Source organism: Lytechinus pictus, chromosome 11 (assembly GCF_037042905.1).
Source record: "Lytechinus pictus isolate F3 Inbred chromosome 11, Lp3.0, whole genome shotgun sequence".
NCBI classification, from domain to species: Eukaryota; Metazoa; Echinodermata; class Echinoidea; order Temnopleuroida; family Toxopneustidae; genus Lytechinus; species Lytechinus pictus.
This window is the reverse complement of record NC_087255.1, coordinates 23,185,265-23,329,443: the sequence shown is the minus strand read 5'-3', so window position 1 is coordinate 23,329,443 and position 144,179 is coordinate 23,185,265. Positions and strand designations below refer to the sequence as shown.

Genomic DNA, 144,179 nt, shown 5'->3' with positions numbered 1-144,179 from the left:
TCTCTTCTCGTGTAATATGTCGGTGTGTGTGCACTCTTTGTGTACAAAAAGTCAATGGGTGTCGACAGTTGTTGAAAGAAGTCACCAGCACAGCAGTAGCACTGACGAAATATTAAACATGTTAAACGGCAGTGAATAAGGTTTATCGCGAATCAGCAAATATCAACAGAGCAAGCCGCATCCCAAAGCATGATAGGATTAAATAGGGGGCAGAGACCGCAGTGCGCAGAGCTGGAGTAGCTCGCTTGCCCCCTTTTCGATTCCATGATGCACTGCGGTTCTGATTAGTGATAAACCTTGTGGACTGGTGACTTATACCAGGATAATGCCGCATGATATGGTATGGGGCGCCAATTGTCCGATGGAAAGTTCTGTTTAATTCACACCATTCCGGCTGTACACAAAAATTTGATTTTAATACGAAGTCATTTCGTCACTCGTATTGTGAGATGAGACACACATGACGCCATGGACGCGGTGCAATTTTGTTGGGGGTCAGGTGTACAGACACTTTAAAATTTTGAATCCTTCTTTTTTTTGTCTTTTGATTCTGAATCTGAATAATTGAGTCAGCAAAATGTCGTTGAGAGACGCATCCGCTTGATTTGATTAGGTCTACACTAAAAATATGAATTCTGTATTTATAATCAGTTCTATGAATATTTTGTTCTCTATAATGTTGCCTAACATTTTGTACTTGAAATTGATGAAACTTCACTTGTTAATTTTTCAAAAAAGCTGTTGAAAATTTATTGTCCGGACACAACAACTAAGTGTACACAAAATTTATTTGTGCCACACAAAATAAATTTCTTCAAGACAAATTGTAATTGCTTCCACGAAATTCATTTCGTTCACTTCGTACCATAGTTTACAAAACAAATTTTGCCAGAATAAATTGTGATTTAGTGTAGGAAATGGCGTGCCAAGTGTCCGATTGAAAATTCTGTCCAATTCACGCCATTCTGCACACAAAATTTGTTTTTAATTTTCTCAGAAAATTTGCACAATGACATGTGTAAACAAATTTTCAAGAAAACTATGAATGTATGACTTTACATCATACATGTATCTAGAAAACATGTGGAACTAACATACTTTTTAGATGATGATGTTGCTTGCTTTCCATAGCTGTAGTTGTGATCAATCGCAACTATTTGTAATTTCGTGTACAAAAATTATATACGAAAAGGATTTCGTGAACGAAATTAACTTCCTGTGCTGCGAAAGTAATTGCGAACACTGAACAGTCTTTCGTTGCGATGCAAAGCTCTATTCCGTATATGAAATGAGTTTTTTCCCCTGAGAGCCTGAAAACCCCTGTCTTGGATGCATGATTTAAATTTTCAAGATTCAAAGTTGTACAGTACATAATAATATCTATAGACATCTGACTAGCCTATTATAATCATTTTGCGCAAACAACTTTTATTGAAACATACACTTTTTTTAAGGTGGGGAGGGGGTACTTTTTATTGTGTTTACTTCGTCATTTGAATTTGATTTGTTACAGATATATTCTCAGAACAATATTCTTTCCTTTTTGTTTTTATGCTTTTTGTTTTTCATGATCATTAGAGGGATCTTCAAGCTCATCTGAACAACCGTTATGCTTATGGACAATCTCCCAGGTAAATGTACGCATTCAAGTACAGTCAATCTCTTGTATACACTTGGTCTAAAAGCAGACGATCTCATTTTCAGATTGTCTAACACCATCATGACTAAACTATCAATTTGCATCACTTAGTCTAATGCCCAGGTGGTTTTACTTACAAGGAGTCAAAGGAAAATTTGGTTTAATAATGATGAAAAATAATAGCATTTATGATGCACCGCCAATTATCTAGTTGCCTATTAAATGGTGCATAGATCGAGCTGCTAAAGGCACTTGGTGTATTCTGCCGGGTACCCATTCACCTCACCTGGGTTGAGTGCAGCACAATGTGGGTGAATTTCTTGCGGAAGGAAAACACGCCATGGCTGGGATTCGAACCCACGCTCCTCTGAAAGACGAGATTCGTAACCACTACACCCACACGCACCTCCAAAAAAAAATCGGATCATACATATTGAACAGTTTTAAACCAAGTGGATATTAGACCAAAGGGGTATCGTGGCATCCTTGACCTTGGCCCTTGTCCCTTAGATGCAAACTCCATAGTATAATTTTTGGTTTTCCTATTTTTGTTATTCTAATCTTGGAGAATATGCATGGCAAGCATGCTCTGGTAAACCTGATGATACAAGTTCTGTATGTCTTCTTATGTTCCACATACCAAGAATCTTGCTTTAGGATTTGTCAAAAGTAAATCGCGTGATAAAATGTAGTCTTCTCATCAAGCATCACTCACAGTGATGGAACTTTTGCGTTTGTATGATCACTTCAGCCCATACGGCATACAGTCATAACTCTTTATTATTTGTTTTTGTATGCACAAATTAAAGAGGTCATTGCCTGTGGATTGTTTTGTTGTGACGATAGAATTCCTTTGTAAGGTCACAATTATCTTGCTCAAGCAAGATCTACATGTAGATGCTTACATGCAGTTTACATACTTGCTAGAATTAAACAAGCATATCAAATCAAGTGATTTTTTTTTATCAATGGAGACTTTGATTTTTAATTCAAGTTTCCTTCTCGTAGAGCCTTATAAATATCAGTTTCTCTGTTTATAGGTTCTAGATGTGGAATATAAAGCAAATAATCACCTTTTCAGGTGACGAGGCAAACTATCACCTCCTCGGCAAGCTGGATGTACTCGCTATCTTTCTTTAGCTTCGCTGTGGAAAGATAACTACATGAAGCTTGCCTCAAAAGCGACAGTTTGCCCATCACCTTCACCAACGTTGATTATTTGCATAATATCTTGGTGTCTAAAACTCTTTATGTTACTGCAGGACACAACCAGATCCTGTGCTCCCTGATGGCCCTTCTCATCGTCTGTCAGCAAACTACTACTGCTCGAGGGATGGAAGGAGAGAATCACAAAGACCAGTCCATGTCTTCTCTGCCACTCAAAGACTTCCTGCTCCTCAGCCACAAGAAGAAGGGTGAGTGCCGTTGCGGACCTCTCAGCTATTCTGAATTTGGAAGAAATTCTGAGCTCTTGTTTTGATTATGATTTTCTTATTTTTCTTGATTACTTTACTTCATCCCACTGGAAATACTGTTTCTTCGTATTTTCAAACAAAATCATAGCTTACTTGAGCTAAGTTAGAGTTCTGGAATAGAAATCTAATTTTTATACGAAATGGTTAGAAGCAATCGTAAAATCATATGCTAGGATGCGTATTTAGAACAAAGTTTGATTAAATAATGATTAAGGCTTGCTTGAAATTATGTATTATCACATGCATTTCCTGGGGCCCGTCTTACAAAGAGTAACAATTGATCCTATCAACCTCAACTATGTGTCATAATTTTTCTCACAGAAAATTTGCACAATGACATGTGTAAACAAAGAGGATCACACTGAATTTTCAAGAAAACTATGAATGTATGACTTTACATCATATCTAGAAAAACGTGGAACTAAGATACTTTTTAGATGATGACATTGCTTGCTTTCCATAGTTTTGGTTGATCGGATCAATCGCAACTATTTGTAAGACGGGGCCCTGATGTAGCTAACACAGGAAACAAAATGGGGGCCACTCTATAAATGGATGGGCATTTTCAGTAATTTTTGTGATGTTCTTTTGCTTATTTCTCTGTAATTGTACGTTTTCCTGAAAAATTGTTTGGCAGAAATCATTTATTTATAGTTTTTCTCTGTGTTAGTTTTTTTCAATTATGTGAATATTTTATTTTCTATTCCCATTACCAGAGTTTATCTTTTTATATTATGGGGAAAATAAAATTGCCATTTTAACCTGTGTGTTCTTTTTTCTGTGAACATTTTTCTGTGGTATTGATGAAGGGTCAGCAGGTATGCACTTGTCTTTTTTGTCACTGGTTTGATTAGGTTGGATGGTATGTGTGATTGATCATATCTTAGAGTGCGATTGATCTTATCTTATAGTGTGATTGATATTTTCTTTTGTGTTGTTTTCTACAGAGAGAGCGCTGTTGGACCTGCGCTGAAGAAACCTGTGATACCTGGCCCTCCTCCTCCTGCTATGAAATTATCAACAGATGAACCTTATCTATGATATTACTTCATGTATTTTAAAGGGATGAAAGAATTGGAATCCCCTGCAAACTATGAGAAAATAATATTTCAAATGGCAAAGATATCCTGGCCTGTTGCAGGGCTAATGCTAGTGGTGTTTCGTAAAATTTCAGACTATCACTCTAATAGGAACTGACTTTCACAGGGCTGTCAAGTCTCACTGATTTGTCAGGGAGACTCTGTGAAATTTAACAGATTTTTTTAGTGAAAAACTGCAGATTTTTCAACATCTCCCTGATTCATTCATTGATTTCTTTCATTGGATTGGAAAGCGAGAAAGATCTCCTTCCTTCTTCAGTAAATTATCCCTGCAAGGTTGGCATCTCTGCTTTCAAAAGATTATTCATATATCAGTATTAGGCTATATCCATTCTCCTATTAAAAACAGGCTAAGAATGACAGCATATTAGGAATATGTGATACCTTCATTCTGCCATGTTTGAGAAACAAGATGTTTTTGCAGACACACTTTTTGACTCTATATGAAGTCTTAGGAGTTTTGATGCTTTATATAAAGGAGCTGTAGCTGTGAATTTCCTATCATTTATCCCTTCGGCTTGATATTCATTTATTGAATTATTTGTTGCCCAGGCTTACATTGTAAATATATCAATAAAAAATATGAACTATTCTATACCTAAAATTCAAATAGTATTTGAGTCGTTTTTAGATGCACATGTGTATAGGAGGATAATGTGATAGATACATTGCCCATTGGTTAAACCCACTTCGTCTACTTTCCATGGTTAAGTACGCTATTTTATTAATGAGTCCACTGTTTTGAATTAATGAGTCAATTGTTAAACAGTGGACTCATGAATAAAATAGCAGTATTAACAATGGCAACAGGCATCAATTTGGTGCACTGTGACAAAAGCGCGCATCAGCATTGGACTTTTTTTGATAAACGTGGTAAATAAGCGTAAGCTATACAGGAAATCTGCATAAACCTTTGTTCAATCGATGGTTTTCAAAATCACCTTTGTGAATTCAGGCCATTTTGTTTGTAACCAGTTGTTCTTTTAACAATGTAGTCTATTTGCCAAATAGCCATTTAGTCAATTTCATATTGAGGCTATATCCATTTCATATATAATTGACTTGGTCAGACACCACTTAGTCTATATGATAAAATGAAATTTTTATGAACCATATTTTCATTTGAGGCAGAGTAAAAAAGTTAGTAGGCAAATTATAAATTGTATATCGGCATTAGAATAAATGACAGATTTAGTCAGTATTAGACCAAGTGGCAATTAGACCAAATTGATTGTAGACCAAATGGGATTAGCTCATGTGATATTAGACAATTGAATAATAGACCTACTGCTTGTAGACCTAACAAGTAGTTTAGATGGATTGGCCAAGTGTTGAGGAGGAAAGATGATGAACCTGTGAAAAGAGCATGGATTTGAGAGTGGATGGTTTAAAGGTCAAGTCCACCGCAGAAAAATGTTAATTTGAATAAATTGAGAAAAACCAAACAAGCACAATTGTACACTGAAAATTTCTTCAAAATCGGATGTAAAATAAGAAGGTTATGGCATATTAAACTTTCGCATATTTTTCACATAACAATTATATGCACAACTCTGTGATATGCAAATGAGAGTCGATGATGTCCATCTCTCACTACTTTGTTTTTTATTGTTTCATATACAATATTTCAATTTTTACCTATGTGACAATAAGGATCAACTAGACTGAACCATAAAATGTTGAACAATGGTAATTCTATGTGTTCAGGGAGGAACAGAACTTAGTTTCAAAGGATAATGAAGAGAATATTATGATATTTCATATTTCATATGATAAAATACAAAAGAAATAATGAGTGGGTGACGTCATCAGTCACCTCATTTGCATACGGACCAGGATGTCCATATAACTGTTGTGTGAAATTAAACAAAATTTCAAAATGTCATAACTTTCTAATTTTACATCCGATTTTCATGAAATGTTCAGGGTTATACTAGTTGGATTTTTCTCTTTTTGGTAAAATTAACATTTTGTTGGGGTGGACTTGTCCTTTAAGAAGAAAGATTTAAAATATTAGTACAAATAAGATATGGAGAGGAATGAATGCAATGAGATTGGTCTGAGAGAGGAGGCTGCTCTAGACAGAAGCCCGGACAGAAGTGGAAGGAGAGAGTGTCGTCACGTCGTGAGAGTTACACTTTGTAAGAATGATGCTGACTGAAATAAATGACGATGATAAACCTAGGTTTTCCGGACTTGGCAAGAAATCCGTTCACACTTCTATTGAATGTTAGGATTCATCAGGTCTCTTCAATGACTAATAATTATGACATGTAACAAGTAATTCATCAAAATAAACCATATACTGTACACATCATTCATTTTAAGATGAACATTAATTTTTTTTACACTTTCTCATCTAATTGGCGAATGAGTTGCTACTTAAAAGCGTGGTCTAAGTTAAATACACCATGGCTATGAGAATACCAACCAATGAATAATAACATGAAATAGTGCCAAAGATACATGCAGTTGAGACTGCACACACAGTCAACCTGCCAAAGATTGATCAATTGGATCAAGTCGAAACAATTCTTAGTCCAAGTTATGCATAAACATGTGTTATCTACTAGTACCTCTTGAAATTTATGCCGATTAGTCAAATATTCATGGCCCCAAGAGAGAGATGGGGGGGGGGCAGAAAGGAGGGAAAGAAAGTCAAAGATTTGGGAGACAAAATGGAAAGAGAAGAGGGGGTGAGGGCTTTTGACAGACATTTTAGGGGGCTGTAGTATCGGAAGGGGGGGGGGGCCTTCACCCCCCACTCAAAGTATACAAAAATTGACAATTCAAGACAATTCCAAAATTGTCTTGAATTCTGTGGGATTTTAACAGCGCAGCTTGAATGTTACAAAATGTTTACTAGGCAAATTTCAGAAAATAATATACACGTGTAAAAAATATTCGTTCTACGAATGAACCACATATTCAGCAAATGACGCTCAAGTTTCTTAATTTTTTTTGTCAAGCGACTGTATATCATTCAACGCAAGAGGGCAATATTACGATTGTAAAGTCGACACCATGGACCTCGTCATCTAGAATGCTGCAGCATAATGATCATGATGAATATGATAAGGAAAAATTTAGATCGAGAACACACAGAACAGGTGTGTGTGCTCTCGATCTAAATTTAGCCCAATCATGATCATTCTCATCAAATGATTTATCCTAATCATACAATGGTTGGGAATTATTGCCGGGATGATAATACACTGTCAGGCCATGTGTTTTGAATTTTGCCCACGCAGCTAGGTGACAGTGAATGTCTTGCAAAAAAAAAATGTTATTGGTGTGATGCTTTCTCCAGAGAATGAAAAGTGTGTCAATGGTCAATGGCGTTCAGACGGTCATTGGTTTAATCTATAAAGACATGAATTGTATGTCTATGTGTTATGCCCTTTACTTTGTAAGATACAAATTTACTACATTTTGTTTGTAATGCTGGTATGAGGTAAAACGTATAAATCGAATAATTCATTCTATTTTGTTAATAACTCAGCATGTTCTAACATATATTTTTTCCATTTGACTATGCTGGCAGAGACTAAACATAAGTATAATTCTTCTTTGTATAATATTGATGCCTTTTGATGGGACCTGTGGTGACTTTTTACCAACTTTGCAAAATAAACTTTTTAGTAACGGTTCTTTGAAAGAACAAATCTGTTCAGAAAATTTTTCCTGGTTTGTGCCATTTTTATGACCAGTTTTTAAAATATTTTATACAATGGAAGAGTTTATGTCCAAACGTGCACTTTTAATATATAATGAAATAAATTACACTATATCATTCATGGATTTCTGACACTTCGTGAGGCAATTTACACTATCAACCAAAATTTTTAGTGCAAATGTGCAATCATAAAGAAATACGCATTCTGAGCATCTTTCCCGTGAACATGGTGATACTTAAAAACAATGATCAACAAAATGTGATTTTTTTTTTCTGCAGTAACAAATGATGTTGCTCCTTTCAAATGAAAATCAAACCGATTGAATAAGAATATGTATCTCATGTATTTGGGAGTAGCTATACATACGCATCAAATCATCGTTGTTAAAAGTTATCGAAAAGAGGTGCCGTTTCTCTCGCTTCTGGTTTCTCACGAGAAAGAGTATTATAGTCAAGAATTAAGTCAGTGGTAAGAAGCCAAGGGCGTGCTTTCTTCATCAGCGTGACCATGTGGTGATAATAATAATAACCAATTTCAATGAGTGACGTGTTTCATTGTCATTCATATTTATGGGTTTGGTGAATTTTTTTGTGCCAAGCATCTTTCAGTACGCGTCACTTGGTGGTTTGTTATAAGCTATGGTTGAGGACGTGTGAGTGGCAGTCACAATATATAACGAAAATTTTACTCTGATTAATAAGAAAAAAAAACGATTTTGGGGAAAAAATAAAATATGATTAAATATCATCATTGCTTCATGAAAAACTTGCATAATCATCAGGGTTTTTGAAAATCTGATAAGAGTGTTCTATTTTGTAAGAAGTTATAATGTTTAATTTCTAAGAGGTTGTTACTAGTGCTTTTCCTAGATTTAGAATATCTACTGGACTGGGTTTCCAGTTCTTAATCTGGAATAGATCTTGAATTTTATGATTCCCAACACTCCCACACACATAGAAACATCCACGTAATATTTTCAATAAACTATATCTTTAATGAATCTATTAAGAATTTTGTATTCACTTATTTCTTCATTCGTTCGTTCATTCATTCATTCATTCATTCATTCGTTCGTTCGTTCGGTCATTCATTCATTCATTCAAGTGAACCTTAATTAACAAGCAATGTTTTCCAAGAGGTTACCATAATTTCACCTTACTTTTTTGTAATTCATTGGTAAAAGATAGAAGTGAAATAAATTATTCACTAACCAATCAATTAGTTATCAATATAATCTGTATTCTTTCATTATTATAGTTCTGGTTTTCTCTCTCTACGAGCATAACTATATTGAGAGTCGTGTAACAATTAAATATGGGTGTCGATAGAATGTTTACATTAGTCAAGTAGAATTGTCTGGGTTTTTTGTGGTGAGCGCTATATGCTCGACCTTCCATTATACCATTGATATAATAAATATGGATGGCACACTCCCGAGCCATTCTCACTCTGCAGGCCAATCTTCAAAGACCCAGTCTTTTTTTAGGCTCTTGGATCCCTGATTGCAATTGTTTTTATCTCGTGTATTCTCGTGTCATCAACCAACCTATCACAACGTAAGTTAACTCTCAGTTACTTCTTTCAATATTTAATCATCAGAAATTGAAAAATTGACATTCTTTATTTGATAATCCTTGTACATACTCATGTAATTTCTTTATATGTCCTGCTCATTCTTCTTTATAATCTTCCCTCTTAGCACTGTTTTATGTAATATTTCCTCTTCTTTGCATCTCTTCCTTATTCTTTCTTGATTTTCGCATTGTTATCAAGTCCTTATTATCGTCCAAATTGATATTATTCTTATGGATTTTCCACTCTTCTTTTAAGTATTTGTATTTTTTCATGTGTATTTACAGCACTTTTTACATTGTCAACTGTCAACATAGTTCAACTGTCATGGTCGCAATCGATGAATAATATAAAATAAATAAATAAATCGATAAATCGGAAAATAAACAAATAAATAAATTGATAAATAAATAAAGGAATATACCAACGATATTTTCTCTTTATATTTTCGTTATTGCTTGTTTTCTTGTAGTATTGTTCCTGGTCATATTATATTTATAACATTGTTCTCATCAAATGTGGAGTGTGCACGTAGTTTATTCATGGACCTACTAGCAAGTCCATGGTTTATTGAAGACAAATTTTTTATTTTGACATGTATAGCTTTATTTTGTCGAACAAAATCGCTAAATGAAATAAGAATTCGGCAATATTACACAGAATGAACAAACAAGATCATTTCACCAAATTTGTTGCTTAAACAGAGCTGTTACAAACTAACACAAGGTATATAGAGTGAGATAATCCTCGGGGGGGGGGGGGGTGCATTAGAAAGGGCACACTCTCAATTCCTTAGATTGAAAATCGGTTTATAATTGAGAAATTCATGAGATTTACTTCAAACCCTGTTAGATTTTGATTATTTATTTGATTTTTCATTGATAGCTCATTGCAATCGAAATGATTTTGAGAACATGCACGCGCCCTTACACAGTACTAGTAAAAGGCGGAATGCTGTTAACTATATAAACCTGGCTTATACAGTAGTTAGTTAAACAGTTTATATGAGTATCTAAAATCTATTTAAAAAATCAATATTAAATTATCAATAAATTAAGCATGGCTGTTTAAACTGTTAAGCAATAATCTAGCCCAATTAAACATTGGGCTAGATTATATTTTGTGCAATTTGTTTTTTAAGTTGATATTTGTACGCAGTGCTACATGTGGGGGTGATATGCTTCCGAGCAGTAGCTTATATGCTTTTATCACCCCTGACCAGCATGTAGCACTGCTCCATTCTGTATTGTTTGTTTTTACCATGTATAATGTCATCTATGTTTGTATCATGATTTGGTCAAATAAATAATAATAATAACTGTAAAGTTCATATAAAGTAAACATCATTGTATACAATTTTTAAAAGCTTTTTTAATGTGTATTACAACATTGTTGTCTGACTATCCATTCCATCATCAACTAATTGCTTTTGATAGATGAGCTATAACAAGAAACCAAGCTCCATTGACAAGAAGTCCGAACAGGTGGTCAAAAACGTGGATATGGACAAAGACGAAGAGGAAGAAGCCCTGGAGATAGCCGCGGTCGCCTTCGAAAAATTCCAAGTCGAGAAGGACATCGCAGCCCACATCAAGAAAGAATTCGATATCAAGTATGATACAACTTGGCACTGCGTCGTCGGTCGCAACTTCGGGAGCTACGTCACCCACGAGAGCAAGCACTTCATCTATTTCAATCACGGTCAGAAATCGGTCCTGCTCTTCAAGTCGGGTTAGGTTGCTGGTAAAGCTGGAACTCATGAATAACAGGACAGAGGTTTAGTTAGTATATAGGCTATAGATAGAAGGAAAGTCGTTTCGTCACGATGATCCCCTTATTGATCTTCTTGAGAGGTAGTTCTTACTTAGGATGACAGAGATCAGAGAATAATTACATTGCTAATATACCTCTGCTACAAATGTCAAAGGAAAGAGACCAAATAGTTATCAAAATTCCTACTGAGATATATAGGCCATTTTCAGGAACTTAGATATTGATGTTCTGATGGGATATCACCTCACCGAGTTCATCTTGATAAATCTCTACAACACTGCAACATCAATGTGGTTGTAAGCAAATTGGACACAACATGCCATTTATGGTCGTCAATTTCCATGCTATTGGTCTAAGCAACTTGAATGGTCAAGGGTTGATTTATTTTCATATATTTTTTATAGCCACATTATTATGATAGCGATTGAAATAATAATAAAAAAATAAATTGGCCATAACATTCCGCCAAACTGCATCAACAATGGCAGGTTGCAGAAAATCAAATTACATTTATCATCTTCTTGGCACTTATTTCCTGATCATTATTTTTATTATGTTTTATTCAATTTTGATTCGAATTTTACGTAATCTAATCAGGGAGTACTTCAATGATCCCTGGCCAGGACCCTTCTTGTAAATCAATTTACGTAATTGAAGGGTCTCTACGCTGGTAAAAGAAACCTGAAATAAGTAAATAAATAAATCTAATCAATGAAATAATCAATAAGCATATAAAGAAACAGTAGTAATTTCTTATGCAATTGAAATATGTATGGTTCCTCAAAATTAATTCATAACATCTTCACCAATTTTCATTTTCACTTCCACTGAAATCTTTAGGAGAATATCTTAATGCCCGCTAAGAGAACAGTTTCCGGAACTGAAGTGGCTACCCTGGCGAAAATATGACGTTATTTTCATTATTATTATTATTATTTTATATGATTTCCATTTCATTTCAATTAATTGATTTCCTTGTAATGAAAGTAATGTATTGTTGCTTTGTTATCCATTCATTGAAGTATTTGCATCTGTCATGAAAAGGACAAATTATATATACTGTATAGGATAAGACTGGACACAATTTAAGATAAAAATGAAATACGGTAAAATACAGATGACCCACGCGGCCTATCGCTTAACAATTACAACAATTAATATGATAATATTTTTCGCCTCTTTTCAACGAAAACTTTGATATGTTTCAGCATCGAGAGGTTCTGACCTTGGAGATGTAGTCAAAGATGTTAATATTCTGGACAAACATAAACAGTAAAATGCATCAAAACGATTGCGACATGCATGTGAATACATGTACACTTCTCATAGCGTTGATTCTTACTGACTGTTATATAATATTGAGAAAACAGTATATACACAAAAGTAAATTGTATGTTATGTGAGTATATTTATGATGACATAATATGCATAAAATTTAATCATTGGTGCGATTTTAAATCCGAAAGACTTTCCGTATTCTTATTGATTTATCTATGGTAGGCCTATATGTTTAACTTATTTAATGATTGATTGACATATTGCTTGATTTGCCTATTGTTTGATTTATCATTTGTATATTGAATGGATGAATACACTGAATGTAATATACAGTGTTTGATTGTTGGTTGATTTGTTCGAATATTAGAGAGGATTGATATTTATTTATTAATTTATTTGTTTATTTATTTATTTATTCATTCATTTGTTGATTGAATGATTGGTTGGCTGATTGAATGCTTTATTGAATGATTCATTAAATGATTATTTTTGGTGAATGATTGATTGATTAACTAATAGGTTGATTGATTGACTGTTTTCTGTTGGTCGGTTGATTATTGTTTGGTGGGTTGATTGAATATTGTTTTCTTGATTTGTTGACTGAATGATTGGTTTTGTTGATTGGCTGATTAATGGATTGTTTGTCGGTAGATTCGTTAGTTGCTTGATTGATTGATTGGTTGGTTGATTCGTAATTTGATTACTTGATTGATTGATAAATTGGTAAATTGATTGATTGGTTGGTTGTTTGATCAGTAAATTTGTTCATTGATTGATTGATAGATTGATTGATAAATTGGTTGGTTGATTGATTGATTGATCGATTGATTGGTTGGTTGATTGGTTGATTGATTGATTGATTGATTGGTTAATTGATTGATTGATAAATTGATTGGTTGATTGATTGATTGGTTGGTTGATTGATTGCTTCATTGATAAATTGGTAAATTGATTGATTGGTTGGTTGGTTGATTGATTGGTTGGTTGATTGATTGATTTATTTATTTATTGGTTGATTGATTGATTGATTGGTTGATTGATTGACTGATTGATTGATTGATTGGTTGATTGATTGATTGATTGGTTGGTTGGTTGATTGATTGATTAAATGATTAATTGGTTGGTTGATCGATTCGTTGATTGGTTGGCTTATTGGATGATTGAGTGTTTTATTTGAATTATTGATTGATTGACTTAGTAGTTGATTGATTAACTGTTTTCTGTTGGTTAATTGATTTATGAATTGATTAATTATTTGGTTTATGGAATATTGTTTGGTTTTTGTTGACTGAATGATTGTTTTGGTTTACAGGTTGATTGGTTGGTTGGTTGTTTAGATTGATAGATTGGTTGGTTGAATAATAGATCTGATGATTGATTGATTGAAAGATTGATTGTTTGGTTGATTTATCGATTGATTGGTTGATAACTTATATTGATTTTGTTGGTTGATTGTGAAAACCAAATATGTATTCACATACTCGGTTTTTTTAAATTGAAATAGTGAACTTCAAATTGAATTCAATTTACATACAAAATGGTTGATATACGTCAGTTAATAAGAATGATAATTACAATAAGGAAAATTACAAAATATGATCTTGAAAAGTTTACATTCACATTTGTGTAAGTAAAGATAAAAACATCTAAAGGGACGACACATTATGCATTGGCCTATAAAAAACCCTTCTCCTTCGTCTTCCTCTTCTTCTTCTTCCTCCTCCTCCTCTTCCTCCTCTTCTTGTTCTTCTTCTTCTCCTTCTCCTTCGTGTGTCCTTCTTCTTCTTGTTGTTGTTCTTGTTCTTCTTCTTCTCCTCCCTCTGTTGTAGTCCAGAAAGGACTCTGCATGCAGCCTAATTAATTAGGTTTTATTCAGTTTTGAGCAGAATCTATAATTATCATTTATCAATGGCTAATTATATTCTATTCTATTCAAAGTTTTTATTGTAGGACAATTCGACCCGTAATCAAGTTTAATTGATAAACATCTATTTTTAAATGAAAGTATCAAATGCTTTATTTTAAGGGAAGCTTGCCCCGTATAGAAATATGCAATAAAATGCTATTCATAAACTAAAAAAAAGAGAGAAAATGTGGTCAATTGCAAAATCAACGATTCTTTATAATTCCAAAGTATTATTTTAATTATGTTAAATCATTACGCAAGGAATTTCACTGCCCGTGTCGACTCTTCATTAACTTTTTTGTCATTTGAAATGATTAAGTGTGTGGGAGATTTCATATCATCGGCGTTATTTACTTACAAAATACCATATTGTCCTGTGTGAGGTATAATTCACACCTTTGGCGATGGTCGCATTTTGTTAAAAGCTACGAGGCAAGGGTATAGCCTGAGGAACAACACACCATTTATAATATATTTTGTGAAATATACTCGTGAAGGTCGGCAGCATGCAGGGGTTAAAAGAAACACTTTGAAAAATAGTAATATTTTGTTACAAGCCACGGAGAAAAGGAAAATTTCATAGACAGTATTCTCAGTGTGATCCCATGCCAACACCTTCTCAAAATACATCGTTGAAATATGCTTGTGAAATAAAAAAAATGCTTTGAAATATTCAAGTGCTCGTTTAATATTTTCCAAATGGTGGATGCGATTATACATAATTTATATCGATATACCTTTCTGCCAGTTTGTCCCTTATAATTAGAAATACGGGGAAAGGTATGCGTGCCCAAATGCAGAATCTGCATTTTGTTGTTATTAAATGAATTATTTTAATATTTCACTGCGTGGATTATAACCTTTTAAGCAACCTAAATGTCAAACAGTATAAAGTAGATATTTCTTGGGTTCTCATTCTATAGACAAAAATGGGATTAAATTAAGTTTGATTATTCATAAAATTTTTTTAGGGGCACTGGATCCCCTCCGTCCCAAATATTAAAAAAAATATCGATTTTGCCAAAGTCATCTTTTCCTATACTCCCCGCCCCCAAAAGTTCCACGATCAAGGTGAAAAAGAAAAAGCAGAATGTCGATATCTATAGTAAACATAGATTTTCATTTCCAAAACGTCAGAAATTCGCTCACTTGCTCACTCGCTCTCGTTTAAAAAAAAAGAAATATCACCCTATATACCATGTTGTGCCCCTCAAACCTTTTGACTCATATACTGTCTCCCCCTCCCCCTCGTGTGTTTTGAAATGCGATTGGTTGTGAGTACGGAGCGAGTCAAACACTATCACGAAGGGTGTCAATGAATTGTTTTCTATTCTAAACGTCAGTTTTCTAGGCGGGGACAGCTCGTTGAAAGATTAGTCTTCGGAAAATGACAGTTTGTAATTATTGAGACGGAGAGTTGCACCAGAGGTCCATTTTGAGATTCACAATCGTCAGGACAGCATCTCTGAAGAATATTCCGCAACTTGTTTATTTTAGTTCACCGATTTTAATCACCCAAGACTTAATCGTAAGTGAAGAAGTTAATTATTTCATTTTTGTGCATGTGTGTGTGGAAAGCATCTTGATATTTTTAGAGTTCTAAAGATCCTACAACCATGTATTTTCAATATTTGTAATCATTCCCTTTCTTTCTCCCTCGTTTCTCTCTTTCTCCCTTTTTCCGTTTTTGTCATTTTGTCTTAGGACGAATTACTGTTCTTTTTCTAATAAATTCCATCTCAGTGCTACCGGCATCTTTCAAAGATGTGCCTGTTTAAAAGCATGCTGGTATAGCCAAAGTAGTTTGAGAACAAGAAATAATTTTTCTTTTTTATTTGGTGGAAATCTAGATTGTGGCCCTTTTCAAGTTGATGACGCCCTTTTTAATGTTTACCTTTTTAATATAAACGTATACATATATATACATATATATATATATATATATATTACCAACGTACATTACCCAACAAAGTGGACAGAATGCTCCCCAACATTTTAAGTGTTTGGTGATGATAGTATTTGCTTTATAGATCTTATGTTATATTACTTTTTTCTTCAGTGCTTCAATTCGGTTTCGTATAATCATGACATATTTATTATAATCTTATATAGTCTGCTTGATTTATTGGGAGCCAGTGGATGTCAAATGATTTCAATGGCCAATACATGCCATTTAGGTTTGGCTATTGATGGACAGTATTTCTGTTATTTTCTAAGTATCCAAAGATGTGACAAAGTTCGCTCTCAGACTCGTCAAAAAATTAGGGAAGTTTTCTTCAAATTGGCCACCGACGATAGTAAAATTATGGCGCTATGAACGATTTTCAGACCCACGCACCGTATTTTAAAAAGAAAAATTATTTGACTTATAAAAAAGTGGACAATTACGTAATTTCTTGCAAACTGAATTATGGATCATTATTCTACCATCTTCCCCTGATTATATGGAATCCTATACACTTAAAATGTTGGGCAACACGCTGTCCACTGTTTTGGGTAATGTATGTTGGTAAAAAATATTTATATTTTGGGCAATTATTATCCAATTGAGCAAATTTATTACCCAATTTTAAGTTTTTATTACCCAATTTGGACAGACTTTAACCATAGTTGTGTGGACAGTATGTTGCCCAGTGATGGTTAACAATTGGGCCTTTTTTTGTCCAACCTTACTACTACAATTTGAAGATGATTTCACATTAATAACGATGTGTTTTCTTTTATCTATCATCCCTAACTCTATAGATGAACCGAGGAGGATCAAGCTATTCCGGAAAGCCCGACAAGGAGTTTGAAATCAAGAATTCCGACATGAGCAAAGAGATGGAAGATGACGCCGTCGAACTCGCGTTGGCAATGCTTCGCGATAAACAGAACAAACCACTCGAGAAGGACATCGCTGCCGAACTCAAGAAGGAATTCGACACAAAGCACGAGCCAACCTGGCATTGCATTGTGGGTCGTAACTATGGCAGTCACGTGACACATGAGAAGAATCATTTTATCTACTTCTACGTCGGACGGACGGCCATTCTTCTCTTCAAATCTGGCTAGCTACTGGGTATCGACCATATAGAATCCCTAAATAACAATTATAATAATAATAATAATAGCCATTTTTTTTTATAAAGCGCTTTTCACAGAATGGCTCAAAGCGCGTTACAGCATATTATTACCCCGGTCATTGGATTCATTTCAATTCAGACAGAATTTAGAAAAATCGGATATCCGGCATCAAGGAAGACATCATAACCATATACTTTTGATAAACTTATAGGAACATCGGAAACCGGCATTAAGGAAGACATCATAACCAGATACTTTTGATAAACTTATAGGAACAGCGGATATCCGGCATCACTAAGACATCATAAAAACCGACATGTGTGACAATGATTATACCGAAGTAACCGTACATAGAAGCATCAATTATCCGGCATCAAGAAAAACGTCAAATCGAAGTTCTTTACCTTAAATCACTAACCTTAGATTAAAAACCTAATCCCGACATAGACATAAAAACAGACCAATTTCAGGCAAATGAATGGAATGAAATCAGAATACCCCTAAAGAAAGAATGAACTCAACCTCAGTATGTCATCATGCCGTAGTCGATCAGATGTCGAAGATTCCGGTTATGAAGATATCCGAAGATTGTATTCTCTCACAAAGTTACTAAACACTAGTCAAATATGGCTGTTGGTCTATAATATATAATCATTAAATTTTGTAAATCTGTAATAATTCTATGGAGTGCACGATTGCTCCCGGCTGAGTATAATTATATTCTCATAATTCTTACGCCGGACATCGATGACCATGATGACGATAACGATGGTGACGGCGTATCAGTCTACAATCATTACTATCATAGTAGATAAAGAAAATCATGTTTTTGCAAATTTCGCTTTTTATTTAATGAACATGATAGATAGAGATGTTTATAGTAAATATTAGAGATTGAATTTAAGGTGAATGGAAGTCAGCCGACATATTTATGAATGGTACTTTTTCAAGATTAAAAGTACATCAACGTACTATGATCTTGTTTGTAAAAAGAAAAAAGAGAATCTTATAAAAGTAGGCCTATCTATTTCAATTTTGATTGTATGTTATAGAATAATCATAACTTTCATGTTAATGATGACATATTGATACCGATTGAAGGGATTTTTCGAAACCAGTTTATGAAACCGTTATGGTTGCAGCGATCAATAACATAGATATCAGAAAAATCACCCGTTCCTTAACTTGCAGCATCAGATTAATTGATTTCTCATAACTAATTATCTTCTATTGACATCTATTGTATATTAAACATGAATTCAAAGAAATAATTCCCCGTTGTTATTGTGTTCCGTTATTGCGCAAGTATGAAAATTGATATGACTGTCTTCAACTATTTATTAATATTCGAATGATTAATTGATTTATATTATTGTTTGATTGACTTGATTGATTGATAGATTAATTAGCTGAAAGATTGTTTGACTGACTGTTTGATTGAGTCATTAAATTTACTGGATGATTGTGTGATTGATCGATTGATTTATTTATTTATATTTTTGCTGATCGATTGGATGATTGATTGTTTGATAGGTCGACTGATTGATTGAATGATTGGTTGGTTGATTGATTGATTTGTTGATTGATCGATTGATTGGTTGGTTGATTGACTGATTTATTTATTTATTCATATATTGGCTGATAGATTGGATGATTGATTGTTTGATAGGTCGACTGATTGATTGAATGATTGATTGATTTGTTGATTGATTGATTGGTTGATTGATTGGTTGAAATAATGATTAGCTGATAGATTAATAATAATAATTATTATAACGGTTTATTTACCCAGGGTAGCCACTTCCATCATAAGACTGCTCTTCCAGCGGGCCCTGCATAACATAATATGTTATTGTTACCCTTCTCCAATCTAAATGCTGAGCGCCAAGCAAGAAGGCAGAAGCTCCCATTTTTATAAGTCTTTGGTATGACTCGGCCGGGGATCGAACCCATGACCTGCCGTTCATGAGGCGGGCGCTCTATATACCACTGAGCCACCATGCCCGGTTGATCACTATTGATTGACTCATTGAATGATTGATTGAATGTCTGACTGATCGATTTGATTGATGGTTGAATGCAGCTATAGCAGTTAATGTATGCTATGAAAACATTTTGTATTGTTTTCTGTGGAAATTAACAATTATAAATCTTGAATATGACATTGTGTTCACATTGCAATTAATTTCAAGAAGGTTGCACGAGCCTAATCACAACTGGCAGGCAAAAGATATTCATTCTACCCAACCCATTGCTCAATTTTTTTAATTTGATATTGCTGATTGACAAAAATGAATGAATATGACTGACAATCTAACACTGATTCTAGGGAGGGTACCTACTGAACTTCCTTTGTCCAAATTGGAAAGATATATCACCACTATGGAACTATATTTTATCTGGCGGAAGAATTAGGGCCATTTTACTCTCTCAAGTGAGGAATTTGATCCCGTCAGGTGTAGTCTTCATAAATGCTGATTTATTTTTACAATGAGCCGGTCGAGGTACCCTTTTCTGGTCAGATATGGAATGTCAGACATTTATCTTATCCACTGGTGGTAAACATTCAACCCTCGAATTTCCTCCTTATTTTTATGAATTATTTTTAAGTGCCACTTTAACACACGAGTCTATGGGAAATGAATTAGGCCTGTGAGCCCAGAAGGGCTCAGCCAACGAACGTAGAGGTCAGCAACATTGGCGGTGTTGACACCCTCTACATTCGTTGGACTCAGCCCTCCATTTGCTCACTCCTCGATCACCACTCTTTTAAACTCTGGATCCTCCACGGACTGCCAAACTGAAAAAAAATACAGGACTAAATGATAGTTTAATTCAAGATGAACATTCAGGAACTTATGTATGATTTCCATACGTTTCGTGATTGAAAGAGGACGCTGACAATTTATATATTTCATTAATCTTTCAAGTAGATCATGATTGTGAGCCATCAGCAAAGACTCCAATGTTAATGTCAAACCAATAAAACTGATTCCAACCGACCAGTGATTTACTAGCTTTGATCTGTCAGGAGTCGGATTCGTTGATGTCATTGAGGCATAACTAACAAACATGCAAATCAATTATTCACAAAGAAACCATCCAGTCGTTCGATCAATCAATCAATCAATCAATCAATCAGTCAATCAATAATCAATCAGTCAGTCAATCAATCAATCAATCAATCAATCAATCAATCAATCAATCAATCAATCAATCAATCAATCAATCAATTAATCAATCAATTAATCAATTAATCAATCAGTCAATCAATCAAACAACCAATCATTAAAATTGACTAGAGAATCGAACCCTCGACCTACCGCAAAGCCAAAATACTCAGTTTTAGAGGAGAGAAAGAAAATCTTTGTCATAATTCAGTCCTGTGAGAATGTTGGTTATTCGTGGGTACTACTATTTTAGGTGAAATTTTGTTAAAAGCTATTGAGTGAGTGGTAAATTTCATATTTACTTACATAAGATACCACACTTTACGGCGCAAGGTCTACTTTTCACCAAAGACAATGTAAGACTTTAGAGGTACAAAAGAATGAAAGCAGACAGAGTCTAAAATATTCCCACGGATTCCTTTTAACGCCGAAACGAAGAAGAGGTTAAAAACACAGGGGCTACGAGAAACACCCCTAAAATGGTTACAGGTTCCCTATTCTGTTAAAAGCCACTGGCAAAGATAAATTCCTGAACAATATCCAAGCATCACAAAAAATGAATCGAAACACTTTATAATACTTAAAAAGCTTTATCAAAAATACTTACTGATAATCAAAGTAAAGAACTTGTAAAAACAACACGTGCACACATTGGTATAAATATAGCATTTTCATTTATTTGATGCAAGATAAAATCGATATAGAATTTTCATATATTTGATGCAAGCTCAAAGACAAATGTCTCGGTCAAGGGCCGTGCCGGGATCGAACCCCGGACTTTCATAGTGTGGACCACTCGGCCACGGCACCTTAGCAAAGAAACGATTCAAATAATGAGAACGATGTAAAAAAAAACACAACTTATACTACAGCCACACCATCAAGGCCGACTCCAAACCAACTGATTGTACGACCTTTACAAATACTGTAAAATACTTTCGTGTGACTTGACCCGTTATGACTGTGAATTTAAACAAAGCAAAACCCAATTTCCTTGCTTTAGAAATATTCCTAGACGAAATGAATTTACAAAACTAAGAGGCATTTAGGGTAAACTTAATTATTATCCCAGCCATGGCGTAATTTCCTTCAGCAAAAAATTGATCCACATTTTGTTGTACTCAACCCAGGGGCCGTTTTCATAAAGCTGTTCGTAAGTTAGGAGTGACTTTAAGAACGACTGGTGATCCTTTCTTGTAGTTAATGATATTCACATTAAATGTTCATTGGTGATTATAGCGCATAAAAAAGTTATACCATGCAGTCGTTCTTAAAGTCACTCTTAACTTACGAACAGCTTTATGAAACGCCCCCTGACATGCCGGTACATTAAGGAAGGCGCCGGGTGAGTGGTCGGTAAGAACGCTGTACCCCCTGACAACACGGATATCGATGACCCCGGATTGACAATCCGGGATAATTCTTGTTGCATCCGTGAAGGTGTACAAGAGTTAACTTTGTTCGACATAGAGGAGCCGAATCGATGTTTTACCTAGGGGTGCCGAATTGATGTTCGACACAGGGGCGCCAATTTGATGTTTGTTATGGGGCGCCAAATTCATGTTCAACCTAGGAAGAGGGGGAAATTCATATTCGCAATTTGATGTTTGTCCTGGGGCGCCAAATTCATGTTCAACCTGGGGGGGGGGGGCGCTAAATTCATATTCAACCTTTGGGGCGCCAATTTGATGTTTGACGGGGCACCAAATTCATGCTAGTTGAGAAGCCCATCCTGTTCATGATTACCAAAAGTGCTTAGCAAGTGCAAATTTTAGGTCAGAATATCAGTTTAGATAGATACTCATCCTGTTCATGGTCATAAAAAGTGCTTAGAATTTTCAACTTTGGGTTGGAATATCAGAAATTTTCAGTCCGCGCTTCGCGCTCGCATCAATTGATTAGATTCCATCCTGTTCATGATTACAGAAAGTGCTTAGGATGTCAATATATTAAGGCAGCATATAAAAAATCTTTCAGCTTGGCCTTCGCGCTCGCATCAATTGCTTAGTTAGATGACCATCCTGTTCATGATTACCAAAAGTGCTTAGAATGTCAAAAGTTTAGGTCAGAATATCATTTTCTTTTCAGCTTGCGCTTCGCGCTCGCACAAGATGGATTCCCATCCTTTTCATGGCTACAAAATGTGCTAAGAATGTCCAGTTTTATGCGCTCGCATAAATTTTAGGGGGGACCGTCCCCACCTCAAATTTAAGGGGACCTGTCCCCCCGCCCCCCCCCCCCCCCCCCGCTTCCGCCGCCTATGGGGCCACCGGAGTGCAAAATTCTGGATACGCGCCTGTACAGTGTGCTTATAGCTAATTGCACCCTTAAAAATGCACAAATGAGCAAAATTGCATCAATTAGCATCCTTTTTGGTGCTGCTATTATATCAACTCATATGGTTCAAATTTGAACCCCTATTTCTTAGTGCGTACCAATTCGAGACAGCTTCCTTTATCTATCCCATTCATTAAAGTCAGACAGTTTTCTTGTGTGTTTTGACTTTAATGGCTGAATTGGGTTTGTTGGTATTCTCTTTTGTACTCTTTTGCACTAATTGTTTTCATTTCTCAACTACACTGTCAGGTATGTCGGTATTCGTCTCTCGAGGGGGGGGGGGGAGGGCGTGCGGCTCGTGTGATAATAACGAGCTTCACGTATAAACTGCAAGAGACGTATGTGTATCAAAAGCTTATTCTGCATTTCAATCTCGTCAAAGAAACGTCTCTTCAGAATATTTCGATTTTATTGTCTTCATTTTTGGACTCGTCAACAAATTCCTACAAATTCAATCGTAAGTCAAACTTATTTCGTAAATTTATAATACATTAATGATATAAATTTGACAGTATCTTTTCAGTGTTATTAGCTCCAAATGCATAGTTATCCATCAGTACACTCTTAAAACAAATCAGTCAAACTGGTACAACTAATTGTCTAGTCACATTTCTGACATATATTCTAGTCAGAAATAACTCTGTTCTATAAGTAAAATACAACTAGAAAATAGTCAAATATGACTAGAATAACAGTTGCACCCAGCTGACCCTATCAAAGAAGTCATTTTTGACTGATTTGTTTTTAGAGTGTAGATAACGATTGCTAATATCTAATCCCGATTTCAAAATATTCAAGTATTTAAAAACACCCTTTTCGGTTACTATAACGTGAATCTTGTTCTAAAGTTTGATATTGCGACCAATTCAACATTCCCGTAAAATACACGATTCCCAGTAGAACTCCGCAAACTTTAATCGTCAAGTTTTTATCTTTGATGCGACGTCTTTGCATTTTGTTTTTTGAAGTGATATTCTTTGGTAAATTCTGGTAATGAATTTAGGTTACACCCATGATTAGCAACACAACTTTGAATTGTCTTATCTCTGTCATTTTTCGTCAAATTTGGAGGAAATTGTCATAAACGTAATATCAATTTCAGCCTTGCTAACCCCCTTCTAGTACTTATCAAAACAAGTGTGCTGTTAACGATATCATTTAGAAATCTGTCTTTCTAATTATCATTTCAACGCTAGATGAATCGCGGTTACTCGGGAATGTCGAATGAGAAGGACAAAGCCGTTGTCAAAAACGCTGACATGGGCGAGGAAATGCAGGAAGAAGCCATCAAGTTAGCCATGGATAAGCTCGGTGACAAACAGAACAAACCCGTCGAGAAGGACGTCGCTGCTTACATCAAGAAGGAGTTCGACAACAAGTACGACTCAACATGGCATTGCGTCGTCGGGCGAAACTTCGGCAGCTTTGTGACTCACGAGAAAGATAATTTCACCTACTTCTACATCGGACAGACGGCGATTCTTCTCTTCAAATCTGGCTAGATGTTTGACATAAAAGATTTAGATCCTTAGACACTAGAATGCTTTCGCAACTGCAACGGGATGGATTCAAGAGCGCAGAAAATGCATTGAAAAACCCGTCAAATGACACAAAACAGCTGGGAGGTCTTTGTCGAAAATTGGTGACCCGGGACACCACTTTTGTCCCAAGTTTCGGAGCTGACGAAAAATGGCATGTCCTTTTTTCCAGATACTAGAGCCTAGGACGAAGCTGCTGCTCCGATTCACCAACCTCGACAAAGACTGCTTTGTCATGAGAGGTACTTGACAATACATTATCTATGTTCCCGAATCCGTCGAGCGTCGTAAAATCGAAAACTCCCAGATCAAACCTAGAACGGTAGAAATAAATAAATGAATGTTGGCCGTGGTCGTTATCGTCATAATCATTCACTGCACGCTCAAGTTCTGACGTCCGTTTCATAAAGATTTACAACTATTGTAACTTTGCTATTATGGCAATTACCATGGTAACAAGGCTCAGCAGCCAATCAAAATCAAGGTAACCATGGTTGTTGCCATCGTGGCAAAGTACAACGGTTGTAACTCTTTTTGTGAAACGGGCCCCAGGGCTGTAATATTCAACACAAAGGTCTGTATAATCATCCGCTAAACAGCCGATCCTGATCATTGTATGTGCATTTTGATCAACCAGGATCCAATCAGTGTCTTTTTTTCGTATTGCTATCTTTCTCAAACTTTGATTCTTCTGGGTATTCACTATATGTTAAATTAAAGTCATGATCTTTGAAGCTTCGACGCCCACACCAGCCCTCATAACCGAACTTTTCCGGGAGAGAGAGGAGGGTGGGGGGTTCTCAATCGTTGACAGCGATAAACATACCATAAGCGGCCTGGTAATTTGTTATGAAAGTAGACGAGGTAAACGGTGGTCACCATGCACATAATTTATGAAACATATCTATAGACATACAAATAATGTTTATATCAATCAATTGCCAAAATGTATTACTCCACTTATTATTTGCAAAAACAATTGTTGTTCATATATCTTTACTTCGTTTGTTTTAGATTGTTGTATTACGTACACAGCATATTGGCTGATAAAAACCGAAATAAGTATCAATACTGGTTTTTTTAATTCTATTCTTTTAGATTTAATTGGACAAATCAATGGAATATATAGCATAAAAACCTGTAAATTGTGATTTGAAATTAACTGAATATTCTTTAAGAATATCAGACTAATCATACTTTGACAAAAAATTTATCAAACTATTAATTTCATTGGTTGATTGATTGGTTGATTGACAGGTTGAATTATTAATTTTGTTATTGATTTCTCGATTCATTAATGATTGATTGATTGATTGATTGGTTGATTGATTGATTGGTTGGTTGATTGGTTGATTGATTGATTGATTGATTGGTTGATTGATTGATTGATTGATTGATTGGTTGATTGATTGATTGATTGGTTCGTTGATTGATTGATTGATTGATTGGTTGATCGATCAATTGATTGATTGATTGGTTTATTGATTGATTGATTGATTGATTGATTGATTGATCAATTGATTGGTTGTTTGGTTGATTGATTGTTTTAGTAGGATGGTTGGTTGTTTGGTCGATTTATTGATTGGTTGTTTGATTGAATGATCGATTTCTTGATTGGTTGATTGATTGATCGGTTGGTTGATTCGGTAATTGATCGATTGGTTGATTGACAGGTTGAATTATTAATTTTGTTATTGATTTCTCGATTCATTAATGATTGATTGATTGAATTAGTGATTGATAGTTTTATTGATTGTTTGATTAGTGGACTGATTGGTCATTATCACTGGCCTCATCCATCTTCACGGCCATCATTATCATCATCATCATCATCATCACCACCACCACCGCTACCATCATCATCATCACCACTACCTACACCACCACAAACACCATCACAAACATCAACATGAACAATCGTCATTACATCATTCAATTAATATGCACAGTCATACCAACCCTTTAAACATCCCGAAAAATTCTTATATATTAACAATACAAGACAAGAAAACGAAAATTCTTTCTTAACTTGTAGCTTTTTCAAATGTTATTAGTGGACAGACAACACGTGTTTAATATTATACAGACAATTACAAATGGGATCCATGCAGTGCTCTCGAAATAGTGTTAACAGGACCTGGGTAAATGAGAAGTAACTGTAACATCAATCTAAATTCATTGAGAAATATACATAGTACTTTCATGGACATTTATTTCACAAATTATGTACCCTTATGTAGATGTAATATCAAAAACTTATAGTATGAACTATGAAGAAAAAAATCTAAACATTTATATTGATCAACAGTTTATTGACCAATGAGAGTGTGCTTTGCAAACTGTATCTCGGTGCATATCATTATATATCACTTGTTTTCCCATAAATATACAGTATTTTGGTTATAATTTATGATATGGTTTAGACACGCCCTAACAACATATATACACACACAAGGGACCGAGCTTTGAAGGAAAAAAGGGCGGCATATACATGTACATAAAACATCATTGATTATTCATTCATCAAATCATGATTATAAATGAAATAATACAAACAGAAAGCTACATAATAACAACCATGTACTTTTTTTTTCTTGGGGGGGGGGATTGAAATACAAAAAAATATCAATTAATCAATAATGGACGCTATTTGGATATGATTCTTCTAATAAAAAACAATAAAATCAAATAAGGTGAGAGTGTTCTAAAGAATCGAGGGAATTGATAATTACATACGGGACACACACCAAGAAAAAATATAATAAATGGAAAAGATGTGGAATTGGGATTTTACAAAAGGAAGGGGAGAAATTCGATTGTAAACATATAATTTAACAAAACAATGGTCAGCATGAGGAACAAGTACAATTTGTTGATAATCACTTCAATAATCAATCAACTAAATAGCTTGACTCAATCACTGATCACATTACACATGAAACATAAATTGAAAACTGACATGAAAATGAAGGACTCAATAAAAAGAAGTAAACATGAATATGTTTTTATTGTTGATTTAAAAAAGACTAATAAAATCAAACTGATGAAAAATTAAAGAAAAAAGGGTAAATTAAAGCAATAAATGAAGCCAGATTGATTGGTTATTAATCAATAAATGTATGAATTGATAAATTTTCTCATTTTGTCGATCATCTAAAATAAGGAGATAACTGAAAGTATAACATAATCATAATGATAAATGAAAGAAACTAAACCATAAAAATAAACATAAACATAAACAAGTAAATAAAAACTAATTAAACTATGAACCAAGCAAACAATAAAAAAATAAATGAGTGAATAAATATGGAAATAAATGAATAAACAAATATCAATAAATAGACAAATAAATAAATAGATAAATAAATAAATAAATAAATACATGAATAAACAACTACAGCCTGTAAGAGAAGAAGATTGTAATATTTTACGTATAGTTGAGATGAAGAAATCATAGAAAACAATGGTGCGGGTGCAATGGTCCAGTGCGGGAAAAGATTCAATTTTGCACCCTTTAAAAACAACGTTGCCATTTGGTGTAACTTTGCACCCTGAGAAACCATTTTCATCTTTAACGGTGCAATTAGCTACATTTTGCTCCCTAAAGCCCGGGCCTAAAGCGTTCAGAGGTGTGCCGAGGAAGGGGTTGCAAATATGCAGCTTTTTGAACGCAAAAAAAAAATAATGAACCATGCATCTAAGGTTCAAAGTTGCGCCATATTATTTGATCGACGATACCTAATATTATACCGAATATGCATGCATCACACCCGTTACTTGGGCAGATATAGTCTGAATTTGATACTTTGCTAAGATCAATATACTGCGCATGATAAAAATTTTCAGCAAAAAGCATAAGGTATACTAATATGACGAATATTTGGAGGCTGTGACTAGGCCTATATTGGGCCGACATGTACATAAGAGTTCAATGTTTGAATAGATGAGGGTAATAGTACTAAACTGCTTAGCCCGACTTCCAAAGCAAAAAAGCCATTGGACCGATGTAGAAATAGATGAAACACTTTGCTTCGTGCGTGACGAAACTTGCGAAATGCTTGCCAACGATGACGTGCCATGTGGTGTCGAACTCGAGGTCGAAGGTCTTTTTGATGTGGGCGGCGCGATCTTTCTCGGTTTGGAATCTTTCCATGGCATCCACGCCGAGGTCGAGGGCTCGATCTTGCATGTCCTCTGTCATATCTACACTCTTGATGACTGGCTTTTGATCTTTTTTCTTTGACGATGACAGCGATGACGACGATGATGGTGACGGTGAACTAATGAACTAGATGAAAGAGGGAGAATTTTGAATAGACGCTTAATTAGGTTGCCATCTAGATCTACACATTAGCATATGCTTCTAACTAGTTTGGGAATATCAATCATAAATTTGTCATTTTTTTAAACTGATAAAAGATAAATATGAATATAGCACATTTTTTAAAAACAAAAATTGAATAAAAAGGAGCTTCGAGACGACCAATTAATTGTAACTTAAGAACGGAAAGTGATAAATTCATCGGAAGTCATTGTTTTGGTTTTTTTTATTTCAAGAAGATAAATTCATACAAAATTACATGTTGTAATTAAAATGAATACAAAGGAAAGTTCAAATTCAATTCAAATTCAAATTCATTTATTTCACTTCCATCAAACAAAAACAAATTGTATACCATATATAAAACATAAATATTTGTATCCGTTGCAAACAAAATTAATTATACATATGTAGTGAAAAAAAAAAACACTTAGACGATTTGGGCAACACATTGTAGGTTTTAAATATATATACTATTTTTCAATAGAAATTAAATTAAGATGGAAATGGAGGGACCCACTAAAAAGCAATGCTTGTACAATGTGGGCCCCTCAAGAAATAGATAACACAACAAATAACAAAATAACAAAGTATAAATACAGATAATCAAATGAGAAAAGAGTGAATAAATGAGAGGGAAATACTCACAAAATAAATACAAAGTAATAAAAAATATACAGTTTGGTGAAGGACAAAACAACCCGTCCTAAAAATATTTACCCTTCCCACCCCCCCCAGAAAAACTTGAGAAGAAAAAAAAAGGGAAAAAGGGGGAGAATGCCCTGAGAAGATGGATGGGTGCTGCTGTACGTAGATAGAACAAATGCCGTCGTGGACTCAAGCAAACTGGATTCAATGATGTGTATAAGAGGAGAAAAAATATATAAAATAACCTGGAAAGAATATAATGCACGAAAAATGTGATTGATGCCGTTAAACAAATAACCGGTAGGAAGGCGGATAAGCGGACTGGAGAGGAGAAAATAGAGGAGAGGATAGACACAATAATGAGCACATCTGAGAAGGACTTGTGTCAGATTTTTTTAATAAAAAAAGGATAATAATTTTATGTTTTAATTTTAGTTTAAAGTAATAATGATGATGACTTGACATAATAATGATGATGACTTGACAGAAATGATGAATTAAAATTAATTTGGGAGTATATTATAAGGTTTTAATAGAGATAATTTGAATTTAGTCTTAAAAGAGTTCAAAGATTTTGCATTTGTTATATCATTATGAAGTGAGTTCCATAACTTCGGTCCATCGTATATAAATGTGTGCTGAGCCCGCAAAGTTCTTAAAAGTGGTAAATGAAATTCACCCAATCGCCTTGTTGGATAGTTGTGAATGGATTGATTTTTTGGAAACATTGAATTGAATACATTTGGGAGGTTGTTGTTGTTATAGTTATACATAAACTGACCGAGATTAAACAAATATAAGTCCTTAATTTTCAATATTCTATGTTAAAAAAATAATGGGTCAGTATGAGACAAATATGCCGTGTGACATATAATACGTAGAGACTTCTTTTGTAATAGGAGTAATTTGTCTAAGAGTGTTTGTTGTGTGTTACCCCACGCTAAAATTCCATAATTTAAATAAGGCAATATAAGGGATGAATATAATGTAAGCAGGGACGATAATGGTAAACAAAATTTAAGCTTGTTAATTATACCAATGTTGCGTGAAATAGTTTTACATATGTTATCTATGTGAAATTTCCATGAGAGCTTATTATCGACTGTTATTCCAAGAAACTTAATATGGGATACATTTTCCAAGGGAGTTCCATCCAAAATAATATCAACAGGAAGTGTATTTATGGAGTTGCTAAACAACATGTATTTTGTTTTTTGAAGATTTAGTGACAATTTATTTGCTCTTATCCATTCGGTAACATTTTCTAGTTCAGAGTTGATTATATTAGCAAGGTGAAGAGGATTTTTATGTGAAAAAAATAAGTTACGGCTATGTATCTGTTAACCCATTTTAAGCTGGAATTATATATAACTTGCTGTCATTCTCCCATCGGGTCATAAGGTACCTTGCCTGATTATGTGTAAAACAAGTACTAAAGCATCTACTTGATGAAAAGCCTTTTATTGGAGAAATCAAATTGTTTATATCTGTATCAGGTATATGCACACAAACCCCGATTTTCTACAATTGATAACCATTCTGTTGCCATTATCTTATCATCACAGACAGGGGCGGAGTCATGATGTATTTTTTCATAATTATTTATTATTTTTATTTCATTTTATTCATTTACTAATTTATTTTTAATTGATTTATCTGATTTCATTTATTTATTGTTTATTTTTTTTGGGGGGCGCTAAAAAATTTGTTGTATTATGGTTTGTTGATGTAAATATTGTTAATCGATTATGCCTGATATCGAGAAAAGATAGAGACACAGTTATATGAGAAAAGATAGAGACACAATTCAACCTGACATTGCTTTTTTTATTAGCCAGGTAAAAATATTGTATTAATCAATGAAAATGCATAAAAAACACTTTATACAACATTTTTTTACCAGAAAGAAATAACACCTGGAATATTCACAAGACTAAAATGCAATATATCGTTTTTCAGATAAAGACATCGAAAATATTTTAAAAGACCAACGTGATGCACATTAAGTAGCCGACTTAGAGAGTTCCAATTTAAATCAATACACGGAATCATTTATACAAGTCAGCATTTGCATTTATTTGGGAAAGTTGATTCTGATCAGTTGTAACTCTTTATGAAACGGGCCCCTGGAATATTGAAACAACTCCACAGCATTAATCGTAACAAGATATCTAGACCAGATGACCTTCCTCCATAGCTCAAATGGAAGCAAATGAAATAACCCCAGTAATATCTATCAGTCCTCAATAAATGAGGGTTATGTCACTTTACAGTTGAAAAGGGCTAATGTTTGTCCTATCTTTAAAAGGGGGACACGTCTGATCCCTCTAACTACAGAGGAATATCATTAACTGGTATTGCTTATAAGATACTCGAAAACATTGTACATTTTGGAAATGCATGAAATCTCGGTTGACAACCAACATGGTTTTAGTGCAAAACGTTCTATACGTTCTATATACTTACTGTCCATGATATAACAAACACTCTTGAGAAAGGAAAGTCTGTAGACTTAGCCTAATCTTTCAAATAATAAAACGTCTTGTTGCCATCAACCCCAAAAACTTCATCCACAGAACTAGCCGGCAGACTAGAGAAAATACTTATCAAATTTCGACGTCAAGGGATACTCATAAATACAGCTTCTTCCCTCGAACCACTAAATACTAGAATGAATTAAACTTAACCCAAGACAAGACAATACAACACAAAAGACTGCACGAAGAACTTCATATACCCCTCCAAAAAATGTATATATTTGAAAAAAAAAAAAAATAACAGAGTAGGCCTACTTACCGGTGAGTTGCTTGTGAAACCACCACTAGTCTTTGCACTGGTACTGAAGCTATATGTAGAATGACTGGTTTTCGACATCCTGTTAAAGAGAAACGATATTGCCTAAATCATGTCAAAATCCTATTTTTTGTTTATTCATAAAAGCTAACATTTAACCAATCACAAGATTGTCAACGGAATTACATCAGTTTGGGTATAGCACAATGAAAAAGAATTCTAGGAAATTCTCTCCAACTTATCAGCTCCCCAGTGTAAAGCATAATGTCGGTCATTGTATCGCTGTGATTGATGCGACGTCAGCAGAAACATAAGATTGATTTTTTTTATATAGAGGCAATATGTTTTTGTTTTTCTTCTGCTTTCTTTGGTTCATAGATGATAAACTAAGCATTGTGTAAATATCATATACATTATGAAGTAAAATGAGCTTTAAAAGTGGTAAAAACGCTATACTAATAGTTAGTTTCTTACCTGAAGTGATATGACAGGGCTTTGCTAGGGAAAATCAAACTACGCTGGATCGGGGTAAACTTTCTAACTGAAATGAAAGATAAAAAGAAAGTCAGTCTCTACGGTCAATAGGACCTATTTCATTTCATCTTTCGCCCTTTTACACGCCCTTCTTGAACCATATCAAACGTTTTTGAATTTTCACGCAACAATTGGTGGAAACAAAAGAATTGACAAATACCCTTTCGAAGTGTTCCCACGGCGTTCGGATATGAAACCTTTTCTTATTTCAAGGTCAACTTTACACCCAGCTCGATAACCCACAACAACATGGTTTGGCTTTGAAAGTTGACTGACAACGCCCCCATATTCACTCACTGAGAAAGTATTCGTATTATTGTCAGGAAAAAAAAATGAAAGAAAGGACCGAAAATAATTTCGCACGCCCCCACTTTACTTGAGACAATGAATATTGTAATTTTAAAGAAATACATTGATTTTTCGACTTAACATCATCTATACTTTTATTGATTTCTTGTTGTTGTTGACAAAGGCTAATAACTTAAAAGAAAAATTCATATAATGTGCTGAGATAAGGCGTTGAATTGTTATTTTTTACTTTTGTTTCTAACTTGAATATAATATTTTTAATAACTTTGGTACCGTTGGGTTTGTGTAGTTAAGTGTTGTTACGTAGGCCTGCCCTTCAAAGCTCGGATTTGTTAAATCACCAATGAGTACAATTTCTTATAAAATCTGATTTTGTCATGATCATGAGTAATAGTTTCAGAGATCAATTTGCGCATAACTTGCATAATCGAATCTGTCCTCGTAAAAGAAATAAAATCTGAGTAAAAAGTGTTTGAGGGGAAAAGGGGGGATGCTTTGGCCATTTTGAGTATCAAAAATAGAAGAGTAGTCAGGAAACATTTTACGTAGTTCATCATGCATATAGCGGCTGACCTTATAGACGACATAAATTGCTCTTGGGTCTTATTTTAAATCAAAGTAGAGACAATGACAGAGCGGGGATTCGAACTTTCAACCTTACGATTATAGGAGTCCAACGCTCTAACCACTAGACCACATGACCACACTATCCATAATATGCTACTAGGGACCATGTGGCTTATTTGAAATCCCCATTTGGGTATTGTAAGTACAACTTCCTGCAACTTAACAAAGTTTTGAATTTCTCATCCTTTGTCCGATTTTGATAATACTTTCAATTATCATCTTCTCTTAAAAAAAATATACTCATAAAAACCTTTAGAGTCCCATTTAATTTGATGGAATGCAGATTGGGGGAGAAGCTCGTATTCAATTTTAAAGGCAAGATGTACTTTGGAAAATTGAAAAAGTTATTGGAAAAAACAGCAGCAACAACAACATTATCCAATGTTTGATCATCTGCACGTAGTAAAGGAGAAAATAAAAAATGAAAAGGTGTCACTTTTTTTCGTAGCTTCTAACAAAACAATAATCACCTATATTATAAAAAAAAATTATCCTTCATATTAGCCGTAGCTTTTAACAAACAACACTGTATGGACATTCTGTCTTGGGAACCCTTTTCAGATTGTTTGGAGAAGTGTTTTGAATGGAAAACCTTGACGTCTTGACAAGGTTGAGGTGAAGAGTTGCTTTATTCTATAACACCATTTTTTATTATTGTCATCTATAAAATTTTAGTATAAAGTCTATTCTTTTCTTTGAATTGGCACTGGAGGCTGTAACGTTCGCCATGTACATTGAATAAAATAATTATACCGCGAGAAAGATATTTCTCCTTCAAAATAACTATGATATACTTATGAAAGAGATGAAATGCAAACTTGAAAATGACAAGAGTTTATAAAGGAAAAAAAGGTAATTTCCATTGCCTTAAGCGGAGGGGGGGGGGCAGGGGGCAGTTAGCCCCTAGAAATTTTGAAAACTAACATTTTTTTACTGAACATTAAAAAAAAATTAAAAGTGTGCATGAAATCCTTCGAATTCACTTTACAAAATGCAAAATTGCCCCCAATGACAAGCTCAGTCCCTCGCTTTTGAGTTTCTTCAAAAATGTTTATGCGTCCTGCCCCCCCCCCCCCCGGAAAATAAAATTTGCGTACGGCCATGGTAATTTACCCTAAGCCTGTTTAACCGTGATCAGATAGAATTGAAATTATCAGAATAGAATTATCAATCTTTCACTCCATCCAAGCAATTAAATTTCACTTGAAGTTCTTAAAATTCTAAAAAGAGAAAATAATGCAATTCATGCAGTAATGTGATTTTGCTTGCCTGTTAATCATCGTGTCTCTTCTTGATAATGTATTTTGTAGCTGAGTATTGTGACTTGTCGCATTCAAAATATCTACATAATTTCTTAATCCTTGCAGTTTGTTTCGTAAATTGTCATGGATTGAATACAGATTTACAATCTATAACGGACGCCCAGTGGCGTAATAATAACTGAGGGGAGGGGGGGGGGGGGGGGGGCAGACATGGCATATGAGACAAAATTTCTAAAAAGATGCGAACGATAGAAGCAACTGAGCAAAATACTTTAATCAATATGGAATTATGAGGGACTTTTTCTAAAAAGGTGTGGTTACGCGACAAACCTACCCGACGCAAACGCCCGGTGGAATGAGACAAACCATATTGTACAATTACACGACTCGAATATCTTTTTTAATATCCTCTTATTCCTTTTCTTCTTTTATCCTTCTTTTCCCCTATTGGTAATATATTTTTGTTCCTTTGTTCAGTACTTGGAAGATCACATGGGCGTTTACCCCACCCCTCTCTATATTGGCTCTCCCTCACTCACACACACACACACTTTTTTTTTTTTAAATTCTTATCTCAAACGGGTCGCGATTTTTTTTTTCTTGCTTTTTTTAGCCTTTATTCAGATACTATTACATTTTTCATGTACAAGGGTAATAAATCAAATACATGTATGCAAATTAAAGTGAAGTACACTTATACATCAATATAACAAATGAAATAATATACATCTTGATATAAATTTTTCGAACAAATATTATCATAACCCATAATACCAATAACAAAAACCAATAACAAATAACAATAACAAAAACACACACTCTCTCTCTCTTTCTCTCTCACTCACTCACTCACTCAATCAATCAACCAACCAATTAATCAATCAATCACTCACTCAATCTATATCAATCAATCAATCAATCAGTCAGTCAATCAATCAATCAATCAATTAATCAATCAAACACTCAATCAATTTGTCAGTCAATCGTCTAAAAACTGACTAATCAGCGCATCAAACCTAAGAAAAAATCATAAAGCAAATCTAACGAATCTACTAATCGATCGATCGATCAATAAATAAATAAATGAATAAATAAATAAATAAATAAATAAATAAATAAATAAATAAATAAATAAATAAATAAATAAATAAATAAATAAATAAATAAATAAATAAATAAATAAATCAATCAATCAATCAGTCAATCAATCAATCAATCTTTCAATTAATCATCAGATCTGTCTTGATTAAACCCTTTCGGGCGATTTCTCTTAATTATATCAATACAAAGATACACAAAAAACATATGAAATATCCAAAGTATACCTTACTGAACATATCAAATTAACAAACTGTTTCTCTTTTCATTCGGGCTTGATCTCGAATTCTTTGTATTTCGTTACATTACAGTGACTGTTAATAGATAATATATAATGAGTAACAATAGTTGATTAATAATAATAACAACACCAGTAATAAAAATAAGAATGATAACTATAAGAAGAATAACAATAATAGCAACGCAATGATAATAATGTTTTAAAAAAATGATGATCCATTAACTTTCGATTTTTTTTCCAATCTCCAATTGTCAACCAAAAAAAAAAATAACAGTTTATATCCTTTATTGGAATAGATAATATTAAAAGCTATATCGAGATAATTGGGCAAAATTTTCAACCTATTCAACTGCACGATGCAGTGCACTATACAATTGAATACAGGAGAATATTCATTCAAATTCGAATTCCTTATAATATCGATATAAGACTACATAATCAATATATTTATTTATTTGTTTATTTATTCTTTTTGTTTCCATTCACAGATTGTTATCATTTTCTTTAGGTTCTGTACAGTAGGGGTAATCTGATTTTTGCACTGCGATTCATATCAAGAATTTAAGTGATATAATATACTTCTAATTTCCTTATTGTTGAATTAAGACAATAAATGATACAATAATTAAATTATATTGGATGGCACAGAATGGAATACCATAAATATTCCATGAGTTAGGGAAAATATTCCACGAATCGCAGATGAGTTGAATATTGGCCCTAACGATGATGGATGATAGATGATAATTGTAAATATTATGTTACATATAAATCATTATTATATTATTATAAACTATGCTTTATCATCTGAATTGAAAACTTATTAAAATAAATATAAATCGGTGATATTACATCGGCAACACATGAAGAGAAAGCATCCATCTACCTCTGTTTTCTATTATAATATCTTCGTCAACCTAGAGTTTCATCCAAAGTCATATATGCACCTAAAATGATTCCAGCTACTTGATTCTATTTCGCTGATTTTTTCCCCTATCCTGATTTGAAGAGCAGGATCGCTTTCTGACCGATGTAAAAGTAGATGAAACCGCCTTTCTCGTGAGTGACGTAGCTGCCGTAGTTGCGCCCGACGATGCAGTGCCATGTCGGTTCGTGGGTCTTATCGAACTCTTTCTTGATGTGGGCGGCGATGTCCTTCTCGACGGTAAACTTCTCGAACGCTTCCTGCGCAACTGATATGGCATCCTCTTGGTCTTCGTCAGACATGTCAGCATTCTTAACGACAAGTTTGTCTTTTTCTGATCGCTTGTCATCGGACATGAAGGTACTACGACCACTGCGACTCATCTAGAAATTAAAAAAATATATTACAATAATAAAGATGCCATTGTACAAAAGATTCAAGATCTACTAAATTTCCACCCAAAAAAGGAATAATGAAGTCTAAGCAGTGTATGTGCATATATAATTCATTGTAAGTTTTAGATCAACGGTTCTCAGGAAAAATTCGAATCAAGACATTATCGATATGCTTCTTTTAAAAATGATCAAATTGATACTGTAATTAGAATTATCATTGTGAATTGTAATTATCATTTCTAATTGAGATTAGTACTGCAAAAATATAATTGTTAATTTTAAATTACTATTGTCAGTTTGAATTATTATTATAAAATTTTATTAGCAATCTTATTGTAATCGAAATTATTCATTTATGTCTAGAAATGTCCGATTGGGAGATTCATCTGACTACTATATAAAACATTAAAATGTCATTTGCGATTGATAAAGATACAATTGCTTCTTTTTGGCATAGAAAATACGATTGAGAGATTTAACTGACTACTATAAAACATTGAAATCTCAGTCACTTACGATTGATGTAGATGCCGTGAACCACGGGGTGATCGAATCTAGTTACAGTTGCTGAAGACTCAAATCAGATGATATCCTAGTGAGGGTATAGGGTGATGACGAATAAGCCTAATTTGTACCAAATATTTATGTTATATATCTTCGTCGGAACAACTTTTGTTCTTTGAACTTGTACTCGTACTCCCCGCTCGAAAAAAACACACGCATCCAACCTCAAACACAATAGGAGGCTGAGAAATGAAAACATGAGAATTATAATAGTCAATCATCCGAGCACTTTTTTATGAAGAATAGATATATTTCAATTTTCATTTTTTATTTTGCAACCACCCCCTTATCCTTCTAAAACGATGGGGGTAGTATGTACCCCTATCTCAAATTTGCACCGAATTTCATCACCATTTTCATCATAATTGTCACTGTGGTCATCAACATAATCATATTGAATTATGATAATCGTCACCACCAGCACACCATCACTTTCGTATCTCCATTACCATTAGGCCTATACCACAATCTCTATCTCCATCATCATCATCATCATCATCATCATCATCTCCATCATCATCATCATCATCGCCATCATCATCATCATCATCATCATCATCATCATCTCCATCATCATCATCATCATCATCATCATCGTAACTATATCCCCTCCCCACATTTTAGTATTAATCATCTCCCTCCCCTATCATCCTTATTCTCCTTCTCCCCTCACCCCTCACCCCTTCATTATCATTTGTAGCAGCACCATCTATACCATCAACCAATAATCTTTATCATTTTCATGTTCTTCAATATCTTCGTAAGAATGACAGGTCATCAAAAACTGTCAGCACTACGTCTTGTGGATATATAGTGTGCTTTATTTGAACGTTCTCACCAAAAAAAAATAAGACACAAAAATGAACGGAGGCCATTTCTCTCGTAGCTTTTAACAAAACAATGTAAATCTTATTGCATTTACACCCCACCCCGGCATACATGGAGGTTGTAACAAGCCAGCAATATATTGTTTAAAGCATGTACTCTTTACCCAATCTTGTAACGTGATGTTATGAATATACTACCTTGGCGTCTTGTCAATGCAATAACGTTCAAGGGGCTGTTTATTCTAACGCCATATTTGGTTTCTTTACACTGCATTTTTTCCTTTGACGATTCCCTTTTTATTTAGTTGACTCAGTAGCTTTTAACCATTGTTGTGTGCTAGGTGTGAGGCATTTCCCAAAACGGTTGTATCGTGAGAAAGATATTTCTAGTGCCTCTCTACGTTTGTCATCATAACGGAATTTATTTATGGTGGCCCGGGTCCCGATGTGCAAATTTCCATAGATATCCATTTAGTTGATGTTGATTGGATCGATCAGGGAAATGGGATCAATCGCAACTCTTTGTAAGAAGGGGCCCAGGAGTAGCACACACATACAACATTAGAAATTGAAAAATAGGGGGAGGGGGAGGGTAGGGGATCTAGGGTCATTGTATTCAAATTTTCATGACGATTGAGAGATAATATATCAGCATGATATTTCCAGCATATTTTACGCATGAATATCTATCAATCGACAGGAAAATGAAAACCAGTGTTGTTCGTTGTTTCGTATTGCTTTCTCTATTTCAACTCTGTATATTCATTTTATGATCAAGTCCCTATGCATATGTAATCATACCTAAATACCAATCATATTTGTCCTAATTGCGAATTAAATGCATAGAACTGAATGGAATGACTAATTTACTTGATTAACCCTTTGCGTGCGACGGGCTTCCACAGAAGCCCAGCGAGTTGTTCACTTAGCTACGACGGGCTTCTACAGAAGCCGAAATTTTTTTGGTCTAATTCGATGAAGTTTTTCAGCTTTTTCGTAATTGTTATGTACTAAAACCTCTGCCATTATTTCCTTTATAAACCTATTTCGATAACAGAATGAAAAAAATATACAGCTACGTGGGGAAAAATCCCGAAAATAGGAAATCATTTCAACTTTACCCGATTTTTGCGTTGGATTCAGACGGGGACGAATAAATTTGGTGACGTGCACGTACGCGCGCGCAAAAGGCCTGATCACGTGACATGTTCGGATCACGTGATTTGATCCATATCGTACACCAACATCTTTTCTGCAAGATCGTCACGTAATAAGCTACGCGTTTATTCACCATTTCCGTCTTATTATTTGTTTCATCAAGGAGATTTCACTCTAGAATGATATCTCCTCGGTTTCATCGATCGATTGTATTTTCAGAAAAACAGAAAAGCTTGTACGAGAGTAATGTCTTAGTACTTTGAGCTGATCTCGGTACACTTTTGAACTTTTTCACTATAATCATCTCTCTTCTTCTCATTATTTTTGTCTACTATTCTGTAAAAAAAAAAGAGAAAATAAAGCAGTTTAGCGCACCATTCATCTTATGCTGTTTTCAAAAGGAAAACGTCCATGTTTTTCATGATATCCGCACTACCCGAACAAAAGAAGGTCAGGGCGGCCACTCAAACAAAATCCTTCCGAAAAGAGCAGGATACAGATGGTCAACGCCCCGAACAAAAGGAAGATTAGTGTTTATCGAGAGGATGACTTATTGAATGCTTTTCGTACTTAGCAATACAAAAAGCTTTTATGAATACTTTTTTTTATTTCGACCAACATACCGGAACTAAAAACAACAAACTTTGTCTCATTTACCAACAACTCGTAGGTGCTTATGACATCCGTCAGTGATTCAAAGCGCTTCCCCTTGGTGATGATGCATATAAGGATGAAAGAAGAACCATTTAGGGAAATTGTAGAAAAAAATGTTCAGATGTCACGGAGAACGAGAGAGAATGAGAGACAGAGAATAAAAGGGTTAATAGACAAGTGCGCTTTGCTAAAATCCATGAATATCCACTTAAACGAATAACAACATGACTTTATTTTTGGTTATAGATTACTAAAAAAAATCCCACAACGTTTGTTTGTCGCAACTCGGTCTTCAGACCCTTGTCAAACTGATGACTTTTTTTTTTTTTATTCTTGTTTGACATACCCCTTCCCCCTCCAGATAGAAATGTTCTGACCTGCACTCTAATATTGCTTGTTTGTCTCCTCTCTCCGATTTTCTGGTTTTTTTTTCGCCAATTTCTTAATTTTTTTTTAACCGGCGAAAAGCGTGGTAGAAAAGATTCATTTAGAAAAAATCCGACCCACCCGTTTTTGTTCCCGTTACTGCAAACAAACATTTGGGTCGCTTACCCTGGTTAGCATCAAAACCGAAATATCTTATTTCTTACATAAAAAAACAGGGGCCGCTGAGCGTTTTTGATAATGGAGGGGTTGAGCCGATAGTTGGAGGGAGTGCACCGGCTAAAAGAAAAATTACAAATTTATATAGACTTCGGATTTTTTGTACATGTTTGCTGAAGGGGAGAGGACTGAAACTTCCTACCAACTCCGCCGCTTCTGTACTATTAGATTGAACGATTAAAACGATAGAGGCAAAAGTGAATTATATTATAATAATAATAATAATAACATGCAACATTTATATAGCAATTATAATACAAATGTTTCTAAGCGCTGCATACTATTACTATTATGATTTGTTTTAATGATTTATTTATTACCATGATTATTTCATGTGTTTTTGGTTGTGAAATCAAGGAGACACATAAAAAATAGAACAAAACGAAAGAACAAATAAAAAACACTTTTAATTGCAGATGTTATAATTTATTCAAGAAAAAATCATTTCTCTTACTTTTAGTAGTTGCTAGCATGGCTCTTTTTTAGGGAAAAGTAAAATAAAGAAAGAAACGTAGAAAGTGACAAGGAGAGAGTCGGGAGGTATGATTTCAGACTTACAATTTTAGTCACTCGTACTCGTGTAACTTTGAAATAATTTCAGGATATTACAAATCGAATACTGGTGCGCAAACTTCAGGAAGAAAATTATTTTACTATTACAATAGCTGCGTGGCAAATTGAATTAATTGAGACATATAATTTACGAAAAAAAATCTTTAAAAAAATGACTTTTAGTGAAAGATGGAGGCCTCTGTCTTGCCATATCCTTAAGCCCCAAGTTCACAAAAAATAAATTAGTCGTGCATTTTCTTTTGCGATAGATATCTACCCACGTTATTGGAAATGGTAGATGATATAAAATTTATTGTGAAATGAGAGTTACAATACTGTAGTAGTTTTAAAAGATTTTTCGGGACTTTTTTTGAGAACCTGGGAGAAAACCCCCCTAAATTTTCGACATGATGGCCACGATGCAATAGGATGAGAGGCTCACAAATGCAACAATCTCTGATCAATACAAGTTGGCAAAATCGAGGCATACTCTCGGAACGATTTCCGATGAAGAGAGAGAAAGAGAGAGAGAGGGGGGGGGGGAGTTAGAAGTAATGTAAAATGACAGGAACTGAGAAGAAATAAATCAGAGAGAATGGATAGAGGGGGATGGGGCGGGTATATACCTCGTAATCCAAATCGGGGAAAAGGAAGACGATACATATATCATTGAAATGAGAAGAACTAAGAGGGGAGGGGATATAGAAATACATTAGATATAGGAAAGGGAATGAAAGCGGTAGATAATAACCAGGGAAAGGGAAAACGAAAAAACAATCCCTTGGTACCGTTTTAAAATACATATATTTAAATACATGTAGACTACTACACTTTATATTGACAAATGCGCAATAACCCCCCCCCAAAAAAAAAAAAAAAAAAAAAAAAAAAAAAATCATCTGCCAGTCACATATAATGATTTCAGTAGCTTTCCATAGCCCCTGGTGCACTTTGAATCCCACCCCCCCCCCTGCGTTCTTTCATTCTCTCATCTTATTGCTATTATTTTTGTCTTCTTTATATTTCAAAGGAAATAAATAGAGAATAAAGCAATTTAGAACACCGTTTATCCTCTACTCTTTCGAAAATGAAAACGTCCTTGTAGTTCTTGATCTCGGCACTCCCCAAACAAAAGAAAGGCATGGCGGACGCTAAAACAAATCCCTTATAAAAAGAGCAGGGAACAAATAGCCAACGCCCTGAATAAAATGAAGATTAGTGATTTCGTCAGGATGACCTACTGCTTTTCGTATTTAGCAGTACAAAAAGCTCTTAGGAATACTGCTTTTCATATTACGACAGTAACATTTAAACAACGTAAATGTCTACTTGTTTATTGACAAACCATGCAGGCGCTTAAGAAATGGCAAGAACGTTTTCTTCTTGAGCATGACAGCACTTTATAAAAAAAGAAATACTTCCCCTTTTTGTATACGTTTCCTGAAGGGGAGGGGGTGGACTCCCGCCTCCTACCAACTCCAACACCCCTGTACTGTTTTAATTGAACGATTAAAAAGAAAGAGACAAAAAATGATACAAATTTTTCATGATTTATTTATTAATTTTGTTTTCGATTGTGAAAAAAACCAGAGCGGTTAAAAAATTAATAAAATGGAGGAACATAATAAAACACTTTTAATTTAGATGTTACAATTTAATTAGATGAAAATAATTTACTTTCTCTCATTGTGACGAACAGTAGTCGGTAGCATGGTTATTTTGGAGGGAAAAAGAAGATAAGAAAAATGAAACGTAGAACGAGACGAGGAGAGCGTTGGGAGGTATGATTTCAGATCCTCTATATAATTTGAAACTTATTTACACCCTTCACTCTTTGAAATTGCAACGGAAAACATATCGAATACTGGTATGTAATCTTCAGGAACAAAATTGTTTTTTTTTAATACAAACCCTAATTTATGAAAAGATACCAAAGACGATATTTAGTGAAACGTTGAGGCCACCGTCTTGAAGCCCCCCAAAAATCACAAAATAGTTTCGGACTTTCGTTGCGCGGCATCATCATCGCACTTGCAAGGGAAAATTCGCGCTTTTTTGTTCATTCTGGAAAATAAAGGTATATGGTATGCTGTGATTTCACCCAAAACGGATTATCGTTGTAATTATACACTTTGCAAATGATCTCTCTACAAGGAGGTAAAGAGACAATTCATGAGTAGCGGGACAATAGGCAATGAAAAAAAGCACTAGAGCAGACAACAAAGCGGTATCGATCGAACCCGACCTGTCCGCGCGTGCTGATTGCCCTTACGCATTTTTGTACACAGTGCCTATTGACTTGGGGGAAAAGCGAAGCTTTTACAAAATAACACGACTTTTTCCTCATAAATTTCTTAATTATTCTGTTGATTTGAGAAGCGAAACCTGTATTTCTAGAAAGAAAAATGTCTGATCTTTCATCTTTACATTTACTAAAAATCCTGAAAATACATCAGTTTGGCGCAATTAGCAATTGATTGGGAAAACACCGCCACAGATCCAAATACCAGCAATGTACCAAAACGGCTCCGCCGCAGGGAGAGGTATCGGGATTCGCGGGTCCGCACGCAAAGGGTTAAATATTTATTTCAAGTATGCAATTATTAAACCAACTAGTCAATCAGTCATCAAACCAACCAGCCATTTTAACCAATCACTCACCCAGTCATATGAATTACCAACCATCTAACTTACCAACCAACCAATCTAAATATTTAACCAACTAATCAGCAAAGCACTCGACAGTACCAGCCAATCACTCAAGTAACCAACCAAACAACAAAGCAAGCATCTAACTAACCATCCAAATAACCAACCAAACAATTAACCAACCATAAAACTGACAACCCATTCAACCAACCAAGCCTCTAACTAAAAAAAACCAACTAGCAATCCAAATAACCATTCACCAAACAACCAACCATAATACTGACCAACCAATCAACCAACCAAGCATCTAACTAACCAACTAATTATCAAGGTAACCAACATATCTACCAACCATAATACTGACCAACTAATCAACCAACCAAACATCTAACTAACCAACTAACCATCCAAATAACCAACTGATTAACCAATCATCTAAGAAACCACATCACAATCAATCAATAACCTAACTAACTAATCAACCAAGCATCCCTCTAACAAACCAACCAATAAACTAACCATCTGACTAACCAATCATCTTACTGCCAAATCAATCAACCAACAATCCAAACTATCAACCAACCATCCAATAACCTATCAATCAACCGACGAACCAATAACTAACCATCTGACAAAATAACTAAGCAACCAACCAACAATCTATCCGACCAACCAACCAATGAGACAACCACCTAACTAACCAACCAATCAATCACCTAATCATCTAATTAACCAATCGCCCAACCGTCAAACCAATCAAACAACTTTAACCACCCATCCACTCAACCAACCATTAAACTAACCTACAACTCGATAAAACATATAACTAACCATCCATTCTTCTAACTAATAAATTTCGTAGACGTGATGAGAAATATATCTCGAGATATATCTCGTCATGTCTACATTAATCAATTTATTTATTTTAACTAATAAATCAACCAACCAAACATCACTCTAACAAACAATCCCATCTAGTTGAGTAGTTGGATGGTCGGAAGATTGTTTATTCGACCAACAAAAATTAATAAACGATCCATTCTTCTAACAAAACACCTAGCCTATTGATCAACCAAAAAAGAAACTAATCACCAAATCACCTAACAATCCAATCAATCAATCAACCAATCAATCAATCACCTACACTCTAAAAACACAGTAAAATTTTACCCAATATTGGGTAAAAAGGAAACTTGCATGTTTGCTGTTTTTTACCCCATATTGGGCTCTTTCAACGCAACATTGCGTAAACTTTACTAAATATTGGGTATCTTTTTACCCAACCAACATGCAGGTTCCCATTTACCCAATATTGGGTAAACCTTTTTAGAGTGTAATCAATCAATCAATCAATCATTAAATCAACCGATCAACGATCAACCAATCAATCAATCAATCAATCAATCAATCAGTCAGTCAGTCAACCAATCGATCAATCAACCTGTCAACCAATCAATCAATCAATCAACCAACCAATAAAAATAAAATTAATATTTCGATTTTTCTTCAATCAATCACATACTGACAAACCAACGAAGCGTAGGATAGATTAATAAGCATTAAGGAATTAATCAGTTGACAGAGCAATCAATTTATTTATCAAATCAATCAATCAATCATATTGTACCAAAATAAGGTCTGGAATACATGCCTATGTGTTTTTGTGATCAACATCTTGGGTCTAGAATTTATCCTCATCATCAAACAATCATTCCATTGAGCAACCATGTACTCAATTAGTCAATAAAATAATCAATAATCGATCAAACTATTAAATAGTAACTATCAAACCCACCTCGACAATGTTACCAAAATAAGCAGAAGAAAGATTAATACTTTCATCATTTAGACAACGGTGAATTTTCAACTTTGCAAATCATTAAATCATTATCTGCTCATTGTCACCTTTAAAACCATTTTCTATACAGGCAACAATATTATCACGGCAATCATTATTTTGATGTCAAAAGTAAATTATCTAGAGCATATGTGACACGCAACAATGGCCCAAAATTGATTTATAGCTTTACCGAGGTCAGTCTTCATAACACTTCTTCATCCTATATAGCTGGAATATGTTTGAAACTACAGTATATAGTAGCACCACGAGATATATTTCTCAATTTTAGAATGAGTAATTTACATCCTATGCTATGTCAGATGAAATATATACATGTACATACACATGACATACATGGGAGATAGGTGTTGCTTAAAAATGAAATAGTTATTATCCGAAGATAATTTCACAGATTTTTTTTCGAAAAGATATCACTTAATGTTATTCCTAAATAAAATATATTCATGCAAGAATTGAGTTGATAAATTTTAATCATCATCTATTCTTATCTGACGACGACGCGAACTCCCGCTCGGTGATAACGACTTTGGGAACAAATTTCGCTGTGAATGTTGAATTCTGATCTAATCTAAAGAAACTATCAGAATTTGTCTTTTAAACTTCTATCCCGACTTGAAGAGAAGGAATGCTTTCTGACCGATGTAAAAATAAATGAAACTCTTTGTTTCGTGCGTGACGTAGCTGCCGAAGTTGCGCCCGACGATGCAGTGCCAAGTCGGTTCGTGGGTTTTATCGAACTCTTTCTTGATATGGGCGGCAATGTCCTTCTCGACGTTGAACTTCCCCATGGCGTCCTTAGCGATATCACAGGCAAGATCCTGGTCTTCGTCTGACATGTCTGCACTCTTAACGATGAGTTCGTCATTCTTGTTGCCTGCAGACCGAGATCCGCCGCCACCTCGACGATCCATCTAGAACGTGAAAGAAAATGCGATAGGACTGAAACCTTTTTTAATCATTTATTAAGAAAGCTTTTATAGATACAAATTTTAAGATTTTATCCATATCTCACTACATTTTTTATGTTCTCTGGATGAAATCTAAGCTCATGTTTACTAAAAACATCAGCCCAATATAAAAGGAAAGAATTTACTTTCCGTTTGGATTTGAAATTAAACGAAAAAGATGAAAAGAAACGATGAATTTGTAAAAAGAAGCACCCCCTCCCAAAAAAGTAAACAGAGCACAAAATAACGGACATAGATTTCGATATTTTCGAAAAATAACTTCCATTATATACTTGGTCTATAGAGATAAGGGTATAACTTACGATAGTGGAAATAGTTGTGAAAGATTGAAGCAAGAGACCTTCTTGAGAGATTCACTGCACTGGCATCTGATGCTGCTCTAGACAAGGATGGAGAATGCAAAGAAATGATTCGATACATCTACTATTATAGGCCTACGGCACAGAAGTCTCGTTCACACACCCACACGCATGCAGTTAAAAAGAAAGAAATGAAAACAAGCACATAAGTGGAGGAATCGAAAAAAGGGACGATATAGCAAGACGTCAAATAAAAGGAACAATGAAGAAGAAGATTTGGACTGTAACAACTAAAGAAGACAAATAAATAAATGTCATTCAAATTTTACGTCTTGCAATGCCGATGTCACATGTAGAATCAGGCGCAAATCTCAGAAGGGGGGAGATGGAATGGGGACCCATGCAACTTCCCAAATTTAATTTTGATTTGTTTGGAGGGGGTGATTTCTTGTAAAAAAAGCAACAAAGAAAGCACTGGAACATTATTCCCGTGAGTAGTGACTACCCTTCCTTTCTCCTACTTTTTTTTGTTAAAGCCCCACCCCCTGTATGAATCCGCCACTATGTAGTTTTGACTTTGCTGTTACTTCATCGGTGATTAAAAAAACAGGATTGTGGTGAAATCGTATCAATTTAGAAGACAAAAAATGTTGCAGATTTACAGAGGATCCATTCTTCCTTACGCATACAGGAGCAGCGCTGCGAGGGGCAACAGCTGGCGACCGCGCCCCCTATGATTTTAAGTAGGTCTAGTGAAAAGGGGAGGGAAAAAGGAAAATTTAGAAAGAAGAGGAAAGGCAGAAGAAATAATAAATAAAAATAGGATTTAGCGCACGTATCCACCTTGTTAGGTGTTCAAGGCGCTCCTATATTTATGATATTGCCCCTGCTAAACCTATTCTACGTTAATTTCTTGCTGAAGGAAAATCCGCTAAGACTGGGAATCGGACGCACGACCCTCAGATTGAAAGATGCGAGTCATAACCACAAGACCACGACGCCCCCGTTTTTTTTAAATTGTTAATTCTTTATTTTTTTCGATATCGATAGCTTTTAACAAGACATCGCAAACAAAAAATGACAAAGTTAACATAGTTTTTTCTTTAATTTTTGACAGACAATAATAAAGGAAGAATATAAGATACAGAAGAAGAGGGAGATGAGGGGGTGCGATGCATTTTTGGACATTTGTTTTCGATATCGATAGCTTTTAACAACACATCGCCAACAATGACAAACCTTATTGTTTCTTTCCTTTTTTTAACAGACAATAAGTCTTTATTTCATGACATCGTGACTTTTAACCAACTCCGGCCTTGAAGGCTTCAATAGTAGCTTTAAACAAGGTGTCAAATTTGACTAAAAGTCACTATATTTGACTTCGTCGTATCATTTTAATTTTTACGAGGGGGCGTCACAAATATTGTAGTAAGATTTGTGAAAATAAAGTAGGGTAGTCAGACTCCGTAGCTTACAACATCCTTCTGTCAGATTGATAGTGTCAAACCAAAACAAAACTACATTTCTATTGTACTTTTCCGAATAAATTTCTTTTCTCATTCAAGGACATACCTAGTAAAGCGAACTAGTTTTAGCTCGAATAAAGGTTAAGTCAAGGGAGTGTACATAGCCCGGGGAGGGGGTCATTTTCTTCTGATTTTCGAGGTACACGATTACACCAATATAATATATTCCCCTAACCCCATCACAGATCACGCACCCCCTCCCTCTCTCTCTAAGGTACACAATAGTGCAATAAGAATATGCCTCTTATTTTCTTCTAAACCCGGCTTCTCCCAAGACTTCTTGCCCCTCCTCCCTCGCTCCAACACTCTCTCCATCACATACATTCACACCCGTCTATCTTGAATTACAAGACCAACCCTTCCCCCTCGCCTCATCTCTCACACCCCCCTCATTCAAACCCACACAGATTATCTCTCTCACATGCATAAACACACCCTATCTCTCTCTCTTCTACCGCCCCACCCCCTCCCCTTTCCAAACATCATATTGATTCTCTTGCACTTAAACAAAAATCAAAGCAAAATTTATTCAATGCAAATGCATTTCTATTTATTTTATGTCAAAACTTTTGACAACTCATCAACGCGATGCGAACCAAATCACAGTATACAGGCTTATAGGTTCAAATTACATCTTTTTTTCTGACAAAACTTTTAGAGGCAAATTACTCTTTAGGATAAACTGGAATGATACAAGAGTAACTAATATCCACTAAAGTAAAGAATATGCGTCTATCTCATTAAATCATTTGATTTGACAATCAACTCTGATCTGCTTATGACCTACATGTACCTAGGCACTCTACCAAAATCTTTTACAGGGAATCCTTACTCATCAATGCTCTCATTCATCATCGACCAAAGTCACTGTGAAAGAAGCTTGGTGCCTTTCCATCCGGCTATAAAAGGCACTGGCAGGATTCCAGCATGAAGACCCTGCTCACACTTTCGGTAAAGTACCGTAGGCAATTGTTCAGCTGCTTTAGATTCCCTACCATCTTCTACCTGCCAAGGATCGATAAACTGGTAATAATGTCAATTCCCTTTACCATAAGACCATTTTACTAATCCATGTTTCCGACTAACACACAGTACTTTTCACGTTCTTTGCATAACACAAACTGCTAAATGAATAACTTCGGCAGATACTTTTTCATTATACAGACCCTCGCGTTTCAATTTGTTCATTCACGAGGAGAAATTGCGTCCAGTATGGATGTTTCCTCCACACGAGGGTAAGCTAATCTTTTAATTAGCACAGGTTTCCACTACTTCTAGCCCATTTTCTGTAAATTCTTCCAAATTGAAATTACCGGAAGAATTTCCACCACTCCTGACCCCCTGCCCCTCCATACTGTGGTAGGCCCATGGGCAAGAATGAGACGAGGGGGTTTCTTCAGACCGTCCTATACATGCTGCCTTTTTATGATGATGCTTCCTTCTTCCAGACCCGACTTCACCATGTCAGGTCCAGGATTGTCCACGGATATTCCTTTCAAATTCATCCTAGACTTGGACTGCTGCCTTTTCACAGACCCGACTTCACATGTCAGGTCCAGGATCCTCCATGGCCAAAATCTAGCAAATAATGTTAATTTCCAATTCATCTCTGATGACCAAGACCCCTACACTTGGGCTGCTGCCTTTTTCTAGTTGACAGTTTCTCTTCCCAGACCCGACTTCACATGTCAGGTCCAGGATCTTCTAAAACCAAGTCTCTGAATCCTCTAGACTTAAACAAGTGGTACCATGCAGTTTCTTTCATCAATAACAGCGTTCCTTCAACTCGACCTCTTGTTCATCCTCCCGAAATGTAAAGGTATCTTCTGGATGATACCAACAAGAACTAACCGTCTTCACAAAGAGAGCCAACAACCAATGTTATCTCTATTAACTTAAAACCCCAGAGATATAAAAGGACCTATGCTCTCGCAGAAGGTGTTGATTCAAAATACAATTCCATCCTCAGGTGTTCGAACAGATTTCGCCATAACAACAAGATAACCTCTACTACAAGCTACAAGACACCAAAGTATTTTCAATGCAGGTGCATGATACACCACAGAAACCAAATAACGATTTAGTTTTCTTTCTTCGATTGCTTGCAGCAGGCGTGCCCATCAGTTTGACTCAAATGGGCATGAAAAGTAGCAAGGTTTCAATGATATCAAAGTCTGAAGACTGACACCTCTGTCACAGTGTGACTGGCCAAGAGTTCCAAAGATTAAAGTGGAATTTGATCTGCAGGATAACATGCGCCTTTCGTAAGATTCATGTCATCCACCAAACGATTTCAAGGAAACATCTTATGATGTTCCATCACTTCTTGTGTACACCTACACAAATTTTTTGTTCTTTCGAATGCCACATATCAATGGACTAACTGGTTGGATATTGTTGAAATAAAATAATTGGAACTCAAGGATAACATTGAAGAACTCCACTAATTCCTCCACTAATTCCAATGAACTGGGATTACATGTCCCTCATTGGTGAAACCTTAACTGCAAATGCTGTCAAGGTAAAACCATTTAACCCATGAAAATATACACCCTCGTTCTTCCCCAAAAGAAAGCAAGGAGCTGATTCTTACCAGGAAAGCCTTAGCTTAATTAACCCCTCTTTTTCAAAGTATTTATCTACTAATTATTTGGCACTTAGGAACAAAAATGTTATGACTATATTCAGCCTTATAACCATAAAGGCAAGTACTGTTACAATACAATAGCACACTTAAGACTTCTTTTCATTGTGTAAGTATCTCAGAAATTCTGCTTCCACATAGCAACTTATTCCCAGAAGCAAGAGACTTGATCACTTTCCTCTTTGCAGAACACCTGAAATCCTGTTACATTACAGTCCATGATGCCACACTGAAACTCCAGCAATCTAGAGGAAGTAACACAATCCAGATTCAAACTATGTTATAATTCCAAGACTCTAATGATGCACAATGAAAAGATCAAGTGAAAATGGCCAGGAAGATGGTACGTACGAATCTAACATCCATTGCTGAGAAATCCACAAGGATGAGGTGTACGTTTCTCTTCTGGCCAACACCAGCAAACATACAAGATCCACAAACCTGTGAAGGGTATTATGGAAGTACAACAAAACAAAAATAATGTATAAAGCGCAAGGACAGGTTAATACGAAGTCTGCATCATGGACACAGACAGTTCTAAAGATGAGGAAATTGAAAGCCTTTATTCAATGAATGGTTGAGACTGCCAATGCGAACATCTATGCATAATGAATACATTGGTTGATTATGAAAAGTTAAAGTTACCACTACTTCATATTTCCCTGAGATATCGAAGAAGGAATGGCTGAGTTGCATAAACCACAAGAACATCCCCATAAACTCTTATCCTGAAAGGAATGGTATGGAGCCCCTAACCTAAGAAAGTGTCAGAACACCTCCATTTGAGAATCTACTAATCTAGAACATTGTAGGAGTACAGAAAAATTTAAGTCACAGGCAAATATTGTTTGGGACAGTCACCATTACAAATCTAATTACCCATGATATCACCGCTCAACACAAGTCATATGATTCACTTCAAAGGATTATGTCATTTCCAGGACTAACTACAATACTGTCCAAGCAAAGCATGATTTTTTTTTTGGTGGAAATCAACCAAGATCATGTATATACCCAGAGAACCTGATACACTGCTTCACACATTACGGAGACAATATCCAATGTGAAGAGGACATAGCTGCAGCTGCTTAATGGCCAATCCACATATGGCACTTAAGAGAAAAACAATTGGCAATGTAGAGGAGGTACTTTGACGAACAAACACATTGACGATTCCAGAGGAAGTCGCACTAAGGAAGACAAGGCATTGGCATTTCCAGTTGCTCCACTGAGTCTCTGTGGAAAGACTGGATTCAAGGTAACCTAAGAAAGTATTTGATGTGTTCCTCATTTGAAGGCATCTTTTGAGAAGCAGAAAGGCAGTAATCTCAACAATACCTTTCTGCCTCTCAAATTGGGCTTGGAGAACTGACGAAAAAGTTTTCAAAATGAAAACGGTAGGAGCAAGGAGTCAGAAATTGACGTCACTATGGACTTGTAACACACTATGCACTCAATTTCTACTGCCCAAGTACCTACATCAAGTTTGAAAACTCACTGGTATTGCAATCTCTAGTCATAAACATTTAGAGAAAACAGAATGGCCTATGGCCTTACCAACAAGTTTCCTCCAGTTCTTCCATAACCACTCTACTAATCAACAAGGGTTACAAAAGAACTGCCCAATCACAAATGATGTACTCATTTGGGGAATCCCCTGGTTATTTTCCAAAACACGCATACTTCCTAGGTTTGGACGGATTTCATTTTAATACAACCGTGGTGGTGGTTTGGGCTTCATTCCCTTTGCTTCTAGTCAATCTATCTTTTTTTTCTTTGGTCTTTTGTTGATCAGTCAGCAACCTAAGTGCACTGACCAGTCTAATCCTCTGACGCATTTTAACGGTCACTTCCCGTTTCTCATTGTACTTTTGTCGTGACTCTAAATGGTACATTTAGAGGACAAACAATATGGGTAACATAAAAACATAACAAGAATCTACCCTAGTGTCATATAAAAATAATGTAACATGATTTATAAACATAAGAATTAAACAATATGAAAGGTTATAATCAATGATCATCTGACTGTTCTATACTAATCTAATGAAAATGTTAATAAACTGTAGTGTTAATACTTATATGAAAGTGATGAAACTAATGGCAATTTGGTACTTATAAAGAATACAAATATCAAGGTTATACTTATGATGAAACATAATGCACTTCTTACAAGATATATCGCATATGCGTTGATATCCAATGATTGATGTCAGCATGCATAGTCTACGACAGGGTCAACCTCTTTCTCCTTGTGTATATTTCTTAATATCATCTGTATATCTAGCTTCTTGCTATTGAATTTACTACATGTAGCAAATACTATTGCCAATTTCAATGACTGTCAACGATGGTAATAATACACTATATGAGCTGTATTCCATAGATCAGTAGTAAAGACTACGAAAACTTCATGAATTTCATATTCTAGCTGTAACTGCTTTCAAAAGCCTTATTCTGTACATGCCTCCTTATTCCAACAACTGGTTTCAACACATTCTAATTGTTATCCTTATTAGATAAATCATCTCTACTACTGTAAAAAATCAACTTAAAAAAAAATCAAATAAATGCAATACGTCCATGCCATGGTGTTTTCCCTCCATCACTCACCAACATATGGGCCGTCATACAAATTTAAAAAAAAATGGACAAAACTGTCAACGATGAAACACTAATAAACAGTGCAGAGGCACAAACACATGATACAAGTTTTGTACTTGTAGAAAGATTTGCTTACATCCTTTTTCATGAACAAGTCTGGGGGAATATTCTTAAGCAATATTCCAAACAAAAGAGCTCTAATCCTCCTTGCTTTACATTTTCTGATTTTGGCTGGTGGCTGCCCTTTCAGGATCGAACATGTCCAAATGAATTGTTCTCTTTCACATCACTGCTTAACACAAATGTTTCTGAATAAATGTCCTCTTTGGGAAAGAATCTCATTTGAATGTCTCCTCCTGATCATCGCATTTACCAAACTTGGCAGATAATCCTCTGATCACCATGGCAACCTAATCCCATGATTCATCCACAGTTCCTCCGTCTCCTCCTCCTCCAGATCCCCACTCATCTCCACCGGAGTTACCACCAAAACTACTGCCGCCCCTGCCTCCTCCTCCTCCTCCTCCACCACGTCCACCAAACTGTAAAAAAAGAAAAAAGAAACAAGAATAATAGAGAGGAGCCGAAGTTTTTATTCATGTCAATCTTTTTTTATGCCTCCAATGAAATAGTTATCAGAATTCGCAAAATGGTTCTGTGACACAAAAACTTCTGAAAAAGCAAGGACATTTTCTTTCCTTTACCACTTTATCTCTCATTATCCACCTTCCACTTCCTAACGGTCCTCGAATCCATAGGTGCTATTGTGATGCAGCCTTTGCCATATGTGCTCTAAGGATTTGGAACACTCTCCCTCTTCATATTCATGACTCACTAACACTCTTTAATCAATAATAAATGTAATCCGGGGGGGGGGGGGGGGCGCTTCCATTGACGAGTGGATACCATACATGACCATGGGGTTTCGAAAAGCACCCTAAACAAGTATTTTCCATGTTCTGAAAATGCACCCCTAACAAGTATTGGCATGTGAAACCCTACCCTTAACGAGTATTGGAAACAAAACGGTACCATTGACAAGTATTCCCTGAATTAACCCCCCTAAACAAGTACAACGATATCTTAGTTGTTATGTCACGGACATGATCACAGATGTCGGCTTTACCTTTTCTTTCTTTGGGTTTAGTACCACCCCACACACTTTGCTCAAAGCAGACCCTAAACATGTAGTGATCAGGCAAAAAGTTCATCCTTTATAAAGTATTTTAGTCTTTTATACCTTCACAAATTGGACTGTAAACACGTAGTTTTCCAAACAAAATATATACCCTTATTTCATTATTTTAGTGTTTTTGACACCCTTATTATGTTACGTACTTAACGTGCCCCATCTTGAAAAAGAGATCCTTTTTACATGATTTTTTTTGCTCGAGCATGGTATCCACTCGCCAATGGAAGTGCCCCCCCCCCCCCCCCCCCGGATGTAATCACTAAGTAATCTCTTTAATCAATGATAAATCAGTCATTTTTGTTATCTGTTAGATTATTCCTTGTAATTTGAAAAATTATCCTTCATGTAGATTCAATTCTCTGACGTTTTCTATTTTGCAAATCATAGTCTCTGTTCACTTACTTTGAGTGGGCTTGAGTATATGTTATTTTGTATTTCACTACCCATATCTTTTAATCAACAGCATTTATTACTCAATTCTTCAACTGATATCTTTTTACTGTAACTAGCAATTAGAACAATGCGTATTAAGTACTTTACAATCTTATTGTTTTAGACATGTATTGTTATTCTAAATATGCATTGTAATTGACCAGTATCTGTTGTGATAAATGCGGTTGGGTGTGTAATTGGATTAGGAGGAAAAATCAATGACTGATATTGATTACACAAAGTGTCCTCTCAAAAACATTACAATTACAGATGAATGCCCTCCTATTATCATTTTCCTTCTTTTTTTTTGGACATTTCTTTCTTTCCTATTTTTATCTCAGCTGATTCATCTTATGATCTCAGTCGTGACAAAAATTGGCACGTGCATTACCCATGGCATATTCTACAAAACTATAAAATCAATTTCTGCGAAAATCTCATTGCTAATTAGTTATGCTAATTTATGCGTAAAATCAAAAGTTTGCTCTAACTAAATAATGCCCCTAGAATGCTAATTTTTGGTACAAAGACTCTATATAGGAATCTGATCAAATGTACTTTAAAAAATTTCAACATCGCATTTATTTTGTAATGTATTTTATTGTGTTATGCTTGTTGGATTTTTCTCTTTTTATTAAAATCAATTATTTGTTGGGGTGGACTCGTCCTTTAACTATATCCATAAACTTTCAGTTACGATGACAATTCAACAATTAGGTACAACATGGCCAAAGTTCATCGACCTTCGACCTTGGTCATGTGACCTGAAATTTGCACAGGATGTTCAGTGATACCTGATTACTCTTTTGTCCAAGTTTTATGAACTAGATCCATAAACTTTCAAAGTAACGATGGTAATTCAACAAATACCCCCAACATGGCCAAAGATCATTGACCCTAAATGACCTTTGACCTTGGTCATGTGACCTGAAATTTGCACATGATGTTCAGTGAATTGATTACTCTTATGTCCAAGTTTTATAAGCTAGCTCCATAAACATTAAAGATCCAGACCGGACCCGAAAATGAAATTGATAAATTATATACAAATCGAAAGCTTATAAGCTACTAAATACAGCAAGGTATGCTTTATGCATTTTCACCGCTTCCCAGCCGAGTATTTTGCTTGTGAATATTCCAATTATCGGGCTTCGAACCCCGCTTAGAAAATAAGCTTTATTGTGCTTTTCACCTGCCTCGAGACCGTGACGTCACGTTGTGTAAGAAGCGTCGTGATTCCATAGGTTTGTACACTGAAAAACTGGGTGATTTTTTGCTTTCCAGATAACGCATTTCATTCTCTTCACTTCTATCACAGAGGGATATCACATATATTTTTACCCACAAGCTTGAATTTATGAAATCTACAGTTTTGAACTAGTTATTGCCATATTTTATTTCCTGCTTATTTGGCGCAGATTTCAATTCTATCTGCATTTAGATTATGTATAACAACTTTTCCTGACATAGCAATTTAGGCCCAATAAGAGCCAAACAAAAAAATCACAAAAAAGGTAGTGAATAGTTGTAGGTTTACAACAATTTGAACAGTGAATAATTTTGAGTGCCATTTTCATCTGAAAACGAAAAAAAAAAATGGATTCATAACATGGAAATGGAAGAAAATACCCAATGCTTTTGTACACAAACCTATGGAATCACAACCCTCCTAACACAACGTGACGTCATCATTTTCAGGCGACGTGGGGGTGCTCAATCGAAGCGTACTTTGGAGGAGCAGTTTCTTTGATTTTTATTTAATATTTGTCAGAAATGGAAGGAGATATATGTAATATTTTTGGTATATTTGTATTGTATGAATCATTACCTTTATTTTGATATATGACTGTTTTTACACCGGTCAGGGTCTTTAAGGTTATGATGGAAATTCAACAAATACCCCCAACATGCCCAAAGTTCATTGACCCTCAATGACCTTTGACCTTGGTCATGTGACCTAAAACCAAGGCAGGATGTTCAGTAATACTTGATTACCCTTATGTGTAAGTTTCATGAATTAGATCCATATACTTTCGAAGTAATGATGGCATTTCAAAAACTTAACCTTAGGTTAAGATTTTGATATTGATTTCCCAACAAAGTCTAAGTTCATTGACCCTAAATTACCTTTGACCTTGGTCATGTGACCTGAAACCAAGGCAGGATGTCCAGTATTACTTGATAACCCTTATGCCCAAGTTTCATGAACTAGGTCCATATATTTATGTTATGATGTCATTTCAAAAACTTAACCTTTGGTTAAGATTTGATGTTGACGCCGCCGCCGCAGTCGGAAAAGCGACCCCTATAGTCTCGCTCTGCTATGCAGGCGAGACAAAAACTATAACGTAGGGGTTCTGCGTACCTTTCTGGTGTCACGGCCTCCGAAGCTTCCACCAGCATTACCATAGTATGTTCCGAGAGCTGATTCAGCTGCCTCCTCTAGGAACTCGGGTACATCTTGAGAAGCCTGTATGGTAAACAACACAATTACATATCCATCACAATAATATGCCTTACAAAGCTGTAATCGTACATCCCAATGGCATTATTATTTATAGTACGTTTGAAAAGAACAAATGACTGAACTATTTCGGTGTGATTATCTTTTGAATTTCAGGTTATATGTAGATTAGCTTATATTTGTAGCTTGTTATGTAAAAGAGACCTGATGCTGAGCTGACCCCATGAGCGTCTTTGGACGGTGTGCTCTACAAATCTACACTACTATTACTGCATTATTTTTCTCTTTTTTTATTTTTATTAAACAACATATAAAATAAAGTTTTCTTGTGAAATCTTAGATTTTTTAGGCATTGATGTAAGTAATTTGACCCTCAGTTACATGTATTTTGTTAAAATCGATTGAAATGTATTTACTAAGAATCAAGGTAGGTTATGAATTATTAATTCTGATAAATGAATGAAGTATTTCTAGTAATGTTATACAAGTTTTTGTGCATTTATGTTGGTATTCTGACCCATATACTTCATAATTTCTTAATCTAAGGCTTCCTATGATAAGTATTATCAAATATTTTGGTGAAAATGGGATAAGTTCTGCACGTTTCTTATGAAGTGACCTACATCAGCCAAGATCTTGATAAGAGCCCTGGCAATGTTAGAATCCTTCTCAGCATCATAGAAGCTAGTCGATCTTCCAGTGTTTCCAACACGACCGGTACGCCCAATACGATGCACATACTCGTCAATCTCCTTAGGCAGGTCATAGTTGACAACATGCTTGACCTTTGGGATGTCGAGACCTCTGGCAGCAACTGATGTAGCAACGAGGATTGGTGCACGGCCGATCTTGAATTCTCGCAAAGCTTCTTCACGCTCCTGCTGTTGACGGTCACTGGGGGGATAGATAACGGATCAAAAATTGTTATTTGTTTGGCATCACCTGGGACTGGGGGGCAAAAAACGAACTGAATCACATTCACTCCGGGTTATAAAGTGATATGCCTTCAATCAGCTGCCTGTGAATCATAGTTCTTTATGAACTTAGTTTCTTAATAAATTATTGAAAATTTTATCACCTTTTAAAAAAATCTAATAAAGTAATGGAAGACTTACCCATGTATACTTGTAGCATGGAAGTCAGACTGACTTAGAAGAGTAGCCAAGAAATCAGCATTCCTCTTCATCTCAACAAACACCAAGGTACGATCATCCTCTGAAAAAGATGAGAATTCAACCATGAAGATAATGATCGATTTATAATATACCCCAAGTCAAGGAGAGATACTACCCAAATCTAATGTTCTGATCCCTTTATAGGATTGCCTGACTGAGAACATCCTCTGCTCAATGTCAGAGGCAGTTCCTCCCACATCAACCTCTCCCATTTCTCAAACTACCCGACAGAGAGCACCCTCTGCTCGATGTCATAGGCAGCTCCTACCCTCCCCAAGTCAAGAAAAGATACTACCCAAATCTACATGTCTGATCCCTCAAGTTCTCCATCAGCCTCTCCAGCTTGTTAACCCTAAAAAGATAGGGGGGGGGGGGCTGATTCAGCCTTCCTTATGATCTTGGCCGCCAATCGCGGGAACGCGACGAATATCGACACGCGTGTTACCCACAGCATAATCTACAGAACAGTATGATCAAATTCTTCGAACAATCTCATTGCTAATTCTTGATTTATATGTAAATTAGAAAATTTGCTCCAATTAACTAAATAAGGCCCCTAAAATATGCTATCAAATTATTCACAGACTCTTTAGGGAATTTTTTTTTTGGGGGGGCTCCAAAATCAAGTTTTTTGAAAATAATTGGGAGTACTTTTATAACTTTCAGAGGCTTTTAAAAAAAATTTCGGGGGCTACCTTTCCACAATAATTGTCTTATGTTGAGTTTGGTTTACCAACGACCTCTTCCATGTACCTACTACCGGTACTATCCCCACGCCCATTCAGAACATCTCTCCAATGCATTACTATCCACAATATTGTTTGAGTCAGATCTTTGGCCAACTTTAAAAAAGATGGTCGCCCCAAAATAATTCTGCTTTGAAAATTCTAGGGGGACTTCAGGTTGTCAGAGAGGGCGACATCGCCCGCAGCCCTCATATATTTCCTACACTAGCTCCTTCTTTCCCCCGGACAGGAAAATATACTTGTAACAAAACCTACCGTTCTGATCCCTGAGGATCTCCATCAGCTTCTCCCGCTTCTCAAACTGCTTGACGGAGAGTACCCTCTGCTCGATGTCAGAGGCAGCTCCTCCCACCCTGCCGACAGTCAAGAAGAGATAGTCGTTGAGGTACATCCCAGCCTTCTCCTGGATCTCAGGGGGGAAGGTGGCACTGAACATCAGGGTTTGACGCTCACCCTTGGGAGGCATGTGCGGGTGGTCAATGAGCTTCTGGATCTCGGGACCAAAGCCCATGTCCACCATGCGGTCTGCCTCGTCAAGGATCAGATACTTCAGTTTACCTAGGCCAATCTACAGTGACAGGGAAAACAGCAAAAAACAAATGCTTGAAATACTGTTACATTGTGTACATGATAACCGACAGCTAGGGCATTAACCCTAATAACACTGGGGGGGGGGGGGGGGGGGGCTGATTCAGCCCCCCCCCCCTCGACATTTTTCGTGATAAATCCGCTTTTTTACCGCGTCGCTCACTGACTTTTTACATTCAAGTCTCACGCAACTTTTGAGACCAAATTTGCGACCCCCAGGCACGCGGTTTCGAAATTACGTAACATTTTGAAAGTGCATGCAGACCCAAAATTGAAAATTGCACAAAAACGTGAATTTGTGTACAAATCCAATGCAAATAGTCTTTTCAGCCAAAACTCATAAAATGTATCATTATTTTTCCTTTTACAGATTGAAATCAATTGATTCCATCTTATTTATGGTCAAAATAAAGTCCCTGACAATTTACATTGAAAAACCAATAAAAAACAGACAGTTGAAAACAAAGAAATACATAAGAAATTTAGAAAACAATAAAATACATAAGAAAATAAATGTGATTTTGAATTTTTTTAAGTACATTTGATCAGATTCATATAAAGTGTCTGTGTACCAAAATTTAGCATTTTAGGGGCATTATTTAGTTAATTAAAGCAAACTTTTGATTTTACGCATAATTTAGCATAATTAATTAGCAATGAGATTTTTCGAAGAATTTGATCTTGTAGTTTTGTAGATCATGCCATGGGTAACGCGCGTGCCAAGTTTTGTCGCGATCGCGCGATTGACGGCCGAGATCATAAGGGGGGGCTGAATCAGCCCCCCCCCCCAGTCTTCTTAGGCATCGAAATAGCCCAGTCTATTTAGGGTTAAACGGCATGAAAGGAAAAGTCCACCCCTAATAAAAGTTGATTTGAATAAAAGGAGAAAAATCCAACAAGCGTAACACTGAAAATTTAATCAAACTTGGGTGTAAGATAAGAGAGTTATGACATTTTAAAGTTTCGCTTAATTTCACAAAACAGTTATACGTACATCCTGGTCGGTATGCAAATGAGGGGACTGATGACGTCATCCACTCACTCTTTCTTTTGTATTTCATTATATGAAATATTCTAATTTTCTCCTCATTGTTCTATGAAACAAAGTTTTATTCCTCCATGAACATGTGGTATTTCCATTCTTTTAATGTTTTATGGTTCAGCAAAGTTAGTTCCTTAATGTTAAATCTGTAAAAATTGAAATTTTGTATAATTCAAAAAAAAAGAAAAAAAAAAGAAATAGTGAGTGATGGACATCATCGAATCTCTCATTTGCATGTTGCTGAGTTGTGCATATAACTGTTTTGTGAAACATAGGCGAAATTTTAAAATGTCATCACTTTCTTATTTTACATCCGATTTTGATGAAATTTTCAGTGTTATGCTTGTTTGATTTTTCTCTATTTATTCACATCAACATTTTTCTGGGGTGGACTTGACCTTTAAGAAAAAAACAAATAATGCCTAATATGTCTTTACCAGAAGTCTATTAGTAGCCGAGTTACTGTTATGCATTCAAGCATTTTAAAGGGAAAAAAAGACATACAATCATGGCAAGCTTGTGAACTACCATGGAATACTTCAGTTTGATCAGCTGATGAGCCATACATGATGGCATACTTTACAAAAATTGTTAGGTTACTTTTCTTTAATCAACGGGTTCCTGGTCTTGATCCGTTGACTTCTAACTTCTGGGGTTTACGTCTGCACCAAGTTCTTCTCATACCTATTAATTGCATAATACTCATTTAAGGGTGTCGTTTTGATAGAGCTCTTGCACCCACAATGAGCTTTGCATAACTTCATGTGATTTAATCCTAACCGGAAAAGGCTGGCCTGAAAACAGCATTGAATTCTGGGCAATTTAAGCTGCTGATTCAACTTACATGTCCTCTGCCAATGAAATCATGCATACGTCCAGGTGTTGCGACGAGGATTGAACATCCATTCTGAACTTCCCTGGTCTGATGCGCAACGCTGGTGCCGCCGTAAATCACCACGGGTCGCAGGCTAGTGTTGCGGCAGAACTTGCGTGCCTCGCTCTGGATCTGGCTGGCAAGCTCGCGGGTAGGCGACACGATGAGTGCGAGGGGTTCTTGAACCACGCTGAAGCAACTGACGCAGCCCAATTGAGTGATCATGTTGGTGATGATAGGGAGGAGGAAGGCCGCCTGGATGGAAATGAAAGTGGTCGTACAGTGTCATTGAGATTATCATTAACTTCACCATTGTGACGTAAATGCTGCATAGTTGAGGGTCCTGATAGAATCTGAAATATATTGGTAAACATTGCTACATTGACTAATCAATGTATTTCCACCAGCTTACTTAACAGACCAACTGGTTTTCATAGACAACGACTAAACCCATCTTAAAGAACTTTTGAAGAATGGAAAGACTACAAATTAATTCATGCAGCACAAAAGAATACAAAGGTGCACTGTAACCTTACAGTAGGTAGCTAAGTGTGATGCTGCCAGTTTCATGGGAAAAGTCTTAAGTGATTAAAGTTGAAACGGATATTAATCACATGACAATTTATATCTTATAGCCTTGTTGTGATCTGAAATTTGGCCGAAAATTGTATAACAGTTTCAAAATTTGAACACCTCAGAAATTGAAAACTTGGGGAGTGTTTCAACACATGTTTGTCTTGACAACTTTCCTTGGTTTTGACTGGCTGAGAAGCACTGTTACTATGGCAACTGTCGGATAAAACGTCTGTCAAGTCCTTTCGTGAAACGCTCCCATTATTATCATAGACTACAGTGTGAGTAGTAAAAAGGTTCATATGAAATTAAGTAAACCCACCGTCTTCCCGGAACCCGTTTGGGCGCATGCCATGAGATCAAGACCAGCGCCGATGATGGGTATAGCGTACTTCTGTACAGGTGTTGGCTTGGCATAACGGGCCTTGCGTACGTTTTCCAACACCGTCTCGTCTAGCCCCGCCTCCTCGAATGATCGTATATTTTTGGGCCCGTCCCGACCGCTGACTTCTACCGGGATATCATCATACCTGTTGAAGTTGATACCCTGCTGTGTGCTCATGTATATCTGTTCTTCTTCTTCGGAAGGGGGAGGAGGGACATAGGTGGACGCAGGTGGCTTGGCTGTAAATAAACAAATAGATCCATTTATTTATTCATTTATTTATATATTTATGTTGTGTTCTGTTTTGGCGATCCAGCCTGATAGGTTTTTTATGACCTTCGTGGAAAGCCTGCAATTGATTGTGTATCAACTCACACTCGATGTTTCTTTGCATTTTTATTTTATTTGCGAAATAAAGATTGAATTGATTTTATGTCTGCATATCCCATAAGGAGATTTTCAGATGGTTATATTAAGGCTGATTTTGAAAAATCACTCTGATCACTTGAACTCTTAATGAAGGAGAAATAATAGAGCAATACCTAGTAAGATAACACTTTTTTCTAACCACGATTCCATCAAGCCATACAAAATTTAGAGGGTTGAACGTATTTGGAAATCCTTGATTTAGATCGGCTGTTGCTCACACTTTCCATGGTATAAGTATAAAAGTAAATTTTATGCAACAGGTCTGTGTCACATACCCCTTTAGCTTCATTTTACACCCGCACAAATTAACAAACATATTGAACAGATTAACAAACATACCAAACAGATTAACAAACATATCAAACAGATTAATAAAGATATCAAACAGATTAACTCACCTTCTCCACCTTCACCTTCAGCTGCAGAAGTAAAAAATACAGAAACAAAAAAGATAAATAGCAAAATCTGTTTAACATGTGTACATTTCCATAATATGTTAATAAACAGAACATGTTTCAAGATTTACAACTCATCATCGGCCTAAGATCGGTAATTAGTATTTATACATTTGGGATCTCAGAAAAATTTGAAGGGTTAGTAGTTAGTAGCAGTAGTTACTAGATTACAAAGGTATGCGGAACGGGGTGAATTTAATATAAAAGAAGTGAAAGTAAAAACTATGTCAGTGAGAAGGGTGATGTCAGTGAGAAGGGTAGTGTTGATAAAATAGAAAGCATTATTACACACATCACACACAAGTCCAATGATTAAAGAAGAAAAAAAAGAAAAAAAAAAACATATTTGGTGAAATATCATTTTCTGACCATCTCAAAATCAATTGCATAACTAGATATCCATTTGAAAGAAGTCATGATTTTGCTCTCAACTTTTTAGACATTTTACCCAATGCAATATCATGCCCCCTCAACTTATAATTTTTCATTTTCTCATTACTCCACTACATCACATAAAAATTTACTTCTTGTATCTGGATTGGGGCACTCCTTGGCGAAGTGGCCTGATTCTCCACATCTAAAGCAATTCCCACCACCGCCACCGCCACCTCCACCACCTGTTATTAAATGAAAGACATCAGAGCAATATGAAATTTTCCTGTATTTCCAGATAGTGATAAAGCCACAGGAAATTCAGAGACTGCTTGCCCACCCCCCCCCCTTCAACCCTGGACTACACTTTGTCTGTGTGGTTAATCCAATAATTGCCCTGCCCCACCCCCATCCCACCTACAAGTCCTTGCTAAGCTTTATCAACCCAATCAAGGACAATCATATAGCAATAGTACCTCTTCCTTGAAGGTACAAAGCAAAGTGAAATTGAAATCATTGTAATATGGTTTCTCACAAATGAAACAAATAGTGTTTTTCACAAATAAGTGATATTGCAACTGATACCTCTTGTGTATGTATCACATAAACAAGGTGGCTCACGAACTACAAGTCTCGCCTGATAACGTGATCGATAAAATATGCAATATGATCTTTTGACCTTATCATCCTCATAGACACATGTGGAGTATATTACCCAATGGATATTTGTAACAAATGTAAACACAATTTATGCAAAAATAAAGAAATGAGAGCAATTTGAACAAAAACTTGACCTTTTGACCCCCAGATGACCTTTGACCCCATCACCTTCATGGACACACATGTGGCATTACCCAAGGATCATATGTACCAAGTGTCAACAGAATTGAAGAAATGAGAGCAATTTGAACAAAAACTTGACATTTTGACCCCCAGATAACCTTTGTCACCAAGGCATCACCCTCATGGACAAACATGTGGTATTACCCAAAGATCATATGTACCAAGTGTCAACATAATTGAAGAAATAAAGAAATAAGAGCAATTTGAACAAAAACTTGACCTTTTGACCCCCAGATGACCTTTGACCCCATCACCCTCATGGACACACATGTGGTATTACCCATGGATCAAATGTACCAAGTGTCAAAATAATTGATGCAGAAATGAGAGGAAGTTGAACAAAAACTTTAATATTTTGGGGACATACATGACCTCATATCATTTGACCCCTAGATGACATATGACCCCATGGACACACGTGGTATTACCCAAGGATCATACGTACAAAGTATGAACCTAATTGATGCAGAAACTAGAGATGCTCGGCGGGTCGCGCAACCAGGCACAGGTATCCCCGAACCCACCGGGTCATCCGTCATTGCGATATATAGAGCTCACACTGAAATTTGACAAATAAATACAATTATCATGGCGACAATGACCTTAGCATACAGGTCCCCCAAGCCCATCTACCATCCAAGTGTGGTTGAAAAGTGACTTAAGATTGCGGAGAAAGAGTCTTGCATGTAAACTTCAACGTTGACCTGAAAATGACCTTTGACCTTACCATGTAACCTCTGACTGCAGCATAACATGCAGGTCCCCCAAGTCCATCTAACATCCAAGTTTGGTTGAAAAGTGACTTACGGGTGCGGAGTTAGGTGTCATAAGAGAGTCTTGCATGTAAACTTTAACGTTGACCTGAAAATGACCTTTGACCTTACCATCTGACCATCGACTGCAGCATAACATGCAGGTACCCAAAATCCATCTGCCATTCAAGTTTGGTTGAAAAGTGACTTACGGTTGCAGAGTTAGGTGTCATAAGAGAGTCTTGCAAGTAAACTTTAACATTGACCTGAAAATGACCTTTGACCTCCGACTGCAGTATAACATGCAGGTCCCCCAAAATCCATCTACCATCCAAGTTTGGTTGAAAAGTGACTTACGGTTGCGGAGTTAGGTGTCATAAGAGTCTTGCATGTAAACTTTAATGTTGACCTGAAAATGACCTTTGACCATACCATGTGACCTCCAACTGCAGCATAACATGCAGGTCCCCACAAAGTCCATCTACCATCCAAGTTTGGTTGAAAAGTGACTTACGGTTGCGGAGTTAGGTGTCATAAGAGTCTTGCATGTAAACTTTAACGTTGACCTGAAAATGACCTTTGACCATACCATTTGACCCCCAACTGCAGCATAACATGCAGGTCCCCCAAGTCCATCTACCATCCAAGTTTGGTTGAAAAGTGACTTACGGTTGTGGAGTTGTGTCATAAGGTTTGTGACGGACGGACCCCCCGTTTGGAACCCTGTCACGACAAAAACTCTTGTTACCATGGCAACAATGTCTCCGCCCACATCAAAATCAATAGGCGGCTTTGCTTTACCATAATGGACCTTCATGCCACATTAAAAGATTATCGGAGAAGAAATGCAGCTGGTAGAGCGCTCACAAGGACATCTCTGCTATTTCCACAAAAACTCTTGTTGCCATGGCAACGATGTCTCTGCCCACACCAAAATATATAGGCGGCTTCGCTATACCATACTCGACCTTCATGCCAAATTTGAAGATGATCGGAGAAGAAATGCAGCTGATAGAGCGTTCACAAGGAAATCTCCGCGGCTGCGGCAGACGCGGCGCGGCCAAATCTATAGTATCCTCCGAACTCTGTTCGGGGGATACAATAAAAAAATGAGAGCAAGTTGAACAAAAAATTAAACATTTTCGATCAGACTAACAAGAAAAGTGATTACTAGGTCTCTAACAAACTTCATTCAGGCGAGACAAAAAGGAATGTGATGGAAATGAAAATAGGTTGGAATTGAAAGCAGAATAGTTTGATCATGGGTCCCTCCCTCGAACCCCACCCTTTACCATCACACAAACTCTAGTTTAAATTACACAATTAACATTGGGATATTAATCATATACTGTTTAATTCACCACATGCACAGGAAGTTATTCTCCTGTAGAGGGACCCATCACTTAACATCCTTTCTGAGGAACAGTCAATCTTAACATGTAATTTAACAAACCTGATTCTTTTGTAGGACATTCTCTTGACATGTGACCTGTTTCTCCGCAATTATAACAAGCTCTGTCACCACCACCTCCACCTGTAATAGAATCAAAGACGTAAGTGCAATATGAGATTTCCTGATAGTGATAAAGCCCCGGGAAATTCAGAGACTGCCCTGCCCCCCCCTTCAACCTGTGACTGTGTGGCTTTTTGACCTTGATCCAAAAGTTGCCCTGCCCCCTCTCTGTTCTCATCTTTACAAGCATTCCACAACCATTTATACTTGTTAAGCCTTTTCAACCCAATCAAGGACAATAATAAGTACCTCTTCCTTAAAGATAAAAAGCAAAGTGAAATTGAAATCATTGTAATATGGTTTTCAAACGGTGATTTTCACTAACAAGCGAAACCTCCTGATACCTCCTGTGTAGGACATAGAAAAAGAATATGATGGAAATGAAAACAGGTTGGAATTGAAAGGAGAATAGTTTGATCATAGGTCCCTCCCTCGAACCCCACCCTTTACCATCACACGAACTCTAGTTTAAATTACACAATTAACATTGGGATATTTATCGTATACTGTTTAATTCACCACATGCACAGGAAGTTATTCTCCTGTAGAGGGACCCATCACTTAACATCCTTTCTGAGGAAGTCGATCTTAGCAAGTTATTTAACAAACCTGATGCTTTTGTAGGACATTCTCTTGACATGTGACCAGTTTCACCGCAATTATAACAAGCTCTGTCACCACCACCTCCACCTGTAATACAATGTAAGACATAATGTGCAATATGAGATTTCTTGATAGTGATGAAGCCCCAGGAAATTCAGATACTTAGATTTAAATGATGTAATTGTTGGGTACTTAATTCCATCAGGGAGATTGTTCCAACTGCGTGGCCATATTGTCTTAATGAATTTGTGTTTTAACCTTGGAATAATTAAATTTATTACTTGAGCGAGTATTGCGACAAAATACCCCCAACATGGCCAAAGTTCATTGACCTTGGTCATGTGACCTGAAACTTGCACAGGATGTTCAGTGATACTTGATTATTCTTATGTCCAAGTTCTATGAACTAGACCAATACACTTACAGAGTTATGATGGTAATTCCACAATTACCCCCAACATGGCCAAAGTTCAATGACCTTTGACCTTGATCAAGGGACCTGAAACTCGCACAGGATTTTTACTTGTAACTTGTAAGCTAGTGAACACTTTTGCGAGAGTGATCACGAATTTCCTTGTTGACCATAGTAGATTGCGAGACAAATGAATACCCTCTAGATATTAGGTCCATATACTTTCTAAGTTATGATGTCATTTCAAAAACTTATCCTTCGGTTAAGATTTGGTGTTGACGTCGCCGTCGTCGGAAAAGCGGCGCCTATAGTCTCACTCTGCTATGCAGGTGAGACAATAATACAGGAAATAAGGGCTAATTGACCTTGATCGAAAAGTTGACCTGCCCCCTCCCTCATCCCACCTTTACAAGCATTCAACCATTAGTACTTGTTAAGCTTGGATATTAATCATATACTGTTAATTCACCCCATGCACAGGAAGTAATACTTTTCTAGAGGGACCCATCACTTAACATCCTTTCTGAGGAACAGTCGATCTTAACAAGTAATTGAACAAACCTGATGATTTTGTAGGACAATCTCTCGACATGTGACCCGTTTCACCGCAACTATAACAAGCTCTGTCACCACCGCCTCCACCTATAATAGAATGAAAGATATAATGTGAAATATGAGATCTGATATTTCCTGATAGTGATAAAGCCACTGGAAACTCAGAAACTGCCTTGCCCCCCCTTCAAACCCAGAATACACTTTGAATGTGTGGCTAATTGACCTTGATCCAATAGTTGCCCTGCCCCCTCCCTCATCCCACCTTTACAAGCATTCAACAACCATTTGTACTTGTTAAGCTTTTTTAACCCAATCAAGGACAATTTTATAGTGCTTCTTCCTTGCAGATATAAAGCAAAAAAATGAAATCATTGTAAGAGTGATTTTCACTAACAAGGATTATTGCAACTGATAACTGCTGTTTTCAACATAAAACTAGAAAATGATAGAAATGAAATTAAGCTGGAATTGAATCAAACCCCACCCTTCACCATCACTCTAACTCCAGATGAAATTACACAAGGAACATTTGGATATTAACAAAGACAGAGAGAGGGCACAATTGCTGCACATGGGGATAATTCCACCTTTTCTTTCCCCAAAAGCTCTTCGATATATTCATTTCTAATTTTAGAAAAAAAATTGCAGAAAAAAATCTTAAAACGTAAAAATCATCTATTCCTACACCCCTCCACCATTTCCCTCATGTTTTGTAAATGACCCAAAATAGTGATACACGACTGTCTGCTTACTTGATGACGTAGGGCGCACTTTCCAGCGTTTCAGTCTTCTCCTTGTGGTGTCTCTGATATTAATCATATACTGTTAATGCACCATATGCACAGGAAGTTATTCTCCTGTAAATGGACCCATCGCATAACATCCTTTCTGAGAAACAGTCAATCTTAACGAGTAATTCAACAAACCTGATTCTTTTGTAGGACATTCTCTTGACATGTGACCTGTTTCTCCGCAATTATAACAAGCTCTGTCACCACCACTGCTACCACCACCACCACCTCCCTCACCTAAATATATATATTATGCAACATGCAGTGCAACAAAGACACCCAGATAAAGATCAAGGTTATACAGAAGAGAAGGGGGGGGGGGGATAAATGGGGATGAAAGGGTGAAGGATAAATGCAAGGTTTGAAAATCAGAGTGAAAAAGATATACAACTGGGCCCCGTTGTACAAAGAGTTACGATTGATCCGATCAATCATAACTCTATGGAAATCCATCAGTGTCATAATTTTTTCTACAGGAAATTTGTAAAATGTCCTTTGTAATCAAAGGAGAACACCCCAAATTGTCAAGAAATCAATGAATTTATGGATATGCATTCATATCTAGAATTTTTTTTTAACAAACATGCATTTCGTATGTTGACTTTGCTGGCTTGCCATATTTACGATTGATCGGATCAATCGTAACTCTTTGTACAACAGGGCCCAGGGGTTGGTCCTACAAAGAGTTGCAACAGATTTAAGATCACACTCAAACTGAGAGTAATAACAAATTGTGCAATTAAGAGAAAGGAAAAAAAGATCAATCTCAAATTGAATTCGGTTTAAGTGCAACAATAGGTAAGATGAAGCGCTATATAGGATAAACTGCAAAAAGTTTGTTACGAAATGCATGAAGAATGAGCAATACCACTGCGCACACTTAGTTTACACACAATGCAGAGAAAGGAGCAAGTTTTCAAATGACCATTTGAAATTAATATTCTAACACCAGCAGGTTTGCAAGTAAGAAAGCATAATCCCTGCTTTTCAATTTTTCTTTTCATTATACGATATTGCACTGTTTAGGGATGCAATCTACAAGGCTGTATGGTTTATTTTACAAAATCATACTTTTTGCTTTAATTCACTATAAAAAGCTCAGAGTGCTAATTGTTTTAGTGTAAATATTCTTATCACCATTATTAACAATTACAAATGAAAAAATGAATGTTGAAAATGAATTTCTTCTGTATTTTATTGTTTTATGAATTTCTTTGTTTTCTGACTTTTTGTTTTTCTTTCGCCAAATTAATAGCAGAAACTTTTTAAAGCATTAAAGCACAATTATGATAAAATCAATTAATTTCAGCAAATGAAAGTAAAAGTAATCATATCTTTATGAATAAGGTGAGAAATTTCAATTTAAATTGACACAAAATCACGTTTTGGAGCAATTTCGGGTCTGACATGCACTTATGTTGCATAATTTTCGAACCGCATACCCGCGCATCGTGAATTTGGTCTCAAAAGATGTGCAAGACTTCAAAGTGAAAAGTCAGTAAGCGGCACGGAAGAAAAATCTCGTGCAGCGGAATGGCCGTGGCGGTTTTAGGGTTAATCAAATCTTTTCTTTTTGATAATTTTTTTCCAGACATGGAGTTGAGGCTTGGAGTTGCGAGTCAGACTGTTGGATATAACCTTTTCCAATAAGACTTTGTACAAGCGACTCAGCTCGAAGCCGTCCTCGACTTCATCCCTATTAATTTCCTTGAACTCTAGCTCTGAAGCACGGGTGAATTTACATGAGGAAACTAAAAATAATTCTTGCCCATATCACTGATGCACGGTAATAAAGATTGCAAATGTCAAGCAAAATCATAAGGAATGCAAATGTCTTTTTGAAAGAGCAAATAATGAAACATGACTGTAATATGACAAGCTATTATAGTACTATTTGTAAGAGCAAATGGAAGATATCAATATTCTACAGATGCCTGATCAATAAAGAAACAAAATAATAGAAGATGAGCAATTGGTTGCGTTGGCAGACTGGAAATGAAGCAAGATCATGACTACATTGTCTCATTCTAAAAATCCACATGAACAGAATAAAATACCAAGAAAAAAGGAAAGTTCTTACGTCTGCCGAAACTACGTCCTCCTCCATTTTCAGAATCTCCAAAACTACGTCCACCTCTATCTCGACCACCTGTTAAAAAAAAATTAAAGCGTGACAAAGGAATGACTAATCAATGTATGGCTTTACGTCATTTTGTTACAATTATAAAACTTTCATTTTAAAATCTTCACCCGAGGTTAAGATTTCAATGTTGACGACACCGCTGCTGTCGAAAAAGTGACGCCTGGCTATAGTCTCGCTCTGCTATGCAGGTGAGACAAAAATTGTTATTAGTCTAACAGATTCCTGTGGTCCCAAGAGAATTGACTAACATGTTGGCCTTAATATGATCCCTCTGTCAATCAAAAATTGATCCCACAGATTAGAAAATTATACTCACCTCGTCCTCCTCCTCCACCACCACCAAAGCTACTCTTGCTCTCAAAGCTGCGCTTGCCGGCTCCACTACTACTGCTTTCATCCCAAGGACTGCTACTGGTATCATTAGAAGGGGCATCGTTCCAACCACTATCTCCTCCATTACTGGTACCGTTAGTCGTACCGTTGGTTAGACCACCAACACCACCTTGCTCTCCGAAGGATTGGAATCCGCGACCCCTTCCTCGGCCTCGACCCACACCAATGCCAAATCCATTCTGAAATAACAAATCCACATTCAATTTTCAAAGAAAATGTAAGAGTGCATTGGAAATTTCCTAATGGGGTATTGGGGTTTGTGTTACGCAATCTATTCCAAATTGATGGATATGAAATCATTGTGCGAGCATTTGAAGCAGGCTACCTTTTGATGTTCATGAAAATACATATTCCATTGAATGTTATTCAAATTATAACGACAGACTTTAATGGAAATTAAAGCAGGTAATTCATGTCATTTCCTGTATTTCAATCAAATAGAGATATTTTGTACCAGTGATTATTTCTTTTTTACATTTTCAAATACGTTAATAGTGATTTAAAAAAATGCACCCCAGCTAATGGAAAGTGCATCATATACTGTGCTTTTGCCTGTGTTCAAACACTGATAAGCTATATACTAGTAGCTGAATAAAGCTATTTAACCTTGAACTTGTTTATTAGCTTTGCTATTATCTTCCCTATTCATAATAACAAGTATTAAAGCTCTACCAGCTGATGTACATGTAATGTAAGGGCATTCATAGGGAACCACGTCATGTGAATTTTCTGAACAATAGCTCTGGGTTTCTTAGGGTCAGTGTCCACAGACAAGTCCTGGTCACTGGTAGAGCTTGCATGTTCTCTGGACGGGCTATGGAGAACAGTAGTTTTATATGATCATGTACTTTTTAACATGCCTTTCTCTTCTATACAATACTATCACCAATGTGTAGGGACAGTGTTTTTATGCGATCGCGGAAAACGGACAGAATTCACGGAATTGGCCTTTTGAAACGGAAAATCACAGAAAACATATTTTTTCTCAAAATGCACAGAATAGCAACATAAATTACTCCCAAATCCTCAACGAAATATGAATATCAACTGGTAAATAAACATGATCTCACTTTGCTACAACAATCATGACAATCCACACATCATGATTGCACTCGAGCCCCTCCATCGCTCGATCGTATCAAAATTAGTTTACACTCACGTACGCATAAAGGCAGAAACACGGCCGTGTGTTGCTGCCCTCTGCGTTCGGTCATAATATCATGATTGCGGTATTCAACAAATCCAAAATGGCAGATAGGCGAAAGTCGTCAACTGCTCAAAAAGTCCCCAAATCAGCGATAAATCTCATTTAACCATAAAATAATGTGAAAGGTGAGAATGTATTCATGTTGATTATGTTTCTTTATATAGTTTTTGTACTTGAATCTCTTCAGAGTAAAATTGATTTTGAAGAGTTGTTAGTACAGTGGCAGATACAAATTTTGACCAGCGGGAGCATTTTGACATTGCTACTCATTGCATATTGATTTTCTATGTAAACGGAATTGTCACTTTTTCATGTACACAAAGTCAATGGGGAAACGGAAATTCTGACATGCTGAAATGGAATTTAAAGGGATGGTCCAGGCTGAAAGTATTTATAGCTTAATAAATAGAGTAGAATTCACTGAGCAAAATGCCGAAAATTTCACCGAAATCGGATAGCAAATAACAAAGTTATTGAATTTTAAATTTTAGCAACATTTTGTAAAAACAGTCATGAATATTCATTAGGTGGACTGATGATGTCACATCCCCACTTGTTCTTTTGTATTTTATTATATGAAATTAGATTTATTCAAATTTTTTCCTCCAAGAACTAGAAAAATTGGATTGACAACTGATTTAGTGCACTAGATATTTATTGCTGCAACCTATTTCATTATAACGGAGACATATTATTCACACAAGTATGAAATAATGAAAAAAATATGATTTTATGTAATAACATAAGAAAACGGAAAGTGGAGATATGACATCATCAGCCCACCTAGTGAATATTCATGATGACTGTTTTCACAAAATATTGCTAAACTTTAAACTTCAATAACTTTATCATTTGTTATCCGATTTCAATGAAATTTTCGGCATTTTGCTCAGTGAATTCTACTCTATGTATTTAGATATAAATATTTTCAGCCCGGACCATCCCTTTAAGATTTTCTGAAATGGAAAAGGCCATTTTTAAAAACAGAAAATCACTGTCCTTAAATATGGTGACCACAGTATACTCACTGCTTTGGCTCCAAAACCTGAACTTGATCCACCTACATTGGAACAAGAAAAGAAGAATAAATTCATGTTCATAATCTAATAGAGTTGGTATTACCGTTAAAAACTTATTTTAAAAATAGCCCCCAAAATAAGATTGCATGATTTCTGTCATTACTCTTTCTTGCCCTCAACATATCAAATTTACTAATGAAATAGAAGTACATGTATGGGGGTTGAGGAACTATTTGATAAATTAGTGTACATGTATCCTGTGTAATATGACACTATGTTATCATCATTCTATATATTTTAATTAAAACAAAATATAATAAGGATAGCTTTGTAAAAAATTGATCTAAATTCCCCTTCCCTACCTAAATGAAAACAACATTTTTGGTTTATTCTGATGAAGAAGAGAGAGAAATCGTTCCAATCATATCATTTGTACATGTAAGAGGGGTGGGGGGCATTGAAGGACTGATAGCAGCAATCTAAGAACTGAAAAAACTACATCATTTGTGAGTGATAAGCTTGAAGAATTCTTACCATAACTTTTCTTTTCAAAGCTGGTACCACCCTGTAAAAACAAAATATGGGAAAGAAAAGGAAGAATTTGAGTTGTGATAGAATAAACAATAAAAACATTTTAAAAAGTTTATTCAATGAGAAGTTTATTGGATTCATCTCATCTTCTAATCACAGTCATTAGTTTAAAGTCCTACATATTATGTGTTCCTTCCATCCGCAAGACCTTTGTTTACAATGTGCAGCACTGAAACCATGTGAAATGCATCAAATTTACAATCTAATTTATCTTTTCTCAATTTCTTGAACCTTTCTCACATACTGAATATTGCTGATAAAATATATCAATAAACCAAACAAAAAAAATTATGCATTCTCCTTCATGTAATTGTGAACAGTAGTCATTACTGATCAGTAACAGGGTTCCCACAGAAATTTGAAAACAGAAATCCATGACTTTTTCATGACTAAATTGCTGCTTTCCATGACTTCCTTTCTGGCACGGTTTCCAATATCAGACATGTTACGATGGCCTCCACCTCCCCTCACAGCCATCCGTTCCACCCACTATCTTACTCATGACATGTACATCTATTATCATTAGTATATATATGGGCTGTTTCAGACCAGGGTACTATTTTCGTTTCACCAAAACCCAAAATTTAAAATTATCTTGAACACAATTCCATGACTCTTCACAAATTTTCCAAATTCCCTGACTTTTCCCTGACCACAAAATTTTCCATGACTGTGGGAACCCTAAATAAATGCTTGTGGAAATGCCAATTACAGGTACATGTATGTAAACTTTAATATTCACCTCAAGCAGTCAAATCAATTTTTTAGACCAGAATTTTGAAAACGTGCCTTGAAGGATGATAAGTCCACCCAAATTAAAAGTTGATTTTACTCAAAAGGGAAAAATACAACAGCATAACACTCAAAATTTAATTGAAAAATAAGTTATGACATTTTACATTTTTGCTTAATTTAAAAAAACTCTCTTATTCGCAATGTAACTGAGTTGTGCATAATATTAAAGTGTCTTGTAAAAAATAAGTGCAAATTTATGATGTCATAACTTTCCGATATTACATCCAATTTTGATGAAATTTTCAGCAATATGCCTGTTGATTTTTTGCTATCAATTGATTCAAATCACCATTTTTCTGGTGTGGACTTAACCTTTAACTTCTAGTCCAATTTCTGTTATCCCAGTACATGTAGACTTGACTTGGCAAAGTTGCCTGCGTATCATACCACCACTCTAATCCTACCCTCATAATTCTCTGATCTATTCATTCCCTGAAATGAAGGGATTAATTGTCAGATAATTACCCCTTCTTCAATCCAGATCAGCTATTCTACATAACTGCACCTCCTTACCTATTTTCATGTAATCATACCATGTTCTCAATTTCTTTACTTAGAAGGAGCAGTAAGCTACAAGGAAGCTTTATTGTAAGAAAGGCAAATAAGTTCTCATTCATTGTTGGTGTTGAATAATTAGGCCTGTGCCAATAATAATCAATGCACAATGACAGAGGACAATGCTGAGTCTGTGAACAGTATTGTAGCGAGTGACTACCCCTTATTTTGAGGCAGGACTAAAACTTGGAAAGGTGATGGACCAGGTTTGTTTCCCTCTCTGACTTCTAAAAAAAACTTGCTTCCTTGCTTAAATTCTAGCCGATTTTATCTGAAAATTAGATGACATTAAAACAAGCGCCACATTCCTTCCTAGATTTTCGTTTTAATTTTCAATTCATTTTTCATATTCATTTTTATTTCATTGTTTATTTACTTATTTATTAATCTAATATTTACTCTTTTTTTGGGGGGGGGGTGCAAGGATTATTCACTCTTTCATCTGCCACTAAGTTTGTGTCTTCTATTTCTCAAGGGAGGCACCATATTTATATTTTATAGGGGTAAGATGAACAGGTGACATTTTTTCCGCAATAAAATATTATAATACCTCTCCTTGATTAAAAACATTGCAATCACAAACATTTATTAGGCCTGGAAGTAAAAATAAATAGATCGAATGGTTTTGCATGGCTTGCCGCCAATCGCTAATCGATTAGCAATTATTTTACTGTTCGAATGTTGGGCAGATCCCGATTAGACATTAGAGAGAGAGAGAGAGAGATAAAGATAGGGATGGGAGCCAGGAGAATTATCATTGAATATATACTGAATCCCTTTCATGTTTCAAAACAAAGCAATCTGAGAATTGCAGACAAAAAAGACATAATTGGAATTTGGACTCGACTGTACAATGATCTGGGCTGATTCATTCAAATTGGGGAGGGGGGTGCAATTGGAGGGATGCATAAAAAAAGCATTTTAATAGGACAGATTTTTCAGTGGAACAATAAACTAAATCACTGAATATACTGAATCCCTTTCATGTTTCAAAACGAAGCAATCTGAGAATTGCAGACAAAAAAGACATAATTGGAATTTGGACTCCAGACTGTACATGTACAATGATCTGGGCTGATTCGTTCACATTGGGGAGAGGGGGGGGGGGGTGCAATTGGAGGGATGCATAATAAAAGCATTTTAATAGGACAGATTTTTCAGTGGAACAATAAACTGACAGTTAAGCTTAATTCATATACCCAGTAATTCCTTTTGACACAGAAATCAAAGAGTAGGGGGAACAAATGGTCCTACTTTCAACTGTGAGAAGCATAACATTCTCTACACCCTTGATGTTTTATGAATGATCGAGGTACAATTTTATAACATGTGGCTTTGCCAGTACAGTTTGCCATAGATTTTCTGCATTTTGGAAGTCACTATATTTAGGTCAACTATTGTGATTCTAGACGTGATTTCGGATCATTCGGATCAACAATCGAATCATTTGATTGTTCTTGCAGGAAATAATCAAATGGTAAAAATGACATTCATCCCAGGCCTAACATGTATGCATGGCCGGCGGCAGCGGCAACATGTGTTTGAATCAGCGGTGAATGTATAACACATGAAGTAACAGATGCAGGTTTTATACAGGTGTATCATCGATTTTGACAATGAGAGAACCTGTCTTAGAAAAAGGAGTGAACAACTTGCCTATCACTTGAGTATAAAAGGTGCCTGAAAGTTTTTTTTTTGCATCAATTATAAAAAAAGGGCATAGCCCTCGGAGTTTACAAGTTGTAAATTGCAGTCAAATTTTTACGGGTTCACTGCTTTTGTGTAGACTGTATTGTAGCATACATTAACAAGTAACCTGAGGTCAACTAATTTGCTGAAGAGATAAGGGGGGGAGCAAGTTATAAATATAAGGATAAGTCAAATCCCTTCAAATTTTAGAGCAGAGAGCTGACGGTTTCATTTTCCTCTAAGTTCAGAGCGACACCTATGTTTGTTCAATCACCAGGCACGATCACATGGTCTTCATCTTTGGATTATATTACGCTCTTTCAGTTAAGGTGCTGGTAGTTGGTCCAAAATTTGGGATTGTCCCAGAAAACGAGGATATCCTCATAAATCAAGACAAATCATGTCTTGATAAATTGAGATTGTCCTTGTTCATGGGGAGTTTTTTTTTTTCACTCCCCCTGCGGGACCATAGACTGCTAAAAGTAGATTTAGTGACCTCAATTCCCCCCAGCTCACCGTCTATTTTTCACGACTTGAAGTCTTCCAGTAATCTTTTTATAAAACCTGATATGTATACAATTGACTAGCGCACTGGATCTGGATTGGTGTCGGCACTGGACAGGTGATGAACTTTCCTTGATTTCTTGTGTAGAGATATCTTTGAAAACTGAGACAGTCCCTGCATCATGTATGTAAACTTTTTAACTGGGACGATCCCAATTTTCTGACCAGCGCCTGTCTTTCTTCACTTCACTTTCTTTGCTGCCTCAGTCAGAGTCATGCTTCACATGTTCATTCATCATGTTCATCATGTTCATGCATTCATTCATCATGTTCATGCATGCGCAAGTCAACTCGTAGAAGCGTCAGTTAAAGTTACAACTCCAACCAAGTCGATGGCAATGCCAATGCTCAGTCAAAGACTTCGTTGGAACATGGACCTATTACGAATGGACATTCAACGAATCCCCTCCTTTGACCCAAAGACCGTCGCCGCTAATCCTTTTATAAACAGAGCGCTGGCAGCTGACACCCATCAAGCCGGTCGTAAAACACGCTCTCACTGATGGACAGCGGAAATCAATTGTACGCTGCTCCTACCCATTGCGATGTTGTTCGTTCACTTTATCAAAAGCAACGCACAGCAGCGAACGTTAGCGCTATGAAAATGATAGCAGAAACAAGAAAACAGGCGTGCATAAACGTATTTTTTACGTACATCGCTAACAACCGGAAATGAAATGCATTGACATCACCTTGCAGATCCGTATATCTACGGCAAAAAAGCAGTTGAAAATTGACAAAAAAATCTGTGGAAAAACGTTAAAATTTCATCTTTTTCGGACAGTATTGATGTCGATAGTAGCGCTTACCTTCGGTAAGAAGTTGATTTTCATTTGGGCATAAAATTCCACAGGATTGATGAAATTTAACGGGATTTTTTTTTATGGACAGACGACAATCGCACATTATAGACAGCCTTAAATAATGTACTGAAAAACCGGATATGAATTGCGCATTGCATTCTAGGTAATGTAGGGACTTTCCCTATTGGCAATCGGGGCTACAACATGACCGTCTTTGGTCGAAAGAGGGCCAGTGATCGATCGGTGACGATCATCGGCCGAAAGGAGCTTGTGTAAACAATCGCCCCGGGCGGTCGTCGTAAAAACCGCGTAAAGAGAAAGTTAAGGGTTAGACAGCAATTTTGACAGCTGGAAACAGGTGGTGGTCATAAAATGCTCTCGTTGAATGTCCATTCGTAATAGGTCCATGGTTGGAATCAGTGCCACTGCCAGTGCCATGATTTTATGAATGAGTGCAGTGGCAGTGGCTCTTTTTCTGGATTGCCTTGACTAGACATGCTAGACAGTCATGACAGTTTAGATTTGTGTAACAAAATGGATCTCGGCGCTAGTGTAGTTTCGCACCTCCCCGTTTAATGGTTTTCAAACATGTACAAATAATCTCACCCTAAATAATTCACAACCTAAAAATAAAATACTTGCATCTGAGCCTCCAAAGTCCAGTAGAAGTTGAATATTTGCCGTTTTGACACTTTTTTTTTTAACAAAGTTTTACACCTATTTCGGAATCACTCGGTCGCTTGAAGCTCAGCGCTGCACATAAATAAGCAGTCGGTACGCGTACAGTACGTACCACCTAGTGAAGTGCAAGAAGAGCGAGTTTTTCTATGGTAACTTCAAAAAGATTTTTTTTCCCCTCTTTCAGCTTATTTTCATCGCTAAATCTACGTGTATTCACATTTTTCACATTTCTTATTTCATTCAAAAAATCACACACACGCACACCCCACACACATACCTTCCCACAACAAACATCAACCACTCTGCACAACCACTACCGTAATACTTGGTGCAAGCTGAAAGAGGGGAAAAAATCTTTTTGAAGATACCATAGAAAAACTCGCTCTTCTTGCACTTCACTAGGTACGTACTGTACGCATACCGACTGCTTATGTGCAGCGCTGAGCTTGATCAAGCGACCGAGTGATTCCGAAATAGGTGTAAAACTTTGTAAAAAAGTGTCAAAACGGCAAATATTCAACTTCTACTGGACTTTGGAGGCTCAGATGCAAGTATTTTAGGTTGTAAATTATTTAGGGTGAGATTGTACATGTTTGAAAACCATTAAACGGGGAGGTGCGAAACTACACTAGCGCCTGGATCTCCATATAAATTGCAAGATAATGCCAATATACGTTTGTAACTCAAATTCAACTAAGGAAGCATCATCATGAATTCACTCACTCACTCAGTCACATGGCCAGCATCGTCATAGACCACACACAGTTAACTTTCAACGTTACACACTCCAGCACACTGAAAAGCAAGTGCAAATTTATGCTTGGTTAAATTCATTGGAATAATCACGAGAAAACTTACCGACGACGAAGGGGCATTCCAGTCTTCTGACATCTTGTTGTTATAAACTATTTCAAGTTAAATAAAACTCGGGTAAAGCCTCACAAAATGATTCCCTCTCAAATATCTAAGATTTTAATCATCGCATGTGCAATTATTCAAGATAAGTTCAGTCAGACCTTGGTCAAAATGTCAAAGTGAGATGAATATTGCGCAGCTAGCTAACATGTGGTTCTCTATATGCGCTTGCGCCACAGTTTGCGCTAGCGGTTCGCCCAACAAGGACTCTGTAATATTGTACTCGGTACCAATGATCTAACGCATGGGGCCCTCCTCAGCCTCAGCCTCAGCCAGGCCGCTACATAGGCCTACCACTTGATGCTAAACCCCTCCCTTTGCACCACCACATTTATTTTGGAAGTGATGAACAGATGATGAGCCGTTTTTTTAAAGAGGAAAAATTGAGTGACCAATACCCTGTTTGCGTGTGTGTCAAATGCTCTGCCCCCGACTGAACCCGGGAGCCGAGGACCGCCGGGGTTCGACGGACCGTAGGCCGTACTGGACTGAAGTTTTCTTTTAATTTAGAGTTGAAAACGAATTTTCACCTTTTTCTCAGCCTATAAAAGCATACTCACTTTTTTTTAGTCTTTCTGTTTTCAAATTCACTTATTTTAGTCCCTTATACAAATAGAATTAATGATCATTGCAATCAGCATAGAATTGGGACCGAATGTGTAATTGGCCGATTCCGTCGCATGGTGGAGCGAACAGCGAAGCACGTCGACGAAAGGAGGAGAGCTCGAGAGAGCTAGAGCTGTGTGTACATAAGTGATGGGGGAATTCCACGTACCGTAAATAAAAGGAATTCGTGGACACACCGGAAAAACCCTCTGGTGCTGGTGAATCACATGGAGTATCACGACATGCTTGAGAGAGCGCGCGCCAACAAACTTTTGACCAATGGGCAGCAAGAACTACTACAAACTTGCCGATCAGTAATCATTGTTTTTGTTCATTAGGGCCTTGAATTAATTCTGTGGAGCGTTTCATGAAAGGACTCGTCGGCCGTTTTATATCCGACAAGCGGGCCGACAAGTCCTGTTTTATCCGATAGTTGCCCAATAGCCGGGGGGGGGGGGGGTACTCACGAAAAAAGGCATACTGGCCTTAAACATGGGTCCATATTCTCCTCCAATTTCGGGTGATGGGTATGGGTTATGAACCTTCAGCCGCACACCCCCGTCCAAACCAAATCTAATTTCTAATTTTTAATTGTAAATTTTGTCAATGCTATTGTTTTTGGGGCCATGTATGATTTGTATATACATATTTTTATGGTTGAATAAATTGAATTGAAGTACCCCCCCCCCCCCGGGCCCAATAGGAACTGTGTGCTTCTCAGCCAATCAGAATCAGAATAATTGTCAGTACTGACAACTTTTTCAGACGAAAAAAGAAACACCCCTATAGCTGGCATGACCCACTGGGGGTGCTGATGTAAATTTGACAAAACAAAGAGGTTTCACCGCTCCGAAATGGCGAAATGAAGGTCATTTTGGTCCTATCCCGACAAATTTGACAAAAAGGGGTTTCACACCAGGGGGGGGGGGGGAGTGGTGAACCAGCTATATTTGCCTTCCCCCCCCCCCCCCCCCCCCCCGTGGTAGCACTGCACACAGAGCTTTTTGTCAGATGACATCCAATACATAACCAGAAAACCAGAAGTGTCGGCCTGTTCTGAGCAGACCCTTCAGCAGTAAACATTTTTGCACTTTCTTTTTCTGGGTGTCAATCCCGGGGGGTGACCCCCAAATATATATATATATATATATATATATATTGTAAAGAAATGGATGAAGAGAACAATGGTAGGCGTAGCTTAAATCAAGGTTCCCCAGAGCTATCTACCCTTGTCATTGTTCGAAACCCACCTTCACCCGACAAAGGATATTATAATTGGTATAGTGTCGAAAATCTGTCTATCTGACGGTCAATCGGATCGGGGTCGCCCTATCCACTAACCCGTCTCTGTGGTCTAGTGGTTAAGGCACCGGCGTTCAAAGCTGAGGGCCCGGGTTCGATTCCCGGCAGAGACATTTTTTCGGCATCACCAATTTTTCCAAAGGGTATATAGCTCTGGGGAACCTTGATTTAAGCTGTTGTACATGTATAACTTTACACATTTATATATATATATATATATATATATATATATATATATATATATATATATAAAGAGCGACCTGTATTATCATCACCCAAATAATTTACGGTAGAACATTATTATAATTATGATGAATTATATGGCAAGTATGATCGTGATGATAAGGAAGAACTAGATTATTTTAGTTGTGATTATCTTATGTACCATCGATTCTTTTTTTTTTGGGGGGGGGATTTTCTTGTTTATTGTTAATTTCGGAAACTGTTAGAAACAGATGGATGGAGAAAGAAAAGAATTCCTGGATGAAATGCAATAAAACGTTAATGTTGAAATGTTTTCATAGATTACTTAATACTTCTCGCCACCAAGCGCATGGAGTGTGCCCGGAGTGTGCTCCGTTTATTTTGCCACCCTTTTGGATATTAGTTCATTATCGTTAGTACCCATTATTATGGTTTATGATATAAAACGAGTGGAGAAAAATAAATTAGACGTCTATTTTAAAACGGTAGAAAAGAACCGTGAAAACAGACAAGAGTCCTGGAAACATGAAAATTGCCTATACAAGTTCAGCTTGCTCTTCGCGCTCGCATTAATGCTCTATGCCCTACGAAGTACCTATTCTTGTTGTAAATATAAAGCTAAGATGTCAGTCTCAAGGATTATCCCAACAGTGGTGTAAAGATGGGACTTAGGGGGCAATGGACACCCAAAATTTCTACGACCAAGAAAAAACAGAGACAAGGAAAGGAAAACGGACGGAACATGTCAATAATCTATCACAAAATAAGATATTTTGTATAAAAAGTTCTAATATTTTGCTTGCACACTTTACTCGCTTTCAAGCTTTAAAAAAAATTATTTTTCCCTTATACGCCACGCATGGATCCCTCAGAATTTGTGCTCATTTTACCACTGACACCCCATTCCCTCTAAACTTAAAAAAAAAATCAAACATATTTGTGTCAGCAACCCCCCCCCCCGAATACCTATCAGCACCCAATTTTTGGGTGGCCAATGGAGCCAGAGATAGTGTCTCAGTGCAACACCAGAAGGATTTAAGCTTTTGGTCTGGACACAAGTCTCATCTAGTAAACTAAAAAAAAAAAAAAGATGTTTCCTGAAAAATATTGACATTAAGGTCTATTATTGTTCAGAACACCAAGTTCGGTCCGGAAAACTGTAAATATGTTTTTTCTCACTTTCATCTCTGATGGGGAGGGCTAGACAAAAATTATCAGGCTATTATCCTGGCAACTGTCCATGCCATTTTTTTTTACACTAGCAATTTAGAAGAACCATAATCATACTGCAATCATAATGATGGTCACTTCTTTTCCTCCCATAATTTTGAATTCAATTCTTTATTTCACTTCCATTCAAACATAATTCAGAGTTATATAAATCAGATACAAATTCAAGGAATATAGAAAAGCAGAAATTGTATGAATTTTTAGTATTATTTTGGGGAAGCAAACTATCCTTTGCCATGGCAGGTTGTCTATTTCTGTTTGTCACTTTCTTTGTATCTCTCTCTGCCTCTATCTCTTTCTCATTCTATATTAACAGATTACTTTGCTTGTCTGTTGTCATCCCCCTCGCTCCCCTTTTCTCCCCCTCTATCTTTCTCTCTCCCTCCCCCTCTCTCTCACACATAGAGAAGTAGGTGGGGGGGGGGGGGTCAAACAACAGATCTGTAGCACCAGAAAATACAGTTATTCTATATCACAAAGCCCACCACGGTTTCCTTTGTGACTTTTGGAAATTTGCCTCTTTTTTGGCATATATGATTAGGTACCTCACATGGCATATAGTACATTATTTGATAGATCAATAGTATTTTTAATTATGAATTAGTCAATGACTTCGCTGAAACTTATTTTGTTACTAGTACCCGTTGGAGATGGAGCTCGCATAGAATGTGGGCTGGAGTCTATGGAAATTTGTTTTAAAGTTATGGTACATGTATTTGAAAAGGGGGCGGGGAGTGTAGTTTTTGCTATTCAATTGAAACAAGCATTACAAAGACATTTTTCTTTCTTTATATTCATATTTATGTTCATATTTATGCTCTATTTATATTCTACATTTAATTGGTAATAACTGGAGATAACAGTAATATATGATTTATCCATAGACATCTTTCTATATACACACATCAACAATATACATCTCAAAATTAACTACATTAAGACATTGGAATGTATAGGTTCCTTATATCTCTAATCACTTGCCACTCTAAATCATACTACCAAAACAAGACCGTGACAAAATGCACATTTAGAATAAATGTATAACAGTATGCTTGAATGGTATTAAATGATTACAAGGAAAATCTGTAGCAGGGATTTTGTTAAAAATACTCTTGATACGGCTCATGAGGAACTGTTTTCAATGATCCACTATCAATCCCATGTTTTTTAATTGAACCCTTCATATTTATCTTTGTTGAAATACTACCCATTTTGAATACATTTTTCTACTGTCAAATTTGAGATGATATAATATTGTTGTACAATGTTTGAGAGGGTACATACAATTTTCTATTTCTAGGAATTGCATTTTCATTTTAGAGAATGAAACTATAAAACATATCTTCTCTCATACAATCCCCGACATAAAAGACATTTTGACCTGATAGAATAAACGTGGGGAAAAAAATCATCAAGAATAACTAATATTGTACATTAAAATGTTGCTTTCTATGACTGAAATTATGGTGTATAAGTACCAATCCCTTCTTTTTTATGCAAATTCAAGTCCCTGCACTGATAAATCATCACTAAAATATGAAAGGTATACATTCCCAGCGCTGTTGGACATATAATTATGTGAGCCCAGCATTCAGCACAAGCTGCCCGTTGACACCATTATACGATGCTTACGCAAATGCCACGTTCTGAATGCTCCAACTATAATGACTCTCAGTTCTTGTATGCTATTCAAAGATAATAATGATAATAGGCATTTATATAACGCAATCTATCTAGAAATATTCTATTCCGAGGCGCGTTGTAATTATTATCCAGGTAGGTTGGCTCCTCCTCCTTCTGCTGTGTGAAGTGACGTCAGCAGATGTGTGCGCCAGCGCCGATGTAGCCAATAGCAGCACAGCTTATATGTACTGAGCATGTGCAACTGGCTGATTGACGGCTGCATGCAAATTACGGTTTTGATCTTCGTAATGAAGATGGCAGGAGAACAGCACGCAACAAAATGATCCAATAGCATCCTTTTGAAACCCGGGAATATTTACCTTTAAGCGGCCGTTACACCTTTATGTGGACTTACATATGACTAGTTGGTGTTTCATCATTTAATCTTATTTTTTATACCAACAAATGGCAATTCCTGTTATAAAGAAATAGGATTATATGATAAAATGGCTTGCCATATGCACACCAGATCCAGGCCAACATATAAGAGTTTTCATTGTTCCTACTAACCACAACCATGGAAAGTCAGCAATGTCAACATCTAAAATATATGTTTTGTTCAAAATATTTCCCGAGATGTGATGTACAAATTCATCATTTACTTGAAATTTCAGTGTGCTTGTTTAGTTGAGGGAGGACATTGAGCAATTTCCTGTAGGAAAAACTGTGACAATGAAAGATTTCCATATAGTTGAGGTTAACCTCTTACAAAGAGTTATGATTGATCCAAACTCGATGGAAATCCATCAGTGTCATAATTTTTTTCTACAGGAAATTTGCAAAATGTAAACAAAGGAAAACACACCAAACTGTCAAGAAATCAATGACTTTATATCTATACATTCATACCTAGAATTTTTTTGAACAAACATGCATTTCATATGTTGATTATGCTGGCTTTCCATAGTTGCGATTGATCGGATCAATCACAACTCTTTGTAAGACGGGCCCCAGATCACTCAATATCCATACATTCATTGTTTTCTTTAAAATGCAGTGTGCTTCTCTCTGTTTACAAAGGACACTGAGCAAATTTCCTGTAGAAAAACTTATGACATTGACAGATTTGCATACAGTTGAGGATGATCAGACCATGGAGCTATTGTAAGAGCTCCATTATCAGACTAATTTCAACTCTTGTAATACAAGGCCTATGTATGACAACCCCTTCAACCACTGCATTTCATCAACCACCTGAGCCTATCAAGATGGAAACAAAATCTTTCCAGACAGGCTCTATAATTCGAGTGTTTTTTTTCAATAAATAACCAATGCACTTAATCAGTTGTCAATCCAATTGGTTTAGTTCTTGGTAGAAATTTTTTGAATAAACCTAATTTCATATAATGAAATACAAAAGAACAAGTGGGGATATGACATCATCAGCCCACCTAATGAATATCCACGAAGACATGCCTAGAACTGTTTCATCGGAATAATGCAAATCTTTAAAATTCAATAACTTTCTTTGTTATCCAATTTAGATCAAAATTTCATAATTTTGCTCTGTGAATTTTACTCTATTTATTGAGATATAGATATCTCCAGCCCAGACCATTCCTTTAAAACTGCACCTACATGAATGGAAACGGGATGCTTACTTGGAAGACATAACACACTCTTAAAACTCACTGTTAAGTTGTAAGCCTAACTTAAAACCCAACCAAGCATCTCAACATAAAACCAAGACATAAAATAAAATAAAAACATAAAATGAATGAAAACTTAATGGTGTATATTTACCATCATACTATAAATTGATACCATTTCATAGGAAATAATTGCTTCTCATTATATTTAGCTGTCTATAAGCTTCCGCATTTCAAGAATTGCTAATTAGGATCTATATGTAATGTATATTGTAAAACAGAATCTGATTCTGATAAAAATAAATGTTAGAGCCTACATGTGTAAGAAAGTATGATGGTTGTCCCCAAGTCTGCGCACCTAACGATTTGAGTTAAGATTTAACATGAACTTCTTTTTATTTCACAAAATCTTTCTGTTAATAATGTTCATTATATTATCATGAGTAAGTGTACAAAATTTCTCATTAAAATTTGAAAGAAATATAGGATTTTCTTTGAAAAAACCTCGGGCAGTCATTTTCAGATTGAAAAAAAAAATGGTACCCCATGTCTGCGCACCCATTCAATTTGCACATGATTCGGGTACTTTGATGAGAAAGGCTGCATTTTGAGGCCGTCACATGAAATGCCCAAAATTCATTATGTTTCCATCATTTTGAGTTGGATTTTTTAATGAATATCTGTCTATGTGGTGCGTGTGTAAAGTCTGTGTTTGTTGCGTATCTTATTTTACTAGAATCGGGCAGATACGCGTGTGCGCAGACAAGGGGGACTGCGCAGACTTGGGGGAACTTGCCATACAGTCAGACTTGTGTAGATCAATTTGAGGGCCACTTGTTCATGAACAACGCAAGTTTGGGTACCTCGAGTATAATTCACCATTGACACAATACAAAAACCTGGCTACCTATTTTTAGTTTCCAGGGCAAAATCGCCCCCAGTCCCCATGTAATTTTTTTCCTGCTTAAATCCTGTCTCTCTCAGGTGGTGTCTAAATACAAATTTCACTGTATAATCCTTGCCATCATAAAGTGATGACATATAAAATTTGACACATAAAACTACTATGTTTCACCAATGTCATATCTGAACTTTTCATATCTGTACAGAGATTGGTCACTGGAGTTCCAGATTGAAAATATCATGGGAATTAATTATCCCATTGCTTCTACAGGAACCTCATAGTTCCTGAAATGCGGCAGTGGAAACCATATTACAATCAATCACTTAAGTTCAACCTGATAATGCTGTTTGATACAGACATAGATTAATACTGTGTTCACAAATATGTGATTACCATACTTCAGCAATATTGAGTAAATTTACATTGGAGAAGTCCACCAACAGCATACTCATGTGCATGGGAACATTATATTCTTTAACTACGAGCTTCAATAAAGCAAGTAATAGAATACAGAGATAATAAACATATAGTTCAGTAATGATGATCATCAACAAAATATACATACATTGAATAAATTATATCAATTAAACTTGATATATTTCATTCTAAAGATAGATTGTTAGCTTTCATAATGAATGAAATTTCATGCAAAGATATTTCAGTAAACGAAATAAAATGTATCTAAAAATAATAATGAAAGCGAGTTGAAATTCATGGATACGGACTAGGTAATTCTATATTCTTTTTCTTGTATATTACAGAGCATTTAGTTGAACGTAACCATGGGCATATTGGCACCATTGAATTTGGAGAGCAATTCTATAAGTACCCAGAGAACTCATTAAAAATAATTAAAATTCCACCTAATATCCCACATATTAAAAGAAACTACAGTATATTGTTTACATTCAATTTTAAACTGCACAATCCCATAATCAATTAACAACAAACTTAAACTGTTTCATTTTATAACTAAATATAAGCACTCTTTAAACAAGTATCTTGACATAATATACAAAGAAGATAGTACACAATCAAATTTTGGATAAACTATTTTGTACATTAAGATAATAAAATAACGCTTTCTGTGATAAAATGGAATAAAGAAATATCTAAAATAAATTTGCTCTTTCGAAACATTTTGTGGAGGAAATATAAGTACACATTCAAGATTTATACACCATTATTGATACCTCCTCCTCCACATCTTTCAAATACAATGCAATCAAATTAATTCCATGTTATACTGTATACACATGTATAATTCCAACATCTTATTTCATACATGTACATGTAGATACTTGTTTCATATTCACACATTTTACAAATAGGAGCATATGAAAATAAACATATCATTTCTGTGGAAAGGGTCCATGAATGTTTCTTTAACCTATTTAGAAATGAATGAATTTAATGACAACTTGAATATGGTATTAGATAAATGATTTATTTTTTCGTTCAGCCAAAGTTTAAAATTTATATATAGATAAGATTATTAGTCAAAACAATGATTTTTAATATAAAAGACCCAGACTAATGACCACAATTTAATTAACTTGAGTATTTTGTAGAGTGGCTTTTTTGCTGTAAATCAAATCTGTATTGTTGTCATTATTGAATCATTAGATTGAATCATTAGATTTTTCCATCCAATCCTAATTCAATACGCAATTCACCAACAGTTTTATGGAACACCCATCTTCTAGTCAATACAATGTACAATAATATTTCAATCATTATCCACACTTTCAGTCAATTTTGAAAAAAAAAATCATATAATAAATACATACTGAAATACTGTCATTTATGCTGGTTATTCAATAGCATATCAATATGATTGATAATAACCATCATTACTGTTTTGGAAGCAGGGATGTAAACTCACTTGCATTGATACTTGATTCTATGGGGAAAAAACGCTTTAAAATTAATTCTAATTAAATATGTTTCACAAGTTAATGTGTATAGTACATGTCTTCTTTGCAATGTTAATAATCGAAATCAGCAGAGAGAATATGATTGAGATATAATTTTAAACTGTTGTGAGTAGATATAGCATTGAAAAGATTAAAATGGGTTTATAATTTTCCATTTTTTTTAAAGAGCAATATTAATCACATGCATCTCTTGAAAATACTAGGACACATTTTCAATGCATTCTATTTCTACCCATATAAATAAATTGAGAGAATGGTTTTAAAAAAAATGTTAATAGAAACAGTGAGATCGTGGGAAATAAGTACTTTCACAAATCATAATTTCATCACACTTTCTTTGAAATAGTAAACATCAGAAGACAAAAAAAAAGAGAATTAGAAAAAAAAATAGATAGCAAGATTTTATATACACAATGTACATAACAAGGGTATATGTATGTAAGTACATAGCATGGCAGTGGAAAATAGCAGCAGACATAATGCCTGAGATCTCATGAAAATGTGTCCTTGTAAAATACTGCCACCTCAGGAAAATTAAGGACAATATGAAAATATCCAAATTAAAAACTACAGTAAAACCAATAAGTATACAATTTTGGCCTAGTAGTACTTTCTACAACTAATTAAAAATATATTGTCTTGACCAAACAAGGACTATTAAATGAACAGATCATTAAAAACACATTTTGTACAACTTTAGCAAAATAATCTTTAAAAATTAAGAACAATGTTGTGTGTACAGGAAACTGATAATGAAAAAAATAGAGACTTATACGTTGGCAGCTGACCAAGAGTTCAAAGCTACTTTTATGAATTTGGACCAATGGGTGTAAGTGATGTCATCAGTTCCTTCATTTACATATTGCCATTGTTGCATTTAACTTTTTATGAAACTCAGCAAAAACTGAAAAATACCCTTTCTTCTATTAATTGATTTTGATGGGTTAAAAAAAAAATTAATACCTGTATGATTTTTCTCTTTTCTTCAAATCAACTTGGTGCCATGAACATGACCGTTTTGAGAGTTAATACAAACACTAAATTTATTTCAAGTTAGGTGTTGTAGGTGGTGCTTGTGTATTGCGTGGGTGTGAGAGATCACAGATCAGAAAGATAAAAAGAGCTGAAAAAAGCCTATGAGCGTTGAAAAGTAGCTGAAATTGACAGATCTCCCATACTTTCACAAAGAGGAAAGCTAGAATAAGCTGAAATTAAGCGGAAAAGGAAAAGAAAAAAATGGGTGAAATAAGATAAAAGTTTAACTCTCACACCCCTGGTAGTGTACACTGTCAAAAACAAAATAGAGTGATAATACAACAACAACTTGAAATATCCAGCTGTCCACATCAGGAAAGTGTTACACCATTCTATTTTGGCGCTAACACCAGATAGATAAGGAATGATTACCAGCTGATGATGAAAAAAAACCCTCATTAGACGACAGATTCTAAAGTGGTGGAATTTTCAATTCAACACTCTTCTAATTGGGACAGATATGTATTTTGGACTTCTGTGAATTAACACCCTGGGCTTTGCCTGAACACCAATCTCAGCTTACAGTACCAAACCTGAAGCCTCCCTAGGAAGCCATTCATTTGCATTGACAAGACACAGCCTGTAATTATCTGGTTGTTTTGGGTTTGCCTCATCACATTCAGCCGATTCCAAGAACGGTTTAGTCCTCAGATTTCATTATAGGCTTGAAGTCCTCTACGGCAGCATCACTAGCAATCCAAGAGATGTTCTTGTTCTATTGTACACACACTAGTTCTTTATGATCTTACTAATCTTAGGCAGAGCCTCTAGCTATCTAACAGAACAAAGTCTTCAGATTCCTTGACAGGGGCGATAAGTCTTCTACTCTCATCAACATGACGTACCCTGAGGTTTATACATCTTTCCACTCTTTTGGTGTTGATATTCTTGTTCTGACTCTCTTCATGCCTTGTCATCTTATTATTCTTGGGTATAACCCCTAGCTATCTAAAAGGACAAAGTCTTCAGATTCCTTGACTGTGTCGATGAGTCTTTTTCTATTCTCATCAACGTGACACACCCTAAAGTATCTGTCAGGTCTTTTGGTCTTGATGTTCTTGATTTGATTATACCCAATACAATCCCTTGTGTTCTTAGTAATCTTAGGCATAACCTCTGGCTCTTTAACAAGACAAAGTCTTCAGATTCCTTGATGAGTCTCCCATTCTCATCAGCGTGACGCACCCTGAGGTACATACATCTTTCTACTTTCTTGGTGTTGATATTCTTGTTCTGACTCTCTTCCTGCCTTGTGGTCTAATTAATCTTGGGTATAACCCCTAGCTATCTAAAAGGACAAAGTCTTCAGATTCCTTGACGGGGGCGATGAGTCTCCCATTCTCATCAACATGACGCACCCTAAGGTATCTCTCGGGCCGGTTAGTGTTGGTGTTCCTGTTCTGCCAGTCCCCGCAACGTCCATCTCTAACAATAAACATGGGGTAGTCACTAGCATGAGAGCCGAGGGGTGATACAACCTGGGGAAGATGAATGAAGAAAGGATTATTAAGAAGAAATCTAAAACTAGCTAAATACAACTTGATTTTTACAGGATTTAGATTTTCTATATCTCGCAGACTCAGTTGTCACAAGGAATTAGCTATGGGTCATTGCCCTTGTTACTCGAGAACAACAGGGTAAGAAATTATATTTAAATGAGTGCATGATTGAAAGAGGGGAAGGGAAAGACAGAGGGAGGGAGGGAAGAAGAAAGAGAAAGAGAGAGTCAGTAATGAAGGGGTGGGAGTGGGAGTGAAAGAGGGTTGTTTCAAACAGAAAGAGAGAAAATAGATAAAAAGAAAATAGAAAGAAAGAATGCAAGGGATGAGTGGAGAAATTACATCCGAATAAGTGCATGACTGAAAGAGAGTAAGGGAAAGACAGACAGAGAGGGAGAGAAAGAAGAAGAGAGTCTGTAATGAAGGGGGTGGAAGGCAGTAAAGTGGGAGTGAAAAAGAGGGTTGTTTAAAATGAGGAGGAAAGAAAGAATGCAGGGGATGAGCGGAGAAATTATATCTGAATAAGTGCATGACTGAAAGAGAGTAAGGAAAAGACAGACAGAGAGGGAGAGAAAGAAGAAGAGTCTGTAACGAAGGGGGTGGAAGGCAGTAAAGTGGGAGTGAAAAAGAGGGTTGTTTCAAATGAGAAGGAAAGAAAGAACGCAGGGGATGAGCGGAGAAATTATATCTGAATAAGTGCATGACTGAAAGAGAGTAAGGAAAAGACAGACAGAGAGGGAGAGAAAGAAGAAGAGTCTGTAACGAAGGGGGTGGAAGGCAGTAAAGTGGGAGTGAAAAAGAGGGTTGTTTAAAATGAGAAGGAAAGAAAGAACGCAGGGGATGAGTGGAGAAATTACATCTGAATAAGTGCATGACTGAAAGAGAGTAAGGGAAAGACAGACAGAGAGGGAGAGAAAGAAGAAGAGAGTCTGTAATGAAGGGGGTGGAAGGCAGTAAAGTGGGAGTGAAAAAGAGGGTTGTTTCAAATGAGGAAAGAAAGAATGCAGGGGATGAGTGGAGAAATTATATTTGAATAAGTGCATGACTGAAAGAGAGTAAGGGAAAGACAGACAGAGAGGGAGAGAAAGAAGAAGAGAGTCTGTAATGAAGGGGGTGGAAGGCAGTAAAGTGGGAGTGAAAAAGAGGGTTGTTTCAAATGAGGAGGAAAGAAAGAACGCAGGGGATGAGTGGAGATGTTACATCTGAATAAGTGCATGACTGAAAGAGAGTAAGGGAAAGACAGACAGAGAGGGAGAGAAAGAAGAAGAGTCTGTAACGAAGGGGGTGGAAGGCAGTAAAGTGGGAGTGAAAAAGAGGGTTGTTTAAAATGAGAAGGAAAGAAAGAATGCAGGGGATGAGTGGAGATGTTACATCTGAATAAGTGCATGACTGAAAGAGAGTAAGGGAAAGACAGACAGAGAGGGAGAGAAAGAAGAAGAGTCTGTAACGAAGGGGGTGGAAGGCAGTAAAGTGGGAGTGAAAAAGAGGGTTGTTTCAAATGAGAAGGAAAGAAAGAACGCAGGGGATGAGTGGAGAAATTACATCTGAATAAGTGCATGACTGAAAGAGAGTAAGGGAAAGACAGACAGAGAGGGAGAGAAAGAAGAAGAGAGTCTGTAATGAAGGGGGTGGAAGGCAGTAAAGTGGGAGTGAAAAAGAGGGTTGTTTAAAATGAGAAGGAAAGAAAGAACGCAGGGGATGAGTGGAGAAATTACATCTGAATAAGTGCATGACTGAAAGAGAGTAAGGGAAAGACAGACAGAGAGGGAGAGAAAGAAGAAGAGAGTCTGTAATGAAGGGGGTGGAAGGCAGTAAAGTGGGAGTGAAAAAGAGGGTTGTTTCAAATGAGGAAAGAAAGAATGCAGGGGATGAGTGGAGAAATTATATTTGAATAAGTGCATGACTGAAAGAGAGTAAGGGAAAGACAGACAGAGAGGGAGAGAAAGAAGAGAGTCTGTAATGAAGGGGGTGGAAGGCAGTAAAGTGGGAGTGAAAAAGAGGGTTGTTTAAAATGAGAAGGAAAGAAAGAATGCAGGGGATGAGTGGAGAAATTACATCTGAATAAGTGCATGACTGAAAGAGAGTAAGGGAAAGACAGACAGAGAGGGAGAGAAAGAAGAAGAGAGTCTGTAATGAAGGGGGTGGAAGGCAGTAAAGTGGGAGTGAAAAAGAGGGTTGTTTCAAATGAGGAAAGAAAGAATGCAGGGGATGAGTGGAGAAATTATATTTGAATAAGTGCATGACTGAAAGAGAGTAAGGGAAAGACAGACAGAGAGGGAGAGAAAGAAGAGAGTCTGTAATGAAGGGGGTGGAAGGCAGTAAAGTGGGAGTGAAAAAGAGGGTTGTTTAAAATGAGAAGGAAAGAAAGAACGCAGGGGATGAGTGGAGAAATTACATCTGAATAAGTGCATGACTGAAAGAGAGTAAGGGAAAGACAGACAGAGAGGGAGAGAAAGAAGAAGAGAGTCTGTAATGAAGGGGGTGGAAGGCAGTAAAGTGGGAGTGAAAAAGAGGGTTGTTTCAAATGAGGAAAGAAAGAATGCAGGGGATGAGTGGAGAAATTATATTTGAATAAGTGCATGACTGAAAGAGAGTAAGGGAAAGACAGACAGAGAGGGAGAGAAAGAAGAGAGTCTGTAATGAAGGGGGTGGAAGGCAGTAAAGTGGGAGTGAAAAAGAGGGTTGTTTAAAATGAGAAGGAAAGAAAGAACGCAGGGGATGAGTGGAGAAATTACATCTGAATAAGTGCATGACTGAAAGAGAGTAAGGGAAAGACAGACAGAGAGGGAGAGAAAGAAGAAGAGAGTCTGTAATGAAGGGGGTGGAAGGCAGTAAAGTGGGAGTGAAAAAGAGGGTTGTTTCAAATGAGGAAAGAAAGAATGCAGGGGATGAGTGGAGAAATTATATTTGAATAAGTGCATGACTGAAAGAGAGTAAGGGAAAGACAGACAGAGAGGGAGAGAAAGAAGAGAGTCTGTAATGAAGGGGGTGGAAGGCAGTAAAGTGGGAGTGAAAAAGAGGGTTGTTTAAAATGAGAAGGAAAGAAAGAACGCAGGGGATGAGTGGAGAAATTACATCTGAATAAGTGCATGACTGAAAGAGAGTAAGGGAAAGACAGACAGAGAGGGAGAGAAAGAAGAAGAGAGTCTGTAATGAAGGGGGTGGAAGGCAGTAAAGTGGGAGTGAAAAAGAGGGTTGTTTAAAATGAGAAGGAAAGAAAGAACGCAGGGGATGAGTGGAGAAATTATATCTGAATAAGTGCATGACTGAAAGAGAGTAAGGGAAAGACAGACAGAGAGGGAGAGAAAGAAGAAGAGAGTCTGTAATGAAGGGGGTGGAAGGCAGTAAAGTGGGAGTGAAAAAGAGGGTTGTTTCAAATGAGGAAAGAAAGAATGCAGGGGATGAGTGGAGATGTTACATCTGAATAAGTGCATGACTGAAAGAGAGTAAGGGAAAGACAGACAGAGAGGGAGAGAAAGAAGAAGAGAGTCTGTAATGAAGGGGGTGGAAGGCAGTAAAGTGGGAGTGAAAAAGAGGGTTGTTTCAAATGAGGAAAGAAAGAATGCAGGGGATGAGTGGAGATGTTACATCTGAATAAGTGCATGACTGAAAGAGAGTAAGGGAAAGACAGACAGAGAGGGAGAGAAAGAAGAGAGTCTGTAATGAAGGGGGTGGAAGGCAGTAAAGTGGGAGTGAAAAAGAGGGTTGTTTCAAATGAGGAAAGAAAGAATGCAGGGGATGAGTGGAGATGTTACATCTGAATAAGTGCATGACTGAAAGAGAGTAAGGGAAAGACAGACAGAGAGGGAGAGAAAGAAGAAGAGAGTCTGTAATGAAGGGGGTGGAAGGCAGTAAAGTGGGAGTGAAAAAGAGGGTTGTTTCAAATGAGGAAAGAAAGAACGCAGGGGATGAGTGGAGATGTTACATCTGAATAAGTGCATGACTGAAAGAGAGTAAGGGAAAGACAGACAGAGAGGGAGAGAAAGAAGAAGAGAGTCTGTAATGAAGGGGGTGGAAGGCAGTAAAGTGGGAGTGAAAAAGAGGGTTGTTTCAAATGAGGAAAGAAAGAATGCAGGGGATGAGTGGAGAAATTATATTTGAATAAGTGCATGACTGAAAGAGAGTAAGGGAAAGACAGACAGAGAGGGAGAGAAAGAAGAAGAGAGTCTGTAATGAAGGGGGTGGAAGGCAGTAAAGTGGGAGTGAAAAAGAGGGTTGTTTCAAATGAGGAAAGAAAGAACGCAGGGGATGAGTGGAGATGTTACATCTGAATAAGTGCATGACTGAAAGAGAGTAAGGGAAAGACAGACAGAGAGGGAGAGAAAGAAGAGAGTCTGTAATGAAGGGGGTGGAAGGCAGTAAAGTGGGAGTGAAAAAGAGGGTTGTTTCAAATGAGAAGGAAAGAAAGAACGCAGGGGATGAGTGGAGAAATTATATCTGAATAAGTGCATGACTGAAAGAGAGTAAGGGAAAGACAGACAGAGAGGGAGAGAAAGAAGAAGAGAGTCTGTAATGAAGGGGGTGGAAGGCAGTAAAGTGGGAGTGAAAAAGAGGGTTGTTTCAAATGAGGAAAGAAAGAATGCAGGGGATGAGTGGAGAAATTATATTTGAATAAGTGCATGACTGAAAGAGAGTAAGGGAAAGACAGACAGAGAGGGAGAGAAAGAAGAGAGTCTGTAATGAAGGGGGTGGAAGGCAGTAAAGTGGGAGTGAAAAAGAGGGTTGTTTAAAATGAGAAGGAAAGAAAGAACGCAGGGGATGAGTGGAGAAATTACATCTGAATAAGTGCATGACTGAAAGAGAGTAAGGGAAAGACAGACAGAGAGGGAGAGAAAGAAGAAGAGAGTCTGTAATGAAGGGGGTGGAAGGCAGTAAAGTGGGAGTGAAAAAGAGGGTTGTTTCAAATGAGAAGGAAAGAAAGAACGCAGGGGATGAGCGGAGATGTTATATCTGAATAAGTGCATGACTGAAAGAGAGTAAGGAAAAGACAGACAGAGAGGGAGAGAAAGAAGAGAGTCTGTAATGAAGGGGGTGGAAGGCAGTAAAGTGGGAGTGAAAAAGAGGGTTGTTTAAAATGAGAAGGAAAGAAAGAACGCAGGGGATGAGTGGAGAAATTACATCTGAATAAGTGCATGACTGAAAGAGAGTAAGGGAAAGACAGACAGAGAGGGAGAGAAAGAAGAAGAGAGTCTGTAATGAAGGGGGTGGAAGGCAGTAAAGTGGGAGTGAAAAAGAGGGTTGTTTCAAATGAGGAAAGAAAGAATGCAGGGGATGAGTGGAGAAATTATATTTGAATAAGTGCATGACTGAAAGAGAGTAAGGGAAAGACAGACAGAGAGGGAGAGAAAGAAGAAGAGAGTCTGTAATGAAGGGGGTGGAAGGCAGTAAAGTGGGAGTGAAAAAGAGGGTTGTTTCAAATGAGAAGGAAAGAAAGAATGCAGGGGATGAGCGGAGAAATTATATCTGAATAAGTGCATGACTGAAAGAGAGTAAGGGAAAGACAGACAGAGAGGGAGAGAAAGAAGAAGAGAGTCTGTAATGAAGGGGGTGGAAGGCAGTAAAGTGGGAGTGAAAAAGAGGGTTGTTTCAAATGAGGAAAGAAAGAATGCAGGGGATGAGTGGAGAAATTATATTTGAATAAGTGCATGACTGAAAGAGAGTAAGGGAAAGACAGACAGAGAGGGAGAGAAAGAAGAAGAGAGTCTGTAATGAAGGGGGTGGAAGGCAGTAAAGTGGGAGTGAAAAAGAGGGTTGTTTCAAATGAGAAGGAAAGAAAGAATGCAGGGGATGAGCGGAGAAATTATATCTGAATAAGTGCATGACTGAAAGAGAGTAAGGGAAAGACAGACAGAGAGGGAGAGAAAGAAGAAGAGAGTCTGTAATGAAGGGGGTGGAAGGCAGTAAAGTGGGAGTGAAAAAGAGGGTTGTTTCAAATGAGAAGGAAAGAAAGAACGCAGGGGATGAGTGGAGAAATTATATCTGAATAAGTGCATGACTGAAAGAGAGTAAGGGAAAGACAGACAGAGAGGGAGAGAAAGAAGAAGAGAGTCTGTAATGAAGGGGGTGGAAGGCAGTAAAGTGGGAGTGAAAAAGAGGGTTGTTTCAAATGAGGAAAGAAAGAACGCAGGGGATGAGTGGAGAAATTATATCTGAATAAGTGCATGACTGAAAGAGAGTAAGGAAAAGACAGACAGAGAGGGAGAGAAAGAAGAAGAGAGTCTGTAATGAAGGGGGTGGAAGGCAGTAAAGTGGGAGTGAAAAAGAGGGTTGTTTCAAATGAGGAGGAAAGAAAGAACGCAGGGGATGAGTGGAGATGTTACATCTGAATAAGTGCATGACTGAAAGAGAGTAAGGGAAAGACAGACAGAGAGGGAGAGAAAGAAGAGAGTCTGTAATGAAGGGGGTGGAAGGCAGTAAAGTGGGAGTGAAAAAGAGGGTTGTTTCAAATGAGAAGGAAAGAAAGAACGCAGGGGATGAGCGGAGAAATTATATCTGAATAAGTGCATGACTGAAAGAGAGTAAGGAAAAGACAGACAGAGAGGGAGAGAAAGAAGAGAGTCTGTAATGAAGGGGGTGGAAGGCAGTAAAGTGGGAGTGAAAAAGAGGGTTGTTTCAAATGAGAAGGAAAGAAAGAACGCAGGGGATGAGTGGAGAAATTATATCTGAATAAGTGCATGACTGAAAGAGAGTAAGGGAAAGACAGACAGAGAGGGAGAGAAAGAAGAAGAGTCTGTAACGAAGGGGGTGGAAGGCAGTAAAGTGGGAGTGAAAAAGAGGGTTGTTTCAAATGAGAAGGAAAGAAAGAACGCAGGGGATGAGTGGAGAAATTACATCTGAATAAGTGCATGACTGAAAGAGAGTAAGGGAAAGACAGACAGAGAGGGAGAGAAAGAAGAGAGTCTGTAATGAAGGGGGTGGAAGGCAGTAAAGTGGGAGTGAAAAAGAGGGTTGTTTCAAATGAGGAGGAAAGAAAGAACGCAGGGGATGAGTGGAGATGTTACATCTGAATAAGTGCATGACTGAAAGAGAGTAAGGGAAAGACAGACAGAGGGGGAGAGAAAGAAGAAGAGAGTCTGTAATGAAGGGGGGGGGGGTAGATACAAAGTAAGAGTGAAAAAGGATATGTGATACAAAAAAGAGAGATGGAGGGGGGATGGGGAGAAGTAGGGGGAGGGGAGAGACTGAAAGAGAACAAAAATAGAATTTTCCCTTTTTTCAAATAACATAATGGTTAGAAAAAAATATTATTTTGTATCATTAATTCTTTGTTTTCTGAATTAAAAGAGAGAAAGGTGTGAAGATGAAAAAAAATATGAGCCTGATAAGAGACAAGATATGTATATATATATATATATATATATAAAACAGAAGAGGTGTGCTTCTCATTGATGACTCATTAGTAAGGAATTCCCCTTACAATTAGCATGTGACTATTCCTTCAACGGTGTCATTGGATACACATGCTTCCTTCCTAACGTTTATTATCTTGATTAAATTTGTTCTTTTCCTTGAAAATATACAATGCAATCCACAAACTTTCATCTCTCACTCCACTTGAAGTTGAAGTTTGATTCATGAAATTTTCAGTTTCAAAAGTCCAAGGGCCCTTATTATAATCAATGGTCTATGGCAATCCAATCGAAACCCATACAGTGATTACCGGTATACTATTACTTTAGTGAGGATGTGAATTCTATTATGAGCACTTTTATCTTGTTTGTAAATGAAATTCTCTGAGGCAATTTCTTTTCAGAAGTACTTATATGTGGGAGATTCTGGTCTCTAGATATGCATGACCCAACTGTTGTACCTATTCTGAACTTTCTCCAAGCTAGACAAAATACTACATGTACAATTATGTTAATAGTAAATTTCTATGTTTTTTTATTTAAAAAGTCTATTTACCAAACGATAGCATGCAAGGTAATAATAGCTTGAATAATATCAAGCTTTCCACAGGAACCAAAGCACAAATATTAATTCAGCTTTAGCTTGAGCTGCCTCTTTTATCAGCAGTGCAGTGTGGGATGATGGCAGAAAAACAAATAGGCTTTGTTCACAAAGCCATGGAAGTTACAGGGTTCCCAGCTTTTCAAAAAAACAAAATTCCCTGATGAAGTTTAAAAATTCCCTGATAATTATTTTAACCCATTCCCAGTTTCGCATGTTTTCTAAGTTGTTGCAGAGAGTTTTTAGAGTATTTTCAGTATAAAAACAATAATGTATAACTAATTAGTACCAACATAATCAGTCATTCGGTGAATGTTGTTTTGATATGCAACAAAATATAACAGAGTCTGACTGATCACCATGCTTTTGACTTTTGGGCTGATCAAAATTCCCTGATTTTTCCCTCATTTTAGCCATTTTTCCCTGACTGGAAAAAAGTAAAATAATTTTCCCTGACTTCCCTGATGGGCTGGGAACCCTGAAGATAGGATAAAATGAATAAGATTCCTAGCATCATGATAGGGTTTGTGTACCCAACTAGGTTTAACCGGTTGTCTTCTAGAACCAGGTAGCCCCTACACAAAATCTATGGGAATCGCATGATTCGGTACTCAAAGGGTTCATTTCAAGCTTACCGTTGGAAGTTCTCTGCATAGTTGTTCAAACTGTTCCTCCGTCCTGATATAGAAACCAATGGTACAGCTAGGATCCATCTTAGAGATGCTCATCTTACGCGGTGACATGCAATGGAAGGACTGATAGATAGAAAGTTAGATACAAGGTTTAGTATTACCGCATGAAAACACCGGGTGCAGTTTCGAAACTATGTGTGACTCAGAGCCGCACTTAAGTTCCAAGTTAATAACAATATTAATGATATTTAGTTACAGCACATTATCATGTACCATTTAACATATGTTGGCACTTTGAAAGGACTGGGCTATGATTACCCAGGCTTTAGCCCGGCAAGCCTTTTACATGTGCACTAGCATTTCAAAGACGATATTCCTACCAGGTACCCATTAACTTGAGTGCAGCACAATGTGGAAATTGTGCCATGGCTGGGATTTGATCCTACGACCCTCTGTTTCAAAGTCCAGAGACTAATCAATTTGGCCACAACGCTCACTCCATGCATCTTGTACAAAGCACATAACATTGGATAGACTGGGATCTGGGCATATGGGGTACTGCAAGAGCACAACATGATTATATTTAATATACAAGGGCCCTGTCTTACAAAGAATTACGATTGATCCAATAAATGGCAATGATATGGAAATCCATCAATGTCATAAATTTTTGTACAAGAAATTTGCACAATGTCCTTTGTAAGCAAAGAGAAGCCCACTTAATTTTCAAGAAAACGATGAATGTTTCAATATATAACATATCTAGAAAAGATTATGTTGCTGGCCTTTTCATAGTTGTGATTTATTGGATCGATCGTTACTCTATGTAAGATGGGCCCCAGGTACAAAATGACTTAACACTTCCATAAGCCCTTTGGAATGATAAAAAGCAGACAATTGTGCTGTTATTCATTCAATGTACTACAGGTCAAAGAAAATGGGTCAGATGCATAAAAAGTAGCAACTGCTTTTGCTAGGATTTTGCTTGGCTTTTGCTTGATTCTGTATGCATAAAAATGAGCAAGCAAATGCTAGTACGCTCAAGCAATGGATAACTACCCACTAGCATTTGCTTCACGATAAAGCCATTGCTAAAAAGTGTTTGCATAAACCGAACATTTCGCTTGTGTGTTTAAGCACTTGCTTGGGTTTTTTAAAGCTCTGTCAGAGCAGCTTGAGTGTTTGCTTGATTAGGGTGTTCGCGATTTTTTGTCATGTTTATGCACCCGAGAGAGAACCCCAAGGTGTGTGTGTATTTGAGTTTTGTCAGACGTGTATCAATCAGATATGATTATTTACGTCTGGGACCGACCTTTAACGTCACCATCCGAAAGACGTGACCAGGGCTCGAACCTCGAACCTCTGCATCAATTTGTAACTTCCCCACAGCTTGGATTACAGGCGCACGCCACAACGCCCAGTTACCGTAGCCTACATGTACATGTTTTCTTCCTAATAAGTGCAAATCAAATGCCAAATATTCAAATTTATCAAAAAGAAACACGTTAGTTTGACACCACATCTGAGGAAGAGATGTTATCATAAGAAAGAAGCGGTAATTTGCACTGCCACACCTTCGCGTTCGAGTCCTGCCTTTTTGTGAGTCTTGTTCGCAACAGTGTGACATTGCTATTGTTCGAACCGCTAGCAACTGCTTTCTGAAGGCAAGAAAAGGGTTATGCATATGAAATAAAGCAATTGCTGAAGCATGATCTTCTGCTCTGCTAGCTTATTGCTACTTTTTATGCATTTGACCCAATGGGACACAGTAATAAAGACACACTTATTTCATAAGATACTTCCATGAGCAATGAATCATAGCATCCTCTTTCTCAAACATGTCTTATTATGATTTGGGAGCAGCACCGGAAATACATGAGGGCGACGAGTGAATTCGCCCTCATGAGAGCATAAATACCCCCTTAAATTCCCCCAAAATTCCCCCAAAATTGAGTATTTAGAAAATCAAATCAATATTACGATTATTCAAAAAATCAATATTCTAACTATGGCAGAATGATATTAGCATTTACTGCATAAATGCTTGTTGCTCCTTAAAAGTAGCCCTTAAAATGAAAGAAATAGCCCAAAAAACTCTGCAATCGCCCCCATGCTGAGAAAAAGATAGCCCCTAAAAAATAACAAGTGGAACACCTCTGGCCGTCTCACCTGCAAAACTCAATTCAAATATACATGTAGCAGCAGTACTGACTTTGAAAATGACTAAATTAAATAATTATTTGCAAAAAACACCATTCATATGATAATAAAACACTTTATTCATTTACCCTAAATAACCTTTGACCTTGATCATGTGACCTTAGACTCGTGCAAAACAATAAGTGACGCTTGATTATTCTTTCATCTTTTTTTCATAAACTAGATCCATAAACTTTCAAAGTTATGATGGCAATTCAACAATACCCCAACAAGGGTTCCAAGGGTTCCATTGACCTTAAATGACCTTTGTCCTTGGTCATGTGACCTGAAAATCACGGAGGATGTTCAATGATACTTGATTACTCTTACGTCTAAGTTTCATGAACTAGGTCCATACACTTTCTAATTTATGATGACATTTCAAAAACTTAACCTTGGTTAAGATTTCATGTTGACGACATCGCCGGTGCCTTCAGATAAGCGGCGCCTGTAGTCTCCATACTGCTAAGAAGGCGAGGCAAATATGATAATCTTTATTGATCAAGTTATTGCATGTAGCTTGAATCGTTAATAGGGAATAGAAATGTAACCACCTTTATGAATTGTGTTTATAATAGTAAATAAAACTAGTTGAAGTTGAGCAGGACATTACAATGAATATAAAGTTGGAGTGAGAACACAACTCTCAGATGAACTGCAGGTGCATCATGGAAATAGAATACTCTAAAAAGGGAACTATACCACTCCACCCCATACTTCAATATAAAGACAACTACCAAAGTGCTCCGACAGGAAATTATCAGTGGAAGGGGGTGTGTGTCATGGACATGAATACATGTAACTGGACGCTGTGGAAAGTTGATTTTGCAGAGTACATATTAAGGCCACCGCACACCTTACGACTGTTTGCGATCCGATTTTGTGAAAATTTCTGAAAATGTGAATGGAACATGTCATTTTATTTGAGGTTGAAATTAATTGAAAGAATACTAATATGACCATTTTGTAAGCTTTTAAGCCTTTATTTAGGAGTAAAGGCCAAATTAGTTTCGAATCGTAGCCAATCGTACGACTGCTATGACGTCATTATGACTAGATATTAAATTTGATTTTATTCTAAGAAGGATTTTAGCAGTCTCAGATTTGAACATAGGGATTCGTACGATGATTTCGAACATTACACAGTAAGATATTCCAAGTCTCAATATCAGCATCAAATTCTACTATGTATCAAGGTAACCCCCTTTGACTCGCTCTGCAACATGTAACAGCAGAATAACAAATAAAGAAATGAGTGTCACTAGTGCATCATGGCTGAAGGGTATGCATATCTGCACTGTCATATCTGTCCCATGTCTGTTTTTTGTTGTTGCAAGGATGGGATTATTTCATAATGTACATGCAGGCACGGATCCAGAATCAGACTTTCATGGGCGGCGAATATGTCTGCAAAATTTGACAAGCAAAAAAGGTCATCATTCACAAATTAAGGGCACATCATCTCCAAACATTTTGACAAGCAAAAAAAATGAAAAATTCAAACTTCTAAAAAAAGAAAAGTAATTGCTCATTTGTGAGGTACGCAATGAAGGTATGTGCTGCATGGTTACATTTTTAAATTCTACGGGGTGCACCCGCACTCCCTGCCACCCTCCTGGGTCCACGCCTGACATGTATTACAACTACTGCATTTGTAATGGGTTTTGGGGGGGTCTATACCACTGTAGTTGACATTTCAGAATGAATTGTCAGCATGTCTTCTACAGGAACACATCAGCAAGATTAAAAATGAAGTACAAACCAGGCACAGCAATGATGAGTTTCATCCACTATACTCATATCATGACATCCTCTAGTAAATTTCCTCTTTGAATATTAGAACATGCAGGAAGGAGGTTGGACATAGGAGAAAATGGATTGAGTCATACCCTCTACAACCTAATGACAGACTCTATGAAGGCTATAGTAGTACAAACCGTACTCTGGAAAACGGCATAGGAGATACATAAGGGCGACGGGCGGTTTTGCCTTCACAACAGTCCATATCGCCTAAAAAATTCCCTAAATTAAATTTAATACCTTGGGGCAACCATTTTTTAAAGAGTCGCTGCAAGATGTGCCATGAACAATATACAAGAATTGTTCGAAAAATCAATATTCTATTTTAGCTAGTAAAATAATATTTTAATTTATTGTTAAATTGCTTGCTGAGAGACAAAGTAGCATATGGAATAAAAGAGATAGCCCCAAAATTTCAGCAATCGCCCCAAAAGGAAAAAAAAAAAAAAAACAGCCCCCCCCCAAAAAAGAAATTTGAATTATTTCCTTCCTTGTCTGGAAAGTTAGTATTACAAGGCGTAATGTGGAGGGAGGGCGGGGGGGGGGGTAATGTTAAACAAGTACTTTGAATTAAGCAACCTTGATCTGAGGCCAATTGTATGAATAGTTGTACATATTTAAAAAAAAAACTCCAGAAACAAAATTTGAATTAATTTCATATCAATCAGAAACATATACGGTAATCTATTTTTTTTATCAAAAGTTGGATGCAATTGAATAAAGGGATAAAATAAAGGGATCCTTGGTCCCAGCTTTTTATGGACAAACCATGACCAATGATCTACTACCAAAATATGTCACATAGAAATAAATTTTAGATTTTAACCTACTGTTTGATCTCCTAAAAACTTGAGACATTTGTGAATTTGAAAGAAAATCTTCATGCAACAGAATGCAGGATTCAAATTAATAACAATGAACAATTCTTGTACAGCGCATATCACATTATAATCATAACATCTCTTTGCTCTCCCAAAGGACTTGGATATTATAAACCCGGCGTTAGCTTGGCCGCCATAATTACCTACAGCGCACATGCATTTCAAGGAATTAATTCCTCCCGTGTACCCATTTATCTCAGCTGGGTCGAATGCAGCAAAATGTGGATAAATTTCTTTCTGAAGGAAACTATAACATAGCTGGAATTTGAACCCATGACCCTCTGTTTCAAAGTCTAGAGGCTAATCCACTGGCATATAACGCTCCAAATTAAACCAAGGTTTAACTGAAGTTCATTGATTTACAAGCCCTATTGATGTTGATGACCTCCGTGCATTTCTGGATAGTCTTTGTGACCCGTTTATTTTAGACCATACTGCGCATGCTCATAACTTCGAGAATTTTCCCCAAAGAGTATGCTTCGGGACGGGGTGAATGCGGACTAATTACCAGGCATTTTTTAGCATGAAAAAGTTCTTGAAATTTAATAAGGATTCTTGTGATCAAGGCGGTTTGAAACCACCCACTATTACAGCAGTCAGCAGAGTGTGCTATTAATGGATCTAGGAGACACTAGATCATTACCCATCACGAAAGGCTGGATTCACCAAACCACAGTATTGCTCTGAAGTTGATTTTGAATCATCATCATTCCCTGATGATCAATCAGTCTATCACGTTATGTTTACTGATGTTATCTTTCACTTTTCATGTCTACATCCATATCCTGGAAACCTTTCCCCCTCTCTCTCTTGCTCCCCCTCCTCTTCTATCCTTTTCTATCCAATTACCTGTCATGTGACATTTCCTACCCCCCCCTCTATCTACATACATATCCATCTGTCTACCCCCTCCCCCCAACAATGCCAAAATCCTTTTTTTTCTCTAAGCTAAGTTTAAGGTCAAGTCACACCTTTCCGTGTCAGACTTGCAGGTGAGTTGCGGGTGATTACCCTCAACTCACCCGCAACAAAGTCTTGAGCATGTTCAACATTTTTCTGCATGGAAATCAGACTTGCGTGCGCTTCTGTGGGCAACTGCGTGTGAGATACGTGCGAGATACTGCCAATGCGGGTGACAAAAATAGTTATTCCAAAGTCATCCGCAAGGCGTGCACAGAGCGATGTGACAGAGCCTTTACATTGGTAGAGAAAAATGGAAATTAAAAATAATATCAATCTTATTTTATTCCGACACAAGTCTGAATTCACATCTATATAGTAGAATACCTAAAAACAAGTCGAAGAGCTGCTATTTGAGCACTGACAATGTTTTTTTTTCTTGTTAATGTACATGTAACCTCTCTCCTCTTTCTCTTTCTCCCTCCCTTCCCTCCATCCTCCTCCTCCCTCTCTCTCTTTAACCCTCACCCTCTCCCCATCTGTAACCTCCCGTCCTTCTCTGTCTCATACAACTCATCTCTTACTGTCACATGAGATAAGTTGTATGGCAGCTAATACCACACATCCTGATTCATAATCCCACACAAAAACAAACACATGGGACTTCTGTTCAGACGATGTGCAGACTCCAATCTCGATCATCCCATAAACATGAAAAATACAATAGTCAGGTATGCCAGCAACAATATCCTATGGGATGTAACAAACAACAACTGATGTTCATTGTAATGAAATATTCTAGCCAGCCCCTCCCACCCCTAGGTAATCACCCCAACTCCCCCCCCCCCACAAAAAAAAAGCCAACTCCAAATTTCCCTTCATTATTGCAAAGACCCAGGACTTTCCTGATCACTTGTATTTCATGAGATATCGTTATCTTGAAAGCAGCCACGGGTTTTGAATCCTTCTCTTCTCCTTTTCCTCCCCTATTTTTTCCTGCTTTTGGAAATTTTAGAGGGTTCGATTGAACCCCCCTCCCGCCCCCCTCACATTTAGCTACAGGCTTGATTACATATATGTGCAGGACATGAAAATGGATATATATCTAATTAAAGGAGATTGAACCCTGGGAGGGGAATGGGTGTCAATGATGTACCTACCCATAAGGGGAAGTCCCTAGTCTTCATATCCACCACCTGCTGACAATAATGAGGGTCCAGATGAATTAACTTCTCCTCTGTAAACAAAGCACATGTAAAGAGATGGCATTACAAAACCATAACAGACGGGTGAATTATTTTAATTGAATCTTTACTGGTAATCTCTTGGATGTGCATGTACCCGGGGGGGGGGGGGGCACTCAAAAAAGGGCGAGACAAAAAATGGGGGCTTTGGAACAGGCTTATTGTAAAAAGGAGGGTCTTCGGAATGGGCTTCGGAACTACAAATGTTTATGGAAACGGGGGTCCTTGGAACGGTTCGCCTGCGTGTGAGTGCGTATGCATCCCTATGGAACGGGCATACGTACATGCAGCTAGCCCGGCGGCACGTGCGCGCTCACCCAGAGGTAATGGTAGGACAGCGCTCTGCGGGCCGCTTTTCAATCAATACGGCCAGAACGGCATTACGAAAAATATGCGAAGCATTGGAACAGATTTCTTCCTTCCTTTTCTCAATAAGAAAAAAACGCTATGCTTTGGAACAGCTTTCTCAATAAGATAAAAATGCTATGCTTTGGAATGGAAACTTAAGTGTAAAACTGGGGGTCCTCTCCACGGCACATTGCTACCATGCATTATATACTGAGTGCCCCCCCCCCCCCATTCATGACATGTACGCTGCAGACAGCACCAGTTGCCAATAGACACCAATGTTATACGTTGCTTCACGCAGATGCCATGTTCTGAAAGTCCTAACACTGAAAATTTTCAGTTCGCGTTACATGCTTTGCTCTTTGCAGTTCCTGGCAAGTTGACTCTGCCCCGTTCTATTGTGTGAAGCGGCATCAGCAGACGTTTGGGCCAGCGCCGATGTAGCCAAGAGCAGCTTATACTGTTCCTGTTCTATGCCACTAGAGTATGATTGACAGCTGCATGCAAACTACAATGGCAGTGAGTACAGCATCATGAAAGAACAGTCCAGCAGCATCCTCTTGAGTTCCCGGGATCTATTACCTGTAATATCATGAATCCTCTGAACCATTGCCTTCGTATGTGATTTTATGGAAAGTAGAGGCTCAAGAAGGGAAGACATCCAAGGGTGTGATGCTCATCCAGCATACAGCAAAGAGATTCACATATAGTTTGATTTTAACCAAACAGACATTCTTATGATTAAATGTTTATGAATAATTGTTTCACACATATGAGAAATTGCCAAATACAAATTACTACAATGAGGCATTAACTTGCAAAAATTTGTAAACAAATCGAGATGTATTTTGTGTAATTTTTGTTAGAAAAAATTGCAAAAATCAGCTAAATAACGTCTGCAACAAGGTTTGAAATTCTGTGTAGACGATGTTTGAACTCAAGTATGATATTGAATAGAAATATTTTACGGATGAATGCGAGAAACATACCTTCCAATTAGCCATAGTGTAAGAAGTAAAGAGTTGTATAATCATGATTTTATACTGATACAATAGGAATCTATAGCCAAGAGAGCAACTTCATCCCTACCTTGAAAACCAACAAAGTAAAGTGAATGTTTTGGTTTTCCACCGATGATACCTAGGCAGCTCTCAAGTGTAAATAGTGATTGGATTGGTCTGATGTAAACAGGGTTCACCTCATCACCACCTAACCTCACTGGAATCAGGATAATGACCGCACACCAAGGTTTGTCGCCCTCTGCTGATGTGCTAGTCCTTGACCTGGACGGTTGGACAGGAGGCTCACCTACATCTCCAACGGATACATCATCACAGGTAACATTGCTCTTAGGGTCCATACCTGTGGGGTTTGGGGGTGGTTGGGGATGCAAACTTTTGGGGACACTTTCATCGGAAGAAGTTTCTGATCTTGAGGAACTGTCTGACGTTGATTGATGTGAGAGAGGAGAGCTTGCATAAAGATAATTTGGAGTTCTAGTCCTCACTTCCTCTTCACTTGAACCAAAGACATCCTCGTCCTCAATGTTTGATATTTCTGACACATCCTTCATCTCAACACTAGCTTGAGCAGAATCTTTTGTTCTCTCATCTTCTTTCAGGTCACTGGCAGTACAAATATTAGGAACAAATCCATCTTCCATACTCAATCTGTCATCACTACTAGTCTTTGAGAGATCTGGACAAAGACCTACACCTGTCCTCGCGGGTAAGCTAGTGCTGTATCCTTGGCCGTTTAAACTACTTTTGGCATCTAGTCTATGCACATTTGGGCCTTCAGGACTTGGTACATCCTTTAGACTGCTAGTACTTGTGACATTGCTGTGTGAATTGTATCCATTGGAACTAGACCTCGATGATGTCTCACTCCTACCTGGTCCGGAGTACATGCTTAACACCCTCTCATGACTTTTGGCCAACCTTGACCCAACCCTGGTCCCCATATCCAGACTTGAAGTACTCTGCCTTTGATCTTTGGTGACACGTGGAATGCTCCCTTGTAAATGTTCATGGTGTACCCCAGGGATGTACGTTGGGACCTTGTTTGGACTGGTTTTACAACGTACAGGGGAACTATCCTCTGATGATGGTATGTCTCTGTACACGGGTTGCAGTCTCTTTTTGGATTTACTTCTGCACAGATCAATCACATCCTGCTTGTATACTGTGAAAAGAGATTAAAAACACAGATGAATAAAGTTTTAAGTCCATTAAAAAAAAAATCTTCATGTAGTACTCTACCAAGTTTTGAAAACTCCTAGAATTTTGAAGAAAAATTGTGGAAAAAGATCAATATTTTTATAATTACCCCCCCCCTCCCCATGTGTAAAAAATATTTCAAAAAGTAAAAAAGTCAAGAGGTCAAGAAGTATAATCAAGAAGAAATACAATATGATCTGTACACATACAATTTTGCAATATCATTGGTTATCAGAACCCATCAAAGCTGAGAAAGGGGATGGAATTCCTCCCTCACAATTCCCTGCCGTTACCCCAGGCAAGAAAAATGAACATACTGGATATTTTTATAATTACCCCCCCCCCTCCCCATGTGTAAAAAATATTTCAGAAAGTAAAAAAGTCAAGAGGTAAAACATCCCTTTCCCGATCTTCTATCATGGTTAAAGAAATTCTTAAAGTATGACAAAGCCATACATCATTTACACAATATTATGATTTCTTGGATTGATTTCAAACATAACAGATTCACTGGAAAATAGATCAACAATATCTTTCCCAGTCAGAATAATAAAATGCTAATGACTCCCTGAGATTTTTTTTTCATACATGTACAATTATGTACCAGCTTTTTCATTCAAATAAATCCAGGTAAATCTACTTGATATCACTACCAACTGAGCACTGGTAATAAATCAAATGAGTAAAGTTAGTTAAATGTAATGTAATCTCAGCCACAACAACACTCCATTCTCCTCTCATTAAACACTATTCCCCCCCTACAATATTCTTATATTACAATATATTTAGCCGTTATTTTTATCATCACTTGAATCACATGGTGCCACTTGAATCGAATTGTAGCACTATCAAAGGGGGAGTGAACTGTGTGTGGTCTCTCATTGACTGTGTGCTATAAATACATCTATAGTCTTAAAATATATGTTTTCAGATATCTACTAATACTACAGAGAATAAATAAACCAATTATTGTATTTGTAGAGAGAAACTAAAATGTTTTGAGATGAAAAGTAATTGTTTTGCTACTTGGTGACATAATTATTGCGGTATAAATGTATTGAGTAGTTAATTAGCATGTTATCATCCAAGGGTCTATATTACTAGACTACTCTAGCATTATGGGTCAGGGAACTGGCCAGGTATGAGTACAGATGTAGTTGAGGACTCGAGATGGCGCTATTGGTTCGTATCTGCTCTAATATATATTTATACTGTACTGTACATCAGATGAGCCATTTTCTTTTAAATGTTTGATTGATCAGATGCGCTCTCCTTGCCCTTGCGATATTGTTAAAGTGATGAAATTCCATGGCAATTGGATATACAGTGTATGCCAGGAAAAACAAGAAACCAAAGAGTTATTAATGTTTTCAATATAAATCACAAAAATGATCGACAAATGACATATTATTTCAAAGCTTAGAGCCTCTTTTTCATCTTGTGTCAATTACAGAAGGGTTGAGTTAATGAGCTTTTGCCTGGACACTGGAATCAACAGATGCAGGGTTGCAAACTAGTTAATACCGGTATTGTATGGGTTAATCAATTAGTACAGACCTGTGCAGTCCTGTGCCACATAGATACAGACTTCTCCTAGAAGTGGGTTGAGTTCATCAGCAGAATCCATAGCTTCTCTAAAATATATGGAATAAATCAATATTGTAATAAATCAGGTAAAATAATGATCACTGAAATAAAAAGATACCATCAGGTGCTCTCACACTACTGAATCGATTAAGGTTGGTCAATATTGGTTGAGCGACAGTTTGGTCAAATCTGGACATCTGGACTTGTTCAGTGTACTTTACCATATAGACTGTACAATGTATACGATCTAGGACTGTACTACAGCAGTATCACTGACGATGGAAAGAAATGGTCAACACAAGTCACATAGACACCATTCTCATTATAAAACCCGATTCAGGAAACCAGATTGGAAGATCACATTGCTAGCGTTCCATTTGATCAGACAAAAGTGGTTTTCAAAACAACTTCACGTAAAGTGGTCTTGTTGCTATGGGAACGCTCTCAGTGGGGTGACATGTTTCACGCGATATTCAAAACCGCAGCGTAGACATTCTATACAGTGTGTGGAGCAGCGCGCTCAAAATGTGGGAAGATCTATTCCCTAAAAATGGTTGTGTCCTCATTTACGATAAAACCAGTTTAACGAAGCAAAGCGAACTACATCGTGAGGTGGTTTTCCGAAATGGTTTGGACGATCGCTTCGACCATTCTCATGACACGTTATAAACTAGTTGCCAGTATTAGTTTTAGGATGGTAATGAGAACAGGGTCATAGATTTGGTCCACTAAAGCTGTTATTCTGTGCTCATAGCATTAAAATGGGTCAGGGAATACTAAAGCTACTTAACCTGCATAAGAGTCCAAGCTGGACTAGTTATCACAGTACAAATAGATACCATTTTGGCAAAGTTTATTAGAATAGTTTTAAGCCTATACTTTGTAGTGCGAAACTCTGTATTCTATTTGTTTGTAAAGTGAGATGAGCAGCTTCAGGGTTCCAAAGTTTTCAAGAAAACAAAATTCCCTAATTTTTCCCTGATGAAGTTTAAAAAATCCCTGATAATTATTCAAACCCATTCCCAGTTTCGCATGTATTCTAAGTTGTTGCAGTGAATTACATGTATTTTTAGTATAAAAACAATTATGTAAAACTAATTAGTACCACCATAACCAGGTCCAGTCATTCAATGGATGCTGTTTTGATATGCAACAAAATATAACAGAGTCTGACCGACTACCGTGCTTTCCACTTTTGGGCCGATCAAAATTCCCTAATTTTTCCCACATTTGAGGCATTTTTCCCTGACTGGAAAAAAGTAAAATAATTTTCCCTGATGGGCTGGGCACCCTGAGCTTAATAGTAATCAAAAGTACAAATAACAACAAGAATTGATTGACAATACATTGTACAAACTATACATGTATGCATGAGTCCTGCAATGAGAAGTTTTACTGAAAGTACTTTTTTTGAAATCTTGTATCAGATATATTTCGGACACTTTTAACCCTGTACAGCAGTATAAAATGAAATGAAATCACATGCTTCTCGGAGGATACATATAAATCAGAACAATCTCTGCAAATTTAAAAATTATTAAAGGAGAAGTTCACCCTGACAAAAGTTTATTGTAAAAATAGCAGAAAAAATTAAAACTATTGCCGAAGGTTTAATTATTTGGATATGGCACAACAACGGCAAGCTCCAAGCAGACCGTCAGTCATTCTGTGTTCAGCGTGACCGTGTGAACTACCTTGTTTCACAAGCCAAGCGCTCATATCACACCAGACTCATCGAGAACTGTGGGAATGATCACAAGAAACTGTTCAACGTTGCAAATCGACTTCTGAACCGGAGGCAGTCCGCTCCTCTACCGACTTACACCGATGGTAGTTCGATGGCTGAAACATTTATCAAGTTTTTTCACTCTAAAGTAAATAAAATTCGAAATAGTCTACATCATAATGTGCCACCTGAATTAGAGCCAGTCACCTCTTCCTACCTCGGGTCTTTTCACCATACCAGCGCAGACGAAATTCTTTCCCTTATCCGTAAACTGCCTCCCAAATCTTGCCAGTTAGATCCTGTTCCTACTATTCTAGTTAAGGATTGCGCTTCCACTTTTGCCCCAATTATTTGTCAAATTGTGAACCTCAGTATAGATCAAGCGACTGTACCTTCTTTGTTAAAGTCTGCTCTGATTCGTCCTCTGTTGAAAAAACCCTCCTTGGATCGGGAAACCTTGAAGAATTATCGTCCAGTTTGCAATCTTCCCTTTCTGTTTAAAATCCTTGAGAGAGTTGTGTTCACTAGACTGAACGATTATTTGTTAGAACACAATTTACTGGACCCTTTTCAGTCGGCTTATCGACCCCACCACAGTGTTGAGACTCTACTCATAAACGTTTCTAGTTTCATATTGCAGAAAATGGATTCTGGATGCGCTACCGCAATGGTCCTATTAGATCTGTCTTCGGCCTTCGATACTGTAGATCACAAGATACTTCTCAATACTCTTGCAAGCTTAGGTATCCAGGACCAGGCTCTTGAATGGTTTAGATCTTACCTATCATACCATTCACAGTCTGTCGTTCTTGACGGTTTCACATCCTCCTCACGGTCATTAGGTTGTGGAGTACCGCAGGGCTCTGTAGGTGGACCGACCTTATTTTCAATTTACCTACTCGGTCTTCGCCATATTTTTCAAAATCACCCTGTTCATTACCATATTTATGCCGATGATATTCAGGTTTTTGTCTCTTTTCCACCGGACCAAATTCAAGCTTCCCAAGCTTTGCACATTTTGGAAAATTGCATTTCTGCCATTGACACCTGGATGAAATCTAATTCACTGCAACTAAACCACAGTAAATGTGAGTTTATGCTTTTTGGCTCCAAATCTCAATCAAGTAAACTTAACATAGACTCCATTCTCATTGCCGGTAATCCTGTTCCTCTCTCTGATTCATGCCGCAATCTTGGTGTCATTTTTGATTCCCAAATGTCAATGTCAAATCAGGTCACAACTATTTGTAAATCTGTCCGCTATCAATTGCGCAACATTGGTTTCATTCGAAAATATTTAACTCGTTCTGCAACAGAGAAACTAGTGCACTCACTCATTTCCTCACGTCTTGATTTCGGTAATAGTCTTCTCTTTAACATACCTAACTCTAAAATTACCCGACTCCAAAAACTTCAGAATTCAGCAGCTCGCATTGTTTCTCTGTCAAATAAACACGATCACATCACTCCTGTTCTCAAAGACCTCCATTGGTTGCCCATAAAAGATCGCATAGTTTTCAAAATTCTACTTTTGGTTCATCATATCATCAATGGATCCGCACCCGATTACAACAAGTCTCTTATACACCACTATCAACCTGCACGCACACTGCGATCATCCCAATCTAGTCTCTTGCAAATCCCACTATCTAAAAAATCCTGGGGCGATCGAGCCTTTGCTCATGCCGGACCAGCCCTGTGGAATTCACTACCACAGGAGCTGAAGAACTCAAACTCTGCAACATCTTTTAAGGGCAACCTAAAATTTCATTTGTTCACCAGCAGGTACTAGGTTTGAAGACAGTCATTTTTTTTTTTTTTTTTTTTTTTTTTTGGTACTCTTTGTTCTCTTTACTTTTATGTTTCGCTCTCCTAAAGCGCCTTGAGCATTTAATCAAAATGGAAAAGACGCTATATAAATCCTATGTATTATTATTATTATTATTTAATTTGCGATGTCATCTGCGAGCAGCATTCCTACATAGCGAATGATAAAAAAAATCAATGAAATGTCATTTTCTCAGAAAATTGAAAATGGTTTTTACTGTACATTTTGTATATCAATAGACAAATAGTTTCACACCCTTTCCTAAAAAGAAAACAAAAATAAGTCATCAATTTTTGCATTTTATATTAAATAACATATGGATCAGCTGCTCGTTTATGACCTCACAAATCCCAAACTTAAAATTCTAATAACTTTCTTAAGTTTTATTGGATTTTCCTCAAACCTTCACCAATATTTTATATAAATTTTTTTTGCAATTTTTACAACAAACTTTCTCCAGGGTGAACTTTCCCTTGAAAGGAAGCAAAGACTGAGCTTGTAATTTCCTTTGGCTGTAACAGGTATTTTGAACTGGGTAAACTAATCAAATCCTTGTTATGTAATTACATACTATTTCCCTTTATCATGAGAATGTTATTCCTGCACATGTACTGTACATTTTTTTTTTTCTTTAATTTTTCAGTGAATAACTCAAGACGGCAGAGAGGCAAGTATGCATGACCTCTTCTAGAAAGAATTTTCTTTTCAAATTTCGAAACCAGGGGCCCGTTGGAGAAAGAGTTGCAATCAATCGCAACTCTAAAAATCATGCGCAACTTGATTTTAAACCAATCAACAGCGTGCATTTTGGACTTGCGATTGATTTTTGGGCTTGCGTTTAAACGAAACTCTTTCTGCAACGGGCCCCAGAACAGATATTTACTGTACTACATTTGTTTTTAGGAGGCTGCACCGTACAAGCTCTGCTTTTTAGCAGCCTCCTCCATTTCCAACCTACTTATATGATAATCGTAATTAGATTTTTTGTACATAAAAAATGCTTTGTTTCATTGATTATATGTTCTGTATTATAATAATTATTGTATGAAGAAAAATGTAAATGATGGAAAATGGAAATAAATGAAAATGAAATAAAATCCCAAACTGTAAGCATTTACATTGTACAATGATAGTCTGATGCTTTTTTTTTCAGGTATTCTTTTTCCTACATCCACTAATAACGTACAGTACATCATATACAGTGTGTACATGTCTGCCTCATATACAGACCTGCAGAGAATGACATTCACAAGAACAAACCCTGATGAGATAATCTGCTATTATGGATCTTTAAATTATCATTTTCACAGGATGTGAACGCAATCGAGCTCAATCAGTTTCTGTATGATAAAATCATATTCACAATTTTGTCTTATAGAAACTGACCATGTGTTTAAACTACTGTACAAGTAATCTGTTTCACAGGTATTGTGAAATGCATCAATAGGTTGTTTTACATTAACATTTATTTTCACAAAAATGTTCCCTATCAAACTTACTTTTAATAGGCAAACTGTACATCAAATTTTCTTTGTGACTATACTACACAAAACTATGCACAATTACTTCCACACCAAGAATGTCACTGTCTACAACTAATATTCAAACAATCTCAGCAAAATAAAATACCAATAAGTTCAGAATATCATGCGCTTACACATTCCATACTGTACATTCTGAATACTTCTAATATTCAAACAGGCAGGTGATATATACACACTAATAAAAATAAATCAAACAATCAGACATCAGGATATGAGTGTAGTACGACCATGAGAATTTGATTTTATATTTTATTTCAATTATTGTTCATGTGTATGTTTACATTCTTGAAGCGCCATGAGCACCGAAAGCAGGACTTGTACAGTAGCCTCTATTATCATTATCATTATTATCGGTGTACAACCTGCTGGTTGCTATTATAGAAGAGAAACATGTACCTGTTCCTCTACACACTGTATCAATCAGTGGGTCAGTTTAGCCCTTGGGAAGGGCTTCCTTCTCTTTTCATTATCGAGAGGACATATCAAGGTCAAAGTTACACTGTACTATCAAACCATTACACCTCTCTTAAATATGGTTCAACCTTCCCTAGTCATTTCTACCAACAATTCCAATTTTGTGAGTAATAACAATAACAGCCTGTTTAGATTTATATTAAGTTCATCTTTTAGTACAAACCATTCCAAGGATTGTACAGGCATCGCACAGCAAACCACTTTAGGTCAAGCCAACCACCCTCCCCCCCAAAAAAATATATATACATGTATATAAATAAATAAATGGATGGATAAATGAATGAATAAATAAATAAATCAATCAATAAGTAAATCAATCAATTAATTAATAAATCGACTAATAAATTGATATAAATGAAGTAAGATTACTCAAGCATAACAATGTTAATACATCGAGATGGGAAGTAAAACAACAAATTTATGGCATTTCAGAGTTCTGCATGTCAATACAAAACAGTGATGTGCACATTGGTAGGGTTGTGCAAAAGCGAGAACTAATGACGCCACATACTCATATTTCTTTTGTATTTTATGTAAAATATTTCATTTTCCCCTCAGAAATTGGTGGGATTCTTTACAAAAAATAAATGATCATTATTACATGTCATCCATTGTGATTTTACTCAACTCTGCTCCTCAAAGGTACTGGGCATACACAAAGGTACGATGTGATGTATTAAAGGACATTTCTCATTATTTCAGATGTCACTTAAAATCACTGGCAAAATCGTTACATGAAATGCTCTTGTCACATTTACAGTTCATGGGGGCGTTGTGGTCTAGAGTTGAGACTCTCGTCTTTCAATCTGAAGGACGTGGGATCGATACCCAGCCTTAGTGGGTTTTCCTTCAGCAAGAAATTTACCTACATTGTGCTCCACCTAACCCAGGTGAGGTAAATGGGTACTGGCAGGAATAATTCCTCAAAAAGCTGTGCGCACCAGAATCGGTAGACTAGCTTAGCCAGGGTAATATACGAGAGCCTTGAGCACCTAGTAAGTGGATACATGCGCTATACAAATCCTATATATTATTTTTTTATTATTATTCTCTTTAGATCTACTGGTTTACTTAACTTAAATGGTCTACAAGCAGTTGGTCTACTTTCCAGATAGTCTCATATCACATGGACTAAATCCATACATTTTACAATCAATCTGGCCTAATTACTGTTTTTTTTTGGTCTACACAACACTTGATCTAATACCCAATTAGACTTATGTCAAATTTCCACTTTTTCTATCATCATTTTTTTCAAGTGAATATTGAATTCATACATAGACTAATAGACCAACTAAAGACATGAGACAAAAATGAGTAATCTGCCAAACCATCATTGGACAAATGGTAATGAGACCAAAATGTTAATAGATAAACTGGGGAGCGTTTCATGAAAGGACTTGTCAGACGTTTATCCGACAAGTCCTGTTTTATCTGACAGTTACCATGGTAACACTACTTCTCAGTCAATCAGAATTAAGGAAAGTGAACAAATATGTTGATGAAAAGCTTCCCCGGTTGTAGACAAAGGAGAATAAGACCATTTCATCGCCTTCCCGCACAAAGGCCCGTGGAAGGGCCGTTGTGGTGCAGTGAACAGTACGCGCTAACGGCCTTTGTGCAGGAAGGCGACGCACAGTCCGCGCTAATGGCCCTATCGCGGGAAGGGGGTGCGCAGTCCGCGCTAACCGCCTTTGTGCGGGAAGGCGATGATTTGAGATGAGACCAAACAGAGAGTAGAAGAAGCAGTAATTATAGTTCAATCAACAATACAGATCTACTTACCTCAAGATGTGCGCAACTGATGAAGGACCGTACCAGTCACCGACCTTCTTCCCGTTAGTCTGACCGATACCCACCAACCGATGGACAGAGAAAGGACTCATGTCCAGCGGCTGGTCACCAAACCAACGGACAATCTGACGATGGAACTGGAGCATCTCTTGAGTTTGTGGTTTGTATATGTTCCATTCTGGATAATAAAAAAAAGTTACTATGACAGTAATTCAGGAGTTAAAAATACTGCAATCATTATTATAACACAGCAATATTATTCCAAGTTCAGTGCTAGGTGTATAATAACTGCTATACATACTGGAACAATGTTGCACTATAAATAATGTGATAGTATTTAGGGGGAACGCCCAAAAGGCAGTGAGATTTTTTTCAATTAAGCCCAAGGCAAAGGAGTTAATCAATTTTTAAAAAGGAAGAAGTTAAATATTAATTGTTGTTTTATGCGTTAACTTCATCGAGTCTTCCGGGCAATCACAGAGACTTAGTAGAGGTCATGCACATGTAGTACAGGTGCTCCAATACACACCATGTGCATGCCTGTACATTGTAAATATGAAAGTAAACTGGGAAATAATGAAGGAAAAGGGTCTTCCCACACACTAACATCAATAGCTTCCTGGAGTGAGGAAATGGGAGCATGATTCACGATGTTTTCACTGCGCGATTCTTGGGATCTTGCGCTGGAAGGTCATGCTTAAAAAAGGTGGTGAGCTTTCCCAAGAGACCGAGGTGGAAGCATGTGACTTGAAAACTCGGCATATTTCTCATTGAAAAGGGAATCAAACGACGTGCTTCCCCAATTAGGCAAGTTCCAATGGAAGAGTGAGATATCCTTGCCCAGAATGTTTGGCTGAAGGGCATGAAGAAGTTGCACAGAGTCGTGTACTTGTCAAGATTTGAGCTTTGGTGCCACACCTTTATCCCGATGCAAGACATTAATCCAAAAGTGCTCTTTCTTGACCCAGGGCTATACTGGTGCCCAGGAAGCTGCAAACTCAAAGGCCCGTATTCTGAAGTCAGGTTTAACTTAAACTCAGGTTTAAAGTTGTGGTTTATGTATGGATAGCCAATCGTTACATAAATCACTAACAGTAGAGATATCATATTTCAGCTCATTTGGCTCTCACATCATTCATAATTGTCTAGGAAGTATAAATAGATGATGGTCTTCACCATCGATGAATCAGGAAAGAGCACAGTAAACATAAAAAACATACAACTTAATCAAAATTCTGACACTTCTGGCTTCCCATAATTTTAGCACAGAGTTAGACCACGGTCTAAGTTAAACCCGACTTCATAATACGGGCCAAAGACATTCATTCAGAACTCTGCTTTCAAATCTTAAACAGTAATATCATGCACTTCTACGCAATTATAGCCCGAGTATTAGTTTTTACTGCAGGCCCGGCAAAAAATATATATTTTTTTAAATTTTCGAGGGGTTACTTTTTACAACCTACACTGTCATGCATAAATCTCCAACCCTCCAATGAATGGGGATTTTCTAAGGCTATTTTGTTTTCCACGGGTGTTTTGAGCATTTCAGGGACAAAATCACCCAAATAGCTGTGCATTTTTTCCCCTGACGCTGGCAAATAAGTGTGGGGTGGGGGAGGGATAAATGTAAGAAATTAATGGGAACTATCAGATAAGATGATTTTCATTTCACGGTTCTCTTGTATTAAACTTACTTCTTATGGTAAAATTTACTGTCTATGGTGACATCTATGCCTATGGTAAACTTTATTTCGATCAGCACTTACCCAAGTACTATTCATGAATGGAAATTTACCATAATTGTATAAAAGATTCACGTAATAGAGAGAACATTCAAATATTGCATCGACTCACCCCTGCCTAGAAAATGTAGTATAAGACTATGGGCAAGTAGCATCTGACCGCTTCTCAGCATACAGCCCCACCCACAATCACTGGTAAAGCTAGACCCCGCTAGGGTGGGGAATTCCCTACGGTAGGTCATCCACAGACGGGAGCTGAAGTCTTGCTTGAACATCTCGATCACCATGGAGCGGACGGAATCCATTCCTGGTGGTCGTTCTGGGTCTGGATCTGGACGATAGAATGGGCAATGACAGAATGGAAAGATATAATTAAACCCTTCAGATGATAAAGTTTTCCTCAATACAAAAGATCAATAAAAGTAGTACCTTACATGTACCAAAAATAACTGATTTCATCTCTGAACAATATCAACAAATTAACTGTAACAGGTTAAACCATTATAACAGGTTTTATTGCATAAAAGTTACTTGGTAACTTCGGCATCCATTGGTAATGGTAATGATGGTCAACAACCAATCATATTCATGCATTCCAAGGTACTTGCCATTGGATGGCAAAATGACCTTAATAGCAACTTTAATGCAAAAGTGCCAAAATAATCAGTGGAGCACCCTTACGATCAAGCTTTAGATTTGGGTAGGCCAAAAGTATTCTAGACATGAAAATTTGTGTGACTTTGGATTTGGAATTGGCAAAAGTTAGGTGCACAAATTTGCCAAAATATGACCAAAATGATTTCTCAAAAATTGCCCCCGAAACCCCCCCCCCCCCAAATCAGCCGTCTTCGCTCTGTGGGGTCTTCTAACATCCAAACGCATCAATATTCAGAAGATAAAGCAGATCCGTTGAGATTTAATTTTCTGTAGGCCAAACCACCTCCTTGATCAGCCAGGAGTTACATGCATGGCCAGCAAAAGTGATTTCACATCAGATTTTTACTTACCAATTACACAGAAAAAAGGAGACAAGTGGAGCGCCTCTGGCAGTCTCACCTTGATCATGTGACCTAAGACTTGTCAGTGATACTTGATTACCCCTATGTCCACATTTTATAAACTATATAAACTTTGTAAGTTATGACAGCAATCTAATAATTACCTCCAAAATGGCCAAAGTTCAATGACCTTAACTGACCTTTGAATTTGGTCATGTGACCTGAAACTTGCATGAGATGTTCAGTCAACTTCAGTGATAATTGATTAACGTACTCTTATGTCCAAGTTTTATGAATCAGATCCATAAACTTTCAAAGTTATGATGGTAATTCAACAGATATCCCCAACATGGCCAAAGTTCATTGACCTTTGACCTTGGTCATGTGACCTGAAATTCGCACAGGATGTTCAGTGATACTTGGTTACTCTTATGTCTAAGTTTTATGAACTAGACAAATAAAATTTCAAAGTTATGATGGTAATTCAACAAATACCCCTATCTTGGCCAAAGTTCACTAACCTTAAATGACCTTTGACCTTGATCATGTGACCTGAAACTCACACAGGATGTTCAGTGATACTTGATTACTTTTATGTCTAAGTTTCATGAATCAGATCCATAAACTTTCAAAGTTATGATGGTAATTCAACAGATACCCCCAACTTGGTCCAACTAGGTCCATACACTTTCTAAGTTATGCTGTCATTCAAAAAACTTAACCTTCAGTTAAGATTTGGTGTTGACGTCGGAAAAGCGGCACCTATAGTCTCACTCTGCTATGCAGGTGAGACAAAAAAACACATTTACTATGCAATGCATGGTTGTAAATTAACCTATTAATAGCATGTTGCTTGGTTGTAGTCTGGACTAGTCTGAGAAATCTTTCATATAAAAATACATGTACAGTCCAGTTGTCCACCTAGTCTGCAGGCACAGACTCTGATTAAAACTTTTATCAACAAGTGGGTCTTCACACAAAGACTAGCACATCAGTACACAAGTCATTATAGGCTTTGCATTCAGACCCCTTAACTCGAGTGAAGGGTCTTCACAGTAGACTATTGTCCACCTGCTACATCGACACATAACTCAGTGAATGTGGCATGTGGATATGCAGACAATACAGGAAATACATGTATTTATATCATGTAATACTGCAGTTACATAATGAGTTCAAGTACGCGATCCATCTGAACTACTGTTGAAGGTGCGAGATGAATATGTCAATGGCCTATAAAGATATAGGAAGTTGGATGAGTAACTAAAGCCCACTCATCCACACTAAACAGAGAAAGGAAATGATCAACCAGTCTCGGACTTTACAAAACAATTCTCATGACGTGTGGGAGTCAACCGCGACAAGCAATTCACAAGTGACATGTGAAAATGCATTGATCTTTACTCAGTTTGACACAAGACTTGTGTGCATGGATGAAATATCGAGCCCTTTTGCCAGAAATTTTTGTAACAATTTTTCGCTCATGGGAATATTTCTGATTTAATAATGAATATGAGAGAAATACTACATGTATATCTAAAAATTGGCATCTTTGTTGAATATTTTGAATAATTTTTTGCTCATGCAATTTATTCAAAATTTTATCAAATTAATAAATAGAAATTTCAAATTAAATGATAAATAAAAACTAAGCATCATTATACTATCATTTTATTATTAAAATAAAATATGAAGTGCATTTTTTAAATTTCATAACTTACTTGACATTTCCAACTTGTTTGCTTGAGCGATTGACCTTTGAGGCGTTTCAAGGCAATCCATAGTCATGACCTTGAATAGCCCGTTGATTGACCTCAACGTCACTCTCATTGTCCTTAAATATTTTTCTGGTGCCCTTTTTTATTATTACACCATACATCATGTCATATATAAAATGTGCCCTATAAAACAGTGGCCCTCATTAGCCCAAATATACCCCCCAAAAAGGAAAAAAAGTCCCCCCTTAATCAAAATGCTGTAACTTATGAACGCAATAATTTTGAGATGTATTTTGCAGGTGTTTTTTTACACTCATTGAGCAACTCCAGTGAAAAAATGAGATTGATCGATTGAGTCATGCATGAGTAATCAAAGTAAACACGACTAATTTTGAAAGTCACGAAAGTCATTTTCTGGATTGTGTAATAGAGTTGGGCGAAGTTTGTTTTTGGCGAATTTTATGATGCATATGCTGTTTTACGATCTATCTATTAACTACTCCACACAAAATTTGGATAATGTACATGTATGTTCATGGTTCAGTGAGCAAAATTATTTTGTGACGTATCATCATATGGGATTAACGGTAGTGCCCTCTATGACTTGAAAAAAACATGTTCAATTTGGAAAATGTTTTGGCCCCCCCCCCCCTCCCCATTCAAATTCTGATCCATCACTGATTTGTCAATTCAACTGATCATGAGAAATTGTTAGGAAAGAATGCAATGTAATATAAAGAGTATTCATTTCATTCCTCAGTTTTCAACTATCCTCGCTCAACCATTTAAGTGTAAAAAGTTTGGAGATAGTGTGTGGTGATAAAATAATGGATGATTACAGCAACAGCAATGAAGTCACAGTTGAAACAGAATTTGCCCCAATATAAATTCTACAACCCTTGAAAATGAGTCTGAGAATTTGAGATTGCCACTTTTCCCCCTTTGATGGGTGCTCACTCATCCATAAAACATAAAATTTCATTTTTGCTTAGAATTTTACCCATAGGTTGACCGTTGATGTACATTACTGCCAAATGATATTACTATAGACATTTTCAAAAAAAAAAGTTCCACCATATTGATTAAGGGGTTACTTAATCTTTAAGCACTCATATTGTCCACTATGTCCATTTTAACAAAAGTGAAATGAGGGTTTGTTTCATGGATGATTTTTGTTACTTCTGACCACAGATTTTTCATGCAACTTCGCACCCATACATGTATGGCTTCAGAGAGTCACTATCCAAAACGCATGCACACCAAAATAATCATTCAATGTGGAACAGAGTGGGGCCAAGGCCTGGAACTTTCTTATCATTTGCATAATTTTTGAATATTGTGTGCTCACTGAAGCATTAGACATCGGGATTTAAATGAACTATGCAAGAAGGTTAGTGACAAATATCTGTAGCAAGATTTTGCATTTCATCTCAAAAAAGGTATAAAGGAGCTTTTTACATTCCACATGTTCACTCAAGCATGAATGTTTACTTAAACACATTAGAATCATTGAAGCATATTAATTGGCCATGAACATAACGAAAAAAGTTGATGAGATGATTTCTATGCTCAAAACAAAACAATATTTGCTTAGGAAATTTAAAAATCGCAATTTTTGTTTTCATTAAATGTCCACTGAACCATGAAATATTGTTGAAGATACTCTTCAATATTGTTGAAGATACTCTTCCCACAAATAAATGTCATCATATAGATAAGTTTTACTGATAGTAATGTGTAGAAGATCCAATTCTAGCATATTCTATGTGCTTATTCAACCATGAAATTTAGCAAAAAAGTTGTATCGTCTTTAGAAAGTACCTTTTACAAGCCTTCTGAACATTTTTCATGATGTGAATGTGGAATTTGTTCAAATAAAATGCAATCAAAGTCATGATATTACATGTAGGCTTGTGACTTACATGCTCATGAAAAACTATTTAAAAAACTCCTAGTAGTTCGGAAACTATGGATATTCGTTTAATGGGGACTTAATTTTGTTGTTGAGTATATATAAAAATTTAGAGCCTACTGTTGTACAATGGCTTTCATTTATACCAACAAAACTGTATATGAAGTTGTCCTTACCATCAGTCTTGCTCCCAAGTTGAGATTTTTGTTTTAATTTTATTGTTATATTGAAAAATTAAAGAAAATTGCAATAATAGTCTTTAATCCAGACACTCGGTGGCCAGAATAAAGGTATGTCTGTAAACTACTACAGTGCACCGTGAGTCAAAGCTATCCCTATAATATGTCAGTTCTCAGTCACCAAGTTTAGAGGAAATGAGTAAACCTCAAACATCTGGTTCTCATGAGCAGGTCTACAATACTACACCAATATCATATGGGAAGTGAATAGTGTTCAACTTGTACTCTACATATAAGAGTTGTACATAGGACACAGGCTACATGTACCCAAATTAATTACAAAATGTAATAGTGAAAAACAAGATATAAATAAATGAAAAAAAAGTTTTACATGTGAAACAAATTATCTTTTGTGAACGATATTCATCATTTTTTGTATATTTATGGTACATGCATGAAATGGGCTGTACGCTATTTGTATTACAGATTATCATTTTACATTATGTGATTTCTAGCCGCAGTGTACAATTCAATGTGGAGGTGATTTGCTGATTATTGATCTCGGTCAGGAAACTGTAAATTGTATGTACGTATCAGGGAAAAATCAAACGTAACGAAATGCTGAACAGAGCTCTGGACATAAAAATAGTACCCCAATCCCCATTCACTGACATGTGAATCCAATAGGGCTGTTCTCGACTGTCCTGTAGATAATCGCTTGTTTTTTCCACTTAGCGATATCGATAACCTTTCTCTCTTTGTCGATAATACCCGCCATTATGTAGGGACATAGTGATTTTCCGTGATTTCACGGAATTCACGAAAACGGCCCTTTGAAAGTGGCTTTTCAAACGGAAAACATATTTTTCATCAAACTGCACAGAACAGCAACAGAAATTACTCCAAAATCTCAACAAAATACTAGCCACAAAACACGATCTCACCCCCACTTTGCTATTATTATAGCGAAGTGGGGGTTGAGATCGTGACAATCCAAACATCGTGACTGCACTCGACTCCATTCGATCGAATCGAAAAAATCACAAGCGCAAGCTCAATAACGTAAAAGGCAGCTATTACACAGCCTAGTCGTGTGTTGCTGCCTTCTACATTCGAAGATGTACAGCACGATATCAAAATGGCGGATAGGCGAAAGATGTTGACTGCTCAGAACGATGTCCAAAAAGCCCCCAAATTATCAATAAAAAGTCATCCAACCCTAAAATAATGCTAATAGCGTAAAAGGTGAGGATGTATTTATGCTAAATTTGTTTGTTAAAAGATGCTATGTGATCGTTTACATCCGATGAACGCGGATTTTAAAGCATTCTTGGTACAGTGGCAGATACAAATTTTGACCAACGCGAGTATGTGACATTGCTATAATGCATAAAAAAATGCATATTGATTATGTTTTTTTGTCGATAGTTATCGATATTGTTAAGATATTTTTAACATGATATTGACAGAGAATTTTCTCAACGATAACAGCCCAAGAATTCAATCTCACAGATTTAGGCAGTTGCTTGTGAAAAGTAGCCCCCCAAAATAAAAATAAATCAATTTTTTGCCTGCATTGTGTACATGCAAATTGATAGGACACTATCATCTCCAGTGGATCCAATGGGTGGGGGTCATTATAATTTTGGTGATCACTTTCCTATCTATTTTCTGACAAGATATCCAAAAAAAAAAAAAAGGTCCTCACTCCACTCACACCCTCCCCACCTCCAAATTGACTATAAGAGTGGGTGCACAGCCTATTAAAATAAGATTATCCAATTTGTTCACATTTTTAAAGGTCAAGTCCACCTCAGAAAAATGTTGATGTGAATCAGTAGAGAGAAAAAAAGAGGAGCATAATGCTGAAAATTTCATCAAATCGGATAAAAAATAAGAAAGTTATGACATTTCGAAGTTCGATTAGTTTTCGCAAAATAGTTATATGCACAATTTAGTCACATGCAAGTGAGAGAATCAATGATGTCCCTCACTCACTATTTATTTTGTTTTTTATTGTTTGAATAATACAATATTTCAATTTTTACAGATTTGACAATAAGGACAAACTTGACTGAACCATAAAATGTTAAGCAATGGTAATTCCACACGTTTAGGGCAAAATAAAACTTTTTTTCACAGGACAATGAGGAGAAAATTAGAATATTTCATATTTCATATAATAAAATATAAAAGAAATAGGCCTAGAGAGTGAGTGATGTTATCAGTTCCCTCATTTGCATACCGACCGGGATGTGCATTCAACTATTTTGTAAAATTATTAAGCGAAACTTAAAAATGTCATAACTTTCTTATTTTACATCCAATTTTGATGAAATTTTCAGTGTTGTGCTTGTTGGATATTTCTCTTTTTATTCAAATCAACTTTATGTTGGGATGGACTTGTCCTTTAAGCAGGGGGAGTGGCAGTGCACATGTGCCCCTCTTTCTTAATCCTTGCAATAGCCACCACCTCACATCACCACCCTTACCTAAAAAAACAATGAATAATAAAAATTATTAAACAGGATAATAACGATAATAATGATAATAAGAAAGAAAAGGAAGTGAAACCAATGTTCAAACAATTCCTGAAAACCAAACCAACCTTTCCAGGAATAGGCTTAAATAGGTTTAAGTTAAACCATCAATGTTTTTCCATATTATTTTCTATTTTTTTTGTAGTATTTGCAATTTACCACACAGGAAAAGCAAACAAACTCATGTAGTCAGGACAAGGAGACAAAAAAGGGTAGCCAGCATACAGACAGGGGGAAAACAGTTCCCACTTCCGGTGTATACAGAAGATTCTTCTGAAATTCTGTGGTATATATTCAGACTAACTCGATGATCAGAATACTCATTTAATTAAAACATAACTTTTTCAGGCTAAAAAATACTTGACAATTATTTCCGCATTCATCCAACATGTACAACACCACTTTGTATGCATTAAATGGGCTGAAAATTTAAGAATGTGATCTTTGTGTGTACCTTTCTATCCAATCAGTAAACTTGTAAGATACATATATGTGTTCAAAGTGTCCTTTTTAAATTAGGTATATCCATAATTTTTTTGTTTCACACCATCAATCAAGATTTTAGATGCACTGTTTTTCATCTGTAGAATCATTTTGTAAAAGTATAATGTTTCCCTAATAAAGGCCTGGTCACACCGCCAGAACTTGCTGGAGCGTTCCTGGAGCGGTGAAAAAATATCATCACTGCTTGTTAAAGTTCACCACCGTTTAGAAGAAGTTGGCCCCCGTTAAGGCAATGCCATATACGTTCGGCCACTGCTGATGGTCCCTCCTACCGCTCCAAAAGTTTTGAGCTGCACAAAATCTTGAGAGCGGTGAGGAGCGGGCAATTTTCTGTTCCGGCAAAGTTCACCACCGCTCCAACAAAGCCCAGTCAACGTTTTGCATCGCTAGACGCAAGTTCATGGACGCCTGGGTCCGCTAGGCCAATGCAAAATTCTTGAATGCTGGCCGCCACTGCTTCGCCAGCTTTGCCCGGGCGGTGTTTAATCATCAATCGTTGCACAAACTTTGGTGGAGCGGTTGTAAATCGTTGTTTTACGAGTGGACAATGGATTGTTGGAATGGTGTCGGGCATTGAAGCAGCAATCCATTGCGGTGATGAACTTCGGTTTGGCGTTGGTATAGAGGTGTCGGAGCGGGACCAGCATTTGGCTATACATACGAGGGGAAATGGAAAAGGAGCCCTTTGGAATCTATCAGAACTTCTATCAAAGAGATGAGTTCAGATCCGTAGTCAAAAGCAGTATGCTGCTAAACCAACTTTAAACCCCCGCCGAGCCAATGCCCACATGCGCTCTATCAACGCTCACGTCACAGCTAAACCAACGATCGCTACCGTTGTCGAGCGTTGTCGAAATTCAGCCCCCTCTCCCTACCTTTCAAGGAATGCTCCAAGAAAGTTCGAGTGGTGTGACCTGGCCTTAAGATAAGATTTTATTCACTCTATCGACCCCCTCTCAAGGTATGAAAGTACAAAATATAAACAAATTATAAAGCAAATGTATGCCATAAAATTTCAGGGAATTTCATCACTTCACATATCCATTGTCAATAGTTTACATTATACATCAGGAAAAAAAAAAATCTGATAAACATTTGGAGTATTTATTTGTATAAATAATTTAGGCAAAAGGGCATTGTAAAAATACTGAACTTTGTATCATTGAGCAAATCTTCTTTTCCATGGATTCAGAAACATGTTTTATAGGTGACCATTATTCACTGTCATATTTGTTTCTCATGCATGTGTAGCTTGAATCAAATAGAAGGCAAGCTGCCAAAGGAAGGTGTCAAATAAAGTCATATGTCAAACACATGCTGATCACATACTACAAAGTGACAGATAAAATGGATGATGAAGCACTTTACATGTTCTTGATCTATCTTTTTTACTTGTCATATATTTTTTGGAACATAGCAAATGTATATGTATACCAATATGGGGGGGGGGGGCATGATGATGTCACTTTTGGTGTCAACAATAACCTTTCTGGGTCCCCTCATGGCCCTAGCATTTATGAAATCTTGAAGCTGTCGTTGTGCATTTAGAAAACATCCGAATATCAACAAAGTTCATCATGTAATGCTTTGCAGCAAATCCAAATATAAACTATTAAGATAGGGTACAAACCTTCAGGTCTCTGGTGATAGCACTTGCCAAGGAACCAAATTGGTTTGTGGATACTGAAATTGGTCTTGGTTTTTACTGTCCATCCTAAAAAGAGTTGGAATAAAAAAAAATATAAATACAAATTCATTTGGGGAAATAATGAAATAATCCAAGCAGTATTAGCGTCCAATATTTTACCAACACTTACAAATTACAACATATATATACATATTTTCAAAAGTCACAAATCAGCATGGTGTGCATATTACATAAAATGAATAAACCAGGATGCTTTATATTTCATTGGGAAAAGATCAATTCAGTCATATCTTTCACTGCTTTTAAAGTACACAAAGTTCATGACTTCATGTACATATACATGTATTACATGTAGGCCTATCCATAAACAGGCACCTGAAATGGGGTACGTGGAATAAAATTTTGATATGGTATACTACATGTTCATGTTGTAACGTAATGTACAATAATATACAAATAGGCATGAGTGTGATGATGCAAGATTTTGCATGAGGTGAAAGAAAGATGCTCTATTTAACGAGGCATTAGCTGAGTTGAATAGAGTGTCACTTTCTTTCACCGAATGCGAAATCTCGCACCATTTCACGACTGTTCGCTATTTGTGTTGTACAACGCCTCAGAGTTTAGCGAAAATATGAAAAAACAAGAGTTTTTTTTCCTGCAGTAAACTATGAATAGGGAGCAAAAATATTGAAAGCGAAAAGCAAAATCTCACAAGCGCACATGACCTTGGGCAGCATTGCGCATTTTATAGCCAGCAGGCTTTACACCTATTTCACCTTCATTTTTTTACTGAGCGCAATGAATTGAATCGTACATGTATTGGGATGTCACCTCCTAAAGCCGAGTAACGGTACATTTTGAATGGTACGTCGTGTGTGCAACAGTACGAATGTTTAACATTCAGTCGCCCATTTGCTCACGTACAACAAGCTAAGTACAATGGAGGCGTTGTACAATATTTCATCTGCAATGAAAAAAAAAATGGTTCATCAAGCTACATGTATTATACCTTTCAGGCCTATACGTAGATTTTTTTGACACAGTAATATGAGGAAGCTCATTATTTCACCATCATTAGATCTCTAAACCTTTATGATTGCTCATTACCACCAATCAACAATCATACTCTGATAATACAAGCCCACTTCAACCCAGATTGGGGGAATGCCTCCAATTTCATAGAGAGATGATTCATATCTCTGATCTGGATTTAACAAGAAAGGCCCTATCTAGGACTTGGTTTCATCGTAATTATCCAATTTACTAGTCAGAGCTAGTCATAATGGCTCAATCAGTTAGGAATTATAAACACGTTGCTCTTGATGTGTGAGCCTACAACCAGTCTCTATAACATGTATTTACATGTAAAGTTACTTCAAAACTTCAATTCCTAAAATGTAATTTGCTCCAAAGTCATCATTTATTTTCTGAGGGGTGGTAATTTTTACAGTACTAATTTTCTATTTTTTAATTATTCAAGAAGACGATCCATTTGAAATTCATTTACTGTATTTATTCATCTCGTCTGCAAAATATCTTATATGTACTGTTTTTATCTTTTCATTAATTAATTTTATCCATTAGTTTCATTCATTTAAATACAAGGTGGTTCGCTAACCATATGTCTCGCCTGATTTCACAATCAATTGAATATGCAATATGATCTTTTAACCCCTAGATGACCTTTGACCTTATCTTCCTGATGAACACACATGTCCTATAACATAAACCCAAAGATCATTTGTACCAAGTGAATTGATGCAGAAATAAAGAAATAAAATAAATTTGAGCAAAAACTTCACCTTCTGACCCCTAGATGACCTCTGACCCCATCATCCTCACGGGCACACATGTGGTATTACCCAAGGATCATCTGAGCCAGGTGTGATTAAAATTGATGAAGAAATAAAGCAATGACAGGTAGTTGAACAAAAACTTCAAAAAAACGATGGACATTATTAAAATGTCCATCCTTTTTTTGAGGTTGTAACCTCATATCATTTGACCTTTTGACACCTAGATGACCTTTGACCCCATCATCCTCATGGGCACACATGTGGTACTACCCAAGGATCATATGTACCGAGTATGAAAATACATGCGCAAACAAAAAAACAAGTGGAACGCCTCTGGCAGTCTCGCCTGCATTATGCAATTTAATATAGCAGCAGTGCTAACTTTGAAAACTACTATAAAATAATCATTCACAAAAACATCATTCATATAATGACATAATACCACGTTCATTGACCATAAATGACATTTGAACGGAGACTTAAGACTGTCAACTACACCCATGTCCACATTTCATTCACTCTATCCATAAACTTTCAAAGTTATGATGGCACTTCAACAATTACCCCAACATGGCCTAAGTTTATTGACCTTAACTGACCTTTGACTTGGTTTTGTGACCTGAAACTCACAGGGGATGTTCAGTGATGCTTGATTACTCTTATATCCCAAGTTTTATGAACTAGATCCATAAACTTTCAGTTAGGATGGTAATTCAACAACTACCCCCAACACGGCCAAAGTTCATTGACCTTTAATGACCTTTGACCATGGTCATGTGACCTGAAACTCGTACAGGATGTTCAGTGATACTTGATTACTCTTACATGTATGTCCAAGTTTTATGAACTAGATCCATAAACTTTCAGAGCTAGAATGGTAATTTAACATATACCCCCAACACGGCCAAAGTTCATTGACCTTAAATGACCATTGACCATGGTCACGTGACCTGAAACTCACACAGGATATTCAGTGGTACTTGATTAACCTAATGTCCAAGTTTCATGAACTAAATCCATAAATTGTCAAAGTTATGATAGTAATTCAACAAATACCCCCAACTTGACCAAAGTTCATTGACCCTAAATGACCTTTGACCTTGGTCACGTGACCTGAAACTCGAGCAGGATGTTCACTAATACTTGATTAACCTTATGCCCAAGTTTCATGAACTAGGTCCATATACTTTCTAAGTTATGATGTCATTTCAAAAACTTAACCTTCGGTTAAGATTTTGAAAATAATTTTCCCAACATGGTCTAAGTTCATTTACCCTAAATGACCTTTGACCTTGGTCATGTGACCTGAAACTCGGGCAGGATGTTCAGTAATACTTGATTAACCTTATGTCCAAGTTTCATGAACTAGGTCCATATACAGTCAGACCGCAGGTCCCTATGCTAATGAGCAAAAAGGCCAGATTCATCCAAATCATCTCGTGGCTGAATCCTCCTCCTTGCAAAATCTCGTGATTCATGAGATTTTCTTTCTCTAAGAATTTACCTGTTTTAACCTCAAGTTAAATGAAATATTATTGCACCATCAGACAGAGTAAAAGTTACTCTTTCATATTGGTCATTTATTTTGTATACAATATTTTGTTAAATAAGTAAATTTCTGGCCTGAAAATGTGCCTCAAAACTGAATTTTCTTCCTCTGCTTTCTTTTGCAAATTGTGCAAAACTTTTTATTTTGAGCCTCAATGATATCTATATCACCATAAAGCTGAACTTCTGTACTTTCTCACGATGCCACTCTTGATATGCGGCACCTTTTAATCGGGTCAAGATCACACTTTTCCCACCAAGGTACAAGACGAGATTTCTGAAATTTTGTACTTGCATGAAATCCAGAGTTCTGATTGGCTGGATAAGGTTCACAGAACAACAGGCGCGGGGTATTTAAGGAGATTACCACATGGGAAGTGTGACCTTCCCACGAACCCAGGCACTGGAACCGTTGGAATTTGCCATTGTGTGGTCTTGTTGACCAATCAGAGTGCAGTATTCTTGTTTTCAAGCTGCTTTATGTACTTGGCAAATGAAAAGTGTGATCTTGACCCGATTAAACCAATTCTTATTTTGAAACCTATATCATTTCAAAGCATACATATTCAGCTTTATCATAATATAAAAATCATTTGGGCTCAAACAAAAATAAAGTGTGAAAATAGCAGCTTTTGTCAGGTGAAAAAATTTATTTTGTAGCATATTTTAGATCAAAATTTTAACCTATATTACAAAATCTTTGAATAAATCCAAACACATGACCTGAAAGAATGATTCTTCTTCTTTACAATGGTACCAAATTCATGAAATTCGATGCGCAATTAGAGCAGGAATGACCGAATGAAAAGAGGTGTTTTGGTCCGCATCAAGCTCATTAAATATGCAAAACATCTCAAGTTATGAATATCACTTGGATAAAAGAAGCCACTTTCTTGGGACCTGCAGTCTGACTGTATACTTTCTAAGTTATGACATCATTTCAAAAACTTAACCTTAGGTTAAGATTTGATGTTGACGCCGCCGCCGCCGTCGGAAAAGCGGCGCCTATAGTTTCGCTCTGCTATGCAGGCGAGACAATGAGAGCAAGTTGAACAAAAACTTGAACATTTTTGTAACAGACCAACAGACTCACTAGGTCTCTGCTGAACTTTGTTCAGGCGAGACAAATACATGAAGAGCATCTATTTCCCCCCAATTTTCCCCTTTTATCGATTCTACTCATCTATTAATTTCATACTTTTACTACTCACTTAATCAAAATCTTAATTCATATGATTAATTATTATCTACATTTTAATTTAAAATACCGGTATTTACTTTCATTCTCTTAATAAGAATCTTGTTAATTTATTCTGCATCCTGAACATTAAAGTTCATTGACCCTAAACTGACCTTTCACCTTGGTCATGTGACCTGAAACTCGGGCAGGATTTTTTTTTTTTTTTTTTTGATTGGTGGTGATTTTTTTTTACCTGATTGCTAAGAAAGCATGAATGCTTGTAAGCAAGCAACCAGAGGACCGACGGCTTAAGGTCCCCTCCGAAGGACCTGGTACTGAGGATTAATGCCTTACCAAAGGGCACTAGCGCACCAAGTGGGAATCGAACCCGGGTCACCGGAATACGAGTCCCCCGCTCTACCGACTGAGCCATCGCGCCTCCATTTTCAGTAATACTTGATGATTACCCTTATGTCCAAGTTTCATGAACTATACTTTCTAAATTAAGATGACATTTCAAAAGTTTAACATTGGTTAAGATTTCAATGTAGACGATGCCGCCGGGCCATCAAAAAAGCGGCGCTTAGCCTAGTCTTGCTCTGCTATGCAGGCTAGACAAAAACTGGGGAAATATATATGTGAATTTCTTTTATATAATGAAACTGGTTTGACTTTTTCAATATCTTTTAAATATCATTTCCCAGTACATCAACAATAGTCCTACCCCAACTTTCAACTTTTTAAAGGGACATGATACCAAGTTCAAAATGGACAAATAAATCTAAAATTACAACCTAATTCCCTTGACTTGCCAAGGTAAGCATGTCCATGTACATGTACATCATTACTTTTCCTCGTTATCATGTTTCTAATCCTGATTTTTTTTTCTATTTATAATTTTTGCAGCTGAGATAAAATATATGCTGCCCTAGTTTTCAGCAGGTTAACTAGCAGAGTTTCAACAAGTTGTTTACAAATTAAAAATTGATTAAATCCTGGCTCAAGGTAACATAATGCACACTTTATACTGTATGCCCAACAATGTATTGATTTGCTTCCTTGCATATATGTAGCTTACCATCAATATTACTATAAACCTTTTGTGTGATTTAATGTGTAGGCCTATTCTTCTTCTGATAAAGTACTGTCCAACGACTGGTGTATTATCGTACTACATGTACATACAATATTGATTTTATAAATCCAACATTCCTAAATTATGTTGTCATAATGCACAATGGCAAAGGCCTTCATGAATTTTGAAGAAAAAACCCCACTAAAATATCAAGAAAATTATATAAAGTGTAATTTATAAAATAATGGCAATATTTGTAGCAATTTATCATTTACATGAATAATATACTGCATGATTAAATGGGATGTTATTCCATGCACTTGACCTTTTCTGAGAGCCCTCAGTCACAATTACATACATGTACCCCCCCCCCTTCCCGGTCAAAATCATTATAGAAATATTGATGATTTTGATAAATAAACTATAGAAAGCAATCCCTAATCCCTTTAGTGTACTGTACTATAACATTATCAAGAAAAAAGAAACAAGAGCTTCAACAGGGTAAAAGACAAGAAAATTAGAATCCCCCTGTAAATTCAGGGGCCCGTATTCTGATAGCAGGTTTAACTTAAACTCAGGTTTAAAGTTGTGGTTTAAGTATGGGAAGCCAAAAGTATCAAAATTTTTATTAAGTTGTACGTTTCTTATGTTTACTGTGCTCTTTCCTGATTCATCGATGGTGAAGACAATCATCTATTTATACTTCCTAGACAAATATTAATGATTTGAGAGCCAAATGAGCTGAAGTATGATATCTCTACTGTTAGTGATTTATGTAACAATTGGCTAGCCATACTTAAACCACATCTTTTAGTTTAAACCTGAGTTTAAGTTAAACCTGCTATCAGAATACGGGCCTATATGCTTTAAACATGTATGTAAGTAGCCCTAGATAATCCTAGTACATGAACATGGTAGGGAGTTGCAGGAGTAGAGAACTCCTTGATTGTACAGTACATGGTACTCTCCATACAAGTTGGAACAATAGTGTTCAACCACCAGTCATAATCCCATTATTAGCATCCAATCACTGTAGAATAGTCAGACAAGGGAAGATTTGGAGACTGTCCTTCAATAACAATACATCTGAATCCTACTAATCTCTGGTTGAACTTGTTGGTGGTCACTGTTTTGAGTTGAAAGTACATGTAGGAAACCAATGTAGCCATTAGCCAAAGGCCTACATGTCCTGTACAGGGATACTCTAGTGCTGGGCAGTGGGGTCAGAGATTGGCACATCAATCAAAATTATACATTGTTGATTATAGTCCTGTACATATATACATGTACTCTAGGTGATAACATACACATACTTCTAAACATCGCTTCAAGAATTATTTTGGTAGAGAAAAATTCACTGTAAACTGGTTCACAAAGCAAAGCAGTCTTGATTACTGTGCCAATTTATAAAACAAATCACAAGATACACTGTAGTTCTACAAGATTGGTTAGACTTTCGAGCTTTCAGTCATGCTGAACCCATTCCTACTGAATTGGTTTATTTGGAGCCAGTTCAGGAAGTACATGCACTACTACATTTAACTGTGAACAGGGTCAAACATGCCTTATAGCACCAATTAAAGAACCAAACAAACTTTATTATACATGTACATACTATATGTTACAAGCTTTAAAACGAAATCAGACAGAAACATACTTGAAAGTAGTGGGGATGTATATTCCCTTCACTGCAAAGATCGGTCCTTATTGCAATTAACCTCTATAAGAACAAGCAAACATGTCTGGCAATCTTGTCCCATGGAGCTAACAAAGTGATATTGCCATGGCAACTAAATGATTATGATGAAATTCATCAAATTCCATCCTGTTGTGGTGATGTGACTTTTGGCTCTGTCCCATAACACAGACACAGTGGCTGCGTGTTTATAGTGTACCCGAAATGCTTTCAAATATCTTACAGATACAGCTGTTGGGTCAGACATGTACATGTACTTGTAATTCCAACTACCAAACGTGGGTTGGGGGTGCTCGAGCTACATTATACATGTGAATTACATTGTATATCATGTACATGTACACATATCATTGGATCGATTTTCGATTTTTTGTGTCTTCTGTCGGTATCGTTGAGGCACTTGTTAGAACTGTAAAAGTCATTCTATTCACTATGAAAACACATCCTTCTATTTACATTTAGATAGTGAATTATCTAATTTTGAGGTATTGTTACAATGAAAAAGATTGCAATTATGAGATTACATGTACCAATTAATATTAAAAAAAAACATCTCCCAATTTGATCTGCAATACAGTACTCAATCTGTGGGGCATCAAAGATGAAGTGTCCAATAAGACTATACTGTTCAGAATTGGTGGGAACATTGAGGATGTTGTCCTTGAAACATGTGCTTGTACTTGGGAAGTTTAATTCAACTCCCAAGTTATTTACAAGCACTCTGTCTTGCAAACTACCGAGTACAAGGAGCCAACCCAACCAACAATTCTCTTGAGTTGTTGACAAGCATTAATAGGCTGCATCTTGTAGACGAGTGAACTGCATGGAGCGAGTCAAGGTCATAACTAGACGAGAATAGGTCTGTATCGGAAGGATCTTTGCAACCAGGACAGTCATGGGGTATAGAGCCCTTCTCTTGTGACTCACTTCTTTTACCTGATAGTACATACATGTATACAGGAGCTTGGAGTGAATGAGTGTAAGGAAAGCCAATGATCAGAATGGTTGCACTGACTTTAAAACCAAAACAATACGAGAGTCTGTAAAGGTAAATGTATATGTACATACGGAAATGCTCAAATCCTGAACAAGTTTGACATTTATTTTCAAATGGGGACAGTTAGTTTAGGACACAGGTCTTCATTTTTTTCCCTTGAACTCTTGTACATTTATGGTGCTGAATTGTGTGGTGGGTATGCTCAACATGAGAAAAAAACTACAGAGATGTCACTCCCTCAATATGTTTAAATAGTAAAGATCCCTTTACTCTATAAAACCGAGATGGCATTTGAAGTTTTTAACAAAAATGTTTTGGGCCAAAAAGAAAACTTTGGTGTAAAAATGAAATTATCCATGCAGATTTATGTGTTATATCAAAGGCAAAATGGTTAATTTTCAAAGTTCACATGGGGCATGTACATGTAAACGTACATGTAAAAGTGAATTTTAGCACAACTTGTCACTTACATGTACATACCAAAGTACATTATGCTCGATGAGGAAAAACACAACAATTGATGACATCTTTCTGTTGCAAATTGATTTCTTTTGTTTGTTTATTTCTCTAATCTTAATAGATTTTTAGCAATTTAGGAAGGTTGTGCATCTTCAATCTTTCCCACAATTGTATTCGACACCTACAAAAATTGGTGTCAGATGAAACTTGATCTACCCAGCAATGAACAGCACCTGAAAGCATGCTCCTTAAGGGACATTCACCAGAAGGTGAATGGGAAAAAATGAACTCCGATACTGAATCCTGCAAAGTTAAAACTTGGCACTTTACAATGCTTGAACAAAGATGATTAATGTGCGATTCCATACTGGGGGACTGTCATGATGGGGTAGATGCCCATTGATGTTGAACTATCCAAATGCTATCAGCATTGTCTTTAAGAAATGACAATAGGGAGTTTTTGCACTGTGATGCAGAACACTTTCAACAACATAGAAAATACATTGTCAAATCACTCAAATGCCATTCATAACCAAGAAGGCTCTGTTGAAAATGGGTGAATCAAAACAGCAGATTCGTCTTGGACTCTGGAAAAACAACAGATTGGCAATTTTTCGTCAGCTCAAAAAATGCTGTTCCGGTTCACCAATTTTTGACAAAGACCTCCCAGCTGTGTTCATTGTGATTTGACTTCCATTTTCAATACATTTATTGTGTTCCTGACTGTGTTCTGTGTTGCGGTGCAAAAAAACACCCTAATATCACAAAGACTTCTGGGTGTGTCATAAATCTGTTCTTAAGTCATGAATGACCTTATACACGACTAGTGACCCCTTCCATTCTGAATGTACATACTGTATATGTGGAGCGTTGTGGATTAGTCTTCTGACTTTGAAACAGAGGGTCGTGGGTTTGAATCCCAGCCATGACGTAATTTCCTTCAGCAAGAAATTTATCCACATTGTGCTGCACTCAACCCAGGTGAGGTGAATGGGTACCCAGTAGGAAGAAATTCCTTGAAAGCTGGAGCGCCTAGGTAGCCTAGCTAAAACCAGGGTAATAATATCCAAGTCCTTTGGAAGCGCATAGAGACGTTATTCATAATGTTTTATACGCTATACAAGAACTGATTATTATTATTATTATATCCCATTTTAGTTGACTAAGCACCTGACATGTTCCGGTTGTGAATAAAGTCATTCATAATTTTACAAACATCTTCATGAAATACCCACCTGCAATCCTCTCATCTGTGCTATAATTTAGACCAGATCAAGGTCGATCCTTCTTGTGTTATATCAAATATTTATTTAAAACCATGCAAGTGTCAACGAACACTGAATAGCTAGCAAAAAGGACTAGTACCTACCATACTTCACATTGTTCCACATGGAGAGCAGCTTGGATTTGACCTTCTCTGACTGGTCATCTCCTGCGTCATCACTGGCAGTATTTCCCTCATCCTCAACCTCCTCATTGGCATCAAAGGATGTTGATCTGGAGTATGATGACCGTCTCGTTCTTTCCCTCTCTTCACGCTCCCTCCTCCTCATTGTGGCCCGGTCACTAGAATTGCTGCGAAAGCGAGATCGGAAATCAAAACCTTTGGTGTTAATTTCCCCACGGGACCTTCTTGAAGTCCTACTTGATGGCTTGGTCTTTCCTGGACTGCTATATGTTGGTGAGGACTTGTCCATGAATGAGGGCAAAACTGATGACTTCTCCGCACTACCCACGTCACCATCATCCACATCGGTTGAATTTGAATTCTTACCCAGGTAGCCTAACCTGAATTTGGTCCAAGCTGTCTTGGTCCTCTCTCTGTCTGAATTCTGTTTGTCCTTGCCTTTGATCTTGGGCATCACTGGCTGCGGGGGGTTCGTCTGGACCTCGGCAAAGTCTAAAGAATCATTTGATGCACTCCGCTGAACACTTCCCATTTCTGTTCTCACCTCGTCATTGCAATCCATGGGTCTATTCTCTCGTTCTGTTACATGGTCTTCCATGTTCAGGTTGCCTTCATGAGATCGATGGCGCCCTTTGATGTAACCAAAACTTGACCTGGATTTTCTGCTGGAGTTTGGTGACCTTGAAGATGAGCCAGACGGTTCCGAATCCCTCTTCATCTCCTGATCATAACTGCTCCTCTGCATTGATGTACCAGGGCTCCTCGCACCTTCATTGCTGTCCATTATTTCTGCCAGGGTTCTTTTGGTTGCCTTCCACACTTCTGCAACAGGCTTATTCAAGAAATCCATCTTGGTATCTGAGTTGTACAAGAATTAATAAAAACTACATCACATTGGTATACTGAATTAATGACAATGATCCTACAAGTAATAGAGTCCAACCTGCTTTATATAGGCCTACACGTAGGGTTAATTTTTGGATTACAATAGGGATTTAAGTTAGGTTTAGTATAGGATATACTGTTAAATCCAGGGTTCAAATTAGTCATTCCATTAGTGTGTGGAATTTACAGTGGAGCAATTGTTGCTGGAGCAAATGTCATGGGACCATGTACATGTATAATGACCACAAGTTTGATTTGGATTTAAATATTATTCCAATGCAATTTGGAGGGTAACCTCAATTTAGCAGATGATTATATTACTCTTTGAATGCCTCCAGGCTAGTCAAACTATGTACCTGTAGACCTGCATTTATTATGACTGATTAAAACATCATCTACAGGTAGCTCTTGATAATCTCAAATTATACAGATTAAATGTTAGCACAAATTCTTAAGGTTTGGGCATTAAAACATTTTCTGAAAATAACATTCAAACATTTTTATGACACAATAGTCAATACTTGCAAAGTTCTTAAAATTGCTGTCTCATCCAGACAAATACATATAATCTTCCAACAGTAATCAAACATGAAAACTGGGTTACAGATCTACTCCATTCGGCACTAAAG

At 36.7% G+C, this 144,179-nt stretch overlaps 10 protein-coding genes across 15 annotated transcripts in view; 4 read left to right on the top strand and 6 right to left on the bottom strand.

Annotated features, from left to right (window-relative positions):
- LOC129271584 (NADH dehydrogenase [ubiquinone] 1 alpha subcomplex subunit 7-like) overlaps nucleotides 1–4,818 on the top strand; it is a 5,635-nt gene extending 817 nt beyond the window's left edge. Inside the window, exons 2-4 of the mRNA XM_054908898.2 lie at nucleotides 1,579–1,631; nucleotides 2,902–3,054; nucleotides 4,062–4,818. Coding sequence (XP_054764873.1) covers nucleotides 1,579–1,631; nucleotides 2,902–3,054; nucleotides 4,062–4,155 — 300 coding nt within the window. The 3' untranslated portion in view covers nucleotides 4,156–4,818. The remainder of the gene's footprint in view (nucleotides 1–1,578; nucleotides 1,632–2,901; nucleotides 3,055–4,061) is intronic.
- A 4,537-nt stretch (nucleotides 4,819–9,355) lies between these two features.
- On the top strand, nucleotides 9,356–12,694 carry LOC129271039 (dynein light chain LC6, flagellar outer arm-like). The gene is made up of 2 exons (XM_054908388.2): nucleotides 9,356–9,447; nucleotides 10,900–12,694. The coding sequence occupies exon 2, from the start codon at nucleotides 10,900–10,902 to the stop codon at nucleotides 11,197–11,199; it is 300 nt and encodes a 99-aa protein (XP_054764363.1). The 5' UTR covers nucleotides 9,356–9,447; the 3' UTR covers nucleotides 11,200–12,694.
- Nucleotides 12,695–15,857: 3,163 nt separating this feature from the next.
- On the top strand, nucleotides 15,858–18,757 carry LOC129271033 (dynein light chain 1, cytoplasmic-like). Its single transcript, XM_054908383.2, has 2 exons — nucleotides 15,858–15,948; nucleotides 17,166–18,757. Exon 2 carries the CDS (start codon nucleotides 17,166–17,168, stop codon nucleotides 17,472–17,474), a length of 309 nt encoding a protein of 102 aa, XP_054764358.2. The 5' UTR covers nucleotides 15,858–15,948; the 3' UTR covers nucleotides 17,475–18,757.
- A 4,573-nt stretch (nucleotides 18,758–23,330) lies between these two features.
- On the top strand, nucleotides 23,331–25,785 carry LOC129271038 (dynein light chain 1, cytoplasmic-like). The gene is made up of 2 exons (XM_064106576.1): nucleotides 23,331–23,450; nucleotides 24,190–25,785. The coding sequence occupies exons 1-2, from the start codon at nucleotides 23,334–23,336 to the stop codon at nucleotides 24,493–24,495; spliced, it is 423 nt and encodes a 140-aa protein (XP_063962646.1). The 5' UTR covers nucleotides 23,331–23,333; the 3' UTR covers nucleotides 24,496–25,785.
- Nucleotides 25,786–26,548: 763 nt separating this feature from the next.
- LOC135155960 (uncharacterized) lies at nucleotides 26,549–32,853 on the bottom strand. The gene is made up of 3 exons (XM_064106575.1): nucleotides 32,768–32,853; nucleotides 32,297–32,375; nucleotides 26,549–28,819 (listed from the first exon to the last, which is right to left on the bottom strand). The coding sequence occupies exons 2-3, from the start codon at nucleotides 32,372–32,374 to the stop codon at nucleotides 28,499–28,501; spliced, it is 399 nt and encodes a 132-aa protein (XP_063962645.1). The 5' UTR covers nucleotide 32,375; nucleotides 32,768–32,853; the 3' UTR covers nucleotides 26,549–28,498.
- A 3,526-nt stretch (nucleotides 32,854–36,379) lies between these two features.
- Nucleotides 36,380–38,312, bottom strand: LOC135156063 (dynein light chain 1, cytoplasmic-like). The gene is made up of 2 exons (XM_064107145.1): nucleotides 38,201–38,312; nucleotides 36,380–37,672 (listed from the first exon to the last, which is right to left on the bottom strand). Exon 2 carries the CDS (start codon nucleotides 37,670–37,672, stop codon nucleotides 37,358–37,360), a length of 315 nt encoding a protein of 104 aa, XP_063963215.1. The 5' UTR covers nucleotides 38,201–38,312; the 3' UTR covers nucleotides 36,380–37,357.
- Nucleotides 38,313–47,154: 8,842 nt separating this feature from the next.
- On the bottom strand, nucleotides 47,155–47,463 carry LOC135156041 (dynein light chain 1, cytoplasmic-like). The gene has a single exon (XM_064107060.1). The coding sequence runs from the start codon at nucleotides 47,461–47,463 to the stop codon at nucleotides 47,155–47,157; it is 309 nt and encodes a 102-aa protein (XP_063963130.1).
- Nucleotides 47,464–49,869: 2,406 nt separating this feature from the next.
- On the bottom strand, nucleotides 49,870–82,555 carry LOC129271580 (probable ATP-dependent RNA helicase DDX4). 6 transcript variants are annotated; one of them, XM_064107139.1, is made up of 18 exons: nucleotides 82,088–82,555; nucleotides 76,086–76,116; nucleotides 75,561–75,592; nucleotides 73,249–73,504; nucleotides 72,870–72,938; nucleotides 70,925–71,026; nucleotides 70,005–70,085; nucleotides 69,038–69,118; nucleotides 68,369–68,449; nucleotides 65,473–65,565; nucleotides 64,892–64,912; nucleotides 64,002–64,303; nucleotides 63,077–63,361; nucleotides 60,858–61,170; nucleotides 59,797–59,896; nucleotides 59,305–59,575; nucleotides 58,583–58,687; nucleotides 49,870–55,135 (listed from the first exon to the last, which is right to left on the bottom strand). In XM_064107139.1, exons 1-18 carry the CDS (start codon nucleotides 82,118–82,120, stop codon nucleotides 55,004–55,006), a joined length of 2,388 nt encoding a protein of 795 aa, XP_063963209.1. In that variant the 5' UTR covers nucleotides 82,121–82,555; the 3' UTR covers nucleotides 49,870–55,003. The 6 variants fall into 6 exon arrangements, with proteins under 6 accessions (XP_063963209.1, XP_063963211.1, XP_063963212.1 ...); XM_064107141.1 differs by lacking the exon at nucleotides 65,473–65,565; XM_064107142.1 differs by lacking the exon at nucleotides 70,925–71,026 and having other exon boundaries at nucleotides 82,088–82,331.
- Nucleotides 82,556–92,034: 9,479 nt separating this feature from the next.
- Nucleotides 92,035–132,569, bottom strand: LOC129271995 (cysteine protease ATG4D-like). The gene is made up of 8 exons (XM_064107138.1): nucleotides 132,486–132,569; nucleotides 123,117–123,335; nucleotides 121,251–121,437; nucleotides 113,864–113,940; nucleotides 111,177–112,271; nucleotides 109,656–109,732; nucleotides 102,719–102,838; nucleotides 92,035–94,112 (listed from the first exon to the last, which is right to left on the bottom strand). The coding sequence occupies exons 2-8, from the start codon at nucleotides 123,307–123,309 to the stop codon at nucleotides 93,915–93,917; spliced, it is 1,947 nt and encodes a 648-aa protein (XP_063963208.1). The 5' UTR covers nucleotides 123,310–123,335; nucleotides 132,486–132,569; the 3' UTR covers nucleotides 92,035–93,914.
- A 7,604-nt stretch (nucleotides 132,570–140,173) lies between these two features.
- LOC129271032 (uncharacterized) overlaps nucleotides 140,174–144,179 on the bottom strand; it is a 6,237-nt gene continuing 2,231 nt past the window's right edge. Inside the window, exon 2 of the mRNA XM_054908382.2 lies at nucleotides 140,174–143,523. Within this exon, the coding sequence (XP_054764357.2) occupies nucleotides 142,616–143,515 (900 nt within the window). The 5' untranslated portion in view covers nucleotides 143,516–143,523 and the 3' untranslated portion in view covers nucleotides 140,174–142,615. The remainder of the gene's footprint in view (nucleotides 143,524–144,179) is intronic.

Coding starts and splice junctions, on each gene's coding strand:
- LOC129271039 (XM_054908388.2), top strand. CDS start 10,900: ATGAGCTATAACAAGAAACCAAGCTCCATTGACAAGAAGTCCGAACAG.
- LOC129271033 (XM_054908383.2), top strand. CDS start 17,166: ATGAACCGAGGAGGATCAAGCTATTCCGGAAAGCCCGACAAGGAGTTT.
- LOC129271038 (XM_064106576.1), top strand. CDS start 23,334: ATGTGTATCAAAAGCTTATTCTGCATTTCAATCTCGTCAAAGAAACGT. Junction 23,451..24,189: donor AAATTCCTACAAATTCAATC/GTAAGTCAAACT, acceptor TTTCAACGCTAG/ATGAATCGCGGTTACTCGGG.
- LOC135155960 (XM_064106575.1), bottom strand. CDS start 32,374: ATGTCGAAAACCAGTCATTCTACATATAGCTTCAGTACCAGTGCAAAG. Junction 28,820..32,296: donor GTTTCACAAGCAACTCACCG/GTAAGTAGGCCT, acceptor TCTTTCATCTAG/TTCATTAGTTCACCGTCACC.
- LOC135156063 (XM_064107145.1), bottom strand. CDS start 37,672: ATGAGTCGCAGTGGTCGTAGTACCTTCATGTCCGATGACAAGCGATCA.
- LOC135156041 (XM_064107060.1), bottom strand. CDS start 47,463: ATGGATCGTCGAGGTGGCGGCGGATCTCGGTCTGCAGGCAACAAGAAT.
- LOC129271580 (XM_064107139.1), bottom strand. CDS start 82,120: ATGTCAGAAGACTGGAATGCCCCTTCGTCGTCG. Junction 65,566..68,368: donor ATGTCCTACAAAAGAATCAG/GTTTGTTAAATT, acceptor ATTTAATAACAG/GTGGTGGAGGTGGCGGTGGC. Junction 58,688..59,304: donor TTATCAAGATCTTGGCTGAT/GTAGGTCACTTC, acceptor TTTACCATACAG/GCTTCTCAAGATGTACCCGA.
- LOC129271995 (XM_064107138.1), bottom strand. CDS start 123,309: ATGGATTCCGTCCGCTCCATGGTGATCGAGATGTTCAAGCAAGACTTC. Junction 121,438..123,116: donor ACTACATTTTCTAGGCAGGG/GTGAGTCGATGC, acceptor TTTATTATCCAG/AATGGAACATATACAAACCA. Junction 109,733..111,176: donor TTACTTTGTTGGTTTTCAAG/GTAGGGATGAAG, acceptor CTTTGTTTACAG/AGGAGAAGTTAATTCATCTG.